General features: G+C 40.9%; 2 protein-coding genes across 2 annotated transcripts in view; both read left to right on the top strand.

Annotated features, from left to right (window-relative positions):
• Positions 1-1,630, top strand: part of LYPD6B (LY6/PLAUR domain containing 6B) — a 14,847-nt gene extending 13,217 nt beyond the window's left edge. The window contains exon 4 of the mRNA XM_032224937.1: positions 346-1,630. Coding sequence (XP_032080828.1) covers positions 346-510 — 165 coding nt within the window. The 3' untranslated portion in view covers positions 511-1,630. The remainder of the gene's footprint in view (positions 1-345) is intronic.
• A 57,642-nt stretch (positions 1,631-59,272) lies between these two features.
• LYPD6 (LY6/PLAUR domain containing 6) lies at positions 59,273-126,027 on the top strand. The gene is made up of 5 exons (XM_032229712.1): positions 59,273-59,358; positions 110,101-110,290; positions 119,817-119,915; positions 121,310-121,440; positions 125,327-126,027. Exons 2-5 carry the CDS (start codon positions 110,173-110,175, stop codon positions 125,486-125,488), a joined length of 510 nt encoding a protein of 169 aa, XP_032085603.1. The 5' UTR covers positions 59,273-59,358; positions 110,101-110,172; the 3' UTR covers positions 125,489-126,027.
• Positions 126,028-144,179: the final 18,152 nt, after the last annotated feature.

The following is a 144,179-nucleotide window of genomic DNA, read 5'->3' as shown; positions in this document are numbered from 1 at the left end:
TGTTCTAACTCCAATTGGTTAGCAAAATTGCTATGTAGATTTTAAAAGTTGTGTTACTCTTTGAAAAGATTCCCAAGGAATTTAGCAGCAGCTATTTAATACATTATTAATAATTTACATGGACCTGGATGGTAGGTATATTGTATTTCATAAGGTGATGTTTTCTGTTAGTTGAAGATTGTATTTTACAATGCAGTATGCGCTGCCTCTAAAAAGAGAGCGTCTCTTTTCTTCAAAGAGGGTTATAATTTCCATGTGCAAATTGATGCAGATTTATTGATTGATTCCTTTAATCAAGAAGCACTATGGCTTCCATGTAATAACATTATCTATTACAATTTACAGGAATGCATTTCCTGCTGTGAAGGGATGATCTGCAATGTAGATGTACCTACAAATCACACAAATGCTGTTTTTGCAGTCCTGCATGCCCGGAGGACATCAGGAGGTAGCAGACAAACTATTAGCATCTCCTTGCTGGTCATACTCATCATAGTTTTCAGGTTATGACATGACTCTCCTCAGGTAGAAGGAATTTGTTGTCTGGTAACATGAAGACAATCTCTGATGAAGAAGATCTCTAAGAGGTCTTTTGTATGGATAAAAGCACTGCTGGGTATTTGAAGACTGCTGGTCATAACATGGTAATGAAGACACACTCAGATATTGGTGCCAAGAAAAACCAAGCACAATGGCCAAATATTATGTCAACTTGACTAGTTACCAGTAATATCAGAATTCTTTGTGTGGAACATAGAAGAACAATTTGTCCTTTGGCACGTTATTGTAGCAAGTTACTACTGTACAATTTTGAAGTATTAAAATTGTTCCTCACCTGAAATAATATGTTTTAGGGAAGTGATGATGCAATATTATTTTATATCAAAATTCTTCCTAGTTTTGAGGGGTCCCTATCTACCTGCAATCCTGACCCATATCTGATGCTGTCCAACTTTTTGCTGTCCTTACTGTGAGGTCCTTTATTCTGAATACTACAGTAGCCACTGTAGTAGCATCATCGGATTGAGGGGGAAAGAGATGGAAATGGTAAGGTTTGACATTTTCGGAATGAAGACATCAGCATGTATCTGACTATACAAGTTTGGCTTGGTACAATGGGTAAATAGTTATTATTAGGAGTTCTTTAAACTGCTTGCCCAGTTAGTTCCATACCTCAAATATCAATATAACAACACTGTGCCTTTTCTCCGTATTGCCCTTGCTGGCCATGATTTCCAAACAATATCACCGTGGTAGGATTACCTCTTCGTGATGAGTTGCCCTTATGCTGGAGAACTGGGGAATTATCCAAACCATCTAGGGAAGTAGAGAGTTCAGAACAACTAGTTGGTTTGCTCCACACTGAGAAATATGAACAGAAAGAAATTATGAGAGTTAAACCTAGAATAATGGGCTACCAACTTTGCTTGAAGTGGCCACCGTTTCCTTAGTGATCAAAGACAAGTTAATGTGAATCACCCTTGAGATGTAGCTCAATCTGTGAGGGAAACCATACGTGTGAAAAAGATTTCAAAGGTCATGGAATTTAACACTCTGTTCCAGTGATGGCTAACCTTTTTGTCCTCACATGCCCACATCCATAATGCAGTGTGTGGGTGACCCCCCCACACGTGACCCTGCCCCCTGTGCATGCATGTGTGACACCCCCCTCACTATTGCACATGTGTGCACAATGCCCCGCACCCTGTTTTTGGCCTAGCAGGCCTCCCTGAAGCCTCCTGGGGCCAAAAACAAGCCACGGGGGTGCACCCTCCACACTCCCCCCATGTATGTGCACATGACCACCTACCCCCCACAAATGCACGGCAGAGACCTGAAAATCAGCTAGTCAGTGGGAGGTAGGCACACATGCATGGTGGAACTGAGCTGGGCAACGGCTTGTGTGCCCGCACTAAGGGCTCCATGTGGCACCTGTGTCATGCATGCCATAGGTTCACCATCATAGCTCTATACTGTTAAGACTTGAAACTGTACAAAAAACAATTGAGATTTGTACTGCAGTGTGTTGAATCAATTTTAAATCACAAACTGAAGTTCATGAAATTTTATGAATTCATGGAAATAAAATATGGACAAATATAAATAAGAATTGGTACAAATAATACAAATAAAGGCGGAAAAAATGTTTACTGTAAGCCTTTTAGATGATAAGCCGTGTGCCCATTTGTTTATAAATATTCTTGTTTTTTTCTTTGTCTTCGGGAAATCAAGTTTACAAATGTGTTTTATGCATAGTAAGTACCATATTAAACTAATGACTTTTCATTGGAAAACAGTGTTACAAGTTCCTTTAATCACAACATCTGAAAACAGTTGAATTTTACCTCTTTCTATAAACTTATACTAATTTTCTCAAATTGTTAAACAGTACCAAAGCTAAGGGTTATTGTTCTCCTTCCACCAACTCTAGATAGCCACCCAAGATATCTCAGTACATTTCTTGCCTCATGTAAGAGCAAGAATACAGGCAAAGTGATGCTTAATAGAATAGAATAGAATTTTTTATTGGGCAAGTGTGGTTGGACATACAAAGAATTTGTCTTTGGTGCTATGCTCTCAGTGTAAATAAAAAGACAAGATACATTTGTCAAGAATCATAAGGTACAACACTTAATGATAGTCATAGGCAGTGACGTGCGGTGAGGTTTATGGCTGGTGAGGCAGTCTTCTCCCCTGACACATCACTGACTAAAGCACTTTCTTTCGCCCGCCTGTGCTGGCGGCAGCCCGCCTGAGCTCTGCCGCGAGCACAGGTGGGCGAAAGAAAGTCTCTTTCACCCACCTGTGCTGGCAGGCTGCCGCGAGCATAGGCAGGGAAAAGAAAGTGACTTTTGCCCGCCTGTGCTCGCGGGCTGCCGCAAGTCTCTTTCACCCGCCTGTGCTGGCGGGCTGCCGCGAGCACAGGTAGACAAAAGAAAGTGCTTTAGTCAGTGGGGTGTCGCGGGAGAGGAGAGAATGCCTGAGCATTGCATTTATTAAAGAGAAAAAAAGGAAATTTGAAGGAAAAGAGGGAGTGTGGTGTGGGGGTGGGGGGCATCAGAAATGGAGAAAGAGAGGAGGAAGAGTGAGCGTGACGCTGCAGCTTTAAACAGAATGACAGAGTTGAAGCCTCTAAAAAAATGCACCCTCTACTATGAGGCAGGAGAACTGCATGCCTCAACTACCTCGGGATTTGGGGGGCTTTTAACCCTCGCTTAACTCTGCCCGAGCGCCTAAAAAGTCAAACTAGATGAGGTATGCAGTTCTCCTGCCTCATAGTAGAGGCCGCTTTTTTAGAGGCTTTTTAAAACAGGCAGTCATTCACGGTGTGGCAGGAGCTAGCTAACCTAACCTCGGCACTCGCCACATTTGTTTTCCTTTTCATGATTGACAGTGGTGAGGCTGTGCCTCCCCTGCCTCCCCTGACTGCACGTCACTGGTCATAGGGTACAAATAAGCAATCTGGAAACAATATCAATATAAATCATAAAGATACAAGCAACTAAGTTACAGTGATGCAGTCATAAGTGGGAGGAGATGGGTGATAGGAACGATGAGAAGACTAATAGTAATCGTAATGCAGCCTTTCAAATAAGCAGTGTACCTTTGTTTTCTGTTCCTTAAATCCAAAGGAACGCAGATTGAGTTCTGAAACATCAGAATTTTTGCTCAGCCCAGTAACTGAACTCCAAATCTTCAGGAACATCAATTTATTCCATTTAGCTTGATAAATTGACTCAGCCTATTTCTTCTGGATACAATTTTTATGGACATTTCAATGGACAACTTGTTTAGCATTGTACCAAACCCAAATGCAAACTAAATCTCCTAACCAGCAGGAAGTATTCAACAGATTAGAACCTCTTGAATCCTACATCTTCATCAAATAGCCAAATTATTTATCTTCCTTGTCCTATTTTCAAAGGGCAAATTAAGATGGCTCTACTTGGGTATTGGCATTGCATTGATGTGCCATAAATTGTCTAAATGCTAAGATTTATCTGGATAGTATTTGTTATTATGTGAAAATATCTGTGTGTGCCAGAGATGTGTGCCAACGGTGGGTTGCTCCTGGTTTGGCCTATTCAGGCAAACTGGTAGTGGTAACGGCAGGAGACGCACGGACATAAACAAACCGGTAGTGCCGGGATTTGCAACTCACCTCTGCTGTGTGCATTTGTGAATGTGTTTATCATATGTTTACTCTTGACACCATACATACATACACCATACATTTTCCCAGTTGAATAATGCTGCAATACGAAATAAACTTTGAAATAGGATCTCTGTTCTTTGCAGTAAGCAATGCTCATTGATGTTCCCCAGCATGATTGTTGCTAAAAGATGAAAGCTTATATTTTTAAAAAGAATGTTCCTAGGATAATTGATAAAAATAATGGATGAGAGCTTTACCTACTACTATATTTTTAGAACAAATATTTTCAACAGTCTTTTCTGAACAAGTTCACTAAATATGGGCACAGTAATTGCTGATAAGCAATTTTATCCATTTATATCAGTGGACTCATCAAGGTGAAGTGAAACTCAAAGACCCTGTGATAAATTTTTCAATTAGTGTTCCAGTTCAGAGGAAATTAAGTCTATTAGTGTAGTAATTACATCCAGACAGGATCACTATATGGATTATTGCAATTATTTCCTTTTTACTGGAGAAATTTTCTAAAATATCTAAATTGTTAGCTGTCTGCTGAATAAACCAATTGAGTGGAACACTCAAATCCTGGTGTAATCCAAGACAGTCATACAGTAGTTACATCTTTTAAAGCTGCAAATCTACATATCCATGGTAGGGGAAAATACTTCTGAATATGGGTAATAGTGGTGGGTTGCAGGTGCTACGCCCTGGTACATGCGCACTGGAGCCAGCCCAGAGCACTGGATACCGTTCCGGTACGGTGCTCCGGAAGGCCCACCCGCCCGCCTGAGCTCCTTACTGGTGTTTAAAGGCTTCTGCACTTCTGTGCAGGCGCATGGCGTGTGCAGCATCTGCACGATGCTCCGCGGAGCAGCTGGAGCATCGCGGAGGCGCTAAGATGCATGTGCATGCTGCGCACATCCATGAGGATGCCGCCGGCCCTGTTCCAAATGTACCAGTTGGAACGGGATTTGAAACCCACCACTGATGGGTAACCATGGAAAGTGGGATTATTAGTAATTTTTGGAATTCTAGAGGAGAACACAGCTAATCTGGCCATTAATTCCAATGTCCTGCTCAGTCCAGGACTCTAGATTTAAGCAAAAGTACTATTGTAAAGAAGAAGTGCTTGGAAAACAAGACTATGCATCAGATGCACTTAACTGAAAGCTTTAGGACCAGTTAATGTAAAATGAGGTATTTTATTTATTGGAGTAAATAATTTAAATTAATTACAAATAAAAATAAGTATCAAGGCCATACTTCCAACAACAGTGATAAATTTCTGAATGGGAAATAGTTTCCACCGATGAAAGAGCTTTTTGTTTTTTGGTGATAAGTGAATTTGAACAACTCATCAAAGACGCAATACCTTTGGGTTCTGCAGAGCTGCATCAGATTTGGGGAGGAAAATCAGAGGTCATGTCACAAAGGTATATAGATTGTAGAGGGCAGAAGGAAATGCCATAAAGGACAGGAGAAACAGCTGCTACCCAGACCAGTCAGATAAAAGGCCCCAGAGACTGGACCAAAAAAGTAATACATGTAAACATTTCAGTCAAGTACTTCCCTAATTCATGAAAAGATAAAGGGTGGGGAGCACATTCAGCCTTGCAAGATTCTGTTTATACTGTACGTGATACCTTGGTATGCATCGTTAATTGGTTCTGGGGTGTGTGAGGACTACCAAAAATGACAATTTTTTGCCATAATGTAGGGAGTCACAAGGCAGCTGAGACATCAACAGGTTCTAGCATTGAGAACCAAACAAACAATGAGTTCCTGGGGCAAAATTTTCCCATAAAAATGCATTGATTATCTTTTGAAAAAGCACCTTTGGGGCGTTGAGTACCAAGTTTGATGAGTTTCAAAGCAGTTGCCACTGTATAACTTTACAATAAAAATAGTTTATACTGTATGCCATTGGTTTCCTACTCTGGTCTAACTTGAAGTGATTACATAAATGCAGTATCCATTTGGGAAGAAAGGTGTCTGGGTTTACCCCCTGCTAAAGGGTAAAATGGACCCTCCTTCTGCATGTAAAATAGAGTTACCAAAGGAATGCTGACAGGGAGCCTTATTTTTCCAGCCTTCATCTGGAGAACCACACTGGCGTACAATTTCTACTTGGGAAATTGTGAGTTTACTGCAGCAAAAACAAGGTTTAAGATAGCTTAAACAGTCAGTTTCATACGCTGCAGTCTGCTTTCCATATGTCATCATGTATTTTTAGTCTTCACAGTATCTGTTACTCCCAATGGGCCATTTCCCCCTCAGAGGTAATTACTTCTTTTTTGTATCTACTTGTTTCAAAGATGTGCAGGCTGTTTCTTCTAGCCTTCTATGGCGGGAGAAGCATGCCTCTCTTGAAGAAGATTAAAAAGACAAAAGATGCTATTCCTTTAATATCCTGAAGGTAGAAATGATAGCTATGATTGATATAACAGATTACTGGAAAACCACTGCATGAGACATCACTCCGTTTTTGCCCAGTGTAATACTTAAAAGTGAAAAGGTAGCTCGACGATAACGAAGGATTTGGAGATGTTGTTAATTACGCATAGGAATGAGTTGGAATAGAATGGAACTTGCCAAACATTAAGCCAAAAATATCTCCCAGAACTGAAGACAGAACACGGATATCTGAAAATATTTTTAGGGGGGAAAATGGTCTTTAACCTTTCTTCCTTTTTTCCTGAAATGCAAAACTATAAACTAGCAATGGGGGACAAGGCAGAAAAGAATTCACAAAATTTAATGTGAATACAGCAAAACATCCCATTTGAGAATATGTTTCAAGAGTTCTTGCGCTCTACATGGGGCTGCCCTTGAAGAGTGTTCGAAGACTTCAGTTAGTCTAGAACACAGCCGCGCGAGCGATTGTGGGTGCACCCAGGTACACCCACGTCACACCTATCCTCCGTGAGCTGCACTGGCTACCCATTAGCTGCCCGGAGTCCTTCGGGAGTGGGCGGCATACAAGACAAATAAATACAATACAATTCTTATTGCCTCTTCTCTTGAAAGCTGTAAGTTGAAGACCACCTGTACAAGCAGATGAGACTTCAACTCCTGGCCACAATCACCACCATGATTTTTGGATGCCTTATTCCTCCCACCCCACCCCAAATGACAATGCTGCTATTTTTTTTTCTGAAAGAAATTCTGAAAGCAAATTCTTATTCACCAAATCCAAGAAAAATAGATGAAAATTTCCTCCATGACAAAATGCATGTTTCCAAAGCTCCTGATTAGTGCATTTTGGTTGGGGAAGTGTAGCCTTCTGCTCTCCATTTTCTACCACTGTTGGGATCCTTGAAGGCTCTTGCTTCTCAGTCTGAAAGTCTCTTGAGGTTTAACTGAAAAAGGAAGGTGCAGAGGCAGGGATATTTATTGATTTATTTAGTGCATGCTGATGTCACTTTATCCAAGAGTGCTAATGCAGAGTAGTAGCTTGTCTGCCTGTTTGCTAGCCCTATTTGGTTCACACTTACACCCTTCCCAAATGTGTGCCACAGCAGAAAGAAAGATAAGCAGCTTTTCCTGCAGTGTCATCTGAGACCTCATCTTTCCACCAAAGCCACCTCACAAACATGCATTGCAACTGGGAAAGTTCATTGCTATCAGGACTCTAACCATCTACACGAAGTGGCAGCTCATCTCCCCAACAAAGTGGTACCTATTTACTCACATATAACATGCTTTCAACTGTTAGGTGGGTAGAAGCTGAGGCGAGTAACAGGAGCTCACCCTGCCACACAGTGCTAAGACTCGAACTACAAGAGCAAAGACCATCTCCAGTATTATTAAGCCACTAAACCACTGTGCCTTTTTAGGCAGGGATAATGGTGCTATAAAACACAGAAGATGGTCATCAATCTTTCCCTTAAGTTAAATGAGAATGCAGAATTATTATTATTATTTTTTACATAGCTGCATCGCATAGGTACACCAAACATCCTGACTAGGTCTGGGTGCAGGGGAGGATCAGAGCCAGAAAACTCAACCATGAAAACATCCTGGATGACTTTGAATCAATCTCCCTTAGACCAACTTACTTATCGTTCTTGTGGGGATAAAATGGAAGGTGGTTCTCATTTACATCCCCTTGAACTGTTGGTGAAAAGGGGAGATACTGTCTAACAAATATATTAAGTAAACATAGACTATACAATGCTATTTGAATTTAATGAGACATCCACAAAAAGGGCATGTAATTCCATGTGAGTTAAGTATGCCTCTTCATTTAGCAATGAATATTGTAAATTCTCTTTCCTACAATTTAGGAATTGCCCCCTTGGGCCAGTGCTTGGAATATCTAGTGAAATAGTTTTCAAATTCTGCAGAAGCTCATCCCACCGAAATGGTAAATGAATTTGTGTTATCACACCCTCCTCTCCAACAAATAAAGCTAAGGGGCATATTGGTGTTTGAACTGGGAAACAAATAAATGCACCTATTTTAACAACAACACTTTTATCTACCATAAGTATGATGGGTCCCTTACTCTTTGTGATGCTGCTGTTCCCATTGAAAACCTTAAAATTTGGACAGTGCTTTCCCAGTCGAAGAGCCCCTGTCCTAACAACCACAACACTTCAATATGTTTTTAGGTCAACTCTTTGTCCTATCAGGGATTGATTAGCACAAAGCCTTTCTTCAGTGGTCTCCTATTTACAATCTTGAGGCTCTAATAAGGAAAACATATGCTAGGCAGATAAACATTCTGTTGGTGTTCCTCAGGCATCCGTGAACGGCCTTGTTAAATCAAACCATCCGACCACCGAAGAATTCTCACCTGTTCATGTTGAAAGCTACAGAGAGTGTGTTCCTTTACGATTGCAACCTATTTTTTTCAACTTCTGCAGAGCAAAGCCATGTTGATATTCAGTAATGGTATCCTTTTATCTTCATTAGCGGGAGCGCATGCACGCTCAGAAGGCCCATGATGACGTCTGGGTGGGTGGGCAGAGCCTTGTGCCACCGCCACTACTGGTTCGCTTGAACTGGTGTGAACCAGCAGAATACCACCTCTGGTGGTAGTCTAGCGGGAACCTCAGTGGATGAGGGCATGATATTCCAAATTTTTGCATCTGTGCTTCAAACTTTTAAATGTCAGCAGGAACCTTTTAAAAAAACCTCCCCTGTAACAACTAGGCAAACACCTTTCTGGAGCTTCTCAGTGTTGTGATATATTTGCACACAGGACATAATCTCTGTTATTACAGGATACAGTTTAAAAGGTCACCTCACAGCGTTCCTTTGTTTCTCTCTGCATTGCTGTTACTGTGCTTATCATGGGCATTTCAGAACACCGCCCTTTATTTTTTTGTTCCACTTTGAACAGGACAGAGAATTCAGCTCTAAAGCATTCACAACATCGTCTTTCCTTTAGTGCCCACTATTCAGCATTCAACAGCAGGACAGAATATCATCACATGTGATATATTTACTATAGAGCAAGCCCCACGGAGTAATTAGAACCAAGATCTGGACTCAGATTCCCATTCTGCTATAAATGTTGTGGGTGATTTTGGATCGTGTATTATCACCAGCCCTCCTGTGAGAGAAGACCCCTGTTTACTGTCATAATGCTCTCCAGCGATGACAGGAGTTAAATATATGGAGATTTATTGACATGGGAACATGTCCCTTTTAGATTTAATGCATAGCCTTGGAGCACTACAGAAACCAGTTTCCTGAGTTTGAGACATCGTGTTGTAAAGAGGAAACATTTAGTTGGCTCACATTCCCAATGTCATCTAGGATTGGAGCACCAGAAAATTTGGTGATAACTATTACAGGTAGTCCTTGACTTACTACCATTCATTTAGTGATCATTCAAAGTTCCAACAGCACTGAAAAAAGTGACTTATGACCACTTTTCACACTTGCTACCATTGCAGCATCCACCTTGTCACATGATCAAAATTCAGATGCTTGGCAACTGACATGTATTTAAGACAGTTGCAATGTCCCAGGGTCATGTGATCACCTTTTGCAACCTTCTGACCAGCAAAGTAAATGGGGAAGTCAGAGACACTTAACAACTATGTTAATGACAACTTAACAACTGCAGTGATTCACTAAGCACTGCGGCAAGAAAGGTTGTAAAAGGGACCAAAATTCACTTAACAACTGTCTTGTTTAGTAATGGAATTTTGGGCTCAGTTGTTGTCGTAAGTCAAGAACTACCTGTATATTGTTCTTTTTAAAAAGAACTCACAAATTTAAATCTCTGATTTTTTAAATTCCCTTCCCATCATACTCACTTATCTTTATGAAATATCAGTTTAAACACACTTCTCACCATTCATGATCATCATTCATTGGGTTAACCTGTGCAGTGATTTCACAGATCCAGTGTACTTCACATGTATTATTTATTTATCTATTTGTAATTTTATTACAATTCTGTTATTACAGTGTTATTGTTTCTAGGGATCAATATTCCTAATATAGAGCTAGATCATCAACAGAGATTTGTGGAAATATCTCATGTTTGATCATGGGCTTCTGAACTGCAGGAGCATCCATGCCTGTTCTGAAGCATTTGGGTATCCAAACTTTAGCACATTCCTGCTAGTTATACTAAGCAGTTACAGTAAGGATTTTTTTCAAGTTTATAACAATTTGCAGTCATACTATTGACAGTAACTATAGTGCTGAAACTCAAACAGCAAAGATAATTCATCTCATAACCAGGACAGTGGTGATAATAATAACTCAAATTCATTAGTGAAACAAATCTGTAGTTGCATTTCATTGAGTAGCCTCTTGGTCAATATAAAATAAAATATCTTATGTTGACATTGTGCAAGCTGTTTACAGGTTTATCTTAATTAAAGAAGACACAATCTGACAAAGTCAAGCGTCATGCTCACCTGTCAATCCCAAATCCTACTCTAAGTGCCTCTACCCAGTTGTGCTAGACAATGGCAGCACAGAGGATACATATACCGTATCTAGAATAGAATAGAATTCTTTATTGGCCAAGTGTGATTGGACACACAAGGAATTTGACTTTGGTGCATATGCTCTCAGTGTACATAAAGAAAAATAAAATAGAATACATATTCATCAAGAATCATAAGATACCACACTCACTGATAATCATAGGTTACTAATAAGCAATCAAATCATACTAGGAAACAAATAAAACAATATAAATTTTAAAGATACAGGCAACATGGTTATAGTCATAATTGGGAAGAGATAGGTACTAGGAAGGAAGAGAATAATAATAGTAATACAGTCTTTGTAACATGACAGTGTTATGGGGATTAGTTGTTTAGCAGAATGATGGCATTCGGGGAAAAACTGTCCTTGTGTCTAGTTGTTCTGATGTGCAATGCTCTATAGCGCATTTTGAGGGTAGAAGTTGAAACAATTCATGTCCAGGATGTGAGGGATCTCTATATATTTTCACAGCCCTCTTTTTGACTTTAGGGGAATTTTAATATATTATTTCAAAGTATAGAGCACTTGTATCCCCTCTAAGGCTTGATTAATAACACGAACTGTTTCAGTGGCCTTAACTAGAGACTAGTTGCTGCTCTCTCTTTCTCTCTCTCCTTTCTCCCTCTCCCCCTCCCTCTCACACACAGGCATAGGTAGGAGAGGTATATCACATGTCACCCAGAGATCACTGGTTAAGAATGACTGCAGTAGAGAATATGATTTAAAGTTGGAATTTTAAAAACTGTCATTTGATCTACAGATCAGTCTTGAAGCAGATTCTCTAAGATTCCGTCTCTTCCAGGGATTTGATTCTTATTTATTTGACTGTGTCTGTTGTTCATGAAGTATCTTCAAAAGCTGGAAGAGACTATCCCAAATGCTAAGGAGGTTAAGAGCATGCATTGTAAACAAATTTGAGCAACTGAAAGACATTGAGAAAGCACTAACGCCACAACAAAGAATTGTGATTAGGGTTTGGTTTTAAAAAGATTTGAATTTTACAAGTATTTTTTACCCTGTTGGATCTTCACCTTTGCTATAAGCAAAAAGTTGCTTCAAAGGTCGCTGCAGATGACATCATGCAGTGGGAGTTCTCCACGTGGAAATTTATGTTCTGTGGTGTGAAGTGCTAATGCATGGCTGAGGCTAACTCTGTGATTTATGGAAAGAAAAGCTTAGTCCCCACTCTTTTCAATCTCTGAATAGAAGGTGGAAAAGTTTTGGAAAGGAGTTTAAAAGTAGATTAGAGATCTTAAAAACAAAGGGGATGTCGAACTACGTATCTAATTTCTGCAGCATTAAAAGGCCCAGAATTACAGAAGTAATTGCACCCTTTGCTTATTTAAAAATAAATGTAACTATATGATTTCTATCAAACAGACCTGCTCCCTTTTCTGGTCAAAGCATTCCACCTTTTCCTTGGCACTGTATTCAGATTGGAAGTTTCCACTCAAATTTATTCAAAGCAGCAGTTTGCTAGTCTATATTTCTGACTCTATTTTTTTATTTAAACAGTATTCAAGATCAGGGAGAAAAATTCTTCAATCCTGTACACTATTTCATCCTGCTCTCCCTATTCTCTCATGCATATTTTCAGATTTCTTGGTATCAGATGGATGGATTGGTTTAAAGTTAAAATTTGGTACAGATCAGTTGTGGGTTGCTCCCGGTTCAGCTGAACCGGTTGTAGCGGTAGCAGGAGGCCCCGCCCACCTTCCTGGATCCTTCTGTGCATGTGCAGAAGCATTCCACGTGTGAGTGCACACAGAAGTGCACCCAAACCAGTAGTAAAAATATTTACAACCCACCACTGGTAAAGAAGTTTGAATAGTGTAATGTTTGATTTAGTATGATACATGGAGTTTTTCTAGAACTATACTGTGACCCAAAGGTGCTTTTTCAAGAGGTAACTGGACTTTCTGGCTTTTCTTTGAAGACATTTCTCTTCTCATCCCCCACCATCCTGACTGGAAGTTTAATTGGGATCTGATTGCCAAGAACAGAATGCTCTGAAATCCTCCTAAGGTATAAGCACACTACAATGGCATTTGCTTTTCTAGCAATGAGGAAACCTTCTTTCTTTTTTCTTTTTCCTCCCATAGAGTCAATTATTATGCAAGGATTTTCTAATACCCAGGACTGTCAAGCAGAGCAGGTATAATTTGCACATTCCTATTTTGGCAGGTTTTCTTTTCCCTTGCTAGTATCTCATTTTCAAAATATAACCTTCCTCACTTCACCAGAACTTATTGCAACTATTTGGAATGTTTCATTTCTTCCACCCAAATGATGTCACTGGAATGAATATTATTGTTTCTTTTTGCACGTGAAAGGAAGGACCGAACGAAGGCTGCTTTGCATCCAGAGTGTAATAATTCTTTAGCAGCCTGTTTCCTGCCTCCAGGTAGCTGTATGTTTTATTCTTATTTGCCTCAATGGAAATTATGCCCACGCTGGTAGGTGAGAGGTAATTTCCCTGCTATAAAATTTCCAAAAGGGATTATGCATAAGATTTCATGGCAGCTAATTAAGCCGTGCTGTAGGTTACTGTGACTTCAATGTGATTATCATGTTGGTCTTTTTCACTAAGAGATTTCACTGAGAGTTGTTTTGGGTGTTATACATGACTTCAAATCAGGCTTGACTTTGGACTAGTCCCTGCAATTTTGGGGGAGGGTGGACACCTTTTCCAGAAGTGGTTTGCCTTTGTCTTCTTCCTATGGCTGAGAGAGAAACTGGCCCAAGATCACCCAAAGTCAGCCAGCTGGCTTTGTGCTTAAGATGGAACTAGAATTCACAACCTCCCAGTTTCTAGTCTGGGGTTTTAACCAGAGGGGGTATTCAGCAGGTTCTGACCAGTTCTGGAGAACCAGTAGTGGAAATTTTGAGTAGTTCGGAGAACTGGTAAATACCACCTCTGACTGGCCGTGCCCCCATCTATTCGCTGCCTCCCAAATCCCAGTTGATTGGGAGGAAATGGGGCTTTTGCAGTATCCTTCCCCTATGATGCCACGGCCATCAAGCCATGCTCACAGAACCAGTAGTAAAGAAATTTGAATCCTACCACTGATTTTAACCACAACAACAAAGCAGCTCTCAAGAATATATTTATTAATTAAATTAAGTAATCTCTAACTGGTCTTTTTAATGTACTCTCTTCCTAAGTACTTTTCATTCTGAAATTAGATCTTGAGACATGACTCTCTGGGTACCTGTGTACATTCTAGGCCTGGGGCTGGATCCGGCACATAGAGTGCTTAGATCTGGCCCCCGAGGCTGCCCTGGAAACAGTGAAGGGCCGGCCCGCGGTGCCTCTGCTACCAGAAATGGAGCTCAGGAGAATGTTTTTGCTGGCAGAGTGCTTGGGCCGCCAGAGGCGCCCCTGACATGAGTGATGTGGAGCTGGCAACGCCCACCCTGGCCATGCCCAGCCCGGCTCCCGAGGTCAAACACAACCCTAATGCAGCCCTCAATGAAATCAAGTTTGACACACGTGTTCTAGGGCATTTGAAGACCGAAACAGCACAGTGATAATACTGCAGAAAATCTTGTGGATGAGGTGATGCCAAAAAAGCTACTGAAGAAAATATTAGAGGTAGTCCTTGACTTACAAGCATTCATTTAGCGACTGTTCAAAGTTATGACGACACTGAAAAAAGGGATTAATGTCTGGTCCTTGCACTTAACAACCATTGCAGCATCCTCATGGTCACATGATTAATATTTGGATGCTTAGCAACTGGCATATATTTATGATGGTTTCAGCATCCTGGAGTCATGTGATCACAATTTGCAACTTTCCTAGCCAGTTTCCAACAAGCAAAGTCAAGAGGGGAAGCCAGATTTGCTTAACAATGATCTTTTTTCAGTCAATTGCAGAGATTCACTTAACAACCTGGCAAAAAAATCATAAAATTGGGCATGACTCACTTAACAAATGGAAATTCTGGTTACAATTCTGGCGGTAAGTCAAGGACTGCCTGTACAGCCCATGTGACATATGATAGCAATTTCACTTAGACTTATAAACCACTTCATAGTGCTTTTACTGCACTCTCTAAGTGGTTTACAGAGTCAGCCTATTGCCCCCAACAATCTGGCTCTTCATTGTACCCACCTCAGAAGGATGGAAGAGTTAGTCAACCTTGAGCTGGTGAGACTTGAACTGCCAAATTGCAGTCTGCCAGCAGTCAGCAGAAGTAGCCTGCAGTACTGCACTCTAACCACTGCACCGCCACGGCTCATGAAGCCTGTTCCTTACTAGCATATCCTTTAGATGAGTTGAAACCTAATAAATAATTTCCATACAGGAAATGGCCCTGGTCTACGGATATAATCTGTTTTAAAAAAATGGACTTTATTGGCAGTATTATTGGAATGCATGTCCCCTCCCTGATTAAAGAGAAGATGAAAATATGTTTTGCTCTTCTATAAATCAGGCATTGAAATTTTTGTCTATTTCCCAGTGGGATAGAATTTTAAATATATTGGAAGATAATTTGGAAGAATTCCTTTGGATCTGAGAGAAGTGGGAGCACATCCCTTCTCCACTACTTTGTAAAGCAATTCACCTTTATTCAGGTTTCCCATAAGCCAGGCAAAATGATGCAGTGGAGAGGTAGATTCCTTTTAATTTCATCCCCCTTCCTCCCCAGGCTTGGGTGCACCTCTGAAAAAAAACAGCTACTTGCAGCCTCAGTGTATATAAAAATACCTAAGGAAACTGCTTCAGATCTCCTTTGAAAACAACTTTCCTGTGGACAGATGATTGATGAATGGGCAAATAAATATTGCGCAGTGTGGATTTTTTTTTTAAAAAAAAACCTTCATATTTTCCGGTTGGCTAATCTTAGATCCTATGGTACTGTGCAAAATGGCAAAAACTTTTCTAAGAAGAATTGTCAATATATGAAAGTTCTTTTCTCCCCCAAGGATGGAATTCTCCTTCTGCTGAAATCTTCAGTTAATGGTTTAAATCAGGGGTGTCAAACTCGATTTCATTGAGGGCCGCATCAGGGCTGTGTTTGCCCTTGGGGGGGGCATGGCCCAGGGGGAATGGCCCGGGGGGAATGGCCAGCTCGACATCACTTGTGTTGGGGTGCCTATGGATGCACGAGCGCTCTGCCAGTGAAAACGGGCTCCTGAGCTCTGTTTTTGGCTGCAACAGACTCCTGAAACCCTCTGCCAGCAAAAATAGAGGCTCAGGAGGGCCATGCACGGGTTGGTCCTTCGCTGTTTCCAAGTTGCCCCATTGGCCAGATCTAAGAACCCCTGCAGGCTGGAACCGGCCCTTGGGCCTTGAGTTTGACACCCCTGGTTTAAATCTCACCTTTAAAGTATTTTGAAGTAATATTGTAATATCAGCTATATAGTGTAGTACATTACTATAATACAGTACAGTACTATCAGCTATATAGTATAGTACAATAATTATGTTCATTGCACTTTATGTACATTTGTGTGGCACATACTGGTTACATGATTCAGATCTGGACTGCGGTATGCATATGTAGAATTTGAAGAGAGAGAAAAATAAACACTGACCTTTTCAAATTCAGATCTTCATCTGACATGTATTTTTAAAGGAAGTTTATCAGAAGCCACATTTGAAGAAGGCAAACATGGTGGCCCACAAATCATAGCTAGCTGTACCAAGAGTCTTTACATCATTGCCTCAGAAGGATAAAACTCTGAATTTATACTTTATTGTTGATGTTTTATAGAGATCAATAAAAAAATCTTTAGAAGCTGAATTTTGAATAAGTACTAATGCTATCAATAGAGTTCTGGGCATGGAGGCGCAATTTATACAGAAACGAACCAACACTGCAAAATGCAGCTTAGCAGAAAATTGATTTGAAATCATTGTTTCTGCATTGCTTTCAAGAACGTTCTTGTCTAACTTGCTCCTTGATGGCAAGTCAGGGTGAAAGTAAGTGACTGAGTTCACAAATTATGCTAAACTGCTATGGGGCCCTGGTTTAACTTTGGCACAAACCTTTCATGCTTTCTCCTAGTATGTCAATCCTTAATTTCAGTCTTGCTACAATACCTCAATATTTCTACCAACAACGTTGAACAAAAGGTTATTCCTAGTTTCATGATAATTAATTTTGTAAGTACTTTATAGAGCTACTATAAGTTGGCACAGGAAAGAAAGAGTTTATACTTGATTAATGAGTTCATGCTGGCAGAGACTCAAGTTCATAGAAATAATTCTCATCAAGCAAGCATTTTACTAATGAGTGTTTACCCCCTATGAGGGCTCTTGTGTGAGAAGAAAATAGTGCATGAAATTTTGTCAACAATAAACATCAATTGACCTTCTCTTGGGATGGGTAATAAGGTTGCCTGGCCCACTTTTTTTCCAGAAATAAATGTGGGAATACATTTAATAGCAAATTGATGAAGTAATGGCAATATAAAACAAATTTATTATGTCCAATTTTCAGCAGAACTTGAATTAGATAATTCATATCCATTATACCAGTTTCACAGTATTATACTCCATTACAGTATGCAATTACACCCACAATGTGCTGTTGTGTGGATGCTACATGTAAACCTAAGACTGTACAGCCAATGGTTAGAGACTAAAACCTCTGGAATGTACCAATGGCTGTACAGTACCTGATCAACAGGATTGCAGTAGGATCGTGTGCTTTTTTGGGAGAGAAAAAAAAAGGTTGACCAATGCTACACAAAATATTAACCTAATTTAGTAGAAAAGGGCATCGTTTTGGCCAAGGCTCCAGAAATAGTCATCCAGCCATCCCCGCAAAGCTGTTTGCAAGATTCTTAGAGACCTTACTAAAACTGCTGCCTTATTATCATTTAGTAAATGAGTAGAAAAATCTTTAGTAGATGAGTAACTCCTGTTTTAAGAATGCTGATTTCCCATGGCATTGCACAGGCAGGATCCAGTTTCTATCCAATTCATTTTAAATAAGTCAGTGGCCACAGGGTTTTGGGGGGGAGGGTTTCTAAGAGGCTAATTTCCCCCTTTCCTCCACTAATCCAACTTAATAGGAAACATATAACTCTCTAACGATGATCCAACAAGAATGTTACTGCTTGCATTAGAAAAACAATAACTTTGCAACTATACAGGCAGTATAATACAGGTCCAGGAATAAAGGTGAATAACATTACAGGATGAATCTCCTTGTGTCCTGAGATATTTGCTCAAAGCAAGCAGTGTTTTATTGCACTCATTCCCATGCAAATAACAGGGTGTTCTCCTTAAAGATACGATATGGTTCAAAAGTACATTTCTTACTTAAATAAAACAATTATTCCTCCCCTCCCTTAGCAATGAAGTACACTGCAATAGTTGATTCTGCAGTTGTATGCCTTTTCATACCATTTTCTGGATTGGATTTCCAATCTACTTTTCCTCTCACTCTCAAAATCTCAATTAAAATAATGGAGATTTCAGGCAAACTTTCTCCAAGCATGCCAATTAATGATGTGATCCAGAGGTGGGATTCTATCGGTTCGGACCAGTTCGCCTGAACCAGTAGCTCTGACTTTAAGTTGAGAGCGAACCGGTTCTCTGTTTCTCTGAAAATGTGCTCATCCATCTGCCCCTGCATTATGCTAACCTTTATTTCTGCTTCTGAAGCCCAGCCGAGCAGAGGTATCAGATGGATTTGCTGCTCCTCAACTGTTTTCCTTGCTCCCTTCCTTGTTTTCAATGCAAAAGTTCAATTTTCTGTTAACTGCGCCAGTGGTGGGTTCCTACCGATTTGGACCGGTTTGGTTGAACCAGAGGTGGGTTTGGTGCCTGGGTTGCTGGAACCGGCAGTGACCCAGGCATGCCATGCCCCAAACCGGTTCTCTGAGCAGCGCCATAGGCATCACCATCTTGTCTTTTGCTTCTGCGCATGCACCGTGCATGCACGCACAGCACTCATCAAGTGCACACATACACACATGAAGCTTACATGAGTGAACTGGCAGTAGTGCCTGCTGGAAGCCACCCCTGAACTGCGTATGTGCGTGAAGCACGCGCTCAGCAAACTGGTAGTGAAGCCGATAGGATCCCACCCCCGGTGTCATTCCAAGAACTTGCAACCCCAAGCTGAAGCTTGGTAGACTATCTTTCCACAGGATAGAGAAGCTGCCATTTCTAGCTGCCATGTTATCTTGAAAAAGACTAGGCTGGCGTAAAGAGTTTCACAGAGAAATCATACTTTATCCTTTGCCTGCTCTGAAACATATTTTTAGAATCAAATCTGAAGTGTTGCCCAGCACTAGATCACATCCATATTTTGAGGACAGCTCCACTTAAAGATACGATTGACTTTTTATTGGAAGAGGCTGTGAAACCTCTTCTTGGGCATTTTTCAGGGAACTGGATGTCACAGGTGCAGCTCACATGTTGTATACACACACTCAGTATTCCTGTATTTGTTTCATCCTGACCCTAGCATGAGCCAAGCAAAAACACCATGGTGCTGTGAGGTCTTTTTAAAACTCAATCTTTTAATTTTCATTTGTCAAAACAAGAATATAAAACTTCGATAAAGACAATCTCCCAATCATGCTTCAGACCAGGGGTGACATTCAGCAGGTTTCTGACAGGTTCTGGAGAACTGGTAGTGGAAATTTTGAGTAGTTCAGAGAACTGGCAAATACCATCTCTGGCTGGCCTCAGAGTGGGGTGGGAATGAGGATTTTGCAGTATCCTTTCCCTTCCACGCCCACCAAGCCACACCCACAGAACCCGTAGTAAAAAAAATGAATTTCACTACTGCTTCAGACCTCCCCCCTTCCCCCCTCTCTCATATTTTTGAAGTATGCAAAGGAGGAGATGAGGAAAATATAATTCCATAGCACCATTCCCCCCTTCCCCCAAACGAGCAGTAACAAAAACCAAATGCTTATGATGGAACTAATTGCATCTCAGCCATGAAGCCACATTCTGCTCTTTTTATCAGTCAACAGGAATCCAGGCCTGGCTTGTTTGAACAAGCAGACTCGACACCCACCCCAGAACAGCAAAGTTTTATTGCAGGCTCCTTGGTTGCAAGGAAAGATGAAGCTTCCACCTTTTGGGGAGGGGCCTCTTTCCCTGCTGTGTGACTACTGTGCGACATAGCCCAAATGCTATGTGAAATATTGTACTTTATTTAGGGTTATGAATGACACATACCTATTGGTGATGTATATAAATCCAATAAACAAACAAACATGTACTGTATGAAATACTTATGAGAATAGCGAAAGAGATGCCGCACAGCATTAGATGGTGTTCCCAGAACTGTGCTGAGTCATTACAGGTTTGTCTTCTTTTCTGATGTGGTTACTACATAGTTTGAGTATTCTTCCAAATATGCAGGTACAATATCAGCAGTTTCCTAGAAGGCATCAAGCTATATATTAGCTCTGTAGGTTGAGGTATCTTCAGCTCAAGGTGAGCTCATGTGCTTAAAGTGAAAGAAAACAATGTTTTGTCTGCCATTTCTCACAGATACAAGGCTACCTTTCCTGAGAATTCCTTGGTGCTCTCTGAGCATCAATGCTTTTTGGCAGACATTTTATTACCCAAACTAGGTAACATCATCAGTGCTAGTAGGGACTTGGGTTTGCTCTAAATATATTAGAATATAATCAAGAGCACCAAGAACACTTCATTTCAATCAGTGATGGGATTCAAAAATTTTTATTATCGGTTCTGTGGGTGTGGCTTGGTGGGCGTGGTATGGCTTGGTGGGCATGGCAGGGGAAGGATACTGTAAAATCTCCATTCCCTCCCCACTCCAGGGGAAGGGTAATGCAAAATCTCCATTTTCTCCCAATCAGCTGGGATCAGGAGGCAGAGAATAGATGGGGGTGGGGCCAGTCAGAGGTGGTATTTATTGGTTCTCTGAACTATTCAAAATTTCCGTTACTGGTTCTCCAGAACAGGTCAAACTGCTGAATACCACCTCTGATTTCAATCCTGAGCTACAAATATTTTTCTTTTTTGATACCTTTCCTGCTATCTTTCTCAAACACACACTTTTCCATTTTGGGGGGGGGGGAATAGCCCTGCTTCAAAACCCCAGTTCTAAGCAATTAGTTCCCCTCAAAATATATTCCTTTGCAGATGATTCCTTAAACTAGTTAAGTACGGAGAGCATCTTGTGAACGGGTTTATTCCCACTGAAATAAAGCTGCTTTTAGTAACATTAGCAACACACTATCTTCTTGTTAATGACTATTTCTTGTTCTAAATTTAAGGCTATTTAACGTGGGAGTGGTAATTATATATGAATTACTCCCTCTATGCTAATTGCTCCAGAATTCCAAAATGAAAACACAAATAAAGCTTTTACCCTGGGCTTTGAAGAGGCCTGTTTCATATTCAGAATATTTCCACTGTGTTTTACAAAATGCTATCCTTCCCCTCCGTTTTTCAAAACCTACAATTCCTGCATGAGCGACATTTCTCTAGAAAAGTCATAGGTTTGGTATTACGATGGAGTTGCTTCCTTGCAAGTAAAATACCTCCTCAGACTCCTCATTACAGAAAAGTAGCATTAAGTAGGTATTTGTATTCATACAGCAAAAGACCCCTTTCTTTTCGGAATATGTAGGTGTGCCTTACATATTTAAAGCATATTGTGACTGTTCAAAGAAGATGGCTGAAATCCAAAATAGGTGACTTATTCACAAAGCTGTTGTTCCAGTGGGGTATGTCACAAGACACTAATTTGCCAGGTACAACCCATTATACTTTCTAGGTCCTAAGTTACTCATGATCAGTCCCCAGTTTATCTACATCTGTGGTCTCTGGCTGGTGTTCCAGTCATCCCCCAACCCCAACGTCTGGTCTAGCAGATCTTAATTACAAAAATCCAGGCAGAATTTTCTATAGTTCCTTGCTTCCATCTAAGACATCTGGATTTTTGCCATCCTGTATCTCATAGCTCTAAGGAACATATATGTGACCTATCTAGAAATCAGGAATATTCTTGGATATTATGATGATTCATTATGACTATGATGAAAGTTGGTGCTTTCCTGTTCAGCATGTTACTTCCCATGTTACTTTTGCTTTGAATTTTAAAGCATGTAAAGTTGTAAACATAGAGTGTCATTGCGCTGGTTAACCACAAGAAAGTTCCTAATGGACGGATTGCTGTTCATGTTGGGGCATACTTGCCACAGATAAGCCTTGTAGGGTGCAGTTTTTAAATATACATCCATATCAATGTTATAGAATTACTCATTAGTGTATGAAACCTGATATTTACAAGTTCAGTTTTATGTCACCAATCCCTGGAAAAATAGGCAATGACTACACAAGCTGGAAGAGAAAAGTGCTTGTTTGCTTACTTGCCTATGATCCATCCATCCATCCATCCATCCATCCATCCATCCATCCATCCATCTTCTATCCATCTATCATCTATCTGTCTATCTGTCTGTCTGCCTGCCTGCCTGCCTACCTACCTACCTACCTTCTATCTATCATCTCCCCTTTTTACAACCCTTAATCTAGATGCCCTTCCTGAAACCACATGGAGTTTGCAGCATCTGCCACTGCCTAGGATTGGAGAACTCTGGCTGGTGAACAAAATAAAAAACACAGTTAAAACAACTTAAAACAATGCACAACCTTGAATGTGAGATTTACATTTCTCCACATTCCTCCCCCAACCATCCAATGCCAGAGCCATTAACATCTTGGCCTCAATGCTTTTGACAAAAGCCAGATGTTCACCACTTTTCTAAAATCTTTACTGTAATGTTAGAGCCATATCTCCAAATGGGAGACAGTACAGCTCACATAGCAGTGGTGGTACAGGAGTGGACTAAGTTGCATCTGCTATTGTCCTTGTGACGGCATAGTCCACCTCCAGCTCTTCATGGGCACATCCACATAAATCGCATTGCAACAGCCTAACTGGAAGGCGACTGGGGCCTCAGTGACTATTAGCATTAGCCCCTGATCTAAGGAAAGGTGCAACTAGTGTGCAAGAAATGCAAAGACCCTCCTGGTCATAGCTGCCATCTCTTCTTTGAGTAGAAACCATGAATGTGGGAAAACCCTTAGACTGCACACCAGTACTGACTAGGAGAGGAATGTCACGACTGACCAGAATTAAAGATGGCAAAGCAGTTATGGGGGATCCCAAAACCCCACAGTTACTTTGCCTTGTCGGAGTTTGACCCAAAACTGATTCTTCCCCAAGTCCACATGGCCTCCAGGCATAACTTGGAGTCCCCCTCCCTTTCAAAAACTTTTATCTTTAGAATAGGAAGCAGTCTTAGGATTCTTAAGACTGTGATCTATTGCAGGAGGTAGGAGGTAGGCTAGTTTTTCCTGTCTATTTTTTCTCTTTTGTTTTGCTCTGGAAAAGATCATTCAACTTCGAGGCTGTCTTTCTTTTGGTTAAATAGAAAAATGTCTTTTATTTCAGTGATTTTTGTCACAGGGCAACCAGGTTGTTTTACAACTGTTTTGATTTGCAAGAATGGCAGTTGACAAAGAGAAATAAGCCTGTGGAGGCTTTCATGTTTTTACTACATACAGTAAAACTATTTACAACAGGTATTTACATTAGGTATTTACAGCAAGATCCCGGCTTTTACCTAATCTTAGTCTCTCCCCCTCCCCCCAGACTTCCCCCTCTAACTCTCCTAACTTTTTCACTTTCTCCCCTTTGACTCCATCTCCCACCCTGTTCTGAGCTTATCAAGGCAGAATAAAAAGAAAGGAATGTGCTGGATTTATGAATGGATGTGCTTACCACTGCTCATCTCTTTTTCTTGGATCTGCTCACTGTCTGTGTCTTCTCTGTTGGGTAAGAAACATCTCTCTCCTTCCCCAGAGACCAGGGCTTTGCCAAAGACAGACAGCTCCCTGCTTCCTACATTGAAGATGCCATCTTCTCTGGAACTTCTTGTCCCCTAGGGCAGCTACCCTAAAGGGCTGGTCTTCTCCCTCTCTGACCAGGAACCAACAACCACTCCACATACTCACATAACTTTACTCTTCGACTTTTTTTCTTCAGCCATTCTCTTCTACAGTCTTTTCTTCTCTTCATTTCCTCATTATTTCTCCCTCTCTCTAATTTTGGGTCAAACCAGCAGCGTCAAACCACCCAGTAATTGAGGAACATCTAATCCAGGTTTCTAGTTCCTACCTCTTATACGCTGGGCTGGACCAAGTGAACTGTTGTGAATCTTCCCATATCAGCTCCGGTTAGCAGCTAAGTCAACTCATCAACCTTCATGAGAGCACATCTGTCCTTGAAGGCCAAAAGTCAGTTTCCCCACTTTTCTCTCTCCATTTGCTGACCTGTCAGCATAACTGCAGCCATTCCAAGCCAATTAAAAAAAATCCCATATGCTACAGTTCTCTAGGAAATACCCTTACATATTATTTGGGACATGGTGGCTCAATGTCTAAGATTCTGAGCTTGTCGATCAGAAAGGTCGGCAGTTTGGTGGTTCAAATCCTAGTGCCACGTAATAGAGTGAGCCCCCATTACTTGTCCCAGCTTCTGCCAATCTAGCAGTTCAAAAGCAGGTAAAAATGCAAGTAGAAAAATAGGGACCCCTTTGATGGGAAGGTAACAGCATTCTGTGCGCCTTTGGCATTTAGTCATGCCGTCCACATGATCACAGAGGTGTCTTTGGAAAGCGTTGGTTCTTCAGCTTTGAAGCAGAGATGAGCACCGTCCCTTAGAGTCGGGAGCGACTAGCACATTTGTGCAAGGCGAACCTTACCTTAAGTTTTTTGGAGTTTGGTGGCATCAAAATGTAATAAAGAAATAATGTATAGAGCAACAAACTTCCTGACATCTTTTAACTATTATATTAACAAGTGTGGTGTGCTTAATTCAGACGTCTTGGTACACCAGAACAAGACTTTTGCTTACTTGTGAATAAATGGAATTGTTCCTAGGAGAAAAGAAGATAATCTACCAAGGAGATGTGGTGGCTCAGTCACTAAGATGCTGAGCTTGTCGATCAGAAAGGTCAGCAGTTCGGTGGTTTGAACCCAGTGATGGGTTTCCAATTTTTTTAATACTAGTTTGCTCATGCATGCACGCTCGTACACATGCGCTTGCACGCACCGCTTTTGCGCATGCATGACCACTTTTGGTGGGAAGGTAAAGTGTTCCGTGTGCCTTCGGTGTTTAGTCATGCCAGCTACATGACCACCGAAACATCATTGGAGAGTGCTGGCTCTTTGACTTTGAAACGGAGATGAGAACCGCCCCCTAGAGTCGGGAACGACTAGCACACATGTGCAAGGGGAATCTTTACCTTTACCTTTACCTTATCCAATCTTGGCAGCTTTAAGACTTGTGGACTTCAACTTCCCCATGGCAGACTGGGGAATTCTGGGAGTTGAAGTCCACAAGACTTAAGATTGTCAAGGTTGGACACTCCTACTTTAAGTTGAGATAATCCAGGTTAGAAAGCAGACTCCATAAATCTGACTGGAACTATGCTTTATTGATGTAGGCTGTAGTAACAGAATCTTGACAGATTATAACAAAAAATGTTCATTATAAGGAAGGCAATACCTATAGAAGGAGAAGAAAAAGTGTGAAATTCCCTTATAGATTAATTCTAAACTAGACTCTTTCAGTGGACACCCTAACTTCCAAGTCTAACAAGTAGATTTTGGTCTGTCATTTGTCCCTCATGTCCAATACATTTTACTCTCTCTAAAGTGTGATACAAATTTTACATCCAAAATATGGAAGGAACTACTTTATCGTAACTGCAAATTACCATTTACCTTTGAAATAATTTGAAATGGAATTTTAACTTTATTTTTCACGGCCAATTAAACAGGAGAAAAACCCCATAGGTAAGAGAAGTGTAAATATTTTGCATGTTGTATTTGCGCTGACCCAAAGTTCTCAGATTATTTCCATTTCTAGAAAGTGGTTTTCTTTACTTTCCATTTTGGCTAGGCTGGTTTAAGCAACTGGCCCTCGTATGTCATTTATCAGCCGATATGTTTCATTCTTTTAAAAAGTACTTTAAAAATAAAATATTGATAATGATATTTTAACCAATTAAACAAGCTAGTCACCTGCACTTTTAAAGTGAAACTACCGCTTAAAAGTGGAGATAGGGAGACAGCAAAGAATGTAGATCAATAGAAGACAAAGTTGAACATAAAACCCAGCTTCCTCTTCAGATGGTCCTCTAGGGAAATACGTCTGAGCACATCCCTAGCTGTTTTGAGTTCTTTACCCACTCATTAATTTAATTCCACATGCAATCTTATTATTCCACAAAGCTTTAAGAATGTTACTTCAAAAGGCTGCTGTTGTCATTCTGATCTGAAAAGCAGTGGGTTGGGTTTTGTGGTAGGCATTTTGTTTTTAATTCTAACATGAACCTTTATCTAAAGTTCATTGAATGCTGTTTTTTTTTTACCTGTGGGTTCTTGAAAGGTAAGGCAAGTGTGAGGCCATCCCATGCTCCTCTCTGATCTTAAAGATGATAAAATATTCGGGTTCAGTTAATGAGCTGGTTACAGGTACTTAGTTCAGGTATAGAGATTTCAGGTAGAGTTCTAGCTGTAATTTACCCAATCACAACAATTAACAAAAAAGAGCAGGAAGATCTGGAGGGGCAGGGGACTTAAATGCATCATTAGCTTGGAATCATTTTGTTCCTGCAAGTGCTTCAAGTCCAACCCCTCCTGGATTCCATTGACACTTATCTGGGGCCAATTTAGTGTTGATTCTTATTTGACCAGATCATGTGTGTAGGCTTGAATAAATCTATGCTGCAACCTTACAAATGGTCCTGATTCTTTGTGCCTGTTGTGATGTCATTGATTGTGCTGGTGCCAGTCTTATATGGGATTGAATACAAGAACAAATGAATGAATAAATAATGTAGGATGGACATTTAATAAATCTCTCCCTCTATAAAAATGGCACTCTGTGTCTCTGTGTGTTTCTGTGTGTGTGTGTGTGTGTGTGTGTTCCAGCATAACTCTGGAACACCTCGAGCAATTTTGAACAAACTTGGTACACAGATGACCTGCTCTCTGAAAACAAATTGTGTGAGGGTAAGACACCCCTAACACCCCTTGGGATGTGTGTTCTGTTAAGATACAGCCTATTGTACCCGTAAAATGGCTTCTACTGTACAGTGCAGTGGAGTTTCCATGGTACTGGCTTCACAATACTCCACAAGTGGTAAGGGGGGAAATCCAACATTAGAAATTACATTTGGTCTGGACAGTTTCACCCTTTAAATAAATACCCGGGCAAAGCCAGGTTATCACCTAGTAAATAATAAAAATGATAGCAGATAGGTTGTCCAATCAGTTACTAAGCATGGTTTTTCCATCAATTCTATTAATGGAATTTCTATTATTATAATTAGAAATAATTATAATATTTAGAAATTATTAGAAATAATATTATTATTTCTATTATTACCTCAATCTTTCTTCTATCCTCCAATTTGTCATTGTACTTTTGTTCCTTTGAAAATGTATTATAACTGTCTTTCAACCCTATTTCAACCCTTTTTGAAATCTCAGGTTTGGATTTCAGTCAAGACTCTCATTTTGGCCCCTCTTACAAGAATGATTGCATCAAAAACACTATGACACATCCAGGGACCTTTTCATCTAAGGGCAAAAGACTCAGAGATGCAAAGGTCAAATAAAGCACAAAACCAGTGGAAGATCTGTCAAATCAGCCTCAACAAATCATAATCTGTGCCAGACTATTCTCTTATTTCAAAATTTACTGTTGGTGAGCTAAATTGCCTTGAAAACTTCAGAGGAGAGAAGAATGGGTGCTTTATTTAAATGGAAAGAGCCAATGCCAACTGTTCAGTCATAAAAGCAAAAGCCTAAGTCTAAATTTGCACAAACAGATCACAAGAAGCATCTAAATGTTTGAGGGCAACCTCAATATTTCTCAGACTAGATATATTGAACTTTGGCTTCAATATTTATCAGCCAAAGAAGCATGCTGGTTCTACACTCCGCTAATCAAACTTCAATACAACTGGTAGGATGACAAGAGGCTCTTTCGTATAGCAGAAATGGGCATCATGAACCAGTTACAACTTACTATGAAAAATGTTCTGAAACTTACATAACTTAGGTAAAGGTAAAAGTTCCCCTTGCACATATGTGCTAGTCATTCCCGACTCTAGAGGGTGGTGCACATCTCCATTTCAAAGCTGAAGAGCCAGCGATGTCTGAAGACGTCTCCGTAGCCATGTGGCTGGCATGACTAAATGCCAAAGTTGCACGGAATGCTGTTACCTTCCCACCAAAGATGGTTCCTATTTTTCTATTTGCATTTTTATGTGCTTTCGAACTGCTAGGTTGGCAGAAGCTGGGATAGCAGCACTAGGGATTCAAACCGCTGAACTGCCAACATTTCTGATTGGCAAGTTCAGCATCCTAGCCACTGAGCCACTGCATCCTTATTTACATAACTTAGATAATATAGTTACATATATTCAAGAAAATTTTTTTTGGAATGACCGCAGTGAATATCAACATTTAAGCAATCACCCTGTTCTTCTAAGGGAATGACACCAAGGGACAATGCATACATGTGTGGCATTAAATCTGATGCATGTCTGTCTGATCAAGAGATATATTCTAGCCAGTGTAACCAGCTGCTGGCAAGGAATTACAGCTACAGTTTGAGCATAGACAATATAAGAGTGTCTCCTCATATCTGAAGCACTGGTGCTATTATACATCATCTGCCATGACCTGTAAGCATGGTGCTGACTTGAATCATTGCAATCCTATTTTCCCATTGATCTAAGCGAAGCCAGGAGCTTTATCCCTGAAATGTTTTGGTGCTGTTTTGTATATTTGATAACTGTGCCCATAGATCTTAGGATGTTCTTTCTTATATTTTCCAGGAAAATATCCCAGAGATCTGAGATAAAAGGATGCTATGAATCTGAGCGGGTCACATTTTTTTAGATCAATGTTCTGACTTGAAGGCAACTTCACAGAATGGAAGAGTTGGAAGGGACCTTGGAGATCATCTCTTTCAATGTACTCTACGTTGAGGTCAATAGTAGTCTTGATAAATTTTTATGAAGTATCGTGCCTAAGAGAATTTCAGAGAAGAGAATAAGAATGCCCATCTAGGACAAGTTCCATTTCTTTGAAATCATAACAAATAAAGCTCTATCCCCTCCTTCTAAATTCTGCATGTATGTTATACAAACATGACTCACTTGCCACAACTCATGATAATCCAATCTTGTGTATGTCTACATGGATGTAAATCCTACCTTTCAGGAGTTCATACTTGTTCTACAATAAGTGAAGTTATGATTGTAGGCTAAATCAGCCAGATTAAGTACAGTTGCTCCTTTCTTTTGTGAAGTATGGCCTAAATTGCTCAACAGATTATAAAAAATAAAAGTTCAAAACTCTGGTTCATTATATATGGAGGGGGGAAAAAAACCCTCATCATCTTTGAACAACCAGTTGCTGAAATATTATGCTACTCTTAAGATACAGCTCCAGCTTAACCGTAGCTATTTTCTTTCATGTTTACTGTAGACAAAGAGCTTTATTGCTTTCTCCTTTGGTCCCTGGGTCAAATTCAGTAGGGTTGTTGTTGTGATGGTTTAGTCACTGGGTGGGCTGTCTCTCTATTGCATAAGGAGCTGTCACTTAGCTCATTTATCATTCCTTTTCTCTCCTGCGGTGGAGTCTCAGATGTTCCCGAATGTTGCCATCCTAGCCCCTTACGACAAGATCATTAGGTAGACATGTTGCACTCTTAATTGCCTCACATTTTACTTTGTCACAGTGCTTAAAACAAAGATTAAACATAAATCCTTAGGATAGCATTTGATGGATATCGAAGCAGGGGAAGAGAAAATGCAACACAGTGTTATTTTACTTTGCTTATGTTACCTTTCCACTGATGATAAATATTCGTGTCCAGCTCAGTTAAGCCTAGGAAAGCCTTCTCCTACATCTTGGGAATGCTGATTGCTCATAATTTCTCTGTGCAATTTAAACTGTTTCCTGATCTAGTCAGGTTCTCACAGAGTAGCTGGAATTAGGCAAAGCCTTGTCTATAAGGCTAAAATTTCCCTCAGCTTTGGGGAGGAGACTTGAGAACAGTAGCTGGGATTTAAAGGGTGCAATCTGTTTTGCTCAACCACAAAACCACATGTGTGGTTCCTACTTGCCTGTAATTTTTCCAATTCACCCAGCTACATGCAGCATTTTACAGTAATTAACATCTTACAGCTTGCTTGATTGGAATTCATGCATATGTGATTGCCACGAAGGCAATCCATTTGTGGCACAAACGCTATTTTCTAGAACAACTTGGTAGGCCCATTTGTCAGGATATTAAGGGGCAAGGAGTAGCTCTAGGAGCATCTGTGCAGCAGTGGGAAAGTAGAGGTTGAAGGAAAAATAATATATTGCTAACTTGTATCTGCCAACACCTTCAATCTATGGTTGTGAGGCTGGTGTAAATCATAGGTCAGGTCCCAGTCCCCCACACATCTTCTATCATAGTTTAAATGAATGTTCATTCGAAAGTTTTTGTTTAGAGTGAGAGATAAGCCTCGATTGGTATTTATGGAAGATCCCCTCCCAGAGTGAATGCTGGCCTCAGATAGATCATTTCTGCCAGGATCACGAGGGTTAGAGAGGGAGGCATTAATGCTTTTTTGTCCCTATGGCTGATTTCCTGCACTTTACAATTCTGCACAGCGATTGCATTCCTGAATGACAAATTACAGCTCATTTGACCCTAACGCCTTTTTCACGAGTCCTGTTACAAGTGATGTGCTCCTTGTGACACTTAGGTGGGATTTCAATGCTGGAAGCTGGATCATGCAAGCAAAAGGCAGAAACAAAAGCATAAGTAATAGCCCGTAAAGTGCAAGAGGGATTCATTTCGGGGAACAGGTTTTAATATTTTATCCTGAACCAAAACATCGCTGCATCGCTTAGGGTTTTTTTTTTTTTAGCGCTTTTGTCTTTTGTTCTTCGTTCTGCTAGTCCTTTTCTTTGTCAGCCTGATTTTGCCTCTGGGATTCATGTCATCGCCTGCAATAAAGCGTGGGGCTGAATGCAATTTCAGAGGCACGTAATAGAAATCGGCGTGATGTCCTGGGACACGCAGGAATTGAAATTAGTTGGCATCTTTTCTGGAAGAAAGCAAACAGCCAACAAACGGTAATCACCAAGACTGGCAAACGTGCCATGGTTTCTACTGAGTCTCTAGTCCCCTTCCCACCATTTCTATGCAAGTGTTATGCACATCATGCTGCCTGTACATCAGTCAAAAATGTAAATGATCTTCAGCCAGATGGCTGATGTTCTGCGCATAGGATAATAACAAATTCCATGCCCATGTTGGGGCATAAAATTCTTCAAATGTGAATCCTATTGTTTCAAGTAGTATTCTGAACACATGGCACAAATTGAAATTGAAATTGGAAATCTTCAATGTACACAAATTGTTACTGCATTTTCTTCTCTGGAGTTTGCTTGGAAAATTCAGATTCCTCACCCTTGCATATCCTTGACGTTAGGCTTTGCATTTCCCACATGTGGTTAATATGGAATGAAACCCTTTTAATGGGAAAGAACTTGCACCTCTGTGGTCTTGATTTTATTTTTGATATTCATTTTGTAGATTGGTCTACCTTCACCTCTGGCTCAAAGCTACTATTGTTGGACAAGTCTCCTCAAAAGTAAATGTGCTTTTGTTCTATTGTACTAAACAAATAAATAAATAGAGGGTTTTTAAAAAAAATGCTCATGATACTGTCTGAATCCTTGAACTGCCCAGTCGTAAGGCTTGTTCTGCATCACACCTTATCGTGCAGACTCTTGGTCAGGAAAAGAAATGAAATGAAAGTATATATCAGTTTACAAATAAGACTCTTGCAAATGAAATGAAAGTGTACATCAGTTTATAAATAAGACTCTTGCAAGAGAGTCTTACTTGTAAACTGGTGTAAATTTCCATTTCATTTATTTTCCTGAAAGAGGCTACAGAATAAGGTGTGGTGCAAAACCAGCCTTCCGATTGGGCAGTTCAAGGATTCAGAAAGTATCATGAAGATTTTTTTTAAAAACAACTCTATTTATTTGTTTAGTAAACAAAACAAGATATAGAAAGTTCTCAATTTAAGACCACAATAGCAACAGCACTTAGATTTATATACCACTTCATAGTGCTTTCCAGCCCTCTCTAAGTGGTTTAGAGAGTCAACATATTGCTCCCAACAATTTTGGCCCTCATTTTACTGACCTCGGAAGGATGGAAGGCTGAGTCAAAATTTTTGAGCTCAAAACATCCACTGCTAAGCAAAGAGTTGTTAAGTGAGCTTTGCCCCATTTCATGACTTTTTTTGCCACATTGTTAAGTGAGTCACTGCAGTTTTTAAGTGAATCATGAGATCGTTAATGATATCTGGCTTTCCCTGTTGCCTTTGCTTGCTGGATGCTGGCTGAGAAGGTTACAACTTGTGATCACATGACTCCAGGACAATGCAACTGTCATAAATACATGCCAGTTGCCAAGTGCCCCAATTTTGATCACATGATCAGGAGGAAGCTGCAATGGTCTTAAGTGTGAAAACTGGTCATAAGTTACCTTTTTTTAGAGCCATGGTGGTGCAGTGGTTAGAGTGTAGTACTGCACGCTACTTCTACTGACTGCTGAGATGGCAGTTCAAATCTCACCAGGCTCAAGGTTGACTCAGCCTTCCATCCTTCCGAGGTGGGGAAGAGGACCCAGATTGTTGCGGGCAATATGTTGACCCTGCAAAACCTCTTAGAGAGGGCTGTAAAAGCACTGTGAAGCGGTATATAAGTCTACGTGCTATTGCTGTTTAGTGCCATTGTAACTTTGAACAGTCATGTAAATGGTTGTAAATAGAGGACAATCTGTAAACATTTTACAGTCTGAGAGAGATCCTTGTGAGTGTGTCTGCTTAATGTGCTGAAACAACTTAGGGACTGGGTGAATTTATCATTATTGTTACCATGGATGTTGGTGGAGAGTGCCAGTTGCTTTTTTGTTCCAGATGGCAAATGTCATGGTCACCTGTGACAGATGTGTGTGTCAAGGATTGGTATCCTTCCAGGTATTGTGGAAATCCAATTTCCATTAGTCCCAACCAGCATGAACAAATACTAGGACACAGTCTAAACTACAGTACATTTCACAAAGTTTTTTTCCCCTTTAAGGATAAAATTAATTCTAAACAGAAACGTACAAGGAATGAAAATCGGTATGATGCTTTTTGAACTCTGATGTCCTGAGAATGTCTGATGTTGTGGTTATGAGTAGGAAGAAAATTAAGTTAGTCAGGCTGGGATCAAACAAACAAACAAACAGGGAAAGAAAAAAGAAAAAAAAACCAATTAACAACAGGCAAATAGTTCCAGAAATATAAAAAGAGCTTTGAAACTTGTATTTCTTGATCAGCAGCCCCTTCCATGCATATCACTTTAAAAAATATATATGAACCTGCCTTGTACTAAGTCAAAAGACCTGTCTAGACAGACTGATATGATCTACTCTGACTTTGGTGCTCCAAGAGGAGATCATGTAGATTACCTGCTACCTGATGCCTTTAATTAGTACAAAGCTTCTGCTACAGAATTGTGTTAGCACAAATGAATGTGTGTCTGCTATTTCATGTTATATGTTGGTATGTGTATATATGCATATGTTGGTTTGTGTATATATGTATGTATGTGTATATGCCTACACACACACCCATACTCACACATGAGAAACCCAAACCTCAAATGCTTAAAGGAGATCTTTGAAATTCATTCATAAAGTTCATATTAATATATAAGAGCTTGGTAAATTTACTTTATTACGCCTAAAATAGACTTTAAGTTACAGATAATCCTGAACTTACGACCATTCGTTAAATGCTGTTTGAAAATACAGTGGCACTGTGATTTGAGACCAGTCCTTACACTTACAACTCACACAGCATGCTCAGAGTTACAGTACATGATCAAAATTTGGGTGTTGTTCTGACCTAGGCTTCCCCAAAAAGCACAGGCAGAGTCCTGTTCCCGACAAAACCCCTTTTATTAAACGAATGTGAATTCCTCTCATTCACATTCAGCAAGGCCTGGAAAACAGTCTTTCAAATGAATATTTATGACTACAGACCTTATCTACCTTGGAAAGCTGCTATGTAAATATTTTCCCAAATGAAGTATTGTGTAAGGAAATACTGGGCACAGAGTCTCTGAGATTCACGAACAGATCTTCACACTCCTGAAATGAATCCAATGATTGAACGAACAAATAGTTTCCTGCAAAAGCCCACTCCCCTTTTGCTCCTCTTTTATTTCTATGGGAGAAGCCAATAACCTTCTACCTGTCACTTTACTCCCAAGTCTACCCTGATTTCTGAGTCGTTCTTTTCTTCTAGCAGCTCTGTGCATGGGCACACTGCCCAGCCTCCAGGACTGGCCCATGCTCCTCCCCAACCTCCTCACTGTCCAACTCTGCTGCCAGCTCTGCTGGCTGCTGGTGGGCCACAACAAGCGTTTGGCAACTGGCACGTATTTATGAGGTTTGCAACCTCCAGGAATTGTATGATTACCATTTGTGACCATTCCAGCCAGTTTTCAACAAGTCAATAGAGAAAACTGGATTTGCTTAATATCTGTGCTATCCACTTAACAACTGGAGTTCCGCTTTACAACTGTGGCAAAAAAAATATTGTAAACTGGATGCGACTCTGGCAACAACTGTGTTGCTTAGCAACAGAAATTCTGGCCCCAATTGTTGTCATAAATCAAGGACTGCCTGTAATGAGCTTAAAATGCTTTTCCAATATTTAATAATATGCCCCTTAGTATAAATAGGCAACAAACATACAATCAACCTTTCAGAGCAGGTAAACGGTATTTTGCTTAAACCATTAAAATGCAAACACGGTGACGTCTTTTTATAAAAGAGCAGAGATTTTGTAAAAAGATTGAAGACTTTAAATAGATTTCCACTATATAAGTCCTAGAAGACTTGAGATTCAGTGCTGCATCAGCTTTTACACAGAAAGGATGGTACCACTGGGAGTCCTTGTTCATTCAAGGATGGACTCATTAAGAAACGGCTTCTCTAGGCACCTTGATTCAGGCAGATTCATGAGAGAGATACAGTTTCCATCCTCACTTGTAAATACGGCTTACTGACTTTTAAAACTTTCTTAAAGGAAACATCCTTGATTTCTGTGTGCACACTTTTCTAACCATAAGCAGCGATTTGATACCAATGTTGAACTTAATTTCCATACTTGGGCTTTGTTATCAAAATATTCAACCCCCCCCCCTTTAGGTGCATAGTACAGGTAATCCTCGACTTGTAACCATTCCTTTAGTGACGGCTTGATGTTACAGTGGCAGTAAAAAAAAAGTGAGCTACAACTGGTCCTCGCACTTACAACCATCAGAGTCTCCCCATGATAACATCATCACAATTTAGAAGCTTGGCAACTGGCCTGTATTTACGACAGTCACAGTGTCCTGGGCTCACTTCATTGCTATATGTGCCGTAGTGGTTAGAGTGTAGTACTGCAGGCTATTCTGCTGCCTACTGGCTGTCTGTAATTTGGCAGTTTGAATCTCACCAGGCTCAAGGTTGACTTAGCCTTCCGTCCTTTTGAGGTGGGTAAAATGAGGGCCCAGATTGTTGGGGACAATATGCTGACTCTGTAAAATGCTTAGAGAGGGCTGTAAAGCACTGTGAAGTGGTATAAAAATAATTTTTTCTATTTGCAAATTTCCCAGTCAGCCTCTGGCATAGGAAAAAGGGCCCAACATCATGTGTGATTCACTTAACCATCACCTTGTTTAGCAACTGAAATTCTGGTCCCGATTGTGCTCTTGAGGACTACCTGTACCGCATATTTCAATTTTTTTCAACACTATGAACTACTTTAATTTATCTTTAAATAATTTCTGCCACTGTGATGTTGAAATCACCTGTTTGAGTATAGGTTATCATTTACAAGAGTAAAGGCTTATCATTTACAAATAAAAAGCAAGCCATACTGCCAGTTGACTTTCTTCCTTTCCTTTCCTTTCTTATCCTTTCCTTCTTTCTTTTACCTTCCTTTCCCTTCCCCTTTCTTCCCCTCCCCTCCCAGCTGAGAAATTTGAAGGCACCGTATCACTCCATTGTGCCCCTTACTGTGAGGGGGATTCTAGCACTCAACAATGGACCATTTTTGGCACCAAATTTAGGATATGCAAAAATGCATCCTTTGAGTTGGAAAAATAGATTTAGAGGCTGTGGATTGCCTACACGCGGAAGCATCTGCAGGTTCTTGATGTTTTTATCATTCTGATAAATCCTTGTGGTACAAGATCTGTCTCTCCTGGGTGTGCATGGTGACACACATAAAAGAAGTAGGGATTACGTGGACAACAAATGCAGAAAGATACTGAAGTGCAGGTTTTGGAGATGGGAGCCACAGCCAAAGAGTGTGCTGGAGTGTTTGACATTATGGATTATAAATTTTCAACATGGAATATAAATGGAGCCAGTGTTCCTCAAAAAGAAAAAGGATCTTTCATTATTTGAGAGGGATTAAAATTCACTTGGAGTTAAAATGCGAAAGAATATGGTCCATCATTGGTATTTAACACCTGATAAATTGTCAAAGATGCATAATGGTATCTCAGACATATGTTGGAAACATAATTACTCTGAAGGCATCTTTTATTGCCTTTGGTGGACATGTAAGAAGGCTAAGAATTATTAGGAACAAATGTGAACTTTCATTCAGATATTTTTTAAAAAAACAAATGTACAATTGAAACTGGAGGTTTTTCTTTTTAGGTTAAATGGATAAGCAGTTGGAGAAAAACTATGGGACTTTGTTTACATATGATAACTCTAGTAAGACTTTAATACGCCCAGAGATAGAAAGACTTACAGATTCCCACAATGGAAGAATGGATGGTGAATTGTCCAATTTTGATTAAAGAAGAGATTGTGTCTAGTTTTGTTTCTGCATGGAAGCCACTTTTGGGTTTCTTGCTAGAAACCAAAATAATTTCTAAATTAATTTTGGTAGTTGATGATTAGAATTATTAATGATTACATAAATGCTGTGTAATATTGGATTTCAGACAAAAACAATGTGTTTTTTATTTGTACTGTATTAAAATAACTTGGAGTTTATCTTTTTCTCTTTTTTATTTCTTTGCGTCTTCCCTGTCCCTATTTTTTTCCTCCATCATTCCTATTTTTGCTTTTCATGTTTTATCTTTTGCAGAAATTTAATAGTGTTTTTTTAAAAGAAATGGATACTGTAATGTTGCTTTCATCAGTCTGATCTCCTTCCCCACCCCATCCTCCATGGATGCCACTGTCCGGATCAGATTTAAGCAATTGTTGCTGAACAAAGTAGTGTAACCCTTAAATATCATTTATATTAATTGTTCAGTTATATTATTTTTATATGTCCTCATACAAGAATCCATGCCAAAAAAATAAAAACATTTTTTTAAAAAATTAAAAGGAAACCAAGTATAATGATAGATTTTATACAACTACCGGTTCACAAAGATAGACCAGGAAATTGTTCACTATCTTCCATATAAACTGAATAAAATGGCTGTACAGCATTATGTGAAGCAACTCCATGGTACATAATTATGTACTAACTCCATGGTACATAATATTTCCTGATTTTTGTTGTTTCTTTTTCCCTCCCTGTTCATTTTTTAAAATAGCCAAGTAACAGATGGCCTTAGGTTTTACTAGATAGTGATTAATGAAGGGCTCACTGCTTGCTTGTTTCATCTCTTGTACAATGAGTACATTGAAACATAGTTCCTTTAAAAAAAAAAACTTTTAAGTGCATCACAATTATGTTAAATTTGCTTGGCTCTACCAGGATCCTTTGAAATGAAAATGAAAAAGACGGCAGTAGACACTGGAGTTGATAGGATCTGTGATAGACTGGACAGTTCAATAGCTCTGTGTTCTGCCTTTGGGATGGCTTCAATATTCTCATTGTTGGTTATTGTCTGTCAGTGCAGGGAGAGGATACAAAATTGAAGAGCATGTCTTTTTACAAATTGGAGAAAGATATTGCATATCTGACTACTAACAAATTCAAAACCCACAATTTTGAGTGCTAAATAATGGAATGATTTCTTTCCTTCTTCTATATCAGAGATTTATCATAATAGGTATAAGTATGAATGATAATGTATAACACTGTTGAAAGAAAAGGATAAAAGTATAGTATTAAAAGAAAAGGATAACTTAGCCTAAATTGGCTGGATTCACACATGATTTAGATGGTTTATTGGATTTTGAACTAGAGCGATATGTGAACCAAGCCATTGTGATTTAGTGTGTTCAGAGATGGTATTCAGCAGATTCTGACCAGTTCTGGAGAACCAGTAGTGGAAATTTTGAGTAGTTTGGAGAACTGGTAAGTACCACCTCTGACTGGCCCCACCCCCATCTATCCTCTGCTTTTCAAGTCCCACCTGATCAGGAGGAAATGGGGATTTTGCAGTATCCTTCCCCTGGAGTAGGGTGGGAATGGAGATTTTACAGTATCCTTCCCCTGTCACGCCTACCAAGCCACACCCACCAAGCCAAGCCATGCCCACTGAGCAACATCCACAAAACTGGTAGTGAAAATTTTTGAATCCCACCACTGAGTGTGATGTATTTGCCAGATCATCCTGGGCTAATTGCCCAGTTGCCAACTAAGCCACTGAGAAGCATTCAAAGCTTCCTTTAAAACACTCAATAACTCCATTAGTTTCGCTCTGTGTCGCCACTTCCACAACACACCAAGCCACGATTTCATGAACAAACAAGAGTGGATGGATTCACACATTATAATAAAGCGTGGCTTATAAACACACTTACTATGTTTATAGAACATACTACTTTAAGTCCAAAACAAATAACAATGTGCCTTATCATATCTGAATGCAATACTTGCAGACAAACACACACTACCATCAGTGGCACCACTTGGGAATTTTAAATCCTTATCTTAATTGTCTTGGGGGGTGGGATGTATTGTAAACTTTAAACAACGATATACACTATTTGGAAAATAACTACCAATTTGCTGCAAAAAAAAATGTCTTTAACAGAAAAAGTCCCTATAATTATGAAGACATCCAATTACTGTCACTATATTCCCACTAGCAACATGAACTTAATCAAATGAGCCTTGGTAACTCTGCAGGTGCCCAGTTCCCATGATTACAAAGTGTTTTTTCACAACTAAGGAGAAAGTAAGGATCTTGCTCTAGGGAACAATATTAGTCTTAAAAACCATTCAAAATACTATGCAATGGATTTCACCAGCATGTTTTCAACTTCTCATTTCCCATTCAGTGGGCGTCCACACGATGCTTTCTCCAAGCTGTGAATATTCCACGTTATTTAACCTTGTGATGACACTTCCCTAACTCATGACTCTCATTCAGTATTCCTTGCCTAAATTATTAACCCATATAATTTGTATATGTTTCTAGTGGTTTGTCTTTTCAAAAGCAATTAATGAGGGTGCATCCATGCCAGGCAAGCAACCTGGTTCCTGGCCCAGCAAATATCTAAGCATATGGCCACATTGAAACATGAGTTAGAGCAGCCAACAACTGACGAGAAAAGAGCAACTACTTGTGGAACATAACTATGGATTCAACAACAGCAGTTTTTCATTCCTCACCTTCCCAAAGCATGAGACATGTTTGCTTCACTTAGAATTGCCTAAAACAACTTTTAAATGCCGATACTCTTTGGTTGTGAGTGATACTCTAGAAGTGAAAACTCTATGGAATTCCCAACTAGGAGAAGAGAAAATGAATGACAGCCTGCTGTCAACCGTATTATGTCAATGAAGAGGTCTTTTATTTATTGTGCGGCCTGATGAAATGAAGACTATAAAGAGCAGGAAAGCTGTGGTATAAAAGAAAAGTGAAACATTGCTTTCCTTTAAAGTAATAAATCTTTCAGAACATGTTTCAGGTAAAAGGAGATTAAAGGTAAATAGGTTGCTTAGTGTGTTCTCTTGAAGCGTGGAAAAGCAAAATATATCTATCATAAGTGTGCTTCACACTCAAATTCCATCATTGGTAAACCGAAGAAAAGAGACCAAATCAAAAACAAATTAAGAAGTTAATTAACAAAATTCTGCATTTCTCTGCTTTCTTTTCAGGGGTTTTCATTCCAGCATGTCTTCCCTGCATATTAAGAAATTCATGACCCATTTGAACACAATTCATATAATGAGCTGAAATTCAGTAAACCTGGGGATATAATATATATTCATTGTTTTCCAGGAGACTTTGCTCATGATTGTGATTTTGAACTTTCTTTGCATGCACACTTATATGACAGTGAGTTATAAAAATGACAATAACATTCATAAATGATGCCACATTTTTAATGACTGTCCTTGGCAAAATTATAATCAATACTTAAGGTTTTCTTTGTAGAAAAAAAAACCCCTATCCTTCCTCTGTGTATATTTTATACATCCAGGTCAATCAAATTTCTAACCTGACTTTGTTGGAATATTACTTCTATTAATTTCAGCCATTATGACCAGACACTAAGGTTGATGGTAATCATAGTCCAACAAAATTAGGGACCCAAAGTTAGATAGAGCCATTTTACGGTTATGAATATTACTGCTTCTGAGTTACTGAGTTAGTGTGTGTGTGTGTGTGTGTGTGTGTGTGTGTGCGTGCGTGCTGAGATTTGCTAGGCAAAAAAAAGGTAAAACTGTTGCATATTATATTTAGTTTGGTAGTAACTGAAGCCATTTTGTAATAACCTATTGAAAATGTGGGTTGCGTTGCAGAAGTCCCTGTTAGAAAATATCCTCCTGAACATAAGCAGACTGCTGAAGGAATGCCGAGTAATTAAGTAGCAGAACATCCCACTGGGACAAAAAATAAAATAAAATAAAAGGCTCATAATATACTTGTGTTGAAAGTGGCATATGGCTATAGCTAGCTATTAATGAATGCTAACAGATGTTCATTAGAGTTACTAAGAAATAAAAAAGTCTCTTCGCCATCTGAACTGCATCCTGAGGAGAGGAAATCACAAAACAAGAGAGAAAGGAACAGGCCATTCTGTTTTTCCCCCTCATAAATCGAGATGCGGGTAACTAACATTAAACCAGGGGAGAAACAGATATGAAATCCAAAGATCTTTCCTTTTATCAATCCCTCTCCAAACAGCTCACCTATACAAGGAGGTGATGGTATCTCTATAGAACTTCAGCATGATCCTTCTGTTGGCAATTAGCATGGTTAACTAATGCTCACTGGTAGATACTTCAGTATGCTTTCTAGGCATTCAGATAGCATCCAGTTCATGCAGGCTTGTACAATGCTTTGCTTAACACATTAAGACCTCTTGATATTCATTCTAGGGGTTGTTTTTTTGAGGAGGGGGTCAGGAGTCTCTCTTACACCTCTCCCTATGCGGAATAATTTCTTTATTCTGCTCATTCAGGCAGGCTCCCAGTGTGCGCTGATTCATCTGGTAATTAAAGATTAAATCCACGCAAGATACAAGATGGCCTGTGTATTTGATGTCATGGGTTGAACAAAACGGAACCACTGTGGATTCTAAATCATGAATATCGGATTAGCACAAAGTGGTTAACCTGGAGCTCCCAGCGCCCATTTGCAATCCCCACTAAACCCCTTGCTGGAATTCGGTGGCAAAATAGCTGATTTCAATCAGCATGATTTTGGTTTGGGAATGCATCTGTAATGAGATTTTTGGAGTTCTTTCTGAAGCTATTCATTTGTTATAATTAGCGATAACAGTATGAAAAGCTTTACTTTAGCAGACTGCAGTTATGTCCTTAGGCATTTTTTTTTCTTCAGTGTTTCCTGGTATGTCCTTCTCCTTTTGCTTATCTCAGTTAATACATAGTAAAAATTGGAAATAATTTATATACATTTTCCCCAAATGGATCAAATAACTCTTATCTGGATATTTAGACTTGCTCATAAAATCAACAACCTTTATATATAAACATAACTCAGAAGGTAAATTAAACAACCAATGTCAATCTGGTAGTATTCAATATTGACAGTAGACTTTATTCTACTATCATGAATAGCAGTTAGCAGTTAGACTTATATACCGCTTCATAGGGCTTTCAGACCTCTCTAAGCTGTTTACAGAGTCAGCATATTGCCCCCAACAATCCGGGTCCTCATTTTACCCACCTCGGAAGGATGGAAGGCTGAGTCAACCCTGAGCCGGTGAGATTTGAACTGCCGAACTGCCGAACTAGCAGTCAACTGAAGTAGCCTGCATTACTGCACTCTAACCACTGCGGCACCTCGGCTCTGAATAATACAGAGATGAAAATAAAGATAAATCTTAGATAACTAGGGTTCTTTTTTCACATTTCTCAATCATCTATCTCCCTCAATGAAGGTTTCATGGATTATCTTTGCATTTTATTAATGAATATTTTATTCTTTATTTATTTATGTATGTGTATCCCGCCTCTATTATTTTTATAAATAACTCAAGGCGGAAAACATGTCTAATACTTCTTTCTCCTCACATTTTCCCCCACAACAACAATCCTGTGAGATAACTTTGGCTGAGAGTGAATGATTGGTCCAAAGTCACCCAGTTGGCTTTTGTGCTTAAGGTAGGCCTAGAACTCACCGTCTCTAGCCTAACCTGATTCTATGATCTCATTAAATATTTTTTCTTGACATTCAAGAAATATAATACAACCTAATTTCATTTTTAAGTTTGTTTGGAAGCTCTACTGAAAAATAGACCTCTGAAGCCATGGCTTTTTGACCAAAAGGAAACATAGAGCGGACCCAATATAACAAGTCTATATCTTTAAATATTTGGAGGTAATTGTAAAGGGCAAAGAGAATGGTCTTGGAAGATAGAGGACAGTGCCACTACCAAGGCAACAAACAGATAAGCGGAGCTTGAGCCCATTCCAAGAAACTAGTTAGAGTAAACTTCTCAGGCAAGCCCTCCCTAGTTTATACCAAGATAAAATGAGGCTGGGGAGGAAAGCACATTCAGAATTTGCAAGATTTTGTTACAATAAAAATAGCTTTGACCGGCATTGGTTTCTTAGACTGGTCTATCTTATAGATCTGGCATTAGTTTTCTATCCCAGGAAAACTGGATGGCTCACCATGATTATGTCTTCCTGTTGGCATCAAGATCTGCAATAGCTGTCAAATGATTCATTTTTTTTACAGAGTTTGAACTAGTACTGGTTGCCTTACAAACACTTCCAAGATAAAGTCTTGGCTCAAATGGGTCTCTCTGTTGGAAAGAACTCTCAAGAAATGGTTCAGACCAAGCCAGAAATGTGGGGGTAGTGGGGGTTGTGAATCCCTTCTTGAATGAGAAACAGAGATTCATAGAATAGTATGGAATAGAATAGAATAGAATAGCAGAGTTGGACAGGACTTTGGAGGTCTTCTAGTCCAACCCCTGCTCAGGCAGGAAACCCTATACCTGTGATGGCAAACCTATGGCACGTGTGTCACAGGTGGCACGCGGAGCCATTTGTCAGGGCATGTGAAGCGTTGCCCTGTCAGCTGGCCAGCATGCATGCATGCACTGGCCAGCAGACTTTGGCCTTCTTTTGAGGCCATTTTTTGCCCTCTGGAGTGCGAAAAACCGGCCCTATAGGCAAACCAGAAGTTCATTCCCGAACTGCCGGTTTGCTCATAGGGCCGGTTTTTCATACTCCGTAGGGTTCAGGAAACCTCCTGAAGCCTCCGGAGGGCCTCGGGGGGGGGGGGGAGGCTGTTTTTGCCCTACCCAGGCTCCTATAAAGCCTCTGGAGCCTGGGGAGGGCAAAAAAGCATGCCAAAAATGGGGAGGAGCACTGGTCATGCGCGCATGCGTGCTGGGGTAATGCACCTAGCATTATGGGTGTGGCACGCCCGCAGACGAGCCCCCTATGCTCCCCCCGCTTTTGGCACGTGAGCCATAAAAGGTTCGCCCATACCATTTCAGACAAATGGTTGTCCAACATCTTCTTAAAAACTTGGAGCATTCACAACTTCTGGAGGCAAGTTGTTTCACTAGTTAATTGTTCCAACTATCAGGAAATTTCTCCTTGGTTCTAAGTTGCTTCTCTCCTTAATTAGCTTCCACCCATTGCTTCATGTCCTGCCTTCAGGTGCTTTGGAGAATAGCTTGACTCCCTCTTCTTTGTGGCAGCCCCTGAGATATTGGAACACTGCTATCATGTTTCCCCTGGTCCTTCTTTTCATTAAACTAGACATACCCAATTCCAATTCGTGGACTAGGGCATGGAGGCTGAAGTTGAGCTACTGATGAGACTCGAGTTTTACTCCTCAGATTCACTTCCACGAATAATGGTTGATGATTTTCTTTCTAGTTGGAATGTCATCAAAAACTAATGATATAGGGCAGGGGTGTCCAACCTTGGCAATGTTATGACCTGTGGACTTCAATTCCCAGTAACAGTATTCTGTGCACCTTAGTTATGCCGGCCACATGACCATGGAGACATCTTCGGACAGCGCTGGTTCTTCAGCTTTGAAACGGAGATGAGCACTGCCCCCTAGAGTCGGGAATGACTAGCACATATGTATGAGGGGAAATCATTAAAGTCACCAAGGTTGGACACCCCTGATATAAGAGTTTTCAGCAGCATTCATATAATCCTTGAGGTATAACTGTTGCCAAAGATATAGTTCTGCAAAGAATAAATAATATCAGGTTGCAGACAGAAGTAAAAAACTGAGGGAAAACCCCTTTTTGCACATGAAAGTAGGGCCTGCATGATAAGGGGATTTGGGGAAACAGCTAGCTATCTCTGTCTCTTTTTTATATTTCCAAAAGTAAGGAAATGGCTAGTTATAATATTCTGCTCTCTGAATTATTACAGGGAAGGTATTCCGAGATCCTATCTGAGAAACTTATTTGCCTACCAGGAACTGGAAATATCAAAATGGTAACACATCTTATCTCTGCTCCCTCAGTGCTCTGGAGAAACAGAAAAATTTTATGTGGTTTTACTTTTCTTAGATTTCAAACTCTAGCAAAATACGGTGCAGCAGAAATGAAAATTAGGCAAGGTCACCCAGAATTATAATTCTGACCATCTAGAAGTTATTCAATGTTTTACTTAATTGCCCTTCACAGTATCTTCTGTTTTTGGTCTTTAGTCACAGGGGAAGTGTAAGCATCCAGGTCTCAGATCATATCTTCCATTAGCCTTTGCCTTGATTTTAATGATAAATTATCCAGTTGCCCTTTTTGTAGTCTATGAAGCTGCATGTGGGAGAGAAACATTTCGTTCATAATGAAAATGCCTTTATAGCAGTGCCGGTGATCCAGAAATACACATTTTGTCTCTTTTCATGACCTGAATTCTATTTTGAGAATAGTATACCTCTGCCTCCTGCTTTATCCCCTTCCTTTTTGGAGTTGAAATTGGCTAGTGACTGAAGAATGGACATACATCAATTGTTGATTCAATATCTGTCAGTAGATGGAGCAGTAATTTATTAAAGCTGAAGTATGCTGTTTAAGCTATAATTCACCAGAGGGTTTTCAGCAGTTACCGAAATGACCATAAACTTTATCCTCAGATTGAAAGAAGAGTAAGACTATAAGGTAAAGGTTCCCCTTGCACAGATGTGCTAGTCATACACGACTCTAGGGGGGGGGTGCTCATCTTCATTTCAAAGCCGAAGAGCCAGTGCTGTCCAAAGATGTCTCCATGGTCATGTGACCACCGAAGGCACACGGAGTGTTGTTTTCTTCCTACCAAAGTGGTCCCTATTTTTCTATTTGCATTTGAACTGCTAGATTGGCAGAAGCTTGGACAAGTAACGGTAGCTCACTCTATTACTTGGCTCTAGGGATTCGAACTGCCAAACTGCTGATCTTTCTGATCAACAAGCTCAGCATCTTAGCCACTGAGCCATTGCATCCCCTGAGTAAGACTATAGGTCTGGTTTATTTTTAATTTCTATTTTTTCCCCTTACTGTTGAGAACCAATGGCAAAAAAAATTGGAAGTAGAACCTACATTTAATTGATATTATTTGATATGATTAAACTTTATTGAATTTGGCAAGGAACAGAAGGAGAGAAAGATAATGTGGAAAGAAAGCAAGAAGATCATAGTAGCAAAAAGAGATGAAATAATGGGAAAAATCTAAGAGCCCAAAGCCCAGGGAATTAAAACAAAGGGGCATGACTTAAGGCAGGAGTGTCAAACTCAATTTCATTGAGGGCCGGATCAGGGTTGTGTTTAACCTGGAGGGCGAGTGGTGTGTGTGTGGCCAGGGTGGGTATGGTCAGCTCAACATCACTTGTGTGTGGGGCCCTGTGGGGGCCCAAGCACTCTGCCCATGAAAATGGGCTCCTGGGGTCCGTTTTCACCTGTGACAGCCTCTGTAACCCTCTGCCAGTGAAAATGAAGTTCGGCCCTCCTGAGCTCTGGCTTTACTGGCAGAGGCACCATGGACCAATCCTTTGCTGTTTCCAGGGTGGCCTCACGGGCCAGATCTAAGCACCCTGTGGGCTGGATCCAGCCCCCAGGCCTTGCGTTTGATACCCCTGATTTAAGGAAACAAACCAGACTTCAGGAGAGAACTAGGTCCAGACTTAGCATCATTTACAGATAGAAATGAAGCAAGGCAAGATAACCCAGAATTGGCCACCCAAGATGGAGAGAAGCTTCATTTTCACTATTGAGACAGATAGTCCTTGACTTCCAACCATTCATTTACCGACTGTTGCAGTGAAAATAGTGACTTACAACCGGTCCTCAAGTGACAGTTGCAACGTCCCCATGATCTGATATTCAAGTTTGAAGTTCTTGGCGACTGGCATCATGGTTGCCGTGTCCCAGAGTCATTATCACCATTTGCAACCTTCCCAGTCAGCTCCTGAGAAGCAAAAACAATTGGGATTCACTTTTAACAACCACATTATTCACTTAACAACTGCAGTGACTCCCTGAACAATCACAGCAAAAAAGGTTGCAAAATCCCATGACAACCAATTGAATGGAAATCCTGTTCCCAACTGTGATCGTGAGATAAGGATTACCTGTATCTTCTATCTGATAGTGATCTGAACACAAAGGAATATTTCTGAATTAAACATACACTACACTGGGCTAGTTCAAGTTTGAATGTGCACATTTGTATGAAAAACAACAACCTGATAATTACCTGAATAAATTTAAGGACTTCTTGGATGAGAAGCAAAACATTTTCAAGAAAAAAAATAAGGAAGTCCACTTGCATTTTCAAACAGCAGCTTTGGGACAACCACGACCTGGATGACTGAGAAACTCCATAGGTGTATAATTACTTTTTTCTAACTAATCTGCAATATGCAGGAAAAAGTCCTCTACTTACTTACCCTTGGAGCAAGTCTGGAGACGAACCCAACGTTTTCGCACAACCATCAAACCGCTGATAATAAAAATATGTGCCCTAGCACTCTTTGACATGACTTGCTAGCCAAGGTCTAGTAATGGATTTAGCAAATGGATATAGAGGATGTGAGCCCTTCTCAGCCCAACCTCTGCCCCAATGTTTTATAAAAGAAAACAGGAGGAAGGAGTACTGCTGGGTATGCTGCTTTGAGCTCCTGAATGAAAATGTGGAATATAATCATAACAAATAATTAAATCTTCTACTTGTCTTGATAATCCATGGTTAGCAAAAAGAAGGAAACAGATCTTTGCAATGCCTGTGGCATCCTGCATTCCCCTCCCAGCTTCCCAGTACTCAGAGGTGGTATTCAGCAGGATCTGACCAGTTCTGGAGAACCGGTAGTGGAAATTTGAGTAGTTCGGAGAACTGGTAAATACCACCTCTGACTGGCCCCACCCCCACCTATTCTCTGCCTCCCTGAGGCAGGAGAGAAAGATAGTATAAAAGAAAGGAATACAATATTTTGAGAAACATATAAAAGAGAGGTCAAGTGGCTGAGCTAATGGAAATTTACTTTTTAAAAAGAGAACGTGCTTAAATGTTGCTTACAGAAAGAACTTGTTTAATGTAACCTAGAGTTGAATGACCTATGTCTAAAATAATTCCTGTAACTGACCATAAGACTTGTGCAAGGGATGTGGACCAAAAGTAGCAGATGGTATAAGGTAAGACCCACTCATGTAACCCACCCACATATAGAAGTATAGCAAATTCATCATTTATTGAATTTTCTCTTTTTAATTACGCTTCTCCTTTCTTGTGTTTTGTATTGATAAAGAAGGTGGCCTAGCCTAACGCCCGGGCAGTGCCTGGTTCGAGAAATATATAAAAGTAACATCCTGGGCGTAACCCGGGGTTCAGAATTTGTCACGTTAATGCTCTGAACCATTATGCAAATAAACCTGAGTTCTCCAAACCTTCGTGGTCTTGTGTCCTGAATTGGTGACAAGATTAGCTGCAACATCCCGAGTCCCAGCTGATCTGGAGAAAATAGGGATTTTGCAGTATCCTTCCCCTGCCACACCCACCAAGCCATACCACACATCAAGCCATGTCACGCCCACCAAGTCACACCCACAGAACTGGTAGTAAAAAATGTTGAATCCCACCATTGACAGTGCTGTTTATGTAGTATATTCACACAGAAAACCAAACAAATGCTTTACACTCTTGCTAATAAGGAGAAGCTAAAAGTAGATAATTTCTTGGAGGGGAATATTATTAACTTAACGGGATTTTTTAAAAAAAGCTTCACTTCAGCCCTGCCTGCCTGTCGCTAGCATGGTCATGGAGAAGTGAAGGCATTCTGATGCAGAAATGTTTTACTTTAAAGATAGAATTGCTTTACGCCTAATGGGACCTAATAAATGTTCTCACAAGATGAAGCCTTTATAGTTTAAAGTATTTCATCTGTTGCATATTTTAGAAAGTGCTTTGAGAAGAAATATACTTTAAAACGGCACCATGTGGGAAATACTCTGAAAAGTAATCAACTATTGAGTGAAATATGATTTACAGCACAGCTAATTCATCATTTCAGTTTCATGGAAATTAAAGCTCAAAATGATTTTACAGAGAGCGAAAAATTCCACTTGGATAGCTAGTGTTTAGTGGGAGTGTGAAAATCAAATGTTTTCAATTATGAGCCAAAAAGTTCAAATGATGGTTGCATTCTCACAAGTTTTCTTCCCTTATTCATTATTATTATTATTTCTTTTATTCATTAAACATTAAATTCAGTCAACTGAACATTTAAAGATGTTCTGGTGCTAATGGTTCATACGTATTGGTGCCAGAGTCCTAGGTATCAAGCAAGTATCTTCTTAAAATATACAATGTTCCTAAGTAGCAGAGTTTTTTGCAGTTCCGCTGGTGTTATTGTAGGAAGCTGCAATGTCTTGATGTGTTCTGTAAAATTCTTGGACATGGTACCAAGTGCTTTGATGACAATGGGTATCATTGTTACATGTTTCATCCATAGCCATGTAGTTTTGATGGCCAGGTTGTGTGATATTTCATGATTTTTCCCAGTTCTTTTTCTTTGACTCTGGCATTTCCTGGTAAGTGAAGTCAATAAACTGTACACTTCGGCCGTCAACAGCCGTGATATATTATTATTATTATATACTTTATTCATTAAATATGAAGCTCAGCCAACTGAACATTCAAAAATGCATTACAAATACCAGTGACTGGTGCTAATGGTTGATACGGTTTGTTGTTGTTGTTGTTGTTGTTGTTGTTGTTATTTGGTTAATATTTGGTGAGATTCACAGCCTTTGGGGCTGGTTGGTAGCTCAACAGCTTGAGTCCTAACCAAGGACCTAGGAACTGTTAAGGTAACGTCGGAGGATATAAGCTGTTCCAAGTAGGATGGTTTTTTGTAGAGTCAGAATGTTCAAGTCTGATAAATTTAGAATTTCCAAATAGCAAGATAGCTCTTTAGGTATTGTTCCAATATTATTATTATTATTATTATTTCTTTTATTCATTAAGCATTAAACTCAGTCAAGGGAACATATAAAGATGTGTCACAAATATCATTGACTGGTGCTAATGGTTGATATGGGTTGCTGCCAGCGTCCTAGGTATCAACCAAGTATCTTCTTAAAATACCGTATTGTTCAGAGTATAAGATGTACTTTCCCTCCCCCCAAAAGAGGATGAAAATTTTGGTGCATCTTATACACTGAATGTAGCCCCATATACACACTGGCCCCCACCCTTTGGCCTCTGCCTCCCAGCAATTTACCTCCTTGCAGCAAATGGGGAAAATGGGGCTTGTGGACACGACAATAGGCTATGGCAATCCCTACAGCCTTGAATAGCTGATGATCGGGAGGCCCATGCTGAAATTGAAAGTGAAACTTGCTGTTTGCTGCACAAGGCAAATTGCTGGAAGGCAGAGGCAGATTTTTTTTCTTGTGCTAATCAGGTTGTTTGCTGTTTGCTGCAAGGAGGTAAGTCAATAACTATGAATGCCTATAGACTTATTTTTTAAAGACTGCTTTATTATTGTTCTAGACAACTTAACAAAATGAAGAAGCTTTTTAAAATAAATGCTTGATCTGAAGAGGCCCAGTGCTATTGTATCTTCTTTTAAATAGCAGAGAATAACTATACTTCCAGAAAGCCACATCAATTTTAACAGCATCTGTACAAGTATAGTCTGAAATGTAACACCACAAACAGTGTATATCATCTATACTGTTTGTTCTTTGCTGCAAGGAGGCAGCTTGCTGGGAGGTAGAAGCAGATTTCCCCCCCTTGTTTTCCTCCCCAAAAACTAGGTGCATCTTATACTCCAAATATGGGCGACGCCCATAGAACCGGTAGTAAAAACAATAATTTCACCACTGAAATAGGCCTAGGTTATATCTGCATTTACCATTTAAGCTGTGTTTTATTATTGGTGGACTTTTTCTGGTTTTTTCTTTATACACTTACCCAAATTGTTTTATTTTTGTTTAGAGGCTGCCATGTCAGATGCCTACATAAATAAATAAATAGTTCCTGTCTCGTGCTGACTTGACTCTAAGTTAGTTTAAGAATATCCTATCTGGGCTAAGACACTATGGCAATGAGGTACTATTTCATTAGTTTCCAATTTATTTATTCATTAAATCTATATGCCTTCCTGAAAAGCAATTCTAAAATTATCTTTGTCTTTAGCTATTGTACAGAACTGAGAGTGAAACCCTTCTATCTCAAAGGATAAAGGATGAAACAATGCATCCCATTTTATTTATTTAGAGTAAAAAGCTAGCCAGTAACAAGTAGGACAATCAAGGGTTGGAGAAGGGATTAAAGAATATTTTTATTGGGTTCTAAACCAACAATTGTCTATACAAAAGTGTTGTAACCATTATTATACTATTGCAACCGTCATGATCAAGGTAGTTTTATTAGAGATTGTGGGAAGTATCCACTCTGTTGAAGGGGCATTGGAAACAGCCAATGAAATGTGGGGGTAAACTTGCAACAAAATGAAACTTGCTATCCAAAATGGTTATGTGCACTGAAGGTGACATAATGTGGAAAAGTGTTCTTTGGAAGTAGAGCAGAAAAAAACTGTCCCGAGGTCATTTTATTGGTGTGTGTGTGTGTGTATGTGTGTGTATTAATAGAGAACAGACAGTGAAAGCCAAATTGAGTAATGCAGCTACAGCAAGTCCTTAAATTACTCAGGGTTACCTATCATTGTTTATTTCCAAAAAACAAAACTTACGTTAGTTTGCTTTCATGCAAGCATCAAGAACACTTTCTTAAAAAATTTATATTCCTACCTTAAGTTTTTCTCTCAGCAAATTCTTTCCTCTATGTAAAATTCTCTTCTCCCCAATACCTCATAATCGAATTGGTGCAGGAATGCCGCACTCTGCTTATCAGAATTTCACCGACATTCTCCCCTTTGGATTGAACATTTAAAAGCAAATTTCTTTTATCATTTTGAATAAGAAATAAAGTGGTGGTGGGGAGAGAACTGCAGAATTTTCTGCATCACAGCAACGCACACATACACAACAACACACAGTGCTGTATGAATTGTGACCGGTGAAACAAATTGCTTTCTTGGGCATTTTGCAAAAGTGAATATTTATAAAAGAAGAAAGCACTAAGGGGAAGATAAATATCAAATTAAGTAGACAAAAGTAGGCAAGGCTCTAATAATGAGGAGTGCTGGACAAGTGGATAGTTTTCTACATTAAATTGTGTAAGGATTTCTATTTAAGGATTTCAGCTGAAGTTGCTGCACGTCTATAAAATACAAAAGAGAAACAAACTTGGAGGGGCAGTCTCAGTCCTTGCTTTCTTTATGTTGTCACTACAAAGGCATATTTCTTTACCAGCTGCTGCCTGAATTGATTTAAACTATTTTTGTTTAACCACAGCTGTCATGCAAATCTGAAAAAAATAAATGAGCAGGGTTTCAGTTCTTAGCCAGTAAGGGGGGAAAAAAATCAGCGTGAGCAACATTGGTGTCAGGGCCCAGTGTAGTGAGAAATTAACGCAAGTCCTTACTTGCAATGTAAACATTTTGAAATGTTGGGTGTTTTGAGCCAAGTCCAAATTGCTAGCATGGACTACAAAAGAATTTGAAATGGGCAACTAAGACGATACAGGCAGCCCTCGACTTACGACAGTAATTGAGCCCAAAATTTATGTGGCTGAGCAAGACAGTTGTTAAGTGGATTTTGTTCCATTTTATGATCTTTCTTGCCACACTTGTTAAGCGAATCACTGCAGTTGTTCAGTTAGAAACATGGATGTTGAGTGAATCTGGCTTTCCCATTGACTTTGCTTGTTAGAAAGTCACAAAAGTCACATGATCCTAGGGACACTGTAACCATCATAAATATGAATCACTTGCCAACCATTCGAATTTTGATCATGTGACCATGGGGATGCTGCAACGGTCCTAAGTGTGAAGAATGGTCATAAGTCACATTTTTTCAGCAGTTTTAACTTTGAATGGTCACCAAATGAACTGCTGTAAGTTGAGGACTATCTCTAATTCCCCCTGAAGCCCAATGGCTGTACAAGATCTCTAAATGCTCTGGATCAGCCCTCAGGGAAGCCTAAAGAGGCCTGTGACATGTAGCTTTTGATATAAGGAACAATCATAATAAATATACATTGCTAAACTTAATTTAGAATAGAATAGAATTCTTTATTGGCCAAGTGTGGTTGGACACACAAGGAATTTGTCTTTGGTGCAAAGGCTCTCAGTGTATAAAAAGACAAGATACATTTGTCAAGAATTATAAGGTACAACACTTAATGATAGTCAAAGGGTACAAATAAGCAATCAGGAAACAATATCAATATAAATGATAAGGATACAAGCAACAAAGTTACAGTCATACAGTCATAAGTGGGAGGAGATGGGTGATAGGAACGATGAGAAGACTAATAGTAATACAGCCTTAGTGAATAGTTTGACGGTGTTGAGGGAATTATTTGTTTAGCAGAGTGGTGGGGTTCGGGGGAAAAACTGTTCTTGTGTCTAGTTTAGTAGCATTAAATCTGATTTTCTTTTTAGGATGAGGCACCATCACTCCATTCTCAGGCCAATGGAAGCTTCCAGCTTGAACAAAGTTGCACACCTCTGCAGAAAGAGAAATATTAAACTTGATGGAATAGTAATTGTTGTTATAATGAATCCTCCGAGATGCAAGTGGACATTTGCTTGTGCAATGAAGCTTTTCTTCCTTGGTTTGTTTGTGTGTGAGAGAGAAGGGGGGGAGGGAGAGAAAGGGGGAGGGAGAGAGAGAAAGGGGGAGGGAGAGAGAGAATGTATCAGGAAGCTTGAAGCATGATTGGGAGAACTATCTTGAGAAAACATTTGCTCAATGTTCATACAAGTCTGAAATATTTCTCTTTCATCAGTCTGAAATAGTGTAGCAGTAGAATGGCACAAATCACCACATGTAGTAAAGAAGGTTCAGAGGTACAAATCATAAATAACAGATTTTATACTTGAATAGTAGCAGCTAAAGGGAGAAAATATCACTTTAATCCCTTTACAGCTAAGGACGACTTAAGCCTGTCTCACTCATGGGATGGAGATACAACAAAGCAATGTATATTGGCAATATGGCAGAAAATTAAGATGTTGCCAATGGAGTTTATGCCACTGTTAGGTGAAAGTAGGGACATGGCCTGTGGGTAATTTAAGCCTAAAGCAAAACAGCACATTTTTCCCCAGACAAAATGCAGCTGAACATTATTGGGCCATTTTTCAATTAGTCGCTGATCGGAGAGTCCCTAAACATAAATTTAGAAGCAGGAAATGGTTCACTTTTGGTTTAAAGACTGAAATGAGGCCCAAGGCATTTTGAAAGTTGAATCCAAATGCTCACCCTCTGAAGATGATAAAAAAAATATTATGCTAAGCCATCCCAGTTGAATGCTGGTTAATGTGACACTAAGATCTGCTTCAAGCAGGCTAACTTAATCAGCTTTACGATGCACAGCTTCGTAGTACACACTTGCATCAGAGGGCCACAGGTTTGATGCTTGGCATCCTCGGGGGTGTGTGTGTGTGGGTCTATGGGTGCACTTTTGTGTCAATGTGTTCTGGTGACAACTACCTGGACGAATTCCTGCAGGTTTCTTGGCAAGATCTTGGAAGTGAATTGCCCTTGGTCGATCCTAGGACAGAGAGAAAGTGGTCACCAAGCTTCCTTTGTGCCTAATGCAGGGTTAGAACTCACCATCTCCCATTTTCTCCAGGTGTAGCTAGGGAACATTATTTAGCTTTAGATCACTGTCCATCTCACTCAAGCTACTGTGACCAACTAACAGGAATTAAAATACATTACAAGTACACAGGACACACACACACACACACCTTTAAATAAACTACACTATTCCATAGTTGTCAAACTCAACCAAATTTGGGTTGCAGGGTTCTTAGATCTGGCCCATGGGGCAGCTCTAGAAACAGGGAAGGACCGGCCCATGGTGCCTCTGTCAGCGAAAATGGAGCTTGTTTTCAGCTGCGACAGCCTCCTGCAACCCTCTGCCCACAAAAACAGAACTCGGGAGGGCCGCAAGAGTTCCGTTTTTGCTGGCAGAGCACTCAGGCCACCACAGGTGCCCCTGGCACAAGTGACGTCGAGCTGGCCACAACCTCCCCAGCCGCCCCAAGAAGTCAAGCACAGCCCTGATGTGGCCCTCAATGAAATTGAGTTTGACACCCGTGCACTATTCCAACCAGATAACACAAAGTGGCTCCTAACGACAGCACTCTCCAGTAGCATGGGTTTGATTATTCTCCTGGCCTCCTATGTTTCCTCTGACGTCCGCATGTCTGGGTTGGATGAAAAAGTGGTTGGATCTGTCAGCTTCCTAGAATTCTAATAGATGCAGTAGCCATGAAGGCTACCTTTTCAAAGCTACCTGTAGGCCTGTGAGTGGTAGAGACTTGTCTAGATCATCGTGGAAGAGAGAGAGAAAAAGATTAAATCAGTCTCTTAATGTTCCAGCAAAAATCAGATCTCTCTGCCTTTGTTAATAAAGGAAAAAAAACATGTCCAGTAATAAGCAAGACATATCTAACCAGCCAATTTAATACAGCAGAAGGTGGTGGACCAGGCTGGCTTTGAAATATGGGATTTAGTTAGTGCTTGGAGAAGATATCACCAAGCAATCCCAGAGTTCTAAGTCAGACTGGAACGCTAGAAAGAAGTCAATAGTAAATCGTGTCTGTAATGGACTCAAAGGAGACTTTATTATTTATTTAATAGATTTATACAGCCATCCATCTCAAACACATGATTCTGGACTCCCCTACACATACATCCAGGGTTCCCAGGTTCTAGCACAGATCCAAGCCTTTTGGCCCTTGGGAAAGACCAGCCAGGACATCTGACCTGCCTTGGGATATTATTCCAGAGGGAAGTGGATTGCGATGACAGGAAAGATTATCCTAACTGTTGGATAGACTTGGAACATGCACGCCTCTTCTGCCTGAGCAGTTTTATTTTATTTATTTATTTTATTTAGTTTGTCAAACACGTAAAAGATAACAGGTATAAGTATAAACATAAATATGAACACAGTAAATGGGTACAAATAAATGAAGACAATAGGACAGGGACAGTAGGCACACTGGTGAGTTTATGCACACCCCTTACAGACCTCTTAGGAATGAAGTGAGGTCAACAGAAGACAGTCTTAGGTTTAAATTATGGGGATTTGAGGATGTAACAACAGAGTCAGGTAGAGCAGTGGTCCCCAACCCCCGGTCCGCGGACCGGTGCCGGGCCGTGGAGTACCTGGCACCGGGCCGCGCAGCGGCCGGGGGCCATGATCGCTGCAGCGGCCAGGGGCCATGATCCCTGCTGCCTCTTCACCCACACGCGCAGCCTGAGATCAACCCCGGGACTCGAACCCGAGAGCCGCCTCTCCGGTCCAAACCCCACTCCCACCCCGGCCGCCCGCCCGGCCGCCTTGGTAGCCCGTGGAGACGGAGCACGTTCGGTTCGCCGCTACCTGGGGGCGCCGTCCCCATGACGTCACCGCGGAGTCCTCGCCTCCTTCCCTGGCGAGGCTTTCTCCCCGCCAGCCAATCAGAGGCCAGTCCCCGGGCAAGCGGGGACAAGTTGCTGGCCGGTCGAAGCAGAAGCAGGAGATTGGAGGGGGGGAGAGAGCGAGAGAGCGAGCGCTGGGCGGGTGGCAGCGCGTTCCACAGCGGACTAGGCGCGCCGCGGGCTGCCAACCCCCCCCCCCCACACACACACATACACACACTGCCTCTCTGGCAATTGGCTGCCCAGGAAGGGAGCGGGGAGCTTTCACAGATAGGAACGTGATGGGGTTTGTTTTCTTCCCCCACTCCTGAGCCCCCCCCTTTTTTTTTTTGCTTGCCTTCTGGGGTCTCCGCCGTGGAGCAGCCGAGGTCAGATGGGGAGGCGGGGAGAGAGAGAGAGAGAGAGAGAGATGGGCGGGTGGCAGCTGTCTGTGAAACATCATTTTGCAATCTCTCTCTACGACCTTGTTTCATTCTCTTCCCTTTTGTTTCGTCCTCATTTCTCAATCTCAGCAACTTTAACACTTTTGGACTTCAACTCCCCAAATTGCCCAGCCAGCTAGAATAGATAGATAGATGGTGGATAGGTGATTGATAGATAGAGAGGGATGGATGGATGGATGGATGGATGGATGAATAGATAAATAGATAGATAGATGATAGATAGATAGAGGATATATACACATACACGCATACACACATACATACACACAGAGAGAGAGAGACAGAGACAGAGACAGACATGGATGGATAGATATCACAGAAGTGAGTACACCCCCTCACATTTTATCAATATTTAAGTATATCTTGCAGCAGTTTAGACATTAATGGCTGGGGGCCATGATCGCTGCAGCGAACAACGCCCCTCCACCCCTGCGCGCGCTCAGCGGGCCACGGTAAAATTATCAAAGGCTGACTGGTCCGCGGCGATAAAAAGGTTGGGGACCACTGAGGTAGAGCATTCCAGGCATTGACCCCTCTGTTGCTGAAGTTGTATTTTCTGCAATTGAGTTTGCAGTGGTTTACCTTGAGTTTGTATCTATTGTTTGCTCGTTCATTATTGTGGTTGAAGCTGAAGTAGTCATTGACAGGTAGGACATTGTAGCGGATAATTTTGTGGTTCCAAACCACAGGGTGGTCCTGTAAGCAAGCAGACTTTAAGCCATGATACTTAAACTGGGCAAAGGGACAAGTGGCTCCTTTCGAAGCAGAAAGTTCCATATTCTTGATGGGCCAGCCCTTTACCTTTGTGTCCCCTGTACAGATGCAAACTTTGTGTGTGTGTGCGTGTGTTTCCCCGCCTTTTTTAAAATCCTTCCTCTCTGCACTATCTATTCTAGAAGAAAAAAGAGATACAGAATGGAGCAGGAAGGTTCTTTCTACCCTAGTCCTGCCGCTTGGCACGTGACCGATGGAAACAGGAAGAAATGAATTTTAAAAGGCAGCTGACCACCAACCAAACAGCACCACCAGCTGCAAGCCGTGTGTCCAGAAGGGAGATGGCTATTGGAGACAACCATCAGCTGCTCTGTTTGCTCACCTGCTTGCTATTCCAGAAGGCAAGGGGCCCTTTTACCAATGATGGCCGCTTGCTGGCTTTCCAAGCAGCAGCAAGTAGGGTCACTACAACAGGACTGTCCCAAGGCAGATGCTTGCAGATGTGCTAAGCAGAGTTTAAAGATCTGCAGTCTTCCTTCCTGTCCTAATTATCTCTGTCCTAGTGTTTCTTTTTATTCACATCCATTTCAGGTATCCAAAACCAAGTTTATACCTATGTATGTTACATGCTTGATAAAATAAAAATAAAATAAAATAAAAATATGCTAGTGTTCTTCAGGGTTTATCGCACCCAACATCTATTTATCCCATGGTTCCTTTTTCGGGAGAAGCGACACGGTACAAAGAGGAGTAAGGAAGCAAAAAATAATAACTTTAGGGTTGCTTCAATTCAAGATCAGCTCCCCATATTTTTCTCTTGCGCATATTTTTGTCTTCCAAGACCGATGGGTTTAGGGGGGGGCGAGGGGTTCCCTTCCGCCCACCCCCCCAGCCCTATGCAAGGCTCCAAGAAACCCCATCTCGTCGACCAGAGATCGTTTGGGTCGTGTAGTCTTGGACAAGCCTCCACCCCCAACGCCCTCCCACCCTCTGCGCGGGAGATTGGTCTCGTTCCAGATACTAAAATATGGATGGTAATAACGGCGGGGGTGATTCGCGCACTGTAGGCTGGGCATGGGATGCCAAGGTCTGAATTAGACTCCCTTTCCGCCCTCCTTATAGACGGCCAAGGAACCTTTCCAGAGAGTCGGAGCCGTGGCACCAGGCGTCAGAGGGGGTTATGCTTCCCCACCCCTCGCGGTTCCAGGCTGACCAACACTCACCGGCCGCCCGACAGAGCCGAGCCCCTCGCCTCACTCCTCGGCCGTCCTCAACTCGAGGAGCGTCGAGCCCCGCCGCGGCTCCTCTCAGAGCTCTTCGCCTCCGCCGAGCCTGGCTTAATTGGCCGGCCAATGGCAAAGCAGCCCAAGAATTTAGCGTGGAGTCGGGCCTTCCCGATTGGCTGGCCGGGAAGTGTCTGGGAGGCTGAGCGTTCCCGGGCAGGACTGCAGTGCACGCCGCCAGCCTCGCTGCATTGTACGCTCGTGGGAAAGGGTGGCAGGCGGGCTGGCTGGCGGGCGGCCCGGCCGGCCGGAGGCGAAGGGGTCTGGGCGTTGAGCCGGTGAGTAAAAAGGGCTGCTGTCCGGCACGTTCTTTCTTGTCGCTCCTCTTTTCGTCTTTTTCTAAAAACCAGCCTGAGAGCAGAGGAAGGTGAAGGATGTGAGGGCGCTCGGCGTTGAACCCCGGACTTAGGCTTTGTTGAGCGCTGCGTTCCCAGCGCGATCTGCAGCAACAGATGAATTTTAAAAAAAATATTTCTATTTTTGCCTTCGGGGGCATAGTTGGCACGTCCAAAGGCGCTGCTCAAGAGCGGGGCGCTTCCCTCCTCCTGCTGGGCATTGGATTCCTGCTTGTAATAGTGTCCGTGGCAAGGGAGGGTGGCCCAAGGGCTCTGCCCCCGGGTGAGGTTTGAAGGGTCGGGAAAGAGAAAAGGCTCGCTTGCTCGGGGCAAGTTTGAGACGCTGCCGATCACAGCAGCGAGATGCGTTCACGCGAGGAATTCTCTCTCCTCTTTTCCTTTTTTTTTAAAAACCGATCGGCGATTTAAAAGTTAAAAAAGAAAAAAAAAACTTTTCTTTTCTCTGTGGCTGCAGAACATTATCCAAAGCCCGGATAAGGAATTAGCGCGGGTCTGAGAAGTAAAAAAAAAAAAAAAAAAAAAAAAGATCCAGAGGTTTAAAGTTTAAAAGGGTGGATCTTTAACACGCGGTTGTATTCCTGTATGTGGCCAGCCTTTATTGATATTAGTCCGTCGGAAATCGCTAGAGACGAACGATCGGGTTTTACTGTTTGCGTGTATGAGAGCACAGATGAAGGACTTGGGTTTAAGCCAGTTTTGGGTCAATGGTGCAAGCTTTGCATTACGTTAAGGCTGCGGAACCTTGTTAAACTTATTTTAAGTGGGCGGTTCATCTGTCGGGTGAATGTAAATGTAGATCCCATATTAATATGTTTTGTTTCAAATATTTGAATGGGTGTTAATTCCCCCTCCCCCTAGTAATTCCATCCCTTCTTTCTAGAGTTTAATGGAGGGGGATTTAATTTTTGAAAGCGAACATATATTTGTACTCGGTGAGAAACAAATGCATTCAAAATGTTTTTACCTTAAGCAGTGTTTCATGCAGTAAAGATCATTTCAGGTACCAGTTCCCAGTTTTTATGTAGAGCACAACACCATCAGACCCCCTTTGAGATCCACTACTAGGTAGCAGCTGGCAGTGCAAATAGCGCCCACTTGGAGGTGATATCTAAAAAAAAAAATTTTTTAAAAACGTTTACTAAAAAGTTCATTACCCTAAATTCCATGAGATTTTTGTGTTTCTGCTTGTGAAGTGTATGTGAAACGTTGAGTGTAGATATTGAAATCTTGTATGGTGTGAAAGGCAGACGCCCAAATCTTCCAATTTAGATTAGGGTTATTTATTATATTGAGCATTTTCATTAGAAAATTTCTGCTGTATAAATGTGGACTATTAACAGCTCTTGAACCATGAGCTGAGAACGGTGATATAAGGAAAAATAAAACACAACATTCACAGCAGAGTCATATATTGTACAGGTAGATTTTTTTTGCACATTTATGTGAGGGTGAGCACCTTTGATGCTATGAATACACCTGTATAAACCTGAACTACTAGTCTTCATTTACATGCACATTTCCTCATAGAGGCCTACCCTAATGATTTAAACAGATGCTAATTGCCATAAAAATTACACATGTAATTAATCAAGGTAAAGCTGCATATTCCATCCCGAATTCCATTTTGCCATGTTTAAATATTTATCAGCATTGGATGTGAAGTTTTATCAAACATCAAAGCTGTATGCTTTCAGTAAATGAACAATTCCTTATATAGGATTATCCAAGAATAATTGGATGACTTCATATCAGCCTGGGAAAGGCAGTTCCTCTTGGAATCTGACAGTAACCCCACCCCCAAAAGAACGAATCATAGTAGGATGAATCTTTGTTTTTAAAGATTAATCCTTGAAAATACAAGAATTGATGCTTATTCACAATCATAGCTTAGTATCTGATGGAATGTGCACCTGCAGCATCAAAAGGGGATTTGGCCAACTCAAAGCTTTCCCAGAAAGAGATTTGGATCAAGAGACTGCGCAGTTCCAGGCTGGAGTGGAGGAGAAGAGTTTTGGGGTAGCCCCGCCCTAGAATTTCTGAGGATGTATCCAGTAGGTTAGAGTTTTAGTATTTGAAAGATTCTATCTAGTAGCTATAAGCAAATAAAGGATTGAACTCGATTGGTTCTCACTATCTCATCTCTAGGCTTGAGCCTGGCAGTATCTTTTGGATTGCCTTGGGTAATGCTTGTGTGTTTGTTTATTTATTTAGCTTTACAATTTTATCGCTTGTGTTTTCTTACATTGGAAGCCTATTTACAGAAATCAGAATTTCAACTTGCAGCAGTCCAAATTACCTGCAAATGATAGCATCGGTGAATTAGTTTCACAGGAATAGCCGTCTGCATGTTAGTCTTCCAGAAAGGTTTTGTTTTTTTTAAAAGTCAATTTGGACCAAAAATTGAACCCAGATTCATATGAAAATGTCTTTCTCGAAGTTAAATGGCCATGAAGACTCAATGTTCAGTGACTGTACAGGGGGGAATCATCCCATAGTGGTTCCGCCAGACCAAATGGAGCCAAGGTAGCCTCAACCTTGACCCCATAACCTCAATGCTCCTCCTCCATCTCCTTTACATTGTCTGTGGGGAAGACCTGCATTAGGATAAGAGGGGAAATACCCCTTCCTTCCAGAACACATGAAGCTGACTTCAGCTGCCGCAATGATGAAATGGAAACAGTGGGAAGTCATATCTTTTTTGAGCAGCTAGCACAACCACTTTGTGACACGGGAGCTGAGGATGAGCCATTAAAATAAAAACATTTTGAGGATATATTTTCAAGCCCTATTTCTCAAAAACTCTTTCTGCTTTACCATCTCTCCTATGACAGATTTAAGGGAGCTATTATAAAACTGGCATCACACCACCTGTTCGGTACCATCTGACAGCATATATAAAAAAGGCTCCATTCAGTGCAGGTGATTCGTATTTTGAAGTCAAATGAAGTAATTCAGATGCTTGCAGTCAGTACATCTATTTGATTAGCTTGGAAGGTTTGTGGGTGGTAACATAATGGTTAAGAGCAATGTGTGCTGAGTATATATCAGATTTGGACAGGTCGTTGGTTTGCAGGATCTGCTTCAATCGTGTAAACAGTCAGAATGAGGTACAGAATTGGGGGGCGAACTCTGGCTAAGGGGGTGAACTCATTCATTGATTGCATTCCATTTAATATACACTGTGCCAAGTTACGTATGAGTTACTGCAGATCAAGGACATTAACAATTACTGTCTATCTGAGGAGGGGGCAGACAACTGAGGGACCTTTGATGATTAGCATTTGAGCATAAGAAACCCTGCCAATATGTTACAAAACATCCAGTGATCCATTTCTAATTCATTTTTTAGAACAGCTTTGGAATTGATTATCATGCTGGTGGAACACCATTAATTGGATTCATCAGGAGCTTGGAAACTGAATTTATGTTTGCAGAATCATGTCTGAGGATGTGCTTCTGTGATTTGCAATCTTGCTGGAAATGTCCGGCATTATTGAATGTTGTACAAGAATATAATGTTTTTGATAAAACAAGTCTATAAAAATATAGAGTGGTGACTGCAGCACCATAGCTTTACAGAGTTTATGGTGCCGTTGTTGATATAATGTCTCATTTATCAAAAAGATTAGAACTTTTATGAATGAAGGTCTGGGTTGAGGAATATAAAATGACCCTTAGGAGTTTAGATATGCTCCAGGGCTTGTATACCTGGGAGCGCGTACGTTCTTACATCTTTTTTGTGTGTGTATTTTTGTGCTAATAACAAATCATTTACACTTCAGCAGGTTATCAGCTACCTACTCACTGCGGCTTTATTGGTTCCCCTAAATCTATCCTAAATTCTGGGTAATCTCTAGAATATTATGCAATTTAGGCAGGCATAAATGTGCTCTCCTAATCCCTGGGCATCATTGGATGCAATCTAAAGTTTACACAATTGAAATTAGAGAGAATTATTCAATTGGCTTTGAAAGACAGTAGGATGTTAATGCTGTCACAGTTTGAATGGGTACAATTTAGTGTTATAATGTAATCTGACACATGTTGAGACTCTATTAACATCCAATTTTGACATTAGCCTGCAATTTTTTCATTCAGCCTTTTCTAATTCATCCATTTTTGTATGAATTTCAAGTTGAATTTTCGTTCTGTGGAATAAATATGTTCTCATCACATACTAGCTTATCAGTTGCAAAAATAGGTATTTTTGTTTAAAAATACGGACCAAATAAAATTATCCATCCTGAGTGTTGACAGCCTTTTAAGCTAGCAGAGGGCACCAAGCTTCAGAAATTGGCTTGACAAAGAGATCAAAAACAGATGTTATTGTAGGTTTCAAAAATCCTGAAGGTATTTATTCAAAAAATAATTACTGTACTGCTTTCCTCTTCATGCTGAAGTTTATTTGTTGTGGTTTTGCACCAGTTGTATATCTGTTAATTGAACTTAATTGTTCAATGTACAAGGAGCATTTAATGGTTAACACAGCCTTTATATTGTATTGTTTGAACAAGACTTATAAGCATGAATTCTTTCTTGTGAGATCAAACAATAAAAATAAAGGGAAGAGAAAAGAACATAACTTTCCTTTTGTTTCCTAGATATGTTTCTGCCACTCATATGGTATCATTGAAACTGCGTCCAACCAGCTACACAAATAGATTTTCTTTAGGACATTCCCTCCCAGTCTAGTCCTTTATGAACTTTATATGTTTTTATGGTGAAGTTTGAAAAGCTCGCTATTGTCTATTTTGTGTTATTGCTAGCATATATTCTTAAAATTAAAAATGTGTTGGAAAAATATTGTGATTGAAAAATGAAGTTTTTCTGGTACTGGAAAACGTAATTTTAGGAAACTATAATCATTATTTTGCTTCATTTCTGTTTCTTAGACTGTACATTCCAAGTTTGTTTTCCTACTTAACATTTTCAACTGTGGTATTCTTCAAGCCTGAGCAGCAAATCAACATGTTGTGTTGATTTCAGATTGAACTTGACCAGAAAAAACTCATCATCAACCTCCTCCTTTTCTCTATTAATCTTTGGAGGATAAACTTAGATAATCATGATATTAAAAGGTTGACACTGAAGTCTGATATTATTGTCATTGATTGCATTGTATTCAAGTACTGTCCTTGCTATATCCATTCTGACTAGGGAAACAATATGGTAGCTTCCTTATTTTTTATGTGCTGAGTAATCACTATGTTCTTCCAACCAAGAATGTTCAAGTCCAGTCCATTGTGCAACTGATGTTTACCTTTTCTTGTCTTGAGTTTTCCCCTATTCATGTTTTTTTACATTCTGTGTTGTCATTGTAATTCTTCAGCTTTGCATTTTTAGACATCTGGAAGGTTTTAATTTAATCAGTGCTAAACACCAATAATGCTTTGAAACATCCTCAACTCTTCCTCAACTACAGTTTAAATGACATCCTAACTGAGTATCATCAGGCACTATATTGTCGGGTATTTCATATTGTCTATCCTTATAATTTCCATGGTAAAATACAGGAGTTGTTTATTACTGCTTTCTACTCAGTATGAAATCATGCCTTTGCTGTTGTCTCTAAAGTGATCATTTGCCTCCAGCGTCTTTCTGAATCACTGCTGCTGAATATCATGCCTACTTGCTTTAACTGGGTTTCATGGCATTGGTGACTTGATTAGGATTATACAATGTATATACAATATATGATATACATGTCATATACTCTCAGGTTCCTTTATTCATCCCACCTAGGAAGAACTACAGTAACTACAGTAACTACAGTAACTACATCTCCACAATCAATGATGAGGCAACCCTAGAGAAGATTGAAACTGTATACATTATTCCATATGGTGGGTTTGCTGTAAATAATTTCATTATGCATTTACATTGTCATTGGAAAATGGATAAGAAACCATGGTGACCCAATGGTTAGAATGCAGTATTGCAGGCTAACTCTGCTGACTGCCAGCAGTTTGATCCTGACAGGCTCAAGATTGATTCAGCTTTCTATCCTTCCGAGGATGGAAAGGAAGACCCAGATTGTTGGGGGCAATATGTTGACTCTAAACGGCTTAGAGAGGGCTGTAAAACACTGTGAAGCGGTATAGAATCTAAGTGTTGTTGCTAAGTGCAATTGTTACATCCAGTTTGTTTAAGTGCAAATTTGTGTACACGTTCACACTTTTTACACCCTGTATATTTACACGTACTTTACCAGGCAGATCTCTCATGATGGCAGTTGATACCGTGGATATACTTTTTATCCACAACATACAATCTGTAATGCAATTGGCAAATGTTTCATTTGGCATTAGCATTAGAAAATTGTTCTAGTATCTCCAGCATATAAACCAAGTCATTTGGCATAATATTATGTACATTTAAAATTTTTTTTTCATGAAATAAATCCTCTAGGCATTCTTAAAAATGAGTTCTGAAGTTTTAGAGTATTTCTGTATTTTATGAGGACTGCGGTTAGAATGTTAAATTCTTGTAAATCTTGTTTATTTGCTGGGTGTGTTGAGTGCCATGCAAAGTGGCCTAAAGGTATTAAAAAGTATTTAAATGCTCAGTTGTTCCTATACTCAGCCTAAGGTACTGGACCCATCACTATGCTAGTAAGCTTCCTGAAGGCTCACCTTCAGGAATATATTTAACAATCAGCAAACAAAATATTTGTTTTGACTAGCAGCTAAAAGGAAATGAAGAGAGAAATGATTACTAAGCCCCTGAAAAGGTCCACAGATGAGGAACATGGAGCAAATTAAATTAATGTGCAAAACATTTTGTCCCATTTCTACCTACTCTCTGCTTCTTCAGCTATGGCAGGCTATAGAATTATTTGATTCTTACTGATCAAAACCCAAATAACGTTGTTTTTAAATTAATTGGATAAGAATGTTAGTTCCTTCTTAGCCCAAATAAGCCTTCTAAGGGTAGGTAAAGGTAAAGGTTCCCCTCGCACATATGTGCTAGTCATTCCTGACTCTAGGAGGCGGTGCTCATCTCCGTTTCAAAGCCAAAGAGTCAGCGCTGTCTGAAGAAGTCTCTGTGATCATGTGGCCAGCATGACTAAACACCGAAGGCTCATGGAACTCTGTTACCTTCCCACCAAAGGTGATTCCTATTTTTCTACTTGCATTTTTTACCTGCTTTCAAACTGCTGTGTAAGGTTGTTCTAAGGTTACATACAGATTAAAATATATTGAAGAATCTTGCTTCAAATAACATGATAAAAAGTAGTAAAAACCAGTATGAAACATTATTCAAGTATGAAACAGAATATTAATGGCTTGCCTCAAGCTAAACAAGGAAGGACCAATATAGTTTCTCTAGGGAAGAAATCCAATGATCAGGGTTTGGCCACAGTAGAGGCCTGGTCCTATTTTCCAATCAACCCACCCTTCTCTGGTAGTAAGATGGAACCAATAAAACAAGTTTTAAATCACAGGCAATATTTTCTACATAGTTACCAGAATATTGAAAGAAATATTCTGTAGTTGATTGGTGGCATGAAATTTCGACAAGGCTGTATCCAATTAATGTTTACTGTGAAAAGTTTGTGCATCTCTATTGTGCTGCTCTTTTCTCTATCCAATTTCATACTTGAACAGTACATAATTCATAGAGTTATGCACAATTATAGATTATATAACAAGAAAGGCACAAATGACCAAAATATACAAGCTTAAAAGAAATAGTCTCTTTGCAAGTACTTACTCTGACTACAGTGGCTTCTAAGAATAGTTTTCTTTAAGATTCCTGAATCTGTCAAAATGAATCTTCTTCCATCGTAGTTAGAAGCTTGACATCTTTTCAGGTAGTCCTTGACTTGTGACTGGTTGTTATGATGGTCTTCCCCAGGGGTGCTTGGTTCTGAAGGTCTGATGGCCACCTCCACTCCCTGCAGTCATGTGACCTCATTTTGGACACTTGGCAACTAGCCTGCATTTACGATCATTTGCAGAATCCCACAGTCATGTGACTGTGTTTTATGATGTTTTTGCCAAAACCTGGCATCTACTTCCATTTTTTTGGGACAAAATCAATCTCTTTTGAACAATTGTCTTCTTTAACCAATGTGGAGTTTGCTTAACAATTGCTGTAAAAAAATTCATAAAATGAAGTCAGTCATAATGGTAACTTGCTGCATGACTGTCACAATTTACAATAATTCGCAATTCGCAATTTAATAGGTTTATATGCCGCCCAATCCTGGGGGACTCAGGGCGGCTTACAAATATGAATGAATAAAATAACACACAGGGGAAGATATAAACAATACAAACAGTTTAAAACCCCAACATACATCCGGTTTAATTGGGGGTTGAACCTGATTTGAGTCAGCAACCCCAGGCCTGCCAGAACAGCCAGCTCTTGGTGGATTTTTGGAAGGCCGCAAGGGTGGGAAGGGTCCGGATCTCTGCTGGTAACTCATTCCACAGAGCCAGAGCAGCTACAGAAAAGGCTCTCCCCCGAGTGGTCGCCAGCCGGCATTGTCCAGCCAACAGCACCTGGAGGAGGCCTATCCTGTGAGTTCTTATCGGACGTTGGGAGGTGTGTAGCAGGAGACGGTTTCTCAGATATCCAGGTCCAGTGCCATGTAGGGCTTTAAAGGTAATCACCAGCACTTTGTAGCGCGTCTGGAGACTAATAGGGAGCCAGTGCAGCTCGCGGAGGATAGGTGTAACACGAGTGTACCGAGGTATAGTTGATATCGCTCGCGCGGCTGCATTCTGGACCAACTGCAGTCTCCGAACACTCTTCAAGGGCAGCCCAGTGCTATTAGGATTGAAATTCAAGGACTATGTATAGTTAAAAACTCGATGAATTGTTTATAGCTCCATTGAACAATCTGTCTTTGAATAATTGTCTACAATTGTTTCATTACATGGCAAAAAGTTTCAAAGTTTGTAAGTGAGTCCTTGGCTGAAAACAATGCTGAATACAATCCTAATATTTCTCTAGTAGAATTCAGATTCCTTATCCTTTCTGGAGTTTCAAGTTTCCCCTGGATTTTATTTTTTTTCTGACAGTTCTAGATTGTATGGTGCATATTTCATGATGACCTGAAGACCATTTGTTTTAACATTTCTATATTTATGTTCTGCTGCTTCTGAAGCTTTTTAAATTATGTTTAATAATTCTACCTCATAGCTGCCCATACCATCATCACATTTTCTTTAACAAGTGGGAATTACCATAAACTATGGATGTGTTTGGGATCCAGTAGCACCAAGCATACAGATGTGAAAAAAGTTATTGCTTCAGCTAAAGCATCCTTACCTTTGTACAAAAGTATTTCCCTTTTTCCATTTACCTGTTGCCTCTCTGAAATCCAGTGCAAAATGAATGTTGTGCAAACAGGCTACAAGTGTGGGCATAGTTGGATTCTTTAAAAAGATGACTTTAATCCCTCCTTTATTAGTTTTATAAATAGCTCAAGGTGGCAAACATACCTAATACTCCTTCCTCCTCCTACTTTTTTTAGTTGTCATACATATTCTCTTATTACATCAACAGTGTTGGCAGAAACCAGAAATACATGGCTGGTCTTCTTCTATAGTGCTTCTCATATCAATAGCCTAACTCTTGATGCTACTCATACTGACCTCTTATTTCCAATATACGTAGTATTTGGGAAACAGAGTGGGAGGAATTTTGTTCTTAGAACTACATTGTTAATAGCAATAGTCACACAGACAGACATGTGCCTGCCAAATTAAACAACAACAGATGTGTATCAAATAATAGATCAGTTTTCTATAATTAGCTAATTTAAAAAAAATATTGTATCATGATGTAATGGATTGTTTAATTTCATATTCAGCATTGATCTATGATTGGGGATGCAAGATATCTGCAGACATAGCTAAGATACTTTCACATAAGATTTCCTGCTTAGTTTATAGCTGTGATGGCTTATCTTTTCCGAACCGAATGCCCAAAGCGCACATGTGAACCCCCCAAATGCAATATGCCCTCCTGCATGTGTAGCAGAGATCTAAAGACCAGCTGGCTGGCAGGAGGTGTGCGCATGCACGGTGGATCTGAACTGGGGCGACAACTTGCGTGCCCACAGAGAGGGCGCTGCATGCCACCTCTTGCATGCGTGCCATAGGTTCGCCATCATGGGTCTATAGCTTTGCACCATATTAGCTGTTTCTTTTGATGTCTAAGATGCACAGAAATGTCCACATGGATCATAACATTTCTAAAGGATCCTCAAACAAGATAACAATCCTTTTTTGTTTTGTTTTTGGATTTACCTAATCTAGTGAACGTTTATCTGCAATTTATTTTTCTTTACTATTAAATGTTTAATAAATGGGAATTCAAGTAAGACAGACTGCAAAGTAAAACTCTTAATGGTAATCGTTCAAGAAAACTCTTGATTATTCAGATACAAGGGTACTGGTATTCTAGGGAAACAGAAAATAATCCTTAGTAATAAGCATACATTAATGCAAGAGAATCTATGTAGTCCAGGGTTGAACTGTAGAGTCCTTGGTACCCATGGAGTTTTGTTGTTTGTTGCAGACATTTCATTACTTGACTAGGTAACATAATCAGTACTAGTGAGTGTGATGTTCGGTCCCTATTTATATACAGTAGCTTGCCTTGCCAGTTTTAGTGGGGGTGTGGGGAAATGGTTTAACATTCAGAGGAGGAAACTTAGGAAGGACCCACTCTAATTAATTGGGAGATTAAAAGTGGTAGCAAAAAAATTGCCTCTTAGACATGCAAGATTCTGTTCATGTAATCTTAAAATAAAATACAATTAGCTCATCTGTTTGTGTTTCCTATCTGGTTTGCCCGAGAGGACTGACACATTGGCAAAGCAGCCTACTGCATATAATGAGGGAGCAAACCGCACCTTCATTAGCACGGATGATGTTACCTGGTTGGGTAATGAAATGTCTGCAAGCAAACTCCCAAGCTCAGAGAGCACCAGGCACGCCACAATAAAGGTACATTGACATTGTACATTGATCAAAGTCCAATTTAGTTAGAAATACAAGTTAATTCCCTATAGGCTCATTGATTATACTTCATATCTTAGTGAAATTAGATTGTGTCAGGAATGTTGATTGGCAAACCATTCAATGATTTAAGAGACTTGTGGTTTGCTGCCATGGATACATCATGTAATTTTTATTAATTACATATTAGTTATGTGCAATGAAGGTGAGTTACTCACTCTTCCCCAGTGTATAAAAATGGCTAAAAGCTTTATGATGTAATCAGCCCCAATCAATTAGCATAACTTTGGAGTGTATTTCTGCAGCCCTCCCACATTTCAAGGGAATATATGATAGACATGCACACATGTGTGTGTGCGCACACAATTACTGGTGTATCTTAAAGTTTTAGGACAGCTTTTATCAAGATATATAGAAATATATAAAAATATAAAATATTCTCTTGTATGTTTATACTTTTATAAAATGCCAAGAGCAATTGGGATTAAGTGCACATAAAATCCACAAAATGAAAATTGTTTTGACTTCAACTATGAATAAATAATCTTAAAATACTAAAATATGTACATTTTAGTGCTGTTGAATCAGTTCAACAGGGAGCTTTTAAAGGAGGCTAAATAAAATAGAGTTAATACAAATGTACCCTAATTGTTCTGTTCTAAATACATCTGTGTATATTCTTGTCAAAGTCCATGGCATGGGTAAAGATTAAAGCAGTGGATGTACTTAAGAAGTTGACCTACACCATTTCTTTTGATGTGACAAACATTTAATGAATACACACTGCAAACACTTTGAAACAAATGCTGTTTTAGAGCTCCTGAAACAATGGCTATTGCTGATAATGCATTGCATCCTGTTGAAAAAAAAATGGAGATGTATAATGGTTGCACAAATATTCTACATTTTTGCTTCATCACCTTGCTCACATAAAGGTGTTCTGAAGCTTTAAAGTACAATTGTGTACACACCAGTGTTGAAGTCAGACTGAACTCTCTTAGCAAACATGTACACAATTCCCCAGCTTTGGCAACCGCAAAGGGTTGGTGAACCTAGAAGCAAACTTGCAGTTTGAGACTATTCGAAAAGATATTGAGTGTGCTTGGTGGTGAAAAAAGTAAGGAAGGATTTGTACTGGGAACTGTTAATGCAATTTGCCTCCCTTCTATCCTTAAACTATTGACAGAAAGAGTAACTTATCCCAGGGTGCCTTTATATGAAACCTGGACTAAAACCCAAGATATGGAGATGAAAGTTCTGCATATTTCCTAATTCCAGAGTTGCCAGCAAAGAGAACAGAGGCTTATTTATGAGAAGTGTATATAAGATACTGAATCAGTATACAAAAAAACACTAGTTTTCTCACATTCCAGGAAAAGGATTGTATTGTTAATTTGGCTTTCTTATGAACTCTATTCAAAAATACAGGGTTAGGTTGGGCCAATTTTTTTTTCTTCTTTTCCTTTGTTCATCTTCTTTTTCCATCTTCAGCTGTAAAGGACACTTATTTTGATAAACATTTTAAAAAAAAGATTTTAGTTTGCACTTGATTAGCTTTCCGAAGCATCCAATTACTTAACAAGCATTGTTAAGGCCTCTTTATTTCGCTTAGTTAATTGTGTTGCTTAATATGTTTATGTTAAATGGCACCACTTTTGTCTAGCTGAAAAACTGTTCAACAAGGAATAGACTTCCTTGCTAAATTCCTAGGTTCCCTGGCTAGGAAGCATGACTCCTTCATCACTGAAGTAATGCTTGATGGGTAAATAATGCTTCTATGCCAGAGGCTCCAATTACAGCTCTAAAGATTGTCCTGGATAGAAATCCATTTGATAGTGTTCTGTGGGCTATACAGCTTGAATAGGAAATGACTTTGGTGGGCCTGGAACTTTTGATCTAAAGATCATTCTATTACGTGGTGAAGCTCTAGAACAGCCCCCCCCCCCCACCTGCATGTCAGAACTGGGCTGCGCAAACAAGTGAGGCTCCATCCGTGGGATGCAAGCAGCACACGAAATCACATCCCCTCTTGTCTGAAAACCCTTTTCCCAAGGAACCAGTCCCTGCTTCCCAAAAGGTTGGACGCCACTGCTCTAGAACCAAGCTGTTGTTGGCACTTACACATTGACTGAGGCATGGTTTATTTAAACCAATGGCTTAGATCAGTATATGGATCACACAGGGGCTTAGCAGTGAAAATTGCCTCTAGAGGTAGTCCTTGACTTATGATCAAATTAGAGCCTAAAATTTCTGTCCCTTCTCTGTACAATACAGGTACAACCATTTAGTGCAGGCGTGTTAAACTCAAGCCCTGGGGGTCTGATCCGGCCCGGGGGGAGGGTACTTAGATCTGACCTGCAGGGCCACCCTGGAAACAGTCCAGTTTTGTTGGCAGAGCTCTGGGGCCACCACAGGCACCCCTGACACAAGTGACATATAGCTGGCTACCCCCCCACCTCCCGAGGTCAAACACAATGCTGATGTGGCCCTCAATGTAATCGAGTTTGACACCCCTGGTTTAGTGACTGTTCGGAGTTACAACAGCACTGAAAAAAAGTGACTTATGACCACATTTCACTTACGGCCATTACAGCATCCCCATGGTCTCATGAGATCAAAATTCAGACACTTGGCAATTGATTCATATTTATGACGGTCACAGTGTCCTGGAGTCACGTGATCCCCTTTTGTGACTTTCTTACAAGGAAAGTCAATGAGGAAGCCACATTCACTTAACATCAGTTTGTCTAATTTAACAACTACAGTGATGCACTTAACTCTGGCAAGAAAGGTTGTAAAATGGGGAAAACTCACTTAACAAATGTTTCACTTAGTAACAGGGGTTTGGGGCGGTGTCAGCTGCTGGAGGCCCGTCTTGGGGGGGCCTGACCCCTGCTTTGGTTGCCTGACTTCTTCAACCGCTGGTGTGCTGTTGCGGGGTTAGGGCTAGGGACAGGGTTAGGGCTAGGGTTAGGATTAGTTAGGGTTAGGACTAGATTAGGGTTAGGGTTAGGATTAGGGTCAGGGTTAGATCTGATTAAGGTTAGGGTTAGCGTTAGGGTTAGGGCTAGGGTTAGGGCTAGGGCTAGGGTGAGGGTGAGGGGTGGGGGTGGGGGTGGGGTTACTAGCCTGATGGCCTGCTGGCTTGCTGTTGCCGCTTGAGAGCGTCGCGGCTCAGCTGTGAGAGGGGTCCCCCCCCTCCATCGTGGTTGCAGTCTTTTTGTCCAGTGTGGAGGCAGTCCTTTGGCTTCTCCTGTCTGCGGGGGAGACCGTGCTCTGATTATTGTCATCCCGGCTAGCCGTTGACCATGACCGGCTTTGTGACTCTCGTTCTTATATCTGCTGCCACCCCCGGCTTGCTAGCCTTCCAGTCATCCCTCCCCCTGCCTTTGTCCTCCGGATCCTCATCGGGGAGTGAACTGAGACTTTCGATCTTATCTCCGGACCCTTTGGGACCCCCGTCTGTGCCCCTGACAATCATTCTACGTTTCCTTCTCTGTGGCTGCTCTGGCCCTCTGGAACGATCTCCCCGTGGAGATCCAGACCCTCACCACCCTTCTGGCTTTCCGCAAAGCCACTAAGACCTGGCTGTTCCGGCAGGCCTGGGGCTGATGAGTTCCCGGCCCCACTTAAACTGTTATGACTGTTGTTTTGTTTTAACTTGCTTGTCTTGTGTTCTGTTTATATTCCCCTTCCCTTTGGTTTGTTAGCCGCCCTGAGTCCCTCGGAAATAGGGCGGTATACAAGTTGAATAAACAAACAAACAAACAAACAAACAATTGTGGTTGTAAGTCGAGGACTACCTTTAGTGCAGTTTCAGAACAATTTCAGATCAGTTCATTATCTAAACAACCTTTTATTTTACTATTCCCATGAAAAATTGTATCTGGGAAAAAAAAGAGAATTATACTTAATGAGAGCATCAGATCCAGTTTAATATCACACTGGCAATCTTTCAGGTTAGATTATATAATTTATGTGTGTCTGATGCCTGTTCTTAATTTTTTGCCTTTATTTTCATTTTTCCTAACAATATCCTATTGGACATTATTTGTTTAAGGGAGTACACCGGAGGATTAGTTTTGAGAGGTTTGTGGTGTTCCTTCCTCCCCCCTCACTTTCTCATCATCCATTTCAAGAACAGAGATGATTCTGTAGCAGCAAGACAATTATCACTCAAAGCCGTAGAGTGGGATTTCTAATACGCTTCACAGCTTCTTCTGCACATTTGATACTTGTACTGACTTCAAGGCAGGTCCTTTAACTAGGGAATAGGAAGCACTGTATAACATGAGTTTGCGTGGTTGAAACTGGCACAACATTTGTATGATCTCATATAATTGGGAAGATTGCTCTCTGCTCCAGGCTTTATGGAAACCAAAACTAGGAGGAATCTAAATGAGTTGTTTTGAGCGGAAGAAGAGAGAATATTTATTATTATTAAAGAACTTTAGGTAGGGTTTTTTTATGAGGTGGGTATCAGGATGCATTTTCTTCCTGTACTGCCTCTCCTCCCCCCCTGTTTTTTGAAGCAAAACCTTTTCCTTCAAAACAAATGATAAGATTTCCAGATATTTTGATGCCATTTCATTCTAACTGGGATTGGGGATGAAGGAGAAGATATATTGAGCAAATATGATGAAGTTTTAAATTCCCTTATGAAACTTTACTAACGTCTAACCTAACCCTAAAATAAAATGCATCATGTATGAAAGCATTACAAGCATTCCGTTTGGAATAATTTCCAATAGTCAGAGAGCAAATCGTTCAAATGTTTTAGGACCACTTGCACAAAAGTCTCCTCTTTTGTTTAAAAATGTTGTGTGTGTTTACTCAGAAATATGATATTTAACAGAGATTCATCCAGCAAATCGTGCTTTAGATCATTGTTATCCAAGCTTGTCAACTTTAAGATGTGTGGCGTCAATTCCCAAAATTTTCTAGCCAGGCATAGGGAATTCTGGAACTTAAAGTCTACACCAGAGGTGGTATTTAGCAGGGTCTGACCAGTTCTGGAGAACCGGTAGCGGAAATTTTGAGTAGTTCGGAGAACCGGTAAATACCACCTCTGACTGGCCTCTCCCCCATCTATTCTCTGCCTCCTGAGTCTCAGCTGATCGGGAAGAAATGGGGATTTTACAGTAACCTTCCCCTGGAGTGGGGAGGGAATGGAGACTTTACAGTATCCTTCCCCTGGAATGGGGAGGGAATGGAGATTTTACAGTATCCTTCCTCTACCATGCCCACCAAGCCACGCCCGCCAAGCCAAGCCCACAGAACCGGGAGTAAAAAAAATTGAACCCTACCACTGGTCTACACATTTTAAAGTTGGCAGGTTTGACAAACAATACTTCAGAGTGGACCCACAAAAATTATGTGCAAGTCAAGCGGAAAGTAGGAATATTTTTCAATACCACTGCTTTGTACTATTGAGACACATGAACCTTCATTTTTGCCATCTGGAAAGAGAAAAAAAATTCAATCACTAAAATTGACATTACATTTTTTAATACGTGAAAGTCAACTGATTTGAGAAGTAGTTTTGTACAGTCTCAGTACAAAAGTGTATAAGCATATTCACGTATGTTAATTACAACTTTGGTTACTATTGTCCTGCTACAGGTTTCTTTCTCCACTCCCCAAATCATAACATATATGCTTAGTGACTAAACACTTGACTTTATAAACATCTTCCTCATTCTAAAATAAACTGTTTTCCATGGAGGAAATTTATGTTAACATTCTGCTTGCTCTCCCAAGGTGGCGCAGTGGTTAGGATGCAGTAATGCAGCCACTTCAGCTGACTGCTAGTTCTGCAGCTCGGTGGTTCAAATCTCACCGGCTCAGGGTTGACTCAGCCTTCCATCCTTCCGAGGTGGGTAAAATGAGGACCCAAATTGTGGGGGCAATATGCCGACTCTGTTAACCGCTTAGAGAGGACTGAAAGCCCTATGAAGCGGTATATAAGTCTAACTGCTATTGCTATTGCTATTTCTCCTGAAAAAATTAAATGAAATCTTCTGAAATCCTTCTCCTCCCCCTCCGTGGTTCCCTTCCCCTTATTTTAATTTTTCTCCCCTGGAGTACAATGGGAATAGGTTTTGAGAACCATTGCAACCAGTAACCCTTTCAGATAATAACACATGCTTAGAATGAGCACAAATATGTAAGGAGGAAATTGTAGCATTATCTATAACTAACATTTTTGTATTTCAGGACTTGAAACGTGTCTTCAGCAAGCCAACAGACAGATTCCAATGATCACAACTTGTGAAGAACCATAAATTGGATTGTCAGTGTGTTAGTTATTTCCTTGCAGACAGAACATGTCTCCTCTTTCCCAGAAAAGACAACAAGTGATAGGAAGCAGGTGGGACCCTGGTCTTCAGTGATAGTGCTAAGAGGAGATTTATGAAGTGGCCGGTGTTAATGCATGGCTTTGACTTTCCGTTTCCTACGTTAAACCTCAATATTGTTTTGTGTTGTTGTCTTGTACTGTATTGTTAGCTCCCAGGGCAATGTAGTCTTATTAATATCTTGCTGCAAATGATGTCTCTGTCAGGAAATCTGGCTCCATATACAGGTAGTCCTTGACTTACAACAGTTGGTTTAGTGACCATTCAAAATTACAATGGCACTGAAAAAAGTGCGGTCATAAGATTTTCACAGTTATGACTGCTGAAGCATCCTCATGATCAAAATTCAGATGCTTGGCAACTGGTTCAGATTTATGACCATTGCTGTGATTACCTTTTGTGACCTTCTGACAAGCAGTCAATGGGGAAGGCAGATTCACTTAACAAGTGGATTACTAACTTGTCAACTGCAACAATTCACTTAACAACTGTGGCAAACAAGGTTGTATAATGGAGCAAAACTCACTTAACAAATCTCTCAACAATAGAAATGTTGAGCTCAATTGTGGTTGGAAGTCAAGGACTACCTGTACATATAATAAATCAGTATTAGGAATTATATTCATTGGTTGAACTTGGCCAGTCACCAGTGGGTCCATAAGTAAGGTTTGAGATCATGGATCCAAGCTTTCTTTACTTACCAGTGAATGAGGTACCAAAGAGATAACAATCTGATGTGAGTGACATAATAAATCATCCTGAGAAGAAGGACCCCTGCAGAGGCAAAGTCAAAAATTACAAAGCTCTTCATCACAGTTTAACTGCATTCTCTATTTCACAGACTGTTGAGTTTGAGATAGCAGATATCCCAACCAAAAATGCATTTTCCATCTACATCATTCCTTGCATAAACAGGAAATCGCATTAACACACTGCATTGTTTCTTATTTTTACTATCACCTGTGTTATCCTCCATTTGTGACATTCTTCTTGTTCACTGAAAGAGTGGTCATCATTATCCTTTGAACAATTGCACTGGAATCTAACCTCTCATTAAACCCAGGGATTAACTTGACGTCCCAGTTTGGAAATGAATTCAAAGGTTTCCCCATAGGCTTATGGGCAGTGAATGTACAATATATCCCAGTTCATACCCTTAAAATCTCCAACGAAGACTTGACTTTATACCAACAAATTCTAGAAACCCATTTTATATCACTTATTTAAAGATCAAGAGCCAGCGATTTTCATAAAGATGTCTATAAAAATTGCTGTCTCTTGATCTTCAAATAAATGATATAAGGTGGGTTTCTAGAGCTTGTTGGCATATAAAAGAGAGTCTGAATTATAGAAAAGGTGTAGATACTTTAAGGCATTGCAGACAAGTGCTAAATTTGCATGTCTGTGCCCTGCAAAGTATCTTGCCTTTGAATCCCAGATGCTACACAGAGGGGTTATTAACACTTAAAGCATGTTTCAGTCCTCATTTGGACTACTAGTATTGATTTAGCAAGAGCCAGCGTGGTGCTTAGATTGTTATTTTTATGATTTGGAGACGTTTCAGATAAAAAAGGCCTTCTCAGCCACAAATATTACAAGTGCTCAGACTGGGAGCTTCAGCTTTCTGGGAGCACATTTAAAGCTGAACAGAAATTTAGAGGAACTTGGGGTGTTTGGGGCAGAATTTATTTCTACTTTGTCTTGACAGGAGCTTGGGCAGAATGGATGTCCACAGTGCATGTGCTCAACCAGGGTGGCAGAGGGAGGTAATCTCTTTCTTTTCGTTTCATCTACCACATTGGGTTGCTGAATGGACAAAAAGTCTGTGTGCATCCTTCTGTGTGAGATAGGTGAGGTAATGCAACAAATAAATAATAATCGTAGGCTCCATTGTAGATACATTTTCAAAAGAAGAAACATTTAAGAAAGATGTTTTGTGATGTTGTTATAACCAGGGATGGGCTTCAAAAATTGCAGCAATGGGTTCACTGCCCTGTTTCTGGGTTATGGTGGACATGGCCTAGTCGGCCTCCTGCACCATGGGGGGGATTTTTCACCTTCCCCAAGATCTGGAGAACTTCCTCGAGCTTCTGGGAGGGTGAAAACTGCTTCCCCCAGGCTCCAGAGGCTCTCCGGAGGCCGGAAACAGGCCTGTTTCTGGACTTCTGGAACTTTTAGTAGTTCTGTTTTTCACCCTCCCCAGGCTCCGGAGGCTTTTGGCGAGCCTCCGGAAGGTCAAAAACTGCTTCCCCTTGGCTCCGCAGGCCCTGTGGAGGCAGGAAACAGGGCCATTTCCGGACCCCAGGAACTTCTGATAGGCCTGTTTTTCACCCTCCCCAGACTCTGGAGGCTTTCCTTGAGCCTTCAGGAGGGCGAAAAATGCTTCCCCAGGCTTTGGCAGCCGGAAACAGGACCATGTCTGCACTTCCGGAATCTCTGGTAAGCCCATTTTCCCACTCTCCCCGAGCATCTGTGTAAGCCCTGCACTTACCTGGCATGGAGACTCTTGGGTGGGGTGGGAGGGGTGGGGTGGGACAGGGTGGGCATGACCAACCAGGTGTGGTATTTGGGGGTTCACTGAACTGGGCAGAATCCTAGCTAGAGAATCACCCAAACCTGTGTGAACCCCCAGCAGTCCACCCTAGTTATAACTTATTTGATTCCAAGTTAAAACTCTTCTATTCTGAGGGACTTTTAACTGATTTTAAGCCAGTATAAATTTCAATTCTAGGTGAAGTTGCAAAATATGCCTGTATTGTTATTGCTGTGTAAATGTTCTGGGTTTAGGCCCTTTCTGTGTTGTTGAGTGTTTGTCCTTTTTAAATGCTACTGTTGTTCCATCTTTGTGTACTTGCCGATAGAAAAGTGTAGTTGAGCTTCCATAAATAAACCAGTAGCTCTTTTCTTCCCTAGCAGTATTTTTATAAATGTGGGAAACCTGTAGCTGCATCTGAAGAAGCTAGAGCATTGCTGATATTTTCACAAGTAAGGGAAACTGGATCAACTGGCCCATAATTTTTTTTTCTTTTATTGGCCATTAATCTGACATTCCATTGAAGCGTCAGCCTCTTGAGCCAGACCTGTTCTAACACCCCAAGTGTTCTGCTTGCTGCTCTAATTTTACAGGAAAAGAAATATACAGTGGAAGTGGGATACGCCAGTCATTCTAGATTCTGTTGAATTTCAGCTTCCCACCAGTATTGCTACTTTTGAGAGGTGCTTGAATTTCAGTAACAGTTTCTATTTCTTATTACTGCTGTAAGGATTATCCTATGCCTCTTTGAATGTTCGTGTGCATATGCGTGGCCTCATCAGGGCTGTTCAGTGGGTAGTTAGGGATCTAGAAAAAACAATTGCAACCAACCTGCCTTTGACTGAGGACCTATACATTTGCACAAACCAGAAAGAGGGCTGAGAAAATGTCTACAGATCCTTCACATCCTGGACATAAACCGTTTTAGCTTCTCTCCTCAGACTACTTCTATAGGGCATTGCATGCCCAAACAACTAGACACAAAGATAGTTTTTCATCCCGTGGTATCACCCTGCTTAAACATCTAACTCCCACAGCATTGTCTTATGCCTAAAGATATTTACCCATGTAGTAGGCTGTACTGCTATTATCCTTCTCATCTTTCCCATCTTATCTTCTCATCTTTCTCACCTTCTCATCTTTCCTATTACCTTCCCCTCTTGGTATCTTATGATTTATCATTTATTGTTTGCATCTTATAATTATGATTGTATTTTATGATTTATGATCTATGACTTATCACTTTTGTTGTTTATATATACACACTGAAAGCTTATGCACCGGAGACAAATTCCCAGTGTGTGGAATCACACTTGGCCAATAAAGAATTCTACTAACATGTGTTTCATAGATTATAACTGGAAGTTATTCTGGCTACCTTGGATGCCACCTGTGAATTAGGTTCATTTCCCCCAAAAATAAAAAGTAAACTTGACAGGATTTCTTTCAGTCTGTAAATTTTTCAATCCTAGGGTTGTTTGGATGAGCAGGAGAACATTCATTTCTAAACAGATGTTCTTGGTGTTTCACTTTCCATGAAACTACCCAGCGGATAATGTTGCTCTTCTTAACCTAGGGAGTGTAGTTGCCTCCAGGGGATGATTTACCATATATTTGCTGAGACCTTAGGATTTGAGCCAAAAAAATGCACATGCTTAATTACAGTACTTCTTGGCACTGTTTGTCTTCAAGCAGCCTATATGAATGTTAATTAATAATCACAAAATCCCTGAGGAGCAGGTGAATATTTATTATTGCCACATAACAGGGATTAGGAGGAAGAGATGGAAGAAGAAACTAGATTGTCAATGATAATCAAAATTAGTTTCGGGACAAAAATGTCTCTCTTGCCCTCCTCCTCCTCCTCCTCTCCCCCTCCTCCTCCTCCTCCTCCTCCTCCTCCTCCTCCTCTCTTTCTCTTCTTAGTTAAAGATTTGGCTGCATTGCCTTGCTTTGCACTTGGCTCCCGTTGGCTCCTTGTCTCATTGAAGATTCACTCTTGTGAAGGATGGAACTGTAAATTATCTCTTGGCTCGAATTTATGGATTAATGACTTGAGTTGGAAAAGAATAAAGTCCAATTAAGTGTAGTCCTTCACAGTGGTTGAGGCTCACTGGATGTCTTTTTCTCTTGCCTGTAAGAAAAGCAACTAGAGGTGAGGGCAGGTCTAGAAGAAATGAGGGTAAAAATCCTTTCAATCGTATGGTGGCTTCATGAATACTTGCTCTTCTGGATAGTGGAGAACCATCTCAGGTTTTTGGTTTGTTTTCATTTGATTACACTGGTAATAGGTAATAAAAATAATTGAATCTGAAGATAAATTAATTTAAAGGAAGTTAATAGTTTCTTCATTTCCCTTCGAGGTGCACCTTCTTACCAAATAAGGACCCTTCTCAATGAAGTAGGATGGAGAAGAAAAATGCCAATAAACAAGGATATTTTTTTCCATTGATTTTATTGAGTTAACATACCGTTGTACATTCTGCAATTTTATCCTGGCCTTTAAATAGAAGTGTGAGGAGTCTTCTGATTTAGCTCTGCTCCATCATGCCTTATAATAGGATTAGAATTCTTTTGCCTGGAGAAAGTTCTTGCAGTTAAATGGTTTGAGACACAAGCTTCCTCTTGCTGTATTCAGGCATATTTCTGCCATCAACTCTGTTCTGGCTTGATATATTGCCTTGTGGAACAGATATCAGGTCATGGTGCATTTCAGAATAGTAAAAATGGAGATTATGAATTTGAAGAATGGTAGAGAAGAGATGGCTAGCCTATTCCTTGCACTGTGAAGCCTTCCTTCCTTCCTTCCTTTCTTCCTCCCTCCCTCCCTCCCTTCCTTCCTTCCCCCTTCCTCCCTCCCTCCCTCCCTTCCCTCCCTCCCTCCCCCCTCCCTCCCTCTCAATGTGAAGCTGGATTTCTTCAGTTTCTTCCTTCATCAGTCTCTTCAGATTACTAGGACTACAACAACATTGTCATTGTTACACTTTAAACCAGAAGTGGGAAATCTATGACCCACCTGCAGCTCCTGAATAAAAATTGTGTGCATATTGGTGTAATAGCCAAAAAAAATGTGTTATTTTTCATTCTGGCCAAGGCTGCTGGCAGTTCAGCAAGAGTCTTAGGTTCCCATGCGTGCTGTAAAAACTTAACATTAATACGCAGGACTCTGTAAACTCCATAACATTCTATTGCATTCTGTTTTAGCTGGCATAAAATGTCAATATTCTACTACAAACTTTAATGATTTTTGTAGGTGGAAGGCTGGATATGTTAATGTTTGTGCTTAGATTCTGTTCTTTGGGGTTTCTTTATCATGTAAAGAGTGTCCCGTAGTTGGCCTTCCCTTTCATCTAGTTCAGGCCACCATGACTTTTTTTTTTTTGCCAGCCATTCAGATACTTATAGAAAGATGCTCAGTTGCAGCCTGGTTTATTTAGGCCTCTGTATTGAGTCCAGCTGTTGTACTTTTGGAATATCATCAACTGTATTTCAACTGGCTTCATGTTGACCACAACTATACTCAACAAATACCTTTTCCTCATCTGAATGGTGCAAGCTAGATTTGTTGCAGAAAGGATGCAGATCATCTTGATTTTATTACTGGGTCATGAAAAGAGGCTGTGCTGCTGTCATAGAAGGAGGCAATGCCCTTTGAGGGAACATATATATGAAAAAAGGGGACACGGTGGCTCAGTAGCTAAGACTCTGAGCTTATCGGTCAGAAAGGTCAGCAGTTCAGCAGTTCGACTCCCTAGCGCTGCGTAATGGAGTGAGCTCCCATTACTTGTCCCAGCTTCTGTCAACCTAGCAGTTTGAAAGCATGTAAAAAATGCAAGTAGAAAAATAAGAACCACCTTTGGTGAGAAGGTAACAGCGTTCTGTGTGCCTTTGGTGTTTAGTCATGCCGGCCACATGACCACGGGGACGTCTTCGGACAGCTCTGGCTCTTCGGCTTTGAAACATAGATGAGCACTACCCCCTAGAGTCGGGAAGGCCTAGCACATATGTGCGAGGGGAACCTTTACCTTTATGTATGAAAAAAACAGAAGGGAGAAATTAGGCTTTTGTGCACCAGAGTGCAGGTCATGTAAGTTCAATTCCTCTGTTCTATCATTTGGGCATCCTTTTGATGTTGAAAAGATAATAGGGTACAAGCCTTCATCTCAGTCTTCATGACAGCCTACAAAATCACATTATCTGGCCATATCTTGTTGGTTTATGGAGGCTGGACAGCCAGTTGATGGGGATATTTTTAATTTCATCTCCTGTATTGAACAAGAGGTTTCTATGTTTCTGTGAGGGTGGGAGGAAAAAAATGCTTTCCTTTTGACAATAAACTGCCATTTTACCCCAAATCTAGCTTTGATCATAAAGCGTTTAAAATAGACAAATCTCTCCAGAGGTGAATAAAATGATGAAGAAAGAAGAAAGTACATGAAAATTTTGGGGAGGGGTGTCAAGCAATGACAAAGGGAATAGGAAAGTGTTAGTGAGAAGGAGAGACTTTTCATGGTAGACATAGGGCTGATAGTTCTCTACTTTTGGTAGAGAGAGTCTCACCTACTCAGTAGGACCAATTACTTCCCATTTTAATAAAGGAGAATACTTGTAGCTCAGAATTGACTCTTGCAGACATTTTATTACCCAAACTAAGTAACGTCATCAGTGCTAATCATTCTTTCAGTTGTCTGCAAGAAAACAAGCAAGCTCAGAGGGCACCAAGGATCCCTTTCTTCTCATTTTTCTGGGGCATAATCATAGATTATGATAAATTTGACTTTGTAATATAGTATATGGAATCCTTTTCTTGGCTTTCTCAAAGATGAAAACCCTAATTATAAATGTTCTATATTTATAAAGTGAGTAATTCTTTAAAAAATATGAGATTTTTTTAAAAAAAAGAAATAGTGTTTTGCTGCTAATTTTAAGACTTAAAAAGAAAAAGATTGGTAAAATGATGTTTTCAATAGCAATGTCTCAAAGTTCTAAATTATTTCCTATGCATGTTGAATTTTACTATATTAATATTTGTTTATGAGAAGGTCAGAATGCTCTGTTCTGATTGTTTCCAAGTTTCTATGTTGAAATATATTGTACACTTGGTTGAATTTCTGCTTGAAGTTTCAACCTGATCGGATTCTAATTATTTTCAATTGGATCAGCTTCAAGCATTTATTTTGTGATGCTCAAAAAGTTTTATTTCTTTCAGGGTGCTTGTAAGCAGTGTGCCGAACAGCAGTAATTATACCATGGAGGTTTCTTGGCAAATCAGTTTATATTTATGTGGATTATGCTGGCAGAGGGAACCCATCAGCCTCTTTCTTATGTGTGACTATGAAGAGGATCCCCATTGGCTTATAATTAAAATTTCACCACTTTGTTTGGAATTATTGTATTGTTGGTTATTCTGGAAAATGTTGAGTTGTAGACAATATTTTATGTTTTATATAAAGTACAGTAGTAAAATTTAGGCTGTATAATTTATGACAAGTTCTGATGATGTTATTTAGTTTGGATAATGAAATGTCTGCAAAAAAACAACCAAGCTTAGATAGATAGATACAGTAGATAGATGATAGATAGATAGATAGATAGATAGATAGATAGATGATAGATAGATAGATAGATAGATAGATAGATAGATAGATAGATAGATAGATAGATGATAGATAGATAGATAGATAGATAGATTCACTTAGCCTTGAAACGGCAATTAAGTTAAGTATGGTTGCATTATCATGATTGTTACTGTTCAACAGCCAGAAGTTTATACTGGATTTGGCATTTTTATCCACCTGTTGAGTCCTTCCCAGAAACCTGGGATAGGCAGATGTTATTGTTTGATGGTGTTAAGAGATATTGTCAAAAGGATGTAAGCTGTTCCAAGTAAAGCTGCCTTTTATTGTTCTTTTCATCTTTTATATATTTTTGTTAACTGAAGGCGATGAACATGCTTAATACTCCTGCCTCCTATTTTCCCCACAACTTTTGTTTTCTAATTTCAGAAACTCTTTCGAAAGTACTCTTTTTAATTGGAAGCTGAACTATGAACGATCATGGATTGCATAGCTCAACTTTCCACTTTTGCTATCTATACAAGTAATATTTGTCAAGGAACCAATATTTTAAATGTTACATGGTGACATTTTTTTGACTACAATGTCTTCTTGGGCATAATAACACCTAATGTTAAGGCAGTTGTAGTCCAAGGATGAGGTTGTAAGGTGGGAGGCTCAATCCCCCTTTTCCAGAAGTCCTCTGGACTTTCACATACTGGCCTTGCCTCTTGCTTTAAGGTGCAGCCTGTAGTTCCCATTCTTACCATGTCTTCTGAGAGAGGCTTTACCTGACTCCAGTGTGTGTGAAAAAGAGTGTAGTAACACCCTGTATATTCTTACTTGTTATTAAAAGGCAAAAAAAATGCAAAAAGTTAAATAATTTCAATAGCGTGCCTCCTGATTCTATAACATTGATATAAATGAGTAGATGATTCACTCTTCCCTTTCCTCTTCGGGAACTAGACAAATTTCATCAAAGATAAATAAAATGTAACTTTATTTAAAAAAAAATAAGATACAACATAACACCCCTTTGCTCATTTTAAAATTAAAAAATACAAGAATTCATTTCTGAAAAAGAGAAATTACCAATATCCAGATTGCAGTAAAGTATTTGTTTAAGAGTAGTGTACAGAGGAAAAACAGAGTGCTTCTGGCATAACCGTAACTTGCTTGTTTTTTGGCCCAATCTTGAAAAAATGTCAGATTGCTTAGATGTTTCAGATTAATATTACAGAGTATAACAACATTCTAGAGAAAAATGAATCTCCTCATACATGATCATTCTAATGGAAAGAAGACAAAGATTACTCATTTAATTTATGTTAAAGCATAGGCTATTTTCTGTTTATGACGGAACATGTATATATATATATTTGAGGAAATGTCAAGTTTTAGATCAAGGCGCATAGATAGATTTCTAGATCACAATTTATTTTGCTGATTGCAATTAAGTCTTTAAAAATATACAAATATCTGATAAATGTGACAGGAAAGCATATGTGAATAATCATTATTCTAAAAAACATATAGTGCAATCCTCTACTTATGATCTAATATGGGTGTCAGCAACCTGTGGCTCCAGAGCCACATGCAGCTCTTTCGTCCCTCTGTTGTGGCTCCCTGTCGGGTGACCCAACCACGTTTCCCACAGAAAAGAAAACACCAGGAGCCCAAGACCTAGGTAGGCCTAACTTGGGGTGTGTGTCATGTGACTGGTGGGAGTGAGTGATATCGAGTTGGCCATGCCCACCCAGGTTTTGTGCTCCCGGTATTTTCTTTTCTGTGGGAAATGGGTCCAAATGGCTCTTCGAGTGTTTAAGGTCCGCTGATCTAATAGAACTCAGAATTATAGTTGTATGGTGGTCAACATGCGATGACTGTGCCTGGTTTTTACAAGCTTTTATGCGGCAGTCTTTAAGCAAACATCATGGTTATTAAATGAACATCTCAGTTGTTAAATAAACCATTATACCCAATGGGCATTTTTTTTGCTTGGAAATTGGGGATAAATACCAATTTCCAATAAAAAAAGTATGCCATAAATTATAGTCACATGACCATAGGATGCAGCATACAATCATAAATGAAAGAATGTTGTCAAATGCCCATAATGTGATTAGGTGACTGGGGTGAGGGCAGCCATTCAAACTTTGAAACTGGGTTATAAGTAGCTCAGGGGATGTCCATTGCAATTTCAAACTGTTGCTAAACATCTGTAGAGCAGACACTGTAACAATATGATTTATCTTCTTTTTTAAAGTGTTGCATTCTTAATTTAAAGAATTTGCACGTCTTAATAACATGCTTTTCATTAACAAATGTTTTTAGAAAATAACATTGATGAACATAAGGCAAAACTACCCCTCAGTACAGTAAAGAAAACTCTAAAGTCATCAGAGCCATTGTCTCTCTGCGCTTGTCACTCTTAATGTGTGCTGCCTAGATGTGCCTGAGCTGATTGCCACTACAGCACTCGTGGGGTTGCATTCTGCACCAGCTGAAATACTCCAATGTGGTGAATAGAAGTCTGTGCTGAAGCCTCTAGCAGCCTCTTCCAACTGATTTTGCTACGGAAATGGCATGTAGTCACGCAAGTTTCCGTTCTGGTGTAGCATGCTTGTACTTGCACCAGTTAAATTACTATCACCCACACATGCTCAACGGGTCACTGGTATCTATAAAGATTCTCTCACCATTTGCTGATCAGCCTTCTGCAGAAGCAGTTAGTAGTGAGCATTTCAGCACAGATGGTGCAGTTTGGGGATATGAAGAAGTTGCTAACATAGTGATTGGCAGTTGTGTGCTGCAGGAGGAACGATTCAAAACGCCTCCTAAACACATTGGCTGCACTGTGTATGTTCCATTTCAATGGATTTGTCCTACAGCATGTACAAGAAACAGCTTATAGTTGAAATTTGAGCCTGGAGCCCAGTTTCTTGGTATGGTTGACTGCAAAAATAATCTTGGTGGAAGTTAATAAATTGTAGGCTTAGATCTATCATGGGTTTCATTTTGTCCTCAGCTCTTTTTGAGTGGGAATTGTTGCACTGATACGTCTCCAGCTAGACCTAGGAAACCCTATGTTTATAAACCACAGGAAGCTTTATGCAATGATGATCAGAGTGAGATTTGCCTGTAGTCATCTAGATCAGTTAGGATCACCAATGCTTTTATTTCTAAGTACATAGTAATCTGATGGCAGTATGGCTATCACCAGCCTGATTTGGAGAGGCAGAAAGTGGCTAGCACAAAGATGTTTTGATGGAATGATGGTTCTCTTGTCTCTCATCTCAGCCAAACTGTGGTAATGCCAGGAGAAAGATAAATGTCAAGTAAACAAGGGGTGTTGGACACACAATTTCTCTCCTCAGTTTTGCTGCTTTCCCCTTACTTAGCTCAGAATGCTGAACACTTTTCTGCTAGGTGGATTTAAATAACTGTTGGAGATGCTCAGTTTTTCATCTAGCAAAACATCCTTTAAAAGTGCTGTTGAGCAAAGGCAGCATATATTTATGAAGGATATTACAAAAATACATATTTCAAGCCACATTTGCATGCTTATTGTGGTTTCATTTGATAGATTTTTGAGTAAAACCCTGTATCAAACTGCTTATGCAGGCCCTGAAGGGATTAGACCTTCTCTTGACAAGTAATGTGGATTCAGATTTAACTGGTGTTGCAGTCAAAGTGATCATGTTTAATATTTCAGTCACTTGATCTAGTTTGAAGGAATGTCAGCATAAACCTGTTCTCCCACATGTCTAAAAGCTGTGCTTGAAAGAGGAGGTGAAATTGTGTTACTTGCTGGCTGCATAAGGACATGGTTTTAGTAGGTATAGCTTTCCATCTTTAGTGCCCTGAGGCTGGGTTCACAAATATAAAGTATTCATTTCATTCTTGTTTTCTGAAAAGCACCTGAAGACAGAACAAGAAGCGATGGATGGAAGCTAATCAAGGAGAGATCCAACCTAGAAATAGGGAGAAATTTCCCGACAGTTAGAACAATTAATCAGTGGAACGATTTGCCTCCAGAAGCTGTGGTGCTTCATCACTGGAGGTCTTTAAAAAGAGATTGAGCAACCATTTTTCTGAAATGGTATCTTGTCTCCTGCTTGAACAAGGGATTGGACTGGAAGACCTCTAAGGTCCTTTCCAACTCTAAAAAAAGGGAATCACCCAATTATTAAAATTATAAGATCATAGGGCACCTGGAGGGCTAGGTTTGGAAGACAGACCAATATTTAATTGCCATTTTGTCTTGTAAAATGCCTTTTTAAAAAAGTAAATTAGAATAAAGCTGAATATTTGAAGAGGTGGCGCAGTGGTTAGGGTGCAGTACTGCAGGCCACTTCAGCTGACTGTTATCTGCAGTTCAGCGGTTTTAATCTCTCCGGCTCAAGGTTGACTCAGCCTTCCATCCTTCCGAGGTGGGTGAAATGAGGACCCAGACTGTGGGGGCGATATGCTGACTCTGTAAACCGCTTAGAGAGGGCTGAAAGCCCTATGAAGCGGTATATAAGTCTAACTGTTATTGCTATTGCTATTTGATGTTGATCTGGACTTTGATCTGTAAAACTACATGTTCATATTTAAATCTTACACATCTTTAGTTTATGCTTTTTCTGACCTATGAAGGGCAGGAGTGGTTTTAAGAACTTTGCACTTTGCTGCACCCCCAACTTTGTATTTTGAAATTCTTTAATGACTGATAAGCTTTACTGGATTGCTTTATCTCCAATATATCCTCTCTATGCAGGAGGTATCATGTTATGTTTTTGTGCTAAATACAACTTAGAATATTTCAGTATTAATCTGAACAATGTTATTTTGCATAGTTGGCAAAGAGGCTACAGTTCAATTCAATTACTACTTTTAATAGAAAACTAGCTGATAACCCGGCATTGCCCGGGTATTTATTTATAGTGGGGAAATGTCCGGACCAAACATAATTTCTAATGTTGGATTTTCTCCCTTACCAGAGGGAGCCCCCTTGTGGAGTACTGTGAAGCCGTTACCATGGCAATTCCACTGCGCTGTATAGGAGAAGCCATTTAACAGCAGTACAACAGAAGCCATTTTAAGGCACAACAGGCTGTATCTTAACAGAACAACCCCCCCCCCCCGGGTGTTAGAGGTGTCTTACCCCCACATTATTTTTTTTCCAGAGAGTAAGTTATCTGTGTACCAAGTTTGGCTGAAATTGCTCAAGGTGTTCCAGAGTTATGCTGGAAAACACACACACACACACACACACACACACACACACACACACACACACTTTTGTCTTAATACAGTTTGGATATGGGAATGACTTTCAAGTGACAGGGTGGCTGTTTTTCAATGCAGCTGCTTCTTTTTAAATACTTGTGTCCTGCCTTCTCCATACTTGATGGGATTACATTTCCCGGAATTTCAAGCCAAGTAGGATTTGTGGAATTCTAGGAAGTACAGTCTTAAAACGTTTGGAGAAAGCTGCTTGTGATTACATGCCTGGTTTAACACATATAATGGCCCCTTGATTGTAATCTTGCTGCTATCATTCTAACCCTTCCATAGTGTAAAAAAATAATAATTCCCTGGTTTGAATGTCCATCTGTTCCAAGCACTTTTGCATTACACGGAAAGACTTTTTCTTATTCCAAACCTATTTCAGATCATGAGTATTTGATAACATGATAAGAATACCAGCAGGTCGTTGAAACTATGTGTGTGGTTTCTTATTTGCTGCCAAGTAGATCAAAGTTTAGCAACACTTCAAGATGCCACCAGATCTGGAAGATTAATTTAAAATCTTCATAGTTTTCAGGAGATTTTGATGGTTTTGTGTGACATCTAGGTGGTCTTGCAAGATTCCAATGTGTTGGGTATGTGAGGGGAACTTGAGTCAGATTGCAAAGATAAATGGGAACAAAGCAGGTTGTTGAACCTTGAAAAGGAAAGCAATGCTATTATCAAGTATAGTCACTAATTCAAACACATGGCATATGCCTGATGCAGTCAAGAGCTCAAATGAATATGCCTCTCTTACTATTATTTTTTGTGTTTCTGAATTTTTGGAATCTAATGAAAAGCTATCCTGGAAGACAGATAGCAAATGGCTTAGAGAGACTTGTGCTCTCTGTATTTAGAATAAAGCTTGTACTTCAAACTTTCTTTTTTACTTCTAATATATTTGGTCGCTGTTTCAACATAAGGAGCTAATATAGACAACACCACAAAATCTTGATTGGAAAAAATCATTCATCTCTTTAGCGCAAAGTCTTCTAAACTGTCAGGTATTATTACCCTCCTTGCTGCAGAGTCCAGGGAAGGTGTGAATAATGTTTTAGTTGTACATTGTTGTACATATTGCACCAAACAATACACTCTTCTTAAAATACTACTTTCAAAGTGAGTATCATGGTGGAAGAGTCGCAAATGTCTCTTTTTTAACGTCTTTATTAAAAATACATTTTTTTTCTGTATTGTTTTCATTGTTTATTTATATTCATTTTGATATTTGGATCTTCAGGGGAGGTGTGTACATTAGTAAAGGGAGGATTATGGCAAAGAGTTTAGGAGCCCCCTAGTTTAGCAAATGAAATTTGGAATAGAGATGTTTTGATGATGCCACCATATTTTTTGAAAGCATTTTTTTTAGAAACGCCAGCTGAGATTTACTTTAGGGACAAATACAGTAGAACCTCTAGTCACGAGCGCTTCTGACCATGACCAAATTGGGTTCTGACCAAAAAAATCAATTTTTTGGTTTGTTTTCGCGGCTGATTTCTCCTTCCATGCCATTTCTTTTTTGTAACTGCCAAATTTCCAAAATTAGGTTCGGGTCACAACCAAATCGATGTGCGACCAAAGTTATGGAATGAATTATGGTCCAGAGGTTCCATAGAGTAGACCAGAGGTTCTACTGTAATGGCCAGCTGGGATTGTGGAAGGAGATATTTTAAAGCAATCTTCAGAACTTGCATTATTTTGACTATTTGTTGCTTTGCTATAGATTTTTTTGGGTGCCTAATCTTATTTTAAAATGCATTACATTTTATATACACTGGCGATTCATTGTAAAAGAAAAAGAAAACATGAGATATACAGATACTTCTGGAAAAGGCCAGGCAAGTGAAGAAGAACATTGTTTAAAATAATGCGGTTTTTGCAGCCCTGAACCTTGTTTGCCACTTGTAATTAGCAGCAAAGCTAGATGAGTCATTTTTCAGAGAGTAATTAGTACACTAATTGTGTTTGACTGTGGCCATGCTTGCATGTTGTAATTGAGGTGGAATGGTGAACTCCTTCATTGGGTCTGTTCAGGGTCTTACTGGTGATAGCACAATATAATGAAGCTTGTCCAGACTTCAGAATGGATGGAACGTGTCTGACCTTTTCCCAAGGCTCAGAAGCAAAATGGGAAAGTAAAAAATGAAAGGAGGGGACCCAGTCAGAGATGACAGAACACTTGAAGCAGAGAACAAACACTGTCTTTTCACAAAATGTCACAACAACTGGCTGAAGAGATAGCATAATTGTAGTAAGAAGGATAAACTGACAAATTGCAAAGATAAATGTTTAAGAAGGAAGGGGAAAAAAAGAAAAGAAATGGGAACTATTTAATATAACTAATGAGATCATTTGTCAGTCAACTGGAGGGATCTCAAACCTTTTCCCCAGAGGCCCAATTGAAAATCATGGAGGAAGCCATGTTGAAGTAGTGGCAGTGTGGGGACAGAAAAGCTCAGAAAAATTACCTGTGGAAGAAACACAAACTTGGGATCTTGGGAACTGGGATATTGAAAAGGAAAGTAAATTCTTACTCATACTTTATTGAAAACATCAACCATTTAAACACTTTTATTTCATCCGTGTACCTTGAGATCAATGGTTATATCCAGTGGCAGACTATTAGGGAAAAGCAAGTGAGTTCCATGAATTGTCCATCTAAAGCTAGGTCTATTTCAGAAGTGGTATTCAGCAGGTTCTGACCAGTTCTGGAGAACCGGTAGCAGAAATTTTGAGTAGTTAGGAGAACTGGTAAATACCACCTCTGGCCCTGCCCCCATCTATTCTCTGCCTCCCGAGTTCCAGCTGATTGGGAGCAAATGGGGATTTTGCAGTAACCTTCCCCTGGAGTGGGGAGGGAATGGAGATTTTACAGTATCCTTCCCCTGCCACGCCCACCAAGCTGCACCCACAGAACCGGTAGTAAATGTTTTTGAATTCCACCATTAGTCTATTCCTACAGTTTCAGAAATGCTGAGTTAATATATTGACTTTTAACTCATATATTGTTGAATCCACAACTGCATTCAGTCAGAATGGTGGCAGCTTTTTAAATTTAATACAAGGATGGCGAACTAATGGTCTTCAAATATTGGATTGCACTTCACATCAATCCTGCCATTAGTCATAGCAGGTGGATTTGATGGTAGTAGAAGCCTAACCGTATCTGGAGGACTACTGGTTATCCATTCCTGGTCTGAGGGAAAGGCAGAGAAAGGATGTCTAAGGGCAAAGTCTTTTTTAAAATAAGTATATAGAAATGGGAATTTCAGTAGACCTGACCCTTATCTCACTCCTGTATGACCAATTACATCTATCAAAAATTCTGTCCTGGGAACAATTATTTATAGAGCAGTTATTACATTTGGTCATCTTTAAAAAAGAAGCATTATAAAAACAGATCCAAATATGTTGGTGGCGGTTTGTTTTCCGAGCTTGTTTAGTTTCTGAACATTTCATCACCAGACTAGGTAACATCATCAGAGAAACTTCTTGTTTCAGTTCTCTTCTGCTGTTATAGGTCTTACATGGTCAGTTGCTCATGATGATGTTACCTAGCCTGATGATGAAATGTTCAGAAACTAAACAACAAGCTTGGAGAACAAACTACCACTAACATCTACCAAGTGAGCTACAAATATTCTCCACCATTTCTAGATCGAATAAGTTCTCCAGCTGAATTAATGGGTTATCTGTTACTGACGCTAAACTGAAATAGCTCTTGGAATATTTCTATTTTATACTACATTATAAACCTCTGGCAAAGCTTTCACGTTTGATGAGTTATCTGCCCTGACCGTTCACATCCTCCTCTGCACCTCTACCTAGTAATTGGACATTTCTCAGGAGTAGCACAGAAGTTGTTGCTTGTGCAGATGTGGGGTCTTGCCCTTTGTGAAGTTTCACCCAGTATGTTCCTGCCTGTTTCTCTGAATTTGTTGTGCTTGTCCTTACTTTGGTGGAAATCAAATGAAATGCTTCCAAATATAACAGTAGCAGGAAAAGATTCTGTGTTGTGAAACTGGTCGTGTATTTTTTCTCATTAATACTGTTATAAAACAGAATAAGTGTACACGAAAGGTGAAGCTGTGAGAAGTGATGGGACAAAAACAAGACTTATTGCCAGGACTCGTTTTGAGCAGAATTTACATTACAGTGTTTTACAGATGTAATGACCAATTTTGTACAGCAAACTGTGTGTTAAAAATGAAGTTGCCAGTTGCTTGATTCTTGGTAGCAGAGATGGGGGAACACAACCCTGAAGTCATTGGGGTAATCAGGATCCTCTTAAAGATCACATCATTCACTTAACAACTGCAGTGATTTGCTTGAAAACCCTTGGAAAAAAGATGGTAAAATAGGCTGAAATTTATTTAACAACCAGCCAGCTCAGCAACAAAAATGTATTGTAAGTTGAGGACTACCTGTAACCTTAAGACTGCCTAGGGTTTGCATAATATATGCTACATTTGAACCTGTGATGCTTATTAGGAATCATAAGATAAAGGGAACATTTTTACCTTGTTTAGATTATATTATTATGACTTCATAATATAGTTCAGGCATAATTCACACAAAATGTATATGTAACCCAACAATATGGCTGAATATTGAAATTTAGCCTGTGTGGAGACTATATAGCACAGCAAATTATACACAGTGCAACTTGTCCAAGCAATTTCCAGAGCTTTTATCATCCCCAGGTGTTAAAAATAATGAATTATGATGTGTTTATGGTAGCATTTCTGGAAACTATTATATTTTAAACAGCTTAGCTGCAAATATTTGAGGTAAATTTGAATGCTGAGTGGAAACATGATTGGGAATCTGGAAGAAAATGCAAATTAACCTTACAAGAGGAGAAGTATCAGTGATGGGATTCAGCCGGTTCACACCTATTTGGGAGAACCAGTTCGTAACTTTCTAAGCAGTTCGAGAACCGGTTGTTGGAAGAAATCTTATTTTATTTTTTTCCAACTTTACAGGGCTAATCCTGTAAGGAAGGCAGGAAGGAAAAATTCTGGTGTTGTTTCTAGCCTCATCTTTATTGCCCTGCTTACAGAAACTGCCTTTCTGGTTAACCCTTATTACATTGTAAAAACTAAGGAGAAGCGCCCATCGACGTGAGTTGGCCATGGCCACATTGTCACATGACCACCAAGCTATGCCTACCCAGCTGGTCATTATGGCAGAGAACTTAAATTATTTGAATCCCACCACTGAGAAGTATCCACTATGGTTTTAAATTTGCTATTTGTGAATAATATAATTGATTTAGAGGTCATAAACAAAAAAAATATCTAGCTTTATACTACCAGATTTGTGGTGCCAAACTGTGTCCCAGTTGTCCCTTTTCATCCGTTTTTTAAAGACTGATGCTTTGTGAAAGGCTGTGTGAAAAGTTATACAGTGAAAGGAAAAACAATCTTGAACTTTAAGTTACACAAGACATTTTTATTTTAAAAAATGTTTGCTTGAATGAATTGTTCAAAGGATTTGTTTTCCAATCCATATAGGTTTAGACCTTTCTGAAATTCTTTTATCACATGAATGTAGAGTTCTCCACATGAAATCAAATGAAATTGAAAATAACGGGGAAATTCAATTCTCATTTTCATTAATTTTTTTGAAGACCCTTTTCCCACACTAAACTGCAACAATTTTTCAGGGGTTTAAAAGGTGAGCTGGAGAGTTACTTGAAACTTTTTTTTCCCCGACTGCCTTTGCATGTGACACTCAGTTGTGGTTTAGCATTATAGATGATCCTGTGTGAGTTTTGGGCCTGTCCTATGGTGAACTGCCGTGCCTTTTGGAAGTCTTCTGTCTTGAACCATTTAGAGCAGGAGTAGTCAACCTTTTTATGCCTATCACCAGGGGTGGGTTTCAACCGGCTCGCGGCGGTCCCTGCGAACTGGTTGGTCGGCGAACCCGGAAGTAAGTAACTTCTGGGAACGGCGACTGGCCCACCCGCCCGCCCGCGCTCCTTACCCGGTTTTGATGAGTTCTGCGCTTCCACGCATGCGCAGGACGCATACAGCACCTGCGCGATCCTCCAGGAGCAGCTGGAGCATCGCACAGACACTAGTATGCATGCGTGCGCTGCGCGCGTGCACGAGGACGCCACCGGCCCCGTTCCAACCGAACCAGTTGGAACGGGGCGAGAAACCCACCCCTGCCTATCACCCACTTTTGTATCTCTATTATTAGTAAAATTTTCTAACCACCAACCGGTTCCACAGTAATGGTGAGTTATAAAGTAGGGAAGTAACTTTACTTTATAAAATGTATAAAGCAGAGTTACAGCAAACTCCTACCGTCCACCATGAAAGCTGGAACACCCACTAGTGGGTGGTAGGGACCAGGTTGACTACCAATGATTTAGAGTTTGGATCCCTACCTTCTTCAGAAAAGAAGGTTGTTGGTTTTAGTTATTCATGTTAGATTCAAACTGATTTTGAACTTATGATGTTTACTTATTTTAAATTAGATTGAAATGTAACATTGAATTCAGGGATGGGCTTAAAAAAATTCAGCAATGGGTTCTCTGGCCGGTTGCTGGGTGGGCGTGGCCATTATGGGCATGGCCTAGTCAGCCTCCTGCACCAGGGAGGGGGCATTTTCGTTTTCCCCAGGACCCAGAAGCTAGGGTTGTGATTTGGAGATTCTCTGAACTGGCCATAATGTTAGAGAGAGGGAGGGGGGAGGGAGAGGAAAAGAGAGAGGGGGGGAGGGAGGGAGAGAGAGAGAGAGAGAGGGAGGGAGGGAGAGAGAGAGAGAGAGAAGGCAAAAGTATTCCATAGTAATTTGACTTTGAGTCCTGACTTTTTTGGGAAAGGAAAGATTTGGAGGATGAGGATAAGTCTTCCATCATATTTTTTTACACCTTTTATGATTGTACTTGAAGCTACTTTTTTCCTTCTTCCTGAGTAGGATTTGAAAAGCAGGTTAATCAACAAAAAGAGCACTTCCATCGGAGTGGAATTACGTGTTTTTCTGGATCTGCCACTATAATCACTCAGCAATTCTAGAAAATCCAAGAAATTTTCATTAAACAGCTAAAGACGAAAAGAATAAACCATAAGAAGAACCTTGGCACAAGAATTTTTATTTATTACATTTTTTCCCTGCCTTTCAGTTGTGTTGCTACGTAGTGAATTAACTAGCTAATTTCAGATTTGTTAAAGAACAAGACAAGTGAGAGCCATCTTTTCGCAAGGAGAGATGAAGGAAAACATGTAGTGTGTTAATGCTCTGAGAACTTAACTAGGCTTTTAGGAATAGTAGGCTTGTAATTTAAACACACATAAAAATGCAAGTAGAAAAATAAGGACTACCTTGGTGGGAAGATAACAGCACTCCGTGTGCCTTCGGCATTGAGTCATGCTGGCCACATGACCATAGAGACGTCTTCGGACAGCGCTGGCTCTTCGGCTTAGAAACGGAAGATGAGCACTGCCCCCTAGAGTCGGGAATGACTAGCACATATGTGTGGGGGAATCTTTACCTTTAATCAGTATTGTTTAATTGATCTTTAAACAATACCTGAAGACCCAAACTATAGGATGTTTTGGGTTTTTTCTGCAACATCACTTGCTAGAACGAGTGATTCTCATTCATTCTCTTTTTCTCTCTGCCAGCATGTGTGTATGTAGTGATTAAGCACCAGGCTGGAAATCAGGAAACTGTGAGTTCTAGTCCCACATTAGGCATGAAGGCCAGCTTGGTGACTTTGAGCAAGACACAATCTTTCATCCCAGTCCCCTCACAAGTGGGGAAAATAGGAGGACAAAGGAGCTTGCTGCCTTGAGTTATTTATTTATCAAAATAATAAAAATGGGACATAAATAAAAACAGTAAAAATGTATCGGTTTCCCCATTTTTTTATTAAATGTATATTTGAGTATCACGAGGAGAGAGAATGAGCATATTTTGTCTGTTTCTAATGTGCAAAATAATCTCTATCTCCAATGATGTTTTGAAGCCATATACTGTGTTAAAGTCTTCCAGGTGTATGCATTCACAACATAGGATATCTGAAAGCTCTTTTCTCATTACAAGCAAAGGCAGGATCTACAAGCTGACCTCATATATTAAGGGACAGTGATTTTGGGAGTGTTGGTGGATCCCTGTTTCAAAATACACCCTCGACCTGAAGCAAAAAAGCTGTAAAAAATAAAAATGATGGAATTTATGCAAAGGAAATAAAGTGCTGTATTTTGAGAGGAGAGAAAAGAATGAATTAACTTAGGAAGGGGGGAAAGGATGCATTTAAAGAGATGCTTGAATGTAGCAATGTTGGGTGATAGGAAATTCTAGAGAAAATGGGTGCATACAATGCGTAAATCATGGCATATGACAGCTCCTGGCCAATCTTGTCTGGGCTCAGAAACTTTCAGTAGCTATGATTAGGTCTAGTTAATACTTTGATGGGAAACTATCAAAGTTTACAGGCACTGCAATATAAGCTAGATTGGGAAATTGAAAAAAAACATTCCAGATGAAAACAGTGGCAAATGAGTTGTCCATCTTGTACCTCTCAATATCTAACATCTAGTAAAATAATTTAAAGATTTGGACAACTGATATTCAATTCCCTTTTTCATTTACTAATTACGGAGAAGGTTTGGAACTTCTGAACTCGTGTTTACAGACTGTTTGGTGATGGCCGAGTTTAAATTTAATCAAAACAAGTCTCAATTCTTTGAAGGCAAGTCAAATTTACTTTTGAATGCTTTGAAGGTGGTCCAAAAATAGGGTTATGTATATTTCATAGTGGTCCAGATATGACCTAAAAACATTGGGACTATAGACTGTTTTCTCTGTTGTTTTCTAAGGTTTTTCTCCATAGTGAGGGGGGAGGAGTATCCAGAATGGGTTGACCTTATCCTCTCGTGATTGGTTTGAGTCAGATAAGCTCTTTGGGCTCCGCCCCCTGGAAGTGAGCCTGCCCAGTTTTCTGACTCAAATCGATTGTGAGAAGTTGCTCATTCGAGAGCTCCAGGAATTTACTAGGATCTAAAGGAAAATTCATTTGGACCCGTCGAGTTTTGCCTCCCTGCTTCACTCCTCCTGCAGGATTGGGACTGCCACTAGCCCCCTGGGGCGGCAGGCTGCCCTGGACACTGAGGACATCCGAAGACTCTCAGTGAGGAGCTTGGCCGGGCAGCAGAAGGAAGGGCAAAGCCTCTAGCAGGCAGCCCTAACCAGGAGGTCGGGCAAAAGCCTCTAGCAGGCAGCCCTAACAGCTGAGGCTTGTAAGAGCTGGAGATTTGACTCACCCCAATCAAGGGAAAGGTTGCACCTCTCCAGACCTCCAGTAATTTACAAAGGATTAAAGAAAATAAACTTGGACCCGGCGAATCCTGCCTCCCTTCATCGCACACAGCCTCCTCCTGCAACGACCGGATTGCCACAAGCCCTCTGGGGCGGCACGCTGCCCTGGCCATTGAGTGAGGTGGAGTCACTCTGTGAGGACCATTGCCGGGCAAGCAGGAGAACTGGGCACACATGCCTCCTAGAGGCAGCCCTTGATGAGAGGCTTCTCAGGAGGAGAAGCGCTCCTCCGCTCCCCTCAGCCACGAGGGTTTTTAAAAAGGAAAACCTGTGCTGGCAGCTATCACCAGTGGACAAGGTGAGAGCCGGAAAGGCTCTAAAACAGCTGCGGGAGATGAGCGGCAGCCGCATGGCAAGCCTGCAAAGGCAAAAGCCATTTCCATGTGCTCCAGCAAAGAGGAGCCTTTTGAATTTGGAGCCGGGGGCCATCTTGAAGCCACGTGGTCCAAGATGGCGGCCCCCAGCAGCTCAGGAGGCCGGCAGGACAACAACCACCACTTGAGGAGACCTACAAAGGTGAGAGACGATCGCAGAGGCATTAGCCAAGAGCGAGGGAGGCAGCAAAGGGCCAAAAGGAGGCCTATCAAGGAGTTAAAGAGGCAGGTGGTGGATCAACCCCCCCCCAAGCCTACTTCCTTGTTGAATCACAAAGGCAGCTGCCACAAGGCTTGCAGGAAGAACCACCCCCCCTACCTTTCTGGCTGCCAAGTAACAGGAGAAGGCTTCCTCCATAAGAACATTTTCCTTTAATTAGGAGACAGAGCGGGAGGGGCGAGAGGCTGACCGGCATCCGTAGCAAACTGTGTTTTTCATGGCTAACTCTTGATTCCCCCTTAAGAAAACTCTCCTTTAATTAGGAGACAGAGCGGGAGGGGCAAGAGACTAACCGGCATCCGTAGCAAGTTGTGTTTGCCATGACTAATTCTTGATTCCCCCTTAAGAAAGCTCTCCTTTAATTAGGAGACAGAGGGGGGGGGCAAGAGACTGATGGGCATCAGTAGCAAGCTGTGTTTGCCATGACTAATTCTTGATTCCCCCTTAAGAAAGCTCTCCTTTAATTAGGAGACAGAGGGGGGGGGCAAGAGACTGATGGGCATCAGTAGCAAGCTGTGTTGTCAGTGGTTAGTTCTTGATTCCCCCTTAAGAAAACTCTCCTTTAATTAGGAGACAGAACGGGAGAGGCGAGAGGCCTACTGGCCCCAGTAGCAAAAACTGTGTTTTGTTTTGTTAATCCCAAGCCGGCAGCCCCCTGCAGCCTGGAAAAACGCAGGGGGGGGGGAGAATATTCAGCCCAGCTGCTAAAGTGCAGCTCCCAATGGAGCCCCCAAGCAGGTTACTGAAGACCTTCCAAGGGTGGGGGTGACTAGGCAAACGGCTAATGCAATACAATACAATACTATGCAATACAATAGCAGAATGGGAAGGAACCTGCAGGCTTTCTAGCTCAATCCCCTGCCCAGGCAGGATATCCTATACAATCTCAGACAAATGGCTTCCTATGTTTGATTAGGCTGACTCTGTAAACCACCTAGAGAGGGCTGAAAGCCCTATGAAGCGGTATATAAATCTAACTGCTATTGCTATTGTCATTGCCACCCAACAGCTTCTTAAAAACTGTTGGGGCTCTCACAATGTCTGGAGGCAGTCTGTTCCACTGATTAATTGTTCTAACTGTCATGAAATTTCTCCTCAGCTCTAAGTTGCTTCTCTCCTTGTTTAGTTTCCACCCATTGCTTCTTGTTCTGCACTCAAGTGCCTTAGAGGATAGTCAGGCAGCCTCTTCTCTGTGGCAACCCCAGAGATATTGGAACACTGCTATCACGTCTCCCCTAGTCCTTCCTTCCAGTAGACTAGACCTACCCAGTTCCTGCAACCGTTCTTCATAGGCTTTAGTCTCCAGTACCCTGATCCCCTGTTGCCTTCTCTGCACTCTCCTTAAGAGTCTCCACATCTCTTCTACATCATGGGGACCAAACTGAGCGCAGAATTCCAAGTGTGGCCTCCCAAGACCTCAAAAAGTGGGATTAACACTTCATGGGAGCTTGATTCTATTCCTCTGTTTATGATGCCAAAAACTGTGTTGCTCTTCTGGCAGCTGTTGCACACTGCTGACTCACATTAAAGGGGTTGTCCACTAGGACTCCCAAGATCCCCTTCACAGTTACTACTGTGGAGCAAGGTATCCTGTACCTGTGCACTTCACCTTCATTGCCTAAAGGTAGAACCTTACTTCCTTGAACCCCATTTTCCCTAGGTAGTGCCCAATGTTCAAGGGTATCAAGATCCTTCTGTAGCTTTAGCCTGTATTCTGAAGTGTTGGCTATTCCGGCCAGCCGGGGGTCATCTGCTAACCTGATGACCTCCCCCCCCCCATCAGCCGTTAACAAACAGAGAGCTAACAGTCATTCCGGCTCCTTCTTATGACCGCTTGAGATAACAGCAGTTCTTAAAGAAACAGTACTACTATCATGGCATATATTTTGCTATCCCAAATGTTAGCTTACACACCTAACACCCTCATTCAAATCACTGATGAAGATGTTGAAGAGTACTGGGCTCAACACTGAACCTTGGGAGACTCCCTGCACTCTTCCCTCCATGAAGAGGCAGTTCCATTGAGGAGTACAGGTGGGTGCACCAGTTACCAAGGCACCTGGGGTGACTAGGTCTAACCCACATTCTTCTACTTTATCTAATAGTAGGTTATGGTCTACCTTATCAGGACTTGCTGAAGTCCAAGTTAACTATATCAATGGCATTCCTATGGTCCACTAGGGTTGTCACCGTAATCTAATATGGCCAGTCTGGTATGATGTGTTTTTGACAAACCCATGTTGGCCTTGGGCTCTCGAGACGGTTTTTCTTCCTTTCTGAAGGGGGGGAATCACATCAACAATTCTATAGTGGTTCTCCAGTACTCCAGGATCTCTGATAGATATAGTTTCAGTTGTTTGGAGATTTTGTCCGCCAGCTCCTTCAGACCCCTGGGTGTAACCCACCCGGTCCTGGGAATTGGACCTTGCCTAAGATAGACAGGCTACCATTTCTTCCCTATCTCATCTTGGGTTCCTAATCTGAATTTGGGATGCGGTTCTTGATAGGTTGGATTGTTTATCCCTTCGGGTAAAGACAGATGCCAAGCACGAGTTAAATGGTTCGGCTTACCCCTGCTGCTTGTCACCTTCGGGCCACTTCTCCCAGCAAGGGACCAATCGTTTCCTTAATCTTTCTTGGTTTTATCAGGCGGGAAGATGCCCCCTTTTGTATTTTATTCTAGTTCATTATTATTATTGTGGTTGTGGTTCTTGTTGTTATTATTATTAATTTACCTTTGTGGCAGGCCTTTATTGTGAGCCTTAGCTCCCCTCACTCCATCTTTACACACACTCTAGTGGCCGCCCATTAAACTCCGTCTGTGTTTACATTCTGAATATCTCTGCGCTAATCCTAGCCATAGAATCATAGCACCCTTATGGCCGGGGAAAAAAAAAAAAAAAAAGGGTCAGACAGGCTGGTCCCCATGCCAGAACCCACCACAAACTCAGAATGGGATGCCCGACTATGAGAGATCGCAGAAGCACCTCAGATAGCCTATGAATTTAGACAACATTCGCTGAGGGCAGAACATACAGCAGGGGTGGGTTCATCAGAGCCGGCTGGCTCAACCGGACCAAGGGGACAACTTGGAGCGGAAGCTGCAGCCAGTTGACCACTTGGCGGTGGAGCGGAGCATCCTGAGGAAAGACCTCTTCTCCCCCAGGGTGATAAGGACTATCCAGGCCGCCCGCAGGCCCTCCACAGAGCGCATCTATGGCTCCACGTGGCGGGCCTTTGACTCTTGGTGCAACTCCCGGGGGTTCAACCCCATCCAGGCTACGGTGCCTCAGGTTCTGGACTTCCTCCAGGAGGGCCTGGATAGAGGGTTAGCTCCTAACACAATTAGGAGACAGGTCTCAGCCATCTCATCAGTTCTCCTGTGTGGCAGAAATCAGAGCCTGACACACCACCCCATGGTCAGGCAATTCCTTAAGGGGGCCTCCAACCTCAGACCACCTACGGTACACAGGTACCCTTCCTGGGATTTACACAGGGTATTGGACGCTCTAACGGGCGCCCCATTTGAGCCATTACAAACAGTTTCCCTTAAGTTCCTGACCCTGAAGGTGGCTTTCCTGGTGGCCATCACTTCCGCCAGGCGGATATCCGAACTGCAGGTGCTGTCCACCAGGGAGGATCTCTGTGTCTTCCACCAAGATAGGGTGGTGTTACGGCTGGATCCATCCTTCATTCCCAAGGTGTGCTCCTGCTTCCATCGAGCCCAGGAACTGATTTTGCCCAACTTCTGTCCAGACCCTTCTCACCCATTGGAGAGGAAGTGGCACACTCTGGACGTTAGGAGGGCTCTGAGGATTTACCTCAGGAGAACCAGGCCAAACAGGAAATCCGAAGCCCTGTTTGTCTCCTTCCAACCAGGATCCCTGGGTAATAAGGTAACTTACACCACTATCGGCAGGTGGCTGCGAACCTGCATTGCCACTGCTTACCAATCGCAGGGGTTACAGACACCAAATCATATCACAGCCCACTCCACACGGAGTGCAGCCACATCCACGGCCTGGGCCACACAAGCATCCCTGGCCGAAATCTGCAGGGCAGCCACATGGGCTTCCCCCTCTCCCTTTGTTAGGAACTATAAGTTGGACTCCTTTGCCTCGGCAGAGGCCTCGTTCGGCCGCAGGGTGTTGCAGGCGGTTCACAGGGCAGGACCCGTGCCTCAACAGGCCTGAGTGGGGGACATAGGGCCTCAGGGATCTCCCTCCCTAGGGACGTGCAGGCTTTGGTACGTCCCATTCTGGATACTCCTCCCCCCTCACTATGGAGAAAGGGCGTTGGTACTTACCTGATACGCCTCTTCTCATAGTGGGGGGAGGAGTATCCAGTCCCTCCCTGACTATGTTTGTACAACTAAGTGTTATGTTCTTTGTTTATATTGTTATTTAATTATTGATGTTGAAGACAATAAAAGCAAAAAAACTGAATCAAGAGTCTGGAGCGAATGATGCAACGAGTCGGAGAGAGCTCTTCGTCATAAAACTGGGCAGGCTCACTTCCAGGGGGCGGAGCCCAAAGAGCTTATCTGACTCAAACCAATCACGAGAGGATAAGGTCAACCCATTCTGGATACTCCTCCCCCCACTATGAGAAGAGGCGTATCAGGTAAGTACCAACGCCCTTATTCCTGGTACATTTCCTAGTACAAATAAATGTTTATTTTAAAAAAATTCTGAGTGTCGGCTATATTTTAGAATGCTTCTTGATTAAGAATTGACATCCAAAGTAGATAGAAAATGACAGATTTGGAAATGACGTAGTGGCTTTGTTTTTTGGGGGAATTCTTTCAAGTAATTCTTGAATTACTTTCGTAATTCTTTGAATTACTTGAATTACTTTCAAGTACTTTGCTTTTAAAGCAGCTCACCTTGACCTTCCAGCTGTACCCAATATGGAGCATTGTCACTGTAAGTCTGCTATCCACACTATATATCTAGGGTGGCAGTATAATGTTTTTTGAAAAGGTTTCTGGAACATGGATTTGTGACACACATATTGCACCAGCTAAATGGGTTGCCCTTGGGTCCCCTGACTCAATTTAAAAAGCCAGTTTGAAATAGAAAAAAACCAATTATTTTAAACCCGCTTCCTTGAGAGAAAACCTCTACCTGTTTCAATGTCCACTTGTGAGAACAGGCTGGTTTGACAGGTTGGAAGGGCTGAAGAACAGATGTAGTAGCTGTACTGAAAGTAATAGAACCTTATACAAATTTGGCCTTATGGGAAAAAAAGAATTAAGTGATAATTGAAAGTATGTATTAGAGCAATCTCAAATGGCTGAAAAAGAAAAATACAATGGAAAAGATCAAAAGTAGGGAAAGAAAGTAAGATTCAGAACACAACATGCAGTGAATATAAATGGGGAACTAGCATAATAAACATTTGAGTTCTAAAGAGTTGACTCTCTCCCTTCAGTCTGGAGGGTTATAATTACTGGGTTTCTTTTAAAATCCAGTGTGAATTGGTATTCATGGTGGACGTCATTCAGGGATTAAAATAGGATAGACGGTTCTCGGCAATTTTTGATTCTGTCATCCCTCTAGTGATTCAACTATAGTTTAATAATCAGTATTCTTCTGATAGTTCATTTTTCTTTTCTTGTATCTTTAGGTTTTTCATCCTCTTGGCATTGAAAAGAAACCATGCACCTGGTGGTCCCAAAGGTGCTTTTTCAATATTTCAACCATTCCCCACCATCCTGTCAGAGGTGAAGAAGCTTCTTGGATGAGAAGCAAAGTCTTCAAAGAAAAACCAGAAAGTCCAGTTGCCTCTTGAAAAAGAACCTTTGGGACAAATCATGACCTAAGAATCTCAATAGACATGCACCTGGTCACCACGTATGGCCAGAATAAAATGTAGTTATCATAAGGAATAAGGGCTGGCATCTCCTATCCTTCTATTTTATTCTTCCCCATCTGTTCTTGCTTTGTTGACTTCATAAAAGGAACATATAAGTCCAATAAACCTCAACCTATTTTGCAGATATCAGTTTCAAATAGTTAAGTATGTCAATGTGTCTTCATTGTGATAGCAGCTGTGGATTAAGCTCAGATGGCTTGACTTTCTAGGCTGTGGGAGTTGGTGGTAGCATTCATGGGATTTGTTCTAAAAGATTTGCCCTGTGGCAATGTTAGTACACTCACTTGTTCTCTTTTCTCTCTCGAGAGAGCCTTCTGCTTGGTCTTTTGATCTGCCTTTTAATGCAGGTTTCTGGCTTTTTGTTACTTGGAACTTTTACAATACAACTGTCAGTAGAGGCTTGGCAGCTAGGTTGCTAATTAGAACTACTTCTGTGATTTACTTTGGGCTTTAGTAAGTGTAGAGGCATAAGCTCAGTGGATTAGACAATAACTCAGAAATGGGTTTAATTCACAAGGTTGTGCACCCTTACTGTAGCACATTTCCCTAGTGTATGATTCTATTCTTTTCTACTATTCTACTATTTAACATATACATGAAACCGCTGGGCGAGATCATTCGGAGGCACGGGATAAAATACCACCAATATGCGGACGATACGCAACTGTATCTGTCCGCCCCGTGCCAACTCAATGAAGCGGTGGACGTGATGAACCAGGGTCTTGAGGCCGTTAAGAACTGGATGAGCGCTAACAAACTGGTACTCAACCCGGACAAGACCGAGTGGCTGTTGTGTTTCCCTCCCAACAATTTGGCCAATGTTCCAACACTTAGGCTGGGGGGTCAAATTTTATACCCCTCAGATAGGGTCCGCAACCTAGGAGTCCTCCTGGATCCACAGCTGACTTTTGACCACCAGTTGTCAGCTGTGACCAGGGGGGCATTTGCCCAGGTTCGCCTGGTCCGTCAGTTGCGGCCCTACCTAAACCGGGAGGCTCTCGCAACAGTCACTCGAGCCCTTGTGATCTCTAGGCTGGAATACTGCAATGGGCTCTACATGGGGTTGCCCTTGAAGTGCATCCGGCGACTGCAGTTAGTCCAGAATGCAGCCGCGCGAGTGATAGTGGGCGCACCGCGGTTCGCCCACGTTACACCCATCCTCCGCAAGCTGCACTGGCTACCTGTCGATCTCTGGGTGCGCTTCAGGGTACTGATGACCACCTTTAAAGCACTCCATGGTAGTGGATCTGGGTACTTGAGAGACCACCTTCTGCCGATTACCTTCCTCCGACCGATTAGATCGCACAGACTGGGCCTCCTCCGAATCCCATCCTCCAGTCAATGTCGACTGGCGACTACACGGAGGAGAGCCTTTTCTGTTGCAGCTCCAACCCTGTGGAACGACCTCCCCATCGAGATCCGTACCCTCACCACCATCCAGACCTTCCGCGCAGCCCTCAAGACCTGGCTCTCCCATCAGGCCTGGGGATAGGTTCCCAATGTACCCGCCCGAGTGTTGACTGCTGAATGAAAGTTGTGTTTTATTATTTTCTTCTGTTCGCACATTGTTTGTCTTTTGATATTGCACCCCCTTCCCTGTGATTGTAAGCCGCCCTGAGTCCCCTCGGGGAAAAGGGCGGCCTATAAATCTTAATAAAATGTCTAAAAAAAATGTCTAAATTCTCTTTTTATGGAAAACCTGTGTCGGAACCATATATGCACCTTTTATATGATTATCAACAATTTGAAGTTACAGCATCACTTACAATTGGTCTTTGCACATATTGTATGACTACTGCAGCATACCCATGCTCACATGATCAAAATTTGGATCCTTAGCAACTGGCATGTATTTAACGTTACAGGGTCATGTGATCACCATATGCAACCTTCCCAGCTGGCTAAAGTTAATAGATTCGTTTAACGACTATAAGTTTTATTTAACAGCTACAGTGGTTCAACCATGGCAAAAAAAGTTATAAAATTGGGTGCAATTCAGTTAGTAACCATGTTGCTTGGCAATGGAAATTCTGGTCCCAATTGTGATCATAAGTCGAGGACTACTTGTGTTGTATCCCTGGAACCATATCTAGAACTTGTTGACATGTTCTTGTGACACTAGTGGTGCTATAAGCCTGAACAGATCCCTTCCTAGAGCCGAGGTGGTACAGTGGTTAGAGTGCAGTACTCCAGGCTACTTCAGCTGACCGCTAGCTGCAGTTTGGCAGTTCAAATCTCACTGGCTCAAGATTTGCTCAGTCTTCCATCCTTCTGAGGTGGGTAAAATGAGGACCCAGATTGTTGGGGGCAATAGTCTGACTCTAAACCACTTAGAGCGGGCTGTAAAAGCACTATGAAGTGGTATATAAGTCTGAGTGCTATTGCTATTGCTGTTCCTCAGAAAGATTTTGATCCATCAGTCCTTCCAGTGTTCTCTGAAGACTTGGCCCTTCAGAAAGATCTTAGATGTGTCTGGGATCAGTTTCTGAGAACTTGTGCTTTGGTTTTGCACTGTATTTTTTGAGCATGCTAATTGAGGTGGGAACATAATTATGGCAGAATTAATAACAGGTAATTTAATAATGTCGTGCTTAAATTTAATATGCAGTGGTTCTTAGACAAAGTAAGACGACTCAAAATTGCCTCAGAGAAAAATGCCTGAAAAATATCTTTGTTGTTAGAGCAACACCAATTGTGGGATAATAAATAGCTTGCTCTGAGAATTGTGTGTCTGCCTCACACATTGCTTCATTCTCTTTAGATATAAAAATGCAGAGAAGGATTGGGAATGGTAGAGGAATTCCATTATCAGCATGATCGTAATTTAGAGCAATCATTTTTACAGCCGAGATATTGTGGTGGGTCAGGCTTACAAGTGATAACATCCCGTCTGATTAGAATTTAATTTTCTTTCTTTCTTTTTGTAGCGAAGGGCAAACCGAAAGTACTAAACAAGCCCTTCCATCCTATTATTAAACATTTAACCAAAATACCATCGGGAAAAAAATGTGCCAGCTGCAGAAAATCCAGTCATGAAACCTAAAATGTACAACATTTTGAGAGTCAGCTTATCAGTGGGTGGTGCATTTTTCATACTATTTTTGTTTATAATTTGACGGTGGTCTTATCTGTGGACAGGCTTAGAGGCATGTATATGTGGTACTCTACTAAATATAACTTTGATGTGGTAAACCAGAGTGTTTAAAGTAAAAGAAATCACCTTTTTTGTGGCTAAGACTACTCGCACAGTTTATGAGAGCACTAAAACTTCCTCCTCTTTGTCTTTCATTGCCAACCAACCACTAATCTCTTTAGATTAAAAACAACTCAGACAAGCAAAATTGCCAGCATTTTTAAAACAATAGCCCACAGTGGACTGCAGGATTCTAACTACTAAATAAAAGATTGGGTATAATTGGCCAGCAATGTGAGCATACATGTCTGAGACTCGGATTTTGGCTTCAGTTTGAAGGGCTCATACGACTTTTATGATGTGTGGATTTTGAAATGCAGCAGAAAGAATGGAGAAAGCAAAACTAGCCAGAGCTGCAACCTTGCTGTGCAAAAAAAAGAATGTGCCATTTCAGTTGAAGTTGAGTTAAGCTTCCCATTCATGTTGCATTTGGGAAAGCTTCAAACGGGAGGATTAGATGCGCATGAATAATGAACAGGGAAAACTGTACATTGCAGGCACATATGTGCGCACTGGGAACTTGTTACCAATGGCTACTTCTGGTGAATTGCCATGGTGTAAGGTTGTCCTGCTGAATCATTGTGGGGAAATATTGTGTGTGTGTACCTGTGTGTGTGTGTGCAGGGAGAAATACACTGTGTGGCCAATTTGGCTTTTCTGCAGAGCTGCTGAAGATCTAGAGGGAATGCCTATTGTAGCCTTGCAATTCAATATTTTTTTAAATTGGAGAGGCAAGATGTTTTTCAAAAAAAGAAATGGAAAGAAAAAAAAACCCAATGGGAACAAAGCAATTGTTTTCTGTAAGGGGAAAAATAGAAGAGATCTGACATGCTTGGTGTCCAAGCTTGGTTGAACCGATGTCTGAGGATCAATGTTGGTTTTCAGTCTTACTATACCACCTGAATTATGCAGGTATGGGGTTACCTGTTGATTTACCTTACCTGTTTTTCTTTCCTTGTGTGTTTCTTAGATTCCTGGGCCTTCTGGTGACAAAGAGAACTTGATTTCAAGCCATCTGCATGTTTGATGCTCCCTCTCTGCTATGGAATCCTGGCCTACGCTGGGCTGGCTCCTCTTCCTTAGCTTAATTGCTGACTGCCTGAAGGGAACGCGGGCGCGGGACTTTACAGTGAAAGATATTGTGTACCTTCATCCTTCAAGTAAGATTTGTGAAGCAGGCCATAACCTATACAATTACTATGGAAAGCTCAGAAAATAGAACCAGTAGATAGCACAAATAGGAGAGCACAAATACCCTCAGATTGCTAGCACATAGCAAAGAGATGTTGCAAGTTGTGTCTATGAAGTACTGGGTTTTGCATCAAAGCTTCTTTCTGTCTGTGGCCTGTCCATTGGAGAAGCCAAAGGAGCTTCTGTCCCATTATTGCTCTTGGACAGAAGCTCCTTTGGGCTATGTTATGGGTAATGTTCTCTGGTTTGACTTGCCAAAATGTATTCTCGGCCACACTTGCTAATAAGGACTTTGATCAATCATCTTGATGAGGCAAATGGTGCATTCTCTGCAGCAATTGCTAGATTTTTGCAAGCAATCTAGAGGAATCTCCTCGTGCAACAGCTTTTGTGAGAGGTCTGAGAAAGAGTGGCTGGATTTCATTGACAAAGAGCTTGTTGAAATTCAGCAATTTCCTTCAGCATCTTTGGACAAAGTTTGCCCTATGTTGTTGAGAAAGTCCAAAATGCTGCAAAACTGTGTGACGTAAACAACCGGGACACTGAGGTAAGTGAGGTGGCCACATATCTTTGGAAGAAACTTTGAGACAGCGTCTCGTATGTATGTATGTATGTATGAGTGGTGGGATGCAGGCAGTACGCCCCGGTACGGGTGTACCGGTGCCTGCACGGAGCACCGAGTACCGTTCCGTTCCGGTGCTCTGAATGGCTCGCCTGCCCACCCAAGCTCCCTACCTGTATTTGAGCTCTTCAGCGCTTCTGCGCATGCACACGGAGCACATGGCGCCTGCACAATGCTCTGCCGAGCAGCTGGAGCATTGCGGAGCCTTGCGGAGGCGTTGCAAGAGGTAAGGATGCATGAGTGCGATGCGCGCGTTCATGTGGTGGATGCCGGAACCCACCACTGGTATGTATGTATGTGTGTATACACACATACACACATGCACAATTTAAAACAGTGCAGCACAGTGAAGTCGTAATGACCATACAATCACATTATATACAAGTAATCTCGTCCAATAGCTATTAGTCTACTTAATACATTATCTATCCTTCTAGCCAATCACATTATTTATAATTTTTTCCAGTCTTGTCACCTTGTCTTATACCAATAATAAAATCTATTCCAAACTTCATAATATTCTGATTTCCTTTTATTTTTTAATTTGAGGGTGAGCCTATCTGCTTCCGCACAGGCCAGAATTTTCTTGGAGCGCCACTTTTGTTGAAGCAAAGCAGGTCCCTGATTTTGCGGAATGCTCTGAAAAACAGGCTAGTCTATGCAGAAAGTAAACATTGTAGCTTCCTAAAATATTAAAGAAGAGTATAATTAGGGGATGTACTTTGCGCTACGTCACTTCTTCCCAAGTGCTGTTTAGAGCTGTTGTATTGATGGTGGCCTTGGGCAGAAGAAATTTTGCAGGAATTTTTGCAGGAAAACCCTATCTTAGTAGCTAGATAGAATTCTTGATGTTAGTTAAATTGAATTTATAAGAGAATAACAGAGTTGGAAGGGACCTTGGAGGTCTTCTAGTCCAAGCCACTGCCCAATTAGGAAACCCATTTTAGACAAATAGCTGTCCAATCTCTTCTGAAAAAACTCCAGTGTTGGAGTACCCACAACTTCTGAAAGCAAGCCATTCCACTGATTAATTGTTTTAACTGTCAGGAATTTTTCCTTAGTTCTAAGTAGGTTCTTTCTTTGATTAGTTTCCTTTCATTGTTTCTTGTCCTGCCTTAGAGATATGTTAAGATTATAAATACTTGTTAATTTAAACAACTTTTATTCAGGTTGGTTTCAACTTGTTTAAGTATACTACTGTTTAAACTAACCACATTTTACTGCTCTTACAGTGAAGAAATAGTAAACTCTTTAATAAAACTTAGATAGCAAATCTCACTAAGCACCTTCCTCTCGCCCCTACAGAAAAAAAGGTACAAAAAGAGAAAATCCCAAAGGTACTTTTTTAATAGACAAAAAGGGGAAATATTCACAGTTCAGTCTCATTGATGTTATGCTAAATTATGGTTTAGCCCTGTGTTTAAACCTGGCTTTTTATTGCAGAGGAAACTTTGTAGAAAAGATAAATATAAGAAACCTAAGATGCGTATATTTGACTATGAACTCTAAGCTGTGCTGTTCATTTTCTGCATGGAACTTGTACCTAATTCTAAATTTAGTGCATGGACTCAGTACTCTGATGATGGATAGGAGAATTTAGAAAAGTCAGGAAATGCTTATTTAAAAGGAGGAATTATTAGGAGATAGAAATATATAATGTGTGTGGAAGGAAACATGGTAGAAGGAAAGCGAATAAACAAGAAACCAGGTATTCTTTCTTATATCCAAACTTTTCTTTATAATGTATAGAGCTCACCTGTATCCTCCTCCCCCCCCCCTTAATCAGAAAGGGTTGGCTAAAAACTTGGTATTTTCTTTTTGGGTGGGGGAGGTTCTGTTTAGTTGAAGCTTTTCTTTTCTGCAATGCAGATCACAGGTAGGGAAACTTAATTCATACTGTATAGAGCAAGGGTGTCAAACTGGATTTCTTCGCGGGCCGAATCAGCATTGTAGTTCTCTTCCACAGGCGGGGGATGTGTGCATTGGAGGGGGGAGACGGGATGGCTGCCTCCTGCAGCACTCTGACAGCCAAAATGAGGCATTGGGGGGGGGGGGTCCACGCACAGCCTTCCTGTGCCTCATTTTTGCCCTCCATAGCCTCCTGCAGCACTCTGCCGGCCAAAAACGGCCCCTTTTTGGCCCTGTTTTTGCCCTGTTTTCGGCCGGCAGAGTGTTGCAGGAGGCCATGGAGGGTGAAAAAGAGGCCTGGGGGCCCCTTGCATGTGGCCCGTTTCAGCCGCCAGAGGCACTGCGGGATGGTCCTTTGATATTTCCAGGCCGGCCCGGTGGGCTGGATTTAAGCACTCGTGGACCTAGAGTTTGACACCCCTGATATAGAGGCACAGAAGGGAATAAACAATTCATTCCAGGTTGGAGTTGATCCTGCATGTTATTTGGGGGTATGGAAAGGCACAGAAGTAGATACAAGCTATACAGGTGGCTCTTGACTTACATATGTTTGTTTAGTGACCATTTGAAGTTGCAGCTGGTCTTCACACTTACAACTGTCGCAGCATCCCCACAATCACTTGATCAGAACCCAGGAGCCGGGCAACCAACATATATTTATGATGGTTGCAGTATCTGAGGGTCACATCTTCGCTATTTGCAACTTTCCAAGCCAAAGTCAGTGGGGGAAGCCCGATTTGCTTAATGACCACACAGTTCATTTAACAACTGCAATTCAAGGACTGCCTGCAAATACAGCATGCAGTTTGGCCCTTAGTCTGGGATTGGCAAAATTCTTTTTCCAGGTCCTCCAATTGGACAGAAGAAAGAAGGGACACGGTGGCTAAGACTCTGAGCTTGTCGATCAGAAATGTCGGCAGTTCGGTGATTTGAACCCTTAGTGCTGCAGCTCCCGTTACTTGTTCCAGTGTCTGCCAACTTAGCAGTTTGAAAGCATATAAAAATGCAAAGAGAAAAATAGGGATCACTTTGGTGGGAAGGTAACAGTGTTCCGTGCTCCTTCAGTGTTTAGTCATTCCGGCCACATGGCTATGGAGATGTCTTCGGACAGTGCTGGCTCTTCGGCTTTGAAACGGAGATGAGCATCGCTTCCTAGAGTTGGGAATGACTAGCACATATGTGCAAAGGGAACCTTTACCTTTAAAGAAGGGACAAGAAACAAATATTATTGGCATGCAGATCTACTCTAAGTTGTGCACATAATATCCATGCCATCTATTTGGCTATTAACTATAATTTCTATCTTCTTTAGTTATCATGACTCTATTTGTCTCATTTTCCCTCATGGTTTTGTTGATATCCTTAATTCTCCCAAATGATGCCAAACAAGGTTAAGGCCAGTTTTCATAGACATCTACAACTTTCTTTTCTTTTCTTCTTTCTCTCTTTCTCTTTCTCTCTCTCTCTCTTTCTCCCCCTCCCTCCCTCCCCCCCTCTCTCTCTCCTGTCTTCTTTACAAATTGGCTTGTAAGGTGCATTGCTGTTCATCAGTGGAGTTAATAGCCAGACATAGTTACAGGCAATTCCTGACTAAAGGGCAGTTTCTTTTTCTTCCTTTAGAATAGCCCTTTTACAGGAGTGTGCCCTTTTGCCCCAAACCACAGTCTATCAGGCTTATTAAATTCTCTAATCAGGAGCTAAACAAGAGTCTCTCACAGCTGTACCCTTCTTAAAAAAACTTTCTTTCAGTATAAGTCTTTCTTTCTTTTTTTCTGTTTTTATCTTAGCAGAGACAAAAAGTACAAAGCATTCGGGAGCTTTCATAGTCTCTTTGTCTCTAGGCATACACTTTTGTACATGTAGGTACAAGGCGGAACATCAGGCAGGTGTAATTGTGGCACTATCTCCCTCCATTCAAAAGAGTAGCTATGATACCTCTGTTCTTATATGCGGACTTAATTCAAAAGCTCTGAATGAACAAAAAGCTAGGGCAGCCATATTATCTGTCAAGATGTTCTATTTCCTGGAATATGATTTTTCCGTGCCTCTGAGACACATAACCAAAGCTGTTTATTTGTGCTACAGTGTGTGCATTTGTATAGTGCCTTCAAGTAATTGTCTCCTGGCAACTGCAATTTTCTTAGCAGGGTTTTTCAGAAGTAGCTTGCCATTGTCACCTTCTCATCTGAGAGAGAGTCACTGGCCCATGGTCACCCAGTTGACTTCCTGCCTAAAGTTGAGACTAGAACTCATTATTTCCTGGTTTCTAGTCTGGTGCCTATACCAGAGGGGTTCTTCTTTAAAGTATTTACATTTCATTTATGGGTTTCCTTAAATGCAACACTAGCATCAGGATAAGTGGAATAATCAAGAACAGTAAACATATAAAATAATTCAGCTTCTTATGATCAATTTGTTTTTTCTTAAATGTTTCTGGTGCAGTTCGGTGGTTCGAATCCATGGTGTCGCATAATGGAGTGAGCTCCCGTTACTTGTCCCAGCTTCTGCCAACCGAGCAGTTTGAAAGCATGTAAAAATGCAACTAGAAAAATAGGAACCACTTTTGGTGAGAAGGTAACAGCATTCTGTGTCCCTTCGACATTTAGTCAGGCTGGCCACATGACAACAGAGATGTCTTCAAACAGGCTGGGTCTTTGGCTTTAAAATGGAGGTGAGCATCGCCCACTAGAGTCGGGAACGACTAGCACATATGTGCAAGGAGAACCTCCCCTTAAGGCTCTGGAGGATGAAAAAAGGCCCTATGGACAAACTGGAAGTGACTTCCGGTTTGCTTGTAAGATCGTTTTTGCCCTCTGGAGCATGCTGAAGGCCCCTGAAGGCTCCGGAGGGCGAAAACCGGCCCTGTGAGCAAACTGGATGTCCGTTCCCAAACTTCTGGTTTGCCCATAGGGCCGGTTTTTTGCACTCCGGAGCCTTCAGGGAAGCTCCTGAATCCTTCAGATGGCCTCTGGGTGGGCAGGGAGGCTGTTTTCGCGCTCCCCAGGCTCCTATAAAGCCTCTGGAGCCTGGGGAAGACGAATAAAGCACACCAAAAGTGGGGGTGGGAGCGTGGGTCGTGCACGCATGCATGCTGGGGTCGTGCACATAGCATTATGGGTGTGGCATGCCGGTGCACGACTCACCTGCGCTCCCCCCGTTTTTGGCCTGTGAGCCACAAAAGGTTCACCATTACTGCTATAGATAAAGACATGGAGAATTGCTAGCAGAGGGAATGGGAAAAAATGTTCAAAGACTTTGGCATTGGAATCAATCTCCTTACCGGTATATTCATAAATATTGGAGGTTCCCCCTTCCCCTCCCCATCACTTTAAGGATACTGCTTAAAGATGTACACCTTATTTTCATCTGTTTGGGAGATAGTGGTTCATTCTTAGTAAGATAGTAAGAGCCGAGGTGGCGCAGTGGTTAGGGTGCAGTACTGCAGGCCACTTCAGCTGACTGTTATCTGCAGTTCAGCGGTTCTAATCTCACTGGCTCAAGGTTGACTCAGCCTTCCATCCTTCCGAGGTGGGTGAAATGAGGACCCAGACTGTGGGGGCAATATGCTGACTCTGTAAACTGCCTAGAGAGGGCTGAAAGCCCTATGAAGCGGTATATAAGTCTAACTGCTATTGCTATTGCTATTCTTAGATTATAGTACTAATTATGGAAGTGTTCCAAGATCCAAGACACCCTTTGTCTACTAAGAATATGTGAAGTTGATATAGGCTGCTTGCCACTGTACAATCATTTTTCTCGTGAGGAAAAATGAAGTCAGACTGATGATGCTTTTGTGGAATACAATAGCCAATGTCCATACAAAAAGCCAATTATTTTTGAAATAAAAAAATAAAACAAGCCCAGCTAAATCTGGCAATTGCTTTTATTCAGTTAACACATCCGGTTTTATATATAGAAATATACTGCTTATGTTGACCAAATGTTTGGGGATCTTAGTAATAGTTTATGAATCAGTATCTTTCCATATCGCATCTTCAATCCCAGTATTCAAACATTCTTCCTCTTCATGTGAAACAAAACATTTTGCCCTTTTGTATAGCTTTGCTTCCATTGAGCTATAGCTAGGATTAACATAATGGGTAAAATTAGCACAAGACTTTGTAGATGTATCTCTAACCCTGGGGCCTCTTAATCTTCAAATGTTGTTGATTTAATTGCTGATACTTTAATGAATTTTGTTTGCGTAATTAATTACCACTTGGTACGCTTTAAAATGAGAATGGAAAGAATTTAGGGAGCTGAAGTTGGTGAGGGGACAGTGCACAATAAATTCATAGTGCATACTTAATACTTGTGCTATTGCTTTTCCCTCTCTTTTTTAAATAAAAAATGTGGTTCTAATGTTATGTATATCCATGTTTCTACTTCATTCAGGTTTGCTTGCATTTGACTAGATGTGCATAGGATGCAAGCTATATCTGTAGAAGAGCAGGCACAGCTGGGGGCAGAGTTAAAGGTACCCTCAGTTTAGAACAGTGGCAGGATTCAAATAATTTATCAACTGGGTCGCTGCCCAATGACCAGCTAAGTAGGCAGGGTTGGTGGTCATGTGATTGAATGGGCATGGACAACTCAATGTCACTCACATCGATGGGCACTTTGCCTTAGCTGTTACAATGTAATAAGGGTTAACCAGAGAGGCAGTTTTTGTAAACAGGGCAATAAAGATTAGACTAGAAACAATGCCTGAATGTTTCCTTCCTGCCTTCCTTACAGGATTAGCCCTATAAAATGGAAAACAACAAAATGAGATTTCATCCAACAACCGGTTCTCCGAACTGCTTAGAAAGTTAACAATCAGTTCTCCCAAATAGGTGCGAACTGGCTGAATCTCACCACTGGTTTAGAATCATTGCATTGCCACAAAAGAGCCAAGTCTACCCTCCCTTGAATTTTATTATCTAGCACCAATTTTGTGCTACTCATGAGATGAGTAGATTCTTATGTATAAGCTTGAATCAATATTCTATGCAGCAATCTTAGAAATGGTCCTGATTCATTGCATCTGACAACATCTGTAGTAAAAGTATGCCCTGAGTTAGAAATGTCACCTGTTGTGAAGATAGCAATATCTCTTTCTTGCTCTTGTACATTAACAGTATCAGGACCTCAAATGAACTGAGAGAGTTCATTTTCTCTCTCAACCCACTGACTCTGATTGAGCAATTGGTCCATTTGGAATCTTCAAAGTATTCCGTAGCTGTTCTCTCTAAATGACCCTGATAGCCATTGGAGCTTTTCACAAAGCAGCCATTTAGCAGAAGGTAAATAGATTGAGATTATCTATTATCTCCTCTTCACTCTCTCTCTCAACTCCCAGCATGCTCATTACCACTCACATTTTATGTTAACCTTCCCCCCATCCTGCCATCAAAACAAGTGGAGATGCTATTAAATAACTGGCCTGCAGCCACCCATCATTTGTTAAAAAACATTTCTAAGAATGCTTACACAAGCTATATGGGTCATACAGTCAAAATAGCTGGGAAAAAAACCAGAATAAAAAGGGTACCACATTGTTTTGCCCTGCAGTGGCAGTACAGTTCTGTTGCGTAGATTACTAGGATTGGTTTGTAGCCAAGGGCTTTTTTGGGGGGTGGGTGGGTGCCAGTCCTAGTTACCTCATAGCAAGAAGTTTATGTAGGCAGGTGGGATCAAGCAGAGGCAATCTGTAGGTTAAGACTTGAATAGAAGTGTTGACGAAAACGGGGGATGCATAGCCAGGAAAAGATTAGAGAGGAGACATATTAGAAGCCCTCGGAGATATCTAGGACTCATATTTGGAAGAATCTGAATAGATTTTTGCAGGGTACATAAGATACAGAAGTATAGGTGTTGTATGAATGTTAAGATAAACCACTCAATAGCAGGAAGTTATTTTGTTTCTAGTGGAGCTTCTGTGCCAGTTGTCTAGTTGTGCTCATTAATACAGGTAGTCCTCAACTTACAACCACAATTGAGCCCAAAATGCCTGTTGTTAAGTGAGACATTTGTTAAGTGAGTTTTGCCCCATTTTACGACCTTTCTTACGGCAGTTGTTAAGCAAATCACTGCAATTTATAAGTTAGTACTCCGGTTGTTAAGTGAATCTGGCTTCCTCATTGATTTTGCTCGTCAAAAGATTACACATGACCTCGGGACACAGCAACAGTCATAAGTGTGAACCAGTTGTCAAGCATCTGAATTTTGATCACATAATCGTGGGCCTGCAACAAAGATCGTGTAAAAAATGGTCATAAGTCACTTTTTTCAGTGTCAGTGTAACTCTCAATGGTCACTAAATGAACTGCTGTAGGTCGAGGACTACCTGTATTTTAAAAATTTCTAGGTGAGAGTGGAAAAGACGTCCCGGATTTGCTGTGAACTAGTTTAAGCTATGATTGACTGACCATTAGACCAACATTTTGGAGCCAGTGTGATATAGTGGTTAATATGTTGGATTACAGTTTTAGTCCAACTTGCATCATAAGACATCTTGGGATAAAATAAGATCACTGTGTAAGCTGTCCTGAGATTCTATAGAGAAAGCAAACTATGTTAACACATTTATTTTTCACAACCTATCCTGTTTCTTTCTATTATTTTTTCCAAACAATGGTGAAAGATGTAGTATCCAAATCTACTTCATTGACTTCTTCAGAATCTTGATTTAAATGTTAAACATTTTACTTATCTCAATGAGAGTCTTCTTAAGATAACATAACCACAGATATGTATATACACATGCACGTACATACATACATACAAAGACTTTTGGTAAAAAAAATGTGCTGAATCAACATTTCAGGTTCTTCTGCCAATAAGGCTGAACTTGTTTTTAAATATGTGAAAAGTCTATGCAGTGAGCTTTATTTCTGTAATATATGTGTCCTTTGATATATTTTTTTGAAAAATGTTCCAGTTAACCTTGTAACTGATGTTATGGTCACATCTGCATTTTTCAGCAACTCCGTACCCTGGTGGATTCAAATGTTTTACCTGTGAACAAGCAGTAGATAACTACGAATGCAACCAATGGGCTCCAGATGTATACTGTCCAAGAGGTAAATCAGCTTTATGTTGCCAGGAAAGTAGTGAATATGAATCTCTTCTGATGATGATTTAGTGTTGAGTGTTGAATGCAAGTTGTGTTTTATTATTTTACTTTGTTCACATACTGTTTATTTTTGAATTGCACCCCATTCCTAATGATTGTAAGCCGCCCTGAGTCCCCTCAGGGAAAAGGGCGGCCTATAAATCCTAATAAACAACTAAACAACAACTAAATGTCTCATGTAGACTCTTAGCATCAGTCTAGTTTTTCCTCAACCACTTTGGAAGGTTGTGTGACCTAGAGGTAGTATTCAGCAGGTTCTGACCTGTTCTGGAGAACTGATAGTGGAAATTTTGAGTAGTTCGGAGAACCAGTAAATTCCACCTTTGACTGGCCCCGCCCCCATCTATTCTCTCCCTCCAGAGTCCCAGCTGATAGGGAAAGAATGGGAATTTTACAGTAACCTTCCCCTGGAGTGGGGAGGGAATGAAGATTTTACAGTATCCTTCCCATCCCACGCCCACCAAGCCAAGCCACACCCACAGAATCGGTAGTAAAAAATTTTTAATCCCACCACTGACCTGACCCTGCCAATATAGACTTCCTTATGCTTGTAGACATTGTTGTCTAGGCAGATGAGGGGCTATAATCACTAGATATGAAAAACTCTCCGGACATGTATCAGACTGTTGATATGTTGCTATACTCTGCATAGTCAGGGAATTGTACTGGGAGTTTTTAAAGAATTTCAGCAGCTTTTTCGATGCAAGTCAATGTAAACCTTTAGAGTATAATATGGGAAAAAATCTTTCTTGCATCTAATGCTAGAATATCTTGCTGTAATTGCAAAACTTTCCTACATACAGTACAGAATGAACTTAGTTGAAGCTGTTTTTAAAAGAGAGATGGAAAAAGTCTTCTATCCTTACAAACAAATTTATACATATGAAATGTTTATAATGCTCTCTCTCTCTCTCTCTCTCTCTCTCTCTCTCTCTCTCTCTCTCTCTCTCTCTCTCCCTCCCTCCCTCCCTCCCTCCCTCCCTCCCTCCCTCCCTCGCTTTCTCTCCCCTCAACTTGCTGTACAAATAAAACAATTTACCACTGGGGTGGATTTGACTTTCTCTCTTCTAGCCTATAGCCTTGAAGTTTCTTAGTGGCTTCCCAGCTAAATTGATCAAATCCTGTTCAGTAATTTTTAAAGTTCATCCATGAGCTGGATGCTGGTACTTATTGTGATATCTTTTGTAAAGATAGCCAAGTTTGATTTCTGGTGGTTTTCTTGATAACAGCATGACTTGTTATCGCTGCTTTGGGCATTGTTTTCTCACCTAGTTTGTAGCCCTGGTACATCTGTACACAACTAATTACACTAGAAACAAAACTTCCTATTTCTCTTGCTAGCAACAAGATACTGCTATTCTCAACATACCCTGGAATCCAATGGAAAGAGTGTATCAGTCACCAAGCGATGCGTGCCACTGGAGGATTGTTTGACTACGGGATGCATTGCTCTCCAGCATAAAGGACTCAAGGTTAGGAGAAGAGCTGAAATAAATTGGTGCATTGGCTCTTTTTCATACATTGTGAGAGGCCGTTTCATGGCCATACTGTATATACTCGAGTATAAGCCTAGTTTTTCAGCCCACTTTTTGGGCTGAAAAAAGCCGCCTAGGCTTATACTCGAGTCAGTGAAAAATTTGCCCGAAATGGAGGAGAAAAAGGGGTGGGGCCATGCCGCTGGGTGACACTCGTGAATGGCCCAGTGCCCCTGTGAGTTTCCCCTCCCTCTGTGTCAGTTTGCCGCGCAGCGCGCACCGCACCATCCCCCCTCCTCACGTTCTAATGTAATGCAGGGCTGTCTTACGATTCCCCTTCCTCCCCCTCCTGCCGCTCTGCAACGATGTCCCACCTCCTCCTTGTTATGGCAAGCAGCCACATAGCGATGTCCCACCTCCTCTGGTACAGTGATCCAATGATAGGAATCACTGTGCCGTGTGTCATAGGAGGCGGGACATCGCTCCCGCGGCTGCACGGGACATCATCATCACAGCGGGACATCAGCATCATGAGGTGAGTGAAGTATTTCATTGAATACACCGCTAGTTTACTGTTTTTCTTTGAAATAAATATTCAAAAACATTATTGGTATCTATTTTTATTTTTAAAATTTACCGGTAGCTGCTGCATTTCCCACCCTAGGCTTATACTCGAGTCAATAACTTTTCCAGTTTTTTGTGGTAAAATTAGGTGCCTCGGCTTATATTCGGGTCGGCCTATACTCGCGTATATACGGTAATTTGGTTGCTTTGTTTGACATTGCAATTATCTTTGCTACGTAGACCTTTTGGAATTCTCAAAATGAGAAAGATTTAAATGAAAGAAATTGTTGAAGTTAAGAACATGACCAATGCTGATGGCTTGTAGTAGAGAAGATAGGTTTACTAGAAACCCTGGGTGAATGCTGATGATTACTAAGAGGCATCAATCGGAGAGGTGAGAAAATGGAGGTTCTCAACTCAAAAGGGTTGCAGCCAACATATGTTACTCGGGATGTTACTAACAATGGCCTGGACATACAGCAGAGCAATAGCAATAGCACTTAGACTTATACACCGCTTCACAATGTTTTACAGCCCTCACTAAGCAGTTTACAGAGTTCCCCCAACAATCTGGGTACTACATTCTAACCACTGCGCCACCATGGCAATAAGTTCCTATTTTCAGATGGTCACCTAAACTAATTAATGCGGGTAGAATGTTCCACATAAAATATTCCAAACCAGGGGTGAAATCAACTTACCTTCGCTACCAATTTGCAAATGTGAGTGCATGTGCAGGATCTTCCGTGCATGTGCAGAGCATAAAAAATGGGACATGATGACATCCGGGCGGGTGGGCAGAGCCTCCCGCTGCCACCACTACCATTTCGCCTGAACTGGATAGAACTGGCTGAATGGCCCCACTGTTCCCCACACTCAACATTGCTATCAGAGCAACTTTCCTGGAGTTCTTGAAGGTTTCTCTAAAGTTCATTTTAAGGAACGCTTGTCCCCCTTTGTAAAATGGAAATGAATATTTCTGAATTTCATAATTGGGTCCCACTGCAGCAGTAACAAGGATTTCCAGCCAATGTTAGAAAATTGATAGAAGAACATTTATATTAAATCTGAATGTAACTTTCTTTCATTTTGTATGATGCTTCCACAGTTACCATATTTTTCGGAATATAAGATGCAACGGAGTATAAGACGCACCAAGGTTTTGAAAAGGCAAATTTAAAAAAAGTAGGTAGGTAGATAGAGGGAGAGAAAGAGAGAGAAATACAGTAGGTAGGTAGGGAGAGAGAGAGGGTAGTTAGGGAGGGAGGGAGGTAGATAAAGGGATAGAGAGAAATAGAGAGATAGAGAAATACGGAAGGGAGGGAGGGAGAGAGGATAGGTAGGTAGGTGGGTAGGTAGGTAGAGGGATAGAGAGAGAGAAATAGGAAGAGATAGAGAGAGAAATACAGTAGGTAGATAGGGAGAGAGAGTAGGTAGGTAGATGTTTCCAGGCACATTTATCCATGTGCTGGAGAAGGAAACCCTAACTCTAAGACTTTGTTTCTGCTGGCACAGCACTTAATCAATGTAATTCTCATCAATCAGAGCTTTCCAAAAGGGGGAAAAAAGTTTTTGCACTCTGCAAACCTCCCCAAAACAGCCCGTTTTTCTTTCTTTCTTTCTTTCTTTTTTTTTAAAAAGGCATGAATAGCCCCTCGGGGGTGTGTGTGTGTGAAAAGAGCAAAAAATGACTCGTTTTTCATCAAAAAAATTGCATGCATAGCCTTGTGGAGGCTTATAGAGTGCTGCTGGGGGCTGGGGAGGGGGCAAAAATGGTCTGTTTTTTGCTCATTTCTGCCCTCCCCAGCCCCCAGGAGCTCTCTGAAAGCCTCCATAAGGGTATGCACGGCCATTTTGGTGAAGGGGCGGGGCTTTGGGAGACAAAATATGATGTATTCAGTGTATAAGACGCACCCAGATTTTCAGCCTCTTTTTTTGAGGAAAAAGGGTGCGTCTTATACTCCGAAAAATACAGTAAGTCTTTTTTCTTCTTCTTTCCTTCCTGTGATTTAGAAGTTGATAATAATAGGAGAAAAGTCCCTTCTTCCTCCAAGAATATAAATGACGATTAATAGATGGAGGTGGTTTTATGGTATGCTTAATGCTTTGGGGGAAGACATTCTGTCAGAATTTAAAGTAGCTTCTCTGGTATCATATCATAAATGTATTACCTTTTTTCGCCCATCAAGTTTTAAAATATATAAAATCTGTAATTCATGATTTGATGATATGAAATAGGAGGGTAATTGCCCATCCTTGCTTGGTAGCCAATTGCAAAGGATAGTTCACCAAAGATCTATCAGTTAAAAGTTAACTGCACCTTCTAATCAAACATGTAGCCAAGCTGTTTTCCTCCCAATTAAAACTGTTTCTGGTTGATTAAGCAAATTTTAATTATAGCTATAATATGAAGAAGGGCCTTGATATTTTTTTTAAAAAATTCATCAATTACCCTTTAGAATGTCCTTCATCATTACAGCAACTATGCTTTTGGAGCTATGTGGTATATATAAAAAGGGGGCACTTCTCTGCGTCAGAGAAGTTTTAAAAAGCAATAGCAGCAAATTTTAGGGCAGTGTTGGCGAAACTTTTCAGCACTAAGTGTTGAAACGGGAGCACCGCACATATGTCCCTGCATGCCAGAAACCAGAAGAACAGATGATCTCTTCTGGTTTCCGACATGCGCCTGCGCCTGCAAAGATCAGCTGTCCAGTGCACATGCGCCGGGATCCTCACGCCTTGCTGCATGCCCCTGTGGTCCCTGACAACCGGTTCCACAGCCCCGGACATGGAGAGAAAGTTGGGCAGAGAATGCAGCCTCCCTTTGCTGGAAAGCCGGAGCCCCTTCCTTCCCAGCCTTGGAGGGAAGGGGCATCAGCATTCCTGGGGTTTGGGTTGGGGGACAAGGAGGTGGGAGCGCTTTGCTCCAACTCTGGCTGGAATGAAGCGCCCCCCCCCCCCCAGCTTGCCACCGAGAACAAGCCAGCACAACCCTCCCCTTCTCGGCCGCTTCCCTGTTGGCGCACTCTTACCCCTCAGCTGTGTCTCCATGCGTGAGGAGCTGCGCACTGGACAGCTGTTCTTTTGGTTTCTGGCGCTCCCACATGCATGAAGACCAGTTGGCTGGCACGCTGGAACCAGGAAGAGCAAAGGGCGGTGGCTTGCATGGCTGGAGAGATGGTTCTGCGTGCCACTTCCGGCACGCGTGCCATAGGTTCGCCATCACAGCTTTAGGGTATAATGTGTATCTTGCCTCTGATAATGACATTTCTATCAGTTGTGAGAAAAATGATTTAAGTGTTTTTTTTCTTTTTTCCAGGTATGCACTTCTTGTTGTGAAGGAAACATCTGCAACTTGACATTACCTAGGAATTCAAGCGATGCCGTATTTTCAACAACAACACCTATAAATCATACCCAGAGACATTGGCAAGATGCATCCATAATAATGTTAGGTCTCCTGTCTCTCTTTGCTACGTAGACCTTTTTGGATAAATTACCAACTAAACATCAAGAAAATCCAATGGGATGAAAATATTTATGCACACAAATATGATCTTAATTTAATATATGTTTTTCAATGCTTTCTTTTTTTTAAGTGACATTTTAAAACAATCCTTTGAATTCCTTTTGGCCTTGGCTGACTCAAAAGCCATACTTTCTGATATGTGTCTTTAAAAAAGGAGGGACTTTTGTTATAAGTTGAATGTTCTGAACGAAAACTTTTGTATAGCCATTAAAAATGGGTGTATTTTTTTTAAACCATTCTTTAGTCTAGTGAAAGGAGTATTTCTAGAAATTGCATACTTTGAATAATATCAATTGAAAACCAGGGTTTCAAAATAACACTATTCTGCTATGCAAGAAAGGATTCTAGATAATTGTCTTACAGCATCAAACCAATCCTAGCTTAATCATTGTATTGTATTTGATTTCGATTGAGTAGTTTATATTGGTATATCGCTAGATGAGTGGTGCGGCGGCCTAAAGGTGGAGCTCTCGCCTCACAATCAGGAGGCTGTGAGTTCGATCCTAGGTAGATATTTCTCTCTCTGTGCACAATGAGAATACATCTGCTGAACAAAACTCCGCATTGGCAACGGGAAGGGCATCCAGCCAGTAAACACTCTGCTCCATTCAGTTGCCCAGACTCACCCCACAAGGGATTATGGCATCATTAAAAGGAGATGATGGTTAATATATCGCTACACATAGTGAAATCACAGCTCAAGTCTCAATGATATTAATAGGACCTATGCTATGACTAGATTTAATCCATATTTTTAAATCAACTATAGGAGATCAAGACTCATTTTAGAAAAATCATGGTCATGAGTGTTAAGCAGGCATGTGGTTATTCCCCTGAATGTACGAAGATGGCAAATGATTTTTTTCTAAAATGTTCTTTAATCTGGTAAGAATTTTTATTTCTAAAATGCCTACGGAGGTTTCAAATAGTCTATTCAAATAGCCATGTTGATTATTACAAAGTTTTAAATTTTTATTTAACCTAACCAATTAGTTAATAATAAGATTACTGTATATACTCGAGTATAAGCCTAGTTTTTCAGCCCACTTTTTGGGCTGAAAAAAGCCGCCTAGGCTTATACTCGAGTCAGTGAAAAATTTGCCCGAAATGGAGGAGAAAAAGGGGCGGGGCCATGCCGCTGGGTGACACTCGTGAATGGCCCAGTGCCCCTGTGAGTTTCCCCTCCCTCTGTGTCAGTTTGCCGCGCAGCGCGCACCGCACCATCCCCCCTCCTCACGTTCTAATGTAATGCAGGGCTGTCTTACGATTCCCCTTCCTCCCCCTCCTGCCGCTCTGCAACGATGTCCCACCTCCTCCTTGTTATGGCAAGCAGCCACATAGCGATGTCCCACCTCCTCTGGTACAGTGATCCAATGATAGGAATCACTGTGCCGTGTGTCATAGGAGGCGGGACATCGCTCCCGCGGCTGCACGGGACATCATCATCACAGCGGGACATCAGCATCATGAGGTGAGTGAAGTATTTCATTGAATACACCGCTAGTTTACTGTTTTTCTTTGAAATAAATATTCAAAAACATTATTGGTATCTATTTTTATTTTTGAAATTTACCGGTAGCTGCTGCATTTCCCACCCTAGGCTTATACTCGAGTCAATAACTTTTCCAGTTTTTTGTGGTAAAATTAGGTGCCTCGGCTTATATTCGGGTCGGCCTATACTCGCGTATATACGGTAATTCTGTGCCCAGTTGCTGAGAGTAAAGCCCATTGCACTCATTCTGTGAGATTGCCGAATTATTCCTATGTACTTGGAAGTAAAAACTATAGGAATCCCTGCCATTTACTGTTGAACAAACATGCCAAGGAGAGTGCTATGCATGTCTGATGTGCTTATTGAAGCTTGCCTTTAATTATTTGCTCTGCATGTACGCCATCTTCATTTCCTTTGTGAAGCTCTAGGTGTGCATCAGAACCTTGATGGGATCTCTGGGCTGAAATAAAAATAGGCACATTTCAATAAGAGTTTCCTGCAACAACTGTAATAAGGATTTCAACTTGATCAGAGCTTTCGGTATAGAGCAGGGGTGTCAAACTCACATTGTCATGGCGACATCATGTGATGTATTGGGACTTCCCCCCCCCCCCTTCGCTAAACCAGGGCAGCAGGTGACACATCCAGCCTGCCTGCCGGGAGTTTGACAGGCCTAGTATAGAGATGTATGGTGGGTGAATGGCTTGCACTGAAGAACTATTTCAAATTCCATACTCCATTTGTGTCATTCAACATGGTTTATTTTACATAGTACAGTAGGTTGCAATATTTGTATTGGTATAATATAGGGGTGTCAAATTTGTATAATACAGGAGGCCACGGCTACCCCAGCTCCGTGAATAGGAAAAACATTGCAATGTCACATCACGGCAATGTCATGCACCAAGTTTAATACCCGTGGTATAATAGAATTAGAATTGCTACCATGTCGTATAGAGTGGCGGTCTTAAGTTACTACAGATAGTCCTCAACCTATGACTGTAATGGAGCCTGCTCATCACGATTATAAGTTGTGATAGTTGTAAAGTGGACACCCCCCCCCAACATACCCGACCCAATTTTTATGACCTTTTTTGTGGTGGATATTCAGTGAATCTCCCATGGTCATTAAGCAAATCTACAATTGTCAAGCAATCACTTCAACTGTTAAGCAAACCCATTATTCACTATGGGGCATTTTTGCCAAAAAATGGTCATTAAGCAAATCTGCAATTGTCAAGCAATCACTTCAATTGTTAAGCAAACCCATTATTCACTATGGGGCATTTTTGCCAAAAACCGGAAGCAAAGTGGAAGTAAAGCTCGGTTTTCAGCCAAAAAAAAAAATGGTGGCAAAAACAACTCTCAAAGCAGGCTGGTTGCTGAGCCCCCAAAATACAGTCGGGGCAGCCATCTTTGGAACCAGGTCGTAAGTATCTTTTGGGGGAATCTGTCATAACTTTGAATGGTCTTTAAGTAACCAGTCATAAGTCAAGGACTACGCCTATGAGCATTATTGCTGTTCCTGTGATGACCGGTCTGCTTTCTGATCAGCTCACATCTGTGTTGCAAAGTGGAGGAAAGGGGAAGAAAACAAAAAGAGAATAAAATTTAGCTTTACATGGTCTGGACAGACTTTTTTTTTTTTTTTTTTTTTTTAAACCCATTCATTCATTAAATCCTAAAAGTTATGTAGACCAGCCATTTTGGGTTAATGTGAATGAAATGATTATTGAAGCTTCACAGATTACTGCCTTTATTAAAACAAACGATCTTTTTCATGTTTTTTGCAAGAGATGAAAAAAGATCTGGCTGCTTTTAAGAAATCCACTCACTAAACTCAATGGAGCTTTTAAGCAGCTGCATCTATTTTCAGCTTTGTGCGGAAGCTTGAAGAAAGTCTGATTACTTTAATGAAGAGCTGCAAAGTGCCATGCTAGCACAAGGTCCAAAGCCCTTCATTGTAAAATTTTGCACAGCCCCATTATCAGTGATGGGATTCAGCCAGTTCGGCCTGGTTCAAGCAAACCAGTTGTTAAATTGCTGCCTCGCTCCACCCCTTCCTTCCCCGCCCCTTCCAGGAGTCCCACCCATGCCCCGTTTTGGCTGCCAGGTAAGTGTAGGGAGGCCTATCAGTCCCAAAATGGAGTGTGGGGCGTGTGGGGCGACACTCCCCTGCAATCCGTTTTTGCTCCCAGGAGGCTGCTGGGAGGCCTACTAGGCCCAAAACAGGGCATGTGGTGGTGCAGCTCCCCTATGGCCTGTTTTTGCTTGGGGTGGTGGTGCAGGAGGCCGAGTGCTGTCTGTCACATCCCTGGCCATGCCCACCCAGCTGGTTATTAGGGCAAAGAACCAGTTGTTAAATTATTTGAATCCTACCGCTGCCCGTTATATAATATTGTTCTATTAAATATCTGAACTGCCACCCCAACTAAAAGCAAAGGGATGTCTCAAAGATATCTGTGCTTTTCTCATAAATGTCAGCGTTCCAAGTATCATGTAGAATTAAATTAGAGTCCAAGGCAAAACGATCCTTAAAGTTCCAATTTAATAAAGCAGACATCTTAGCACATCTGTATTAATCCCAATTCTGGAAATGATATCAGAATTCCACCCAGTTAAAAGTTCATGATCTTGTTCCCACACCCACAATCCATCACTTGGTCCAATCTACTTCTTCCACGCTGGCATCTCCACCCAGCTGCTTCCGGTCACATGTAAAAGTGCGGAAACAAAAGATGACCTTGGTCTTCTAGAAAAGAATAATACATTCCACAATCCTACTCCTGTCTATCCCCCCCCCCCCCCGCAATCCACTATACTAATGAAACAGCATAATGAAATAAGAGAAAGTGTGGCAGGCCAAAATTCTAAAAAGAGTATAATTGCAGGCCTGACAGTAAGGTCTGATAAAATAAAAGCCTTTCCAAATGGGAGGAGAATGGTTTTTTCAAACCAGTTTGAGAACCCAAGAATAGCTCTGTCTGATGGGATCAGGACCATCTTAGACCAGCTCTTAGTTTCTCAAGGTTACTACAGATGCCTCTGGGGTGCTCAAAAATAGGAGAGATGGAAATAGATCCTTCTCCCACCTTTGTTTTTTTAAAAAAATATATTTATTTATGCAGCTAATAATTTAATTCCATAAAATGGGGAACACCTTTTGAAGACTCAAGCCTACTGTAAGGTTAAGAAGTCATTGAACTTAAATACTCTGTCCCCTAATTTCTTCCCCTGGATTCCTTTCCAAGGTTTTTGGCTTCTGCATGTTTCTTTGCACTCATAGATTTCTAGGCTCAAGCGTATTGATGGCTTCTTGGAAAGGCGCATTACTTTTAACAACGCTGACAAGGAATCCTAAGACGTATTAAATATTGAATGACTCTACTCTCATCACATTAAACCTATTAGAATTCTTTCTTGAGATCTGACATACAGACTAATTTGTAGAATAATCTCAGGTTGCAAAGGGAAGCAAAAACTGGAACAGTCCATGTAACATTGTAGGATATTTAGAACAAACAATAGAAGTCTGGCTGAAAAGAAGTCAAGTTCATCTATTGAAAGCTGTTGCATTAGACCTGTTTCCGAGCCTGCCCCTCAATTTACCAAAGCAATTATAAGTGTATGACCACAACTCTATGTGCCAAAAGTGAAAAATATGTTCAATATCTGTGTTTAAAATCATGCTAACTCCGAAATCTAGATACTGTAGTTAGTTTTCCCTTCTCATTTATTGAAGAAAGAGGTTTGTTGGAAGAAGTTATAAACAGCATCTGCGTACCATTCCCACCATGTGGCTGTGACTTCTCATGTAGTGATTTTGGATTATGTGAGAGATCTATGGAGATGCTTGGTCATCCAGGTCATGGTTGTCCCAAAGGTGCTTTTTCAAAAGGCAACTGGTCTTACATTTTTTCCTTGAAGACATTTTGCATCTCATCCAAGAAACTTCCCCAGAACTGAAGAAGCTTCTTGGAGGAGAAGCGAAACATCTTCAAGCAAAAGTGTCTTTTAAAGATGCACCTTTGGGATAGCCATGACGAGCATCTCCATAGACGTCTTCAAGGAAAAACAAAGTTCAGTTGCCTTTTGAAAAAGCACCTTTGAGGTTGTGTGAGATGTTTCCATGACTGCAACATCCATTTTTAGAGAAATGGCTGGCATTGTAATGAGGGGAAAAACAAATTGTGATTACCTCTGCTACAAGTTATACATGAAAGATGATGTCGTGTGGTCAAGATTACTGACTTAACTAGTACATATGTGAAGATCTGCCCTAAGTAGAATTCTTTGCAGTAACTGTTCGTCATAAAACAACAAGCTGTGTTTAGTGTTGTACAATCAGGCTTCCATTTGTGCAGTGGAATTAAACTTCATTCATCTTCCCCCTTGCACATACCTCAAAGCCTGCTCCGAGGAGAGGGTGTGTCCCAACCTCTGGAACAGATTTGATGGATGCACACCCATGGAGGAAGTGTCTGTCCTGTTTGGGACCCCATTGGATGCAGTCCTTTGTATTGTATATCTTGTGAATGCTCTGAAAGATGGTGGGTATTTCTTGCATGATAATAGTCATCTATTAACATATTTGGGTGACTCAAGACCTCGCTTTGGATGGATGCTTCTTGTTTAGAAGTGAACACGATAGAATTAACCTATCTGTAAAACCTGCAGCTCTATGAATGTAGCAAATGTTGCCCAGGTTGTTACTCGTTTGAATTCCAACATATGGTACTGTACTTCTTAATCTTAATTTGGATTTTTTTTACAGTTCAAGCGTGATGATGTTGTAATTTGTAAGTTGAGCGTTTGTGCTCCATTTTAAATTTAGATGTTTATGATGGGGAAAAAAAATATTTCTCCCTTCTCCATTCCATTTAATTGTCAAGGGGAGAATACCATAAGGGCATGATAACCTGAAGCCAAATGTGTGCCAAATTTCCTGGTTATTCTGCTATCTTTGTCTTTGGTTTTGTTTTGGTTTCTTTCTGTTTGTTTGTTTGTTGGTTGGTATTCTTGTGAATGTTTCCTGTGTAAATAGCAATCCCAGCTTGTTAATGTTGTTGTAAATTTTGTACATTCTATAAATGACTTAAAATTTTCGTGGTTTGATTTCTTTTAATTAAAGCCATATTATAACACATCACAAAGGAGCCTAAGGATTACTTCAGAAGTGGTATTCAGCAGATTGTGACCAGTTCTGGAGAACTGGTAGAGGAAATTTTGAGTAGTTTGGAGAACTGGTAAATGCCATCTCTGACTGGCCCCGCTCCCATCTATTCTCTGCCTCCCGAGTCCCAGCTGATCGGGAGGGAATGGGGATTTTGCAGTATCCTTCCTCTGCCATGCCCACCAAGCCATAGGACACCTACCAAGCCATGCCCACAGAACTGGTAGTAAAAAAATTTTTTAATCCCACCACTGGATTACTTCAGAGTTGTAAATTAGTTTGAAAGACAAATACACAAGAAAAGGAAAAGTTGATTTATGTAATTCGATTATGAGAATGAGTAAGCTCTATAAGATAATCAGCTACAGGCAAAGCTAACCGGTGGGCAAGGGCATTTGGGATGTGGATGGTGGTTAAAGTGCCCTATAAATGTGAAAGGAAATATAAAGGTGTGGTCTAATATTTGAAATTATCAGACTGAGTTATGCTTCTCCTTGGTGGCAGTTAATCAAAGTCCCAATTAAATAAATAATTTACACTGCCTGACCAGAGGTGGTATTCAGCAGGTTCTGACCAGTTCTGGAGAACCGGTAGTGGAAATTTTGAGTAGTTCAGAGAACTGGTAAATACCATCTCTGACTGGCCCTGCCCCCATCTATTCTCTGCCTCTTGAGCTCCAGCTGATCAGGAGGGAATGGGGATTTTGCAGTAATCTTCTCTCGGAGTGAGGAGGGAATGGACATTTTACAGAATCCTTCCCCTGCCATGCCCACCAAGTCATGCCACACCCACCAAGCCATGCCCACAGAACCGGTAGTAAAAAAAATTGAATCCCACCACTGTGCCTGATCCTTGGGGACTCTGGTTAATGCTTTCAATCTGCAAAAAGCAAAAGGGAAAAAAATAATTTCAATGCAGAATATGGGGCAGGGGAAAACAGGGGGGACTCTAATGTTTAGCTGCTTTTAGTTAAAAATGGGAGGCAATTTTTGGAACAGCATTGAAAGTCCTTTTCTGGGAGAAGAGCTCCCAGGTTTTGCATTGCAAGGGGGTGTTAATAAATGTTGGACTCTATCCAGAGCAGGACTTTATCAACTTTTTCAAAAACAACTCATGCAACTTAAAATGTTCACTGCCAAACTGCCGCCACCCTTCACTTGTAAAGTTAATGCATAACACATAGAAAAATGCCCCAAAGCAAGCAGATGTGAAATGGATTATTCTCCTGCCCTTGGCTGCTCCGCAGGTCGGCATTAATTCAGCATTGCAATACTAAGCTCGTAAAAAGCAGAGAGCTGGTCTGTTGCAGAATCTAAAAGAATGGGCAATTAATGGTGTGCCAGAGTCAAGATTGACAAATTGTTAAATAACCACAAATTGAAAGGAAATTGTTGATCCGTGCATCTGCAAACCTCTCCCCCCCCCCCCACCAACACAGAACACACCCTATAAAATCAAACACGTGCCTTATCTTTGGCATTCCTACCTTCCCAATATTGACAGCTAGGATTTGTGGCTGTTTATCTGAGCTATCAAATCTGGACTGCAAGAATTCCAGACTGCTCGATGGCATTTCTTTGCCCAAGTTTTTGGGGAGGGTGATCAAAGGCCCTTTTGAGTGATTTTGCTTTTGTTCCTGTTCTGGTTTGCTTGCTTTTATTCTTTTTTCTTGCTTAAAAGGTAAAGGTCCCCCTCACACATATATGCTAGTCGTTCCTGACTCTACAGGGCGATGCTCATCTCTGTTTCAAAGCCGAAGAGTCACCGCTGTCCGAAGACGTCTCCGTGGTCATGTGGCCGGCATGACTAAATGCTAAAGGCGCACAGAACACTGTTACCTTCCCACCGAAGGTGGTTCCTATTTTTCTACTTGCATTTTTACATGCTTTCGAACTGCTAGGTTGGCAGAAGCTGGGACAAGTAACGGGAGCTCACTCTGTTACGTGGCACTAGGGTTTCGAACCACCAAATTGCCAACCTTTCTGATCAACAAGCTCAGCATCTTAGCCACTGAGCCACCCTTGTTCTTGCTTACTATCACATTGTTTTATTCCTTTGAATGTTGTTTACTTGTGAACCACCCAAAATTGTGGGGAGTTGGGTGATATACAAATTTAAATCCTAATCCTCCTCCTCCTTTTCCTTTTCCTCCTCCTCCTCTTCATATCTCCTTCTCCTCCTGAACATCATATCATCATCACCACCACCACCACCACCACCACCACCACCACCACCACCACCACCTCCTCCTCCTCCTCCTCCTCCTCTCTTTGCTCATTGTCAGTTAGTGGCCATCTGGATTTTTGTAGACTAAAATAGGTGTAGCTTTTATAGGATGTGACTATTTTTCAAGGCTACAGATCTAGCCATTACAGTTGACACATATTTTTAATACTTTTGCTTCCTAATTGGCCTGTAAAATATTTCCAATTGCAAAGTATGAGCCACACAGTTTAAATCTGTTCTACAACATCTGCTTCATGCAAATAATCAGAGTGCAGGAGTTCTACAAACTGCAAGCATTTCTAAGAAAGTTCTGATTACTGATTCTGTAAATGATGCTGATCTTCAGACAGGTTTGTGAGGGTGGGGGCAGTCCAAACTCCTGGCTCTGAACACTTAACATATGAAACTTAGCTGGGACATCAACAGGCGGTCATTACTGTAGATGTGAGATGGGTGAAATGTGGAGTTCACCCAAGCCTTTGTGCTAAATTACTGTATTTTGTTATCATACCTCATATGGTCAAGAATAAGACCCAATTTTTCTACAACAAAATAAAAATTGTAATAAAAGCAGGAACAAAATGATTTAAAACTCTTTAGGTTGAAAATTGGAACAACAAATCATTGAAACATGAACAACAATGAACCCCAGAGACAAATTTCCACAAGTCATACCCTTGTGTCTACGAAGGAAAATGTTAAAGGAGCAGTATCAGACTTCTTCAAGCCATATCTACTAAAAAGGAATGTAGATATGGTAACACAACATGATTGGCACCAGGCATAGTTCCTCGCCATCTTCCTACCGTTAAAGACATCTGAGACATGGGGGATGCATTTCTTTTGTCCTTTGATTTTTTCCACATTCACTTTCAATGTATGAGCCTCCAAAACTCATGATAGTTTTCTCTTTACCCTATTTTTTATTTGGGTGCATAATTTTGCATATGTCTGACATAGTCCCTCACCTTACCTGCCTTTGCTCACAAGTCAAAAACAATATCATCTCAGTTTATTTTGTGTTCTAACTTTATCCCTAGAAAACTCTGGCACTTGAAAATTGTTGGCCTCCCATTGTTGCATCACTTGCCCTGACTTTGTGAATTTTCTTCCTCGGGTACCAAAAACACTCAATTTTTAAAAACAGTAAGCAGCACCATTTTAAACTATGAAATGCCACTCTCAATCTTGGGCATCAAAACCAATTAATGAAAAGGTGATGAGCTCTCAGAAATGTGCAGATTGAAAAGTGCCCCTTTTCTCGCCTGTCATTTTTGTTTCCATTTTAAACAAATGTCTTTAAAAAATAAATTCCAGTCATTGTTACTTACTCCAGGTAAAGCTGAGTAAGATGTCATCCAAGAGGTCAATGGGAACTGCAGTGTGCAAAAACAGACAAACGTTTTCCTTTGGCCATGTGTTAAATGAATCAAAATTAGCTTTTTGAAAATCAATAAGAGATTTTAGATTTCTTTCCAGTGGAAATGAGATATGAGGTGGTCAGGTTTGACATCTGAGAATATGCTCCAATTTCAGAAGCTTGAGAGCCAGTCTAGAAGCTAGGCAGACTGAATTAGAAAAGGGCTGGGTAAATAAGGATCACTTCACTCTAATGCCTTGGGCAAGAGAAAAGAGTTTGATGCAGAAGAATAAAAATGTTTTGGTTTCTCAGGAGCACTGAACCTTAACATTTCGTGCACCCACACCATTTTCTTTTTGATCCGGTGGCATTTGATGCAGAAAATAATGCCAGGTCTGATGAGCAACCTTTTGGCCTCAAGAGTATATGCCTGCATCTTTCCCCCAGGGACAAAGCTCTTTGGAGAAGCCAAATACAAACTGAAGAACAAAACTCCATCTTGCATGGTATGCCCGTTTGTACCACAATGCATAAGTAAAGAACTCAAAAGCAGGCTTGAAGGCAACATCCCCAAATCCTAGTTTTATTCCTCCACCACTAATGCTGGAGTTAACTGAGAACTGACATCTTTATTATCAACCTTTAAATCCTGTTGGAAAAGCTTTAGAAATTGGTTGATGTTAATAGCTGCCAGGCTGTAGGATGGAGCAGGAAGAGCCTGGGGTGGAGTCAAGAGTCATCAGCCTAGAGTCATTACATTCCCACAAACAGTGTAAGTCCAATCGCTCTTGAATTCTATTGACTCTTATCTAGCACCAATTTAGTGCTGACCATTATTCAGCTGGATTTTTGTGTATAGGAGTGAGTAATAAATCATCTTAACTGGAACTTAATATGTGGTCCCGGTTCTTTGTGCCGGACACTGGGACCAGAAAATATTGTCCCCTTATCATTATCTCCAAATTACTGTATACCTTATTTGCATCTGATTTTTATTGTCTTGGGACCCCACCTTGAGAAAGCATGGGAGAGAAATTAATGAGAACATTTCCAGTTTAATTAATGAGAACATATCCAGTTTATAGTTTACAAATTCACTATATGAATTTGAGCAGATAGATAGGCAAAACATTGTTTCTCTCCTCCTGACCTAATTTGGCAAGGCAGTTTGCAACTTAGAGAAATGTGTGCATTAGATAGATTTAATTGAATTTAAAAGTATACTTATATTGATTTTTGAAAATGATAGGTTAAAGTTGATTGCATATGGAGTAAATCCCTGAAAAAGTATACATTAGAACCATAATGGTGAACCTATGGCATGCGTGCCACAGGTGGCACATGGAGCCATTTCTGAGGGCACATGAGGCGTTGCCCTGTCAGCTCCAGCATGCTGGCCAGCTGATTTTCAGCCTTGATTTTTGGCTGTGTTTCACCCTCCGGAGGCTTAAAACGGCCCAACGGGCAACTCAGAAGTCTGTTACCAAACTTCCAGTTTGCATGTTGAGCTATTTTTTGCCCTTCCCAGGCTCCTACAAAGCCTCCTGATCCTGGGGAGGGTGAAAAATGGACCTACAGGGCCCACTGGAGGTCAGAAAATGGGCTGCTTCCGGCCTCCAGGGGACGGGGGAGGCCGTTTTCACCCTCCCCAGGCTCCAAGAAAGCTGTGCGTGCATGCGTGGGGCAGCGGGGGAGGTCACACGCACATGCGCAGGGGGCACAGCGTGGGGGGGCATAAAATTATGGGGGTGCTTTTGGCACCCGAGGTGAAAAAGGTTCGCCATCACTGCATTAGAACAAATGTCTACCAAAGTACATAACTTGGGAGAAAAGCATAAGATAAATGCCTGTGATTTATTTTGAAAATAGTTTTCATTTTTATTGATCAGGATATAAAATACAAAAAACAACAAAAAAAGAAAATTGTTGGACAAAGTGGAAAACAGAAAAAGAGGAAAAAGAGAAGGGAAAAAGTGTAGATGAAAGGGGGGAGGGGAAGAAAGAAAATATTGACCCAACTCTTTTTAGTGCAGTAAAATAGGATAATAGCCTCAACGTTTTACTTTTACATGCAAATATATAAGTTTCTCCCCCCCCCCAATCTCAAGCATAAATCCAGAAGTGGTTTCCAAGTAAATACCGAGTTGGATATGTTCTCTTCTTTGATTAATTTAGCCACCTCTGCTAGTTCCATCAGTTTTCCCAACCAATCATCCATCGTAGGGATTAATTTTGAAAATAAATCTGAGAAAATACTTGATGTTCAGTTTCTAAAATTAAAATATGGGATATTAATATTGCTTTAAAATACATCTTCAGAGGTATTTTGGCTCTGAACATCCTCCAATTCTCTGTAAGTATCATTAATCTTCCATTAAAATGAACGAAAACGATGGCCATGGCACCATGAAATAACAAACAATTGAATTCTGGTCCCAGTCCAACTGGATTTAGTCATGCCTAAAAACACCAAACCAAACACACAACCTCAAGTTTGCTCTAGGTTTCCAGATGTCAGAGTGACATGCCTAGTTATGAGTGATCACTCATCACCACATCAGCTCAGTACTGAGGCTCGAGTGGGAGGCTTTGGTGAGGTAGAATTTCTCCCGTGATGCTCAGCTGCTGCCTGCTCTCTTGCTGAAGAATTAGGAAAATAAATTATGGAAAGGCAAAGATGTTTTCGCTCCCACTCTTGCTGGGACCTTCTTGCTGCTTTCTTTTCCTTCCCAAATTTGTATTTTGTGCTGTACTTTGAATCTGATGTATTCTCAGGCCAGACCGATTAAACCCAAATAAATGGAATGGTAATGAGAATGGCTCTAAAAAAGAATAATGCTAGAAACACAGCTTAATGGTTTTATTGATTATTGTTAAAAGGAAAATAAATAAAACTGATAGGCATGCACATTTTAAAAAAATATATCAAATATAGTAAGGAACGGGGGGAAAACTTGTTTGCAACAAGTGCAGTGGAGTATGAAGCTGCAGTAGCAACTTCTCTCCCACTAACACAGTGGGTGCCACAATCATTGCGAGCTTCAGTTTTCAAGTTGTTTTCAAAGGTCCAGTTGTGGATCTTTGTCTAGTTGTGTACAGGGAATCCTCAACTTACGATCACAATTGACCCCAAAATTTCTGTTGCACAGTGAGACATTTGTTCAGTGAGTTTTATCCCATTTTATGACCTTTTTTGACGCAGTTGTTAAGTGGATCACTGCAATTGTTAAGTTAGTATCAATTAGTTAAGTGAATATGGTGTTTTCCCATTGACTTTAACACAATAACAGAATTGGAAGGGACCTCGGAGGTCTTCCAGCCCAACCCGATGCTCAGGCAGGAAGCCCTATATCAGTGATGGCGAACCTTTTTGGCACTAAGTGCCAAAGCGCTTGTTGAGGCTGCAACGTGGAAGAGGAGCTGCCCAGGGTGCATGCACGCACTGGAAAATGAACTTCCGGTTTCCGGCACGCACATGTGTGCTGGCCAGCAAGTCTTCCAGGTACTGGTGCGCATGCACACATGACAATCAGCTGGCCAGAGCGCATGCTCACACCGGAAAACAGAAGACCAGCTTTTCCAGTTTCCGGCACAGCCGCAGGCACAAAGACCAGCTGATCATCACACACACATACGCACCAGAAACTCGGAAGACAGCATGGTTTCGTGTGCCACTTTGGGCACCCATGCCAAATATTTGCCATCATGGCCCTATACCATTTCAGACAAATGGTTGTCCAATCTCTTCTTCCAGTGTTGAAGCATCCACAACTTATGGAGGCAAGTCATTCCACTGATTAATTGTGAGGAAATTTCTCCTTAGTTCTAGGTTGCTTCTCTCCTTGATTAGTTTTCATTCTTTAGTTTCTTGTCTTGCCTTTTGGTGCTTTGGAAAATGTCAGCCTGTGCTTTGCTTGATTGCTATCAGCTGCCATAGAAACAGGGAGGGTGGGGTATAGTATTGGGGAAGAGTTATGTACAAGGGAGTTTTGTTCTCACCATCTTCTGCACATGCTGATGGCTGATGTTTGGATTTGGTCAAGGCCAACCGTCTCGCATACCAACCTGATGAGACATTTTGAAGATGCACCCCACATGACACCTTAGGGAGTTGCAGATTGGACACTGGGTTGGGGTAAATGGAGGGAGGGGGCTGGGTAATCATTTGATATGTACTTGTTTGCGCCTTTTTGGCTCAGATCCTGCTTTCCCTTTTGATGCTTTCAATTCATATATAGTAAAAGTACTTTATCTCTATTCAAATGGAGTTGGGGTTTTTCTTTCTTGGATATTGAAGGAAGTATGCCTGACATTTGAGCCCATGATCTTTGTGGCAGCCCTTCAAATATCGGAACACTGCTATCATGTCCCTCCTAGTCCTTCTTTTCACTAGGCTAGACATAGACAATACCTGCAACCTTTCTTCCTAAGGTTTAGCCTCCAGCCCCCCGATCAACTTTGTTGCTCTTCTCTGCACTCTTTCTAGAGTCTCAACATCTTTGTTATAATATGGTGACCAAAACTGGATGCAATATTCAAAACGTTTTGGTTGATCTAAATTTGTGTGTGATCCCACGCTTAATCATATTCATTTCTTTTGACATTGTTTCTCTAGGGGTCTCTTCAGTTGGTCCATTTCCCAGAGCTTCCCCATGAACCAAGAGTTTGTGATTCACATGTAGATGAAGAGCAGTTGTGACCAGCACCTGCGTGTTTCAACAATCCAGGAATGAATTTAATGTGAGACAGAACTGGCTGCAGTTTACAGGAAAAATCAGCAAGTTCCCTCGAAACAAATGGGACATGCCATTTTAACAGAGGTCCAGGATACTAGCTTGAACTGAAAGTGATGGAATCATTCAAAAGGTTAGATAGCAACAACCTCCATTCTCTGAATACGAGGCATCTTTTATGAGATGAATATAGTTGTAGCACGTGATTGCTCAGTTGAGGGATGAAATCATCTGGATCATCCAAAGGTGTCAAGGAAGCCATGAATTACCAAGTTCACCTCCAAATCACGAAGGCTGAACTCTTCCAGCACTACAAGGCTAAGAAACTCTACTCCTCATAGTCCTCTATGAGTTCCAGTTCTTTAGGAAAGGCTGAACAGCATAGATGGGTAGACAGAACATCAGCATCAGCTCTAACACATCCTTCTAGCCCAGCTTCATTCAAAAGCACAGCAGTTTGTGTCACAGACGGAACCTAACATGACATGGAAGTTCAGTTGTTATTGATAACAGGCTTTGTTGCGGTAGTGCTCCCTCATTATTTACCTGCCTTCCTCTTGCCAGAAATAAAACATGTCTGAACTTTATTTCAGGCAGATGAACAACTTTTTAATTTGCTTTGGCATTTGATGTTTTAGTATGTTGCTCATGCAGAATCTAAATTGGCTTTAAACATTATACTGTGTGTGTGTGTATTTTGGCATTTGCTATATATGTAGAGAAAGTGTAAATATTCTACAATTATTATTATTAATTTAAATCCAAAGATGTCCCTAAATTTCCCACTGATATTTTCCAATGCAGTGGTTTTAAATCAATGGTTCATTCAGAGTGTCAGTATCAGAAATTAACTTTGCTGACCAGTCCTGGCCTCAAAATGAAATGAAACGAAATGAAAAGAGAAAAGAAAAGAAAGAAAGAAAGAAAGAAAGAAAGAAAGAAAGAAAGAAAGAAAGAAAGAAAGAAAGAAAGAAAGAAGGAAAGAAAGAAAGCCTAGATGGCATGCAAGAGGCTTATACTTTGTCATCTTAAGCTTGAGTGTTTGCACCAGGATAAAAAGGGAAAAAAGAGTTTTTGCCCATTTTTTCATCCAGTGCCTTCCCTTCACATGGCCATAGTACGTGGAGTCCTGAAGATTTCCAGGATTTTCCCAAATTAAATATTTAAGAGTTTTAACCTGAACAGTCACTAGAAAGTAAGCACACACATACACAATCGTCTAGATTCAACACAATTCCTTTCTTTATACAGGCACTCCTCAACTTACAACCGCAGTTGTAAATTTCTAAAGTGAGTTTTGCCCCATTTTACAACATTTTTTGGCACAGTTTTTAAGTGAATCACTGCAGTCGTTCAGTTAGGAACATGGTTGTAAGTGAATCTAGCTTCCCCATGACTTTGCTTGTCAGAAGATCTGCAAAAGGGGACCATATGAGCCCAGGATACTGCAATTGTCGTAAGTACATGTGAGTTGCCAAGTATCCAAATTTTGATTATGAGACCTCAAGGATGCTGCAATTGCTATAAGTATGAAAAATGCTCATAGCTTACTTATTTTCAGTGCCACTGTAACTTTGAATGGTCACTAAATGAATGGTTGTAAGCCAAGGACTACCTGTAAAGTAGAGGTGGGTTGCTCCTGGTTTGGCCCAGATTGGGCAAACCATTAGTAGCGGTGGCTGGAGGCTCCGCCCACCGACCCAAACACTTCTGTGCATGCATAGAAGCTTTGCATGCAGGTGCAGGTATGAGTGAACCGGTAGTAAAAAAAATTAGAAACCCACCACTGCTGTAAAGCCAACATATATACTGGGTGTTCCTATATCTGACAGGTATCTAATGAGTGGGTAGTCTACATTTCTCTGTTACCTTAAAGGAAAGGCAGATGTTATGACACCAGTAAGAATAAGAAGGGGGGACAGACGAAAAGCCCACAGGAGGAAGATGTATGTTAAGTGAAGTTTTAGCTGGGTCTTTGGATGATGCTATTTGTCTATCCTTGCATTTCCGTCCATTGCTTTTTGTACCACAGATCATCCATTAAGGCAGAAGAGACTCAACAGCTATGCTAGATGTTAGACATCATCCATCTAGAGTATAAGTGAGCAGACCTTTGATAGATGATAACCACAGTTTAATTGGGAGTATAGAGTGGACAGGTGATGATAGAAGGGGGATCATGTTGTCCATATGAAAAGGGTTCTTTAAAAAGAAAAAGGATGTCTAGTTAATACTCTTTGATGAGTTCTTAGCCCAAAGAACTTGCCACAAGTCTTCAGACTTTTGTTACGAAAACTGAGTAGAAGTGATGCTTGCTTTCATCTACATCAGGAGCGTCAAACTCAAGTTATCATGGTGGCATCATGTGATGAATCGGGATTTTCCCCACCCCCTTTGTTAAACTGGGCATGAGCATGGCTAGTGCGTGACGCATCTGGCCTGCGGGCTGGGAGTTTGACAGACCTGATCTAGATCCAACCATGGCAACTTTAAGATCTATAGACCTCACAAAAGGTACAAAATTTTGAAGAACCAATAATGTTAGATACATGGGAAAAGATATGGGTAAGAAATGTAAAATTCACGCAAGCCCAAAATTTGAGGGAGAATTTCTACAAGATGTTTTATAGATGGCATTTAGATCCCCCAAAAATGGCTTGTATGTACCCGAACCTACAACCTAAATACTGGAGATGTGATTGTGCTGATGCTATGTATTATCATATATGGTGGACTTGCAAAAAGGTTAAAGCATTTTGGATAAAAATATGGTGGATTATGCAAAATATCTTTAAAAAGAGGATAAAGTTTACCCCTCAGTTATTCTTGTTAGGTATAATTACTGATTGTACTATTATAGAGACTAATTTGATTTTGAACCTAACAACGGCAGCAAGACTGTTGGTGGTGCAATACTGGAAGAAGGAAGATTTGCCTACTATTCAAGAATGGACATTAAAAGTAACAAACTTAGTAGAGATGGCTAAAATATCAGCATATCTCAAGGATCATGAAATATAAGCTGGAGTGGAAAAGATGGATTGATTATATTCAAAATAAATACGGGACTAAGAAACTCCAGATAGCTTATGATTGAAGAAACAAGGAATGATATAATTTGTTTAGAATTAGCTCAACAAAAGGGGAGTTAAAGTACAAGTGAAGGATGATGCTAAAGTCTGTTAGTTTACTTTAGAATATGATTGTTAAAGATTTATACCCTGTATTTGCTCTGGGAGGTTGGGGGGAAGGTTGGGGGGGAGATGGGTTCGGGTGGGGAGGGTGGGGGAGGGGAGGTAAATATTTGTAAAAGCTTTTTAAATTTTTAATTTAAAAAAAAGATCTGTAGACCTCAACTCCCAGGATCCTCCTGGGAATTTGAGGATAAATTGTATCTACATGTAACTACTGTAGCTGCACCTGTTGGCTGGGGAATTCTGGGAGTTGATGGCCACAGGTCTTAAATTGGTTGGTTGGGCACTCCTGATCTAGGCGTTTTGCAAAACAGCCTCAAAATCAGAATATATGCGATGGGTTTGAAGATTTTTTTCACAAAGTGTTCCATACGATAATTTGGCGCCAGGGTGATTGACGGAAAACTTAAGACCTTTCTCCACTAAACTGCTTAAGAGGCCATGCCTTTTAAAGAAATTTTAAAA

This window comes from Thamnophis elegans, chromosome 1 (genome assembly GCF_009769535.1).
Source record: "Thamnophis elegans isolate rThaEle1 chromosome 1, rThaEle1.pri, whole genome shotgun sequence".
NCBI classification, from domain to species: domain Eukaryota; kingdom Metazoa; phylum Chordata; class Lepidosauria; order Squamata; family Colubridae; genus Thamnophis; species Thamnophis elegans.
This window is presented reverse-complemented; position numbering and strand designations above follow the sequence as displayed.

Excerpts from the sequence above, each read along its gene's own strand:
- LYPD6 (XM_032229712.1), top strand. The coding sequence starts at position 110,173 with ATGGAATCCTGGCCTACGCTGGGCTGGCTCCTCTTCCTTAGCTTAATT. Across the intron at positions 119,916-121,309 it reads AGATGTATACTGTCCAAGAG|CAACAAGATACTGCTATTCT; the intron begins GTAAATCAGCTT and ends TTCTCTTGCTAG. Across the intron at positions 121,441-125,326 it reads TCCAGCATAAAGGACTCAAG|GTATGCACTTCTTGTTGTGA; the intron begins GTTAGGAGAAGA and ends TCTTTTTTCCAG.